This window comes from Musca vetustissima, unplaced genomic scaffold, assembly GCF_032173495.1.
Source record: "Musca vetustissima isolate MV318-11 ecotype Yass unplaced genomic scaffold, APGP_CSIRO_Mvet_v1 utg38391, whole genome shotgun sequence".
NCBI classification, from domain to species: domain Eukaryota; kingdom Metazoa; phylum Arthropoda; class Insecta; order Diptera; family Muscidae; genus Musca; species Musca vetustissima.
The window spans coordinates 1-120,112 of record NW_026888754.1 but is presented as its reverse complement, the minus strand read 5'-3'; the positions used below and the strand labels follow the sequence as shown (position 1 = coordinate 120,112).

General features: G+C 34.5%; 1 protein-coding gene across 1 annotated transcript; it reads left to right on the top strand.

Moving 5' to 3' along the window:
- Positions 1 to 24,439: 24,439 nt before the first annotated feature.
- LOC133336590 (uncharacterized) lies at positions 24,440 to 87,220 on the top strand (the record flags this gene model as incomplete). Its single annotated transcript, XM_061544870.1, has 8 exons — positions 24,440 to 24,533; positions 29,663 to 29,768; positions 29,835 to 29,925; positions 29,994 to 30,373; positions 30,556 to 31,466; positions 31,531 to 31,634; positions 85,516 to 85,625; positions 87,055 to 87,220. Coding segments are annotated over exons 1-8 (1,930 nt in total), but the record flags the coding sequence as incomplete, so codon positions are not given.
- Between the last annotated feature and the right edge of the window lie 32,892 nt (positions 87,221 to 120,112).

Sequence of the window (120,112 nt, the reverse complement as noted above, 5' to 3'; positions counted from 1 at the left end):
AATATACCAAATTTGAGCGAATTCAGTTGAAAAACGCGCTCAAGAACCTCAAAATACCGAAAATTGGGGGGTACCCTTATATGGGAGCTATGCCTAAACGTGGACCGATAAAGCCCATCTTCGAACTTGACCTGCCTGCAGACAAAAGACGACTCTATGCAAAATTTTGGCGATCTATCTCAATTCGTTTAGACGCTAGAGTGATTACAACAGACAGACGGACAGACAGACAGACAGACGGACAGACGGACAGACGGACAGACGGACATGCTTAGATCGTCATAGAATTTTACGCTGATCAAGAATATATATACTTTATAGGGTCGGAAATGATTATTTCGATGCGTTACAAACGGAAAAACAAAACTAATATACCCTCCATACTATGGTGGAGGGTATAAAAAAGGGAGCTATATCTATATCTAAATCTGGACCGATTTTCACGGAAAAAAGCAGACATCACCCTAGGCTCAATTCAGTACGTTATGCCAAATCTCGTGCAAATCGAAGATATATAGCGACTTTGGTGCACCATTTACATCAAATCGAACGAAACTATATATGGGAGCTATATCCAAATCTGGGCCGATTTTCTCGAAACTTGGCAGACATCACTCTAGGCTCAATTCAGTACGTTGTGCCAAATTTCGTGCAAATCGAAGGATATATAGGGACTTTGGTGCACCATTTACATGAAATCGGACGAAACTATATATGGGAGCTATATCTTAATCTGGACCGATTTACACGAAACTTGGCAAACATAATTCTATGCTCAATTCAGTATGTTATGCCAAATTTTGTGCAAATCGAAAGATATATAGGGACTTTGGGGCACCATTTACATGAAATCGGACGAAACTATATATGGGAGCTATATCTAAATCTGAACCGATTCTCTCGAAACTTGGCAGACATCACTCTAGGCTTAATTCAGTACGTTATGCCAAATTTCGTGCAAATCGAAGGATATATAGGGACTTTGGTGCACCATTTACATGAAATCGGACGAAACTATATATGGGAGCTATATCTTAATCTGGACCGATTTTCACGAAACTTGGCAGACATAATTCTATGCTCAATTCAGTACGTTATGCCAAATTTGGTGCAAATCGAAGGATATATAGGGATTTTGCTGCACCATTTACATGAAATCGGACGAAACTATATATGGGAGCTATATCTAAATCTGGACCGATTTTCACGAAACTTGGCAGACATCATTCTAGACCTAAATGATAAGGCTGTACCAAATTTCGTGCAAATCGAAGGATATATAGGAACCGTTTACATTAAATCGGTTAAATATATATATGGGAGCTATATCTAAATCGGAACTGATTTTTCCCAATTTCAATAGGGTTCGTCCTTGGGCCGAATAAGTGACCTATGCCAAATTTCATCCAATTCGGATAATAAATGCGACCTGTACTTTGTTTAGAATTTAACAAAAGGAACCATGTGTCTATCTCGATTATGTTTGCCTGTTACAAACATATGCACAAAGACATAATACCCTGTACCACAGTGTGGTGAAGGGTATAAAAATGGGAGCTATATCTATATCTAAATCTGGACCGATTTTCACGGAAAAAAGCAGACATAACTCTAGGCTTAATTCAGTACGTTATGCCAAAATTAGTGCAAATCGAAAGATATATAGCGACTTTGGTGTACCATTTACATGAAATCGGACGAAACTGTATATGGGAGCTATATCCAAATCTGGGCCGATTTTCTCGAAACTTGGCAGACATCACTCTAGGCTCAATTCAGTACGTTATGCCAAATTTTGTGCAAATCGAAAGATATATAGGGACTTTGGGGCACCATTTACATGAAATCGGACGAAACTATATATTAGAGCTATATCTAAATCTGAACCGATTCTCTCGAAACTTGGCAGACATCACTCTAGGCTTAATTCAGTACGTTATGCCAAATTTCGTGCAAATCGAAGGATATATAGGGACTTTGGTGCACCATTTACATGAAATCGGACGAAATTATATATGGGAGCTATATCTTAATCTGAACCGATTTTCACGAAACTTGGCAGACATAATTTTATGCTCAATTCAGTACGTTATGCCAAATTTGGTGCAAATCGAAGGATATATAGGGATTTTGGGGCACCATTTACATGAAATCGGACGAAACTATATATGGGAGCTATATCTAAATCTGGACCGATTTTCTCGAAACTTGGCAGACATCAGTCTACGCTCAATTCAGTACGTTATGGCAAATTTCGTGCAAATCGAAAGATATATAGGGACTTTGGGGCACCATTTACATGAAATCGGACGAAACTATATATGGGAGCTATATCTAAATCTGGACCGATTTTCTCGAAACTTGGCAGACATCACTCTACGCTCAATTCAGTACGTTATGGCAAATTTCGTGCAACTCGAAGGATATATAGGGATTTTGGGGCACCATTTACATGAAATCGGACGAAACTATATATGGGAGCTATATCTAAATCTGGACCGATTTTCTCGAAACTTGGCAAACATCACTCTACGCTCAATTCAGTACGTTATGGCAAATTTCGTGCAAATCGAAAGATATATAGGGACTTTGGGGCACCAGTTACATGAAATCGGACGAAACTATATATGGGAGCTATATCTAAATCTGGACCGATTTTCACGAAAATTGGCAGACATCATTCTAGACTTAAATGATTAGGCTGTACCAAATTTCGTGCAAATCGAAGGATATATAGGGACCGTTTACATTAAATCGGTTAAATATATATATGGGAGCTATATCTAAATCTGAACCGATTTTTCCCAATTTCAATAGGGTTCGTCCTTGGGCCGAATAAGTGACCTATGCCAAATTTCATCCAATTCGGATACTCGATTATTTTTGCCTGTTACAAACATATGCACAAAGACATAATACCCTGTACCACAGTGTGGTGAAGGGTATAATAAAGATTAAAGAAATGACAGCTGGAGAGAAAAATAATGCGTATGATTGATGAGGTTAAGCATACGCACAATGATACACCATATAAAAATATGAAGACATTGTAAGATAAGATTAAAAAATATATATATTTTTTAAATAATTTAAGGACTTTAGAGAATTATTTTTAAACAAGTAAGGAAAGTAGTAAAGTCGGACTGGGCCGACTATATGATACCCTTCACCACTTTGGGTATATTGCGCATATGTATCCTCATAATTGCATGTAAATGTTCCCTCGAAGGAACATACTCATGTCTTTCTTCAATCTATGATAAATTTAAGTTCATTCGGGCAGATTTAGAGTCGTACCAAATAGACAAATTTATGGAAAATAACTTAACCCTTTTAGTGTCAGAAAAAAATTGTGTCGGAATAAAAATCTAAAATTTTGTATTAAAAATCATATAAAGGGACATAGTTTAGAAAAAATAGCAATTGTCATTTTAAACCTCGGCCTGTTTCGTCCGTCTTTCAGCAAAAACAAAAACCTCAATCGGAGCGGTATATAGGATAACCGAAAAATAGCGAAGAAAGAGAGTGATTTTAAATGTAGAATATATTCGACAAAAACACTGAGAGGGTTAAAGCAAAATTGATACACGCTATTCGGTACGCCGCACTGTTAAAAATTTAATTTCAATCAGACACCCGTTCGAAGCTATGCCTGCATCTGCACCAATTTCAGAGCTATATAGAAATCGGAACCGATCCTACACTTACCACACATCATTCTACGCACAATCCAGTACGCTATGACAAATTTCGTGCAAATCGAAGGATATAAAGGGACTTTGGTACACTATTTACCGAAAATCGAACCGAACCGATTTTACGAAATATAGCACACATCGTTTTAGACTTAATTCAGTACGTTCTGCCAAATTTCGTGCAAATCGAAAAATATATAGGGACTTTGGTGCACCATTTACATTAAATCGGACGAAAATATATATGGCAGCTATATCTAACTCTAAACCGATTTGCACGAAACTTAACACACATCACTATCGACTTAATTCAGTTCGCTTTACCAAATTTCGTGCAAATCGAAAGATATATAGGGCCTTTGGTACACCATTTACATTAAATCGGACGAAACTATATATGGGAGCTATATCAAAATCTGAACCGATTTTCACGAAACTCAGCACATATCATTCTACACTCAATTCAGTAGCCTGTGCCAAATTTCTTGCAAATCGAAAGATATATAGATACTTTGGTGCACCATTTACCTTAAATCGGACGAAAATATATATGGGAGCTAAATCTGAGGGGATTTTCACGAAATTTAACACATATCGTTCTAGACTTAATTCAGTACGCTATGCCAAATTTCTTGCAAATCGAAAGATATATATAGGTACTTTGGGGTACCATTTACCTTTAATCGGACGAAACTATGTATGGAAGTTATATCGAAATCTTAACCGATTTGCACGAAACTTTGCACACATTATTCTAGACTTTATTCATTACGCTGTGCCAAATTTCGTGCAAATTGAAAAATATATAGGGACCATTTACCTTAAATCGGACGAAAGTATATATGGGAGCTATATCTAAATCTGAACCGATTTTTCCCAATTTCAATAGGGTTCGTCCTTGGGCCGAATAAGTGGCCTGTGGCAAATTTCATCCGATTCGGGTTATAAATGCGACCTGTACATGGTTTACAATTTAACATGAATAGACAGACGGACAGACGGACGGACATGCATAAATCGACTTAAAAAGTTATTCAAAGGGACCAACGTGTGTATCTCTTTTCCTTTTGCCTGTTACAAACATATGCACAAAGACACAGTGTGGTGTGGTGAAGGGTATAAATCAGTGCCTGGGGCAGGGCAGTATAGTCGGACGGGGCCGACCATATGATACCCTACACAACTACCACGGAACTCTCACTCGAAAAAACACACACAAAAAATAAGTTTTCGGTACACTTCATCCCAAAATTATTATATGATCATCACCGCAAATTATAGGCGTTGTCCTTGACCATAACTGGAACCTCATGGAAAATTTCAAAGCGATCAGAGCTATATTTCCGCCCTCTAGTGTGATAATGGGTTACTAAATAATATCTGAATACGTAAGAACCTGTAAGTATTTAAGTGTAACCCCCTCATCCGAACACATACGACAATATAGTTGATATCAATTTAAAGGCCAACAACTCCTCTATGTCCTTCAGGAGTCTTTGTCTTTCAGGAGTAAATATATATGCCATAGAATACAATTTTTTTTAATTTTTCACGCAAAACTCAGGGTCCATTTGACCCGCTAAATATTGACCGATCTTTATCAAAACAGGCATGCTTATTCTTTGGCCCAATCCCCTTCGCCATGTAAAAATTCGCGATGTTTGGGCCATAATTGCTGCCTCTGGAGCGACCAGAAAAACCGACAAAAATTAAGTATTAGGTCCATTTTATCCCCTAAATATTAACTGATCTTTACCAAAAATAATAGGGGTATTCATTGGCCAGAACCCATTCTACATGCAAAATTTTGTGAAGATTGGTCCATAACTGTGGCCTGTATCGTGAACAGATGGACGGACACACATGTCTAGATCGACTCAGCTAATCGAGATATAACTATTGGTATACTTAAAGGTGCGTCTGGGACCAATATTTCGCGGCATTACAAACTCTTGGGGCTGCACAAAGCTATAATTACCCTGACAACACTGTTGTGCGGGGTATAAAAATCCAATCCTGGTACCTTTGAAAATTAATTTAAAAAATCCGCGCTTGGCTAGGATCTCAAAAAATATTTTATATAAATCCTCACCTTGGCCAGAACCTTAATTTCTAAAAAAATGCACGCCTACATTTAGGACCTCAGAAAAATACTTTTGAAAAAAAATCATGCCCTTATTTGGGTTATTAAAAAATAATCTAACTTTTGTAAATGGGTGCGTATGACTAATGACACTACTCATACGCAACCAATGGTTGCATATTAAAATCTTTATTATTGGGCACTGGTAAACCAAATCCGCCTTTAAAAAAATAAATTATCAGCCTTATTTTGATAATTTCAAAACCAGTCATCACAAAATGCCTCACAGAATATTTTTTTAATTATTTCTTGCCTTCCATCAATTATATTTTAAAATTTCCCCAGTCGTCATATTAACCCTACCTCGATATTTACTTAATTATCTTTCATTGTCAGTCAAAATCTATTCATCTCAAGATTCCATGGAATTTCATTCTATCGAATAGATTTCCATTAATGTTGACTTTTGAAATGAGTCTTGTCTGCTCTGTTTTGCTGATTGATTCGAACAGTTCGCTCTAATGCCTGCTTTGTGGCTACTTAGGTAATGAGGTAGAAAGGATTATAGATAACACCCAACTAAATAGCACTCTGAATAGGGTATTGGAAGATAAGAGGAAGAGATATTTCTACAGCATTTTAAAGTTTGAAATTAATCGGAAATAATTGAAAATTAAATTTCAATACTTTAATTTCTAACATATTGAAATTTGCCCAAGGAAGGTATATGTGGCGTATGATTGGCAACGTCACTCATACGCACCATATACACTTTTTTGTATTTTTCTTAGGTGAATTTTTCGCAATGCGTGAATCCACGCCTTTTTCTGGGACCTTAGAAAAAATATTTTTAAAAAATCCATGCCATGTCTGGGACCTTAGGAAAAAAAATATCCACGCCTTGCCTAAGGCCTTAGAAAAATAGTTTTAAAGAATTCCAATGACGTGCCTCAATGCGTATGAATAATATTAAATAAATTATTTGTTCAGACTCTAGAGCGTATGACTAATGACATAAATTATACGCCACAATGTCTGCAAGTAAAACGTTGAATTTAGACGTGAATTAAAAAAAGACATTTTTAGGGTCCCAGCCAAGGCGTGGAATTTTTTAAAAACATTCTTCTAAGATCCCAGCCAAGGCTTGCATTTTTTAAAAATATTTCAAAATATTTTTTTAGGGTCCCAATCAAGGCATGAGATTATTTTTCAAAATATTTTCCTACGGCTTATCCTAATTAAACAAATTTTTTCTATAATTATTACTCACTTCCCGAAACGATGTTTTTTTATCCCCACAAAATCCTTACAACAACACTGCATGATGAAAAAAATTACCTCAAAATCCCCATGACTTGCCGCTGAACACGAAATGCGAATTTTTAATCTGTATTTGTTCGAAAGATTTTTGAAAACTTTAATAATGACAAGTGCGGATTGGTTGGGTTGATGATGAGGACGATGAGGCTGTCGGCAACGCCGAAGATGATGATAAGGATAATAGTGACACAATGTTAACTTTGATGTTTATTTGGGCACGTGGAAACGTTACCAAGGTTACAATGACCCCCCACCCAGCCCAATCGGCTCATGGCAATTCATCAAGACAGTGTGCCGTGATGAAAATAAAACTGAAATTAATGAAGTAATTTGGTGTTTGGGTAGGCTGTAAAACTGCAGGTTGGGGTAACAATTTTTGAAACCGAATTTGTAGAGAGGTTACCAGGCAGGAGGAGAAGAAGGAGGAGGAGGAGTGACGAATACACTCCTTGAGTAAACAACAGATTTTACAGCAGGCGGGATTACTGAGCCCACAATTTTAATTTTGTTTGTTGTATGTACCTCTCTCTCTTTCTCTCCCCCACCCCCTATGGAATCCAAAGTAAACATTTCATAGCACTTCACAATTTATTGCGAACTATTTGGATTTATTTGGAATTTTGTGTAGTGTCTTCAATTTAATTTTGCTACTTTCAATATGGAGATTAAATAAATATGAAATTTCCTAATTGTTTCATGGAAAATAAACTACCCCCACCCCTCCCCAATTAGGAAAACTCTTTAAGGTGAATTTTCTTGAAATTGAAATCAATCCATTTCCCAAGAAATGCCACAATGCGTATGAATAACATTTCGATAAATTTTGTGTGTGATGGGATTCGGGAGCGTATGAGTGATGACATCAATTATACGCTACCTGACTTTAAAGAACAATATTTTTAACATCTTATTTGGAAATAATCGACGCCTTGCCTAGGACATTAGATAAGTAAAATCAAACCAGTAAGGAAATTAGTAAAGTCGGACTTGGCCGACTATATGATGCCCTTCACCACTATGGGTATATTCAACAGATGAATCCTAACATGAAACCATTAACATGAAAATGGATCCATAAACATGTCATTCTGCAACCTATACTAAATTTTTCATATGGTCAGATGTAGAGTTCCTTCTTACGATGGGACAAAATTATGTACATCAATTTTAAGCAAATATCAATCGGACACCCGTTGATTATTTGGATAAAGATCTGATAAGCATAAGGAGGTTGGTGCTCCTATATATAAATCTGAACCGATTTCAATGAGACTTGCCAGTGATTAGTTCATTGTACCAAGATGTGCGACAATCGGACAAACTTTGGGTATTTAGTGCACAATTTACATAGAATCGGAAGAAAAATTATATAGGAGCTATATCTAAATCTGAACCGATTTTCACGAACCTTAGCACACATCATTCCAGGCATAATTCAGTACGCTGTGCCAAATTTCGTGCAAATCGAAAGATATATAGGAACTTTGGTACACCATTTACCTTAAATCGGACGAAAATATATACAGGAGCTATAGCTAAATCCGAAGCGATTCTCAAGAAACATAGCATACATCATTGTAGGTTTATTTCAGTACGCTGTGCCAAATTTCGAGCAAATCGAAACATATTTAGGGACTTGGGTACACCATTTACCTCAAATCGGACAAAAATATATATGGGAGCTATATCTAAATCTGAACCGATTTTCACGAAACTCAACACACTTCATTCTAGACCCAATTCATTACGCTGTGCCAAATTTCGTGCAAATCGAAAGATATATGGGGACCTAGGTACACCAATTTACCTGAAATCGGACGAAAATATATATGGGAGCTATATCTAAATCTGAAGCGATTTTCACGAAACTTAGCACACATCATTCTAGACTGAATTCAGTACACTATGCCAAATTTCGTACAAATCGAAAGATATGTAGGGACTTTGGTACACTATTTATATTAAATCTGAAGAAAATATATATGGGAGCTATAGCTAAATCAGGACCGATTTTCAGGAAACTTAACGCACATCATTCTAGACTTAATCATGTAGGTCATGCCAAATTTGGTGTAAATCGAAAGATGTTTAATGACTTTGGTACACCATTTACCATAAATCGGATGAAAATATATATGGGAGCTATATCTAAATCTGAACCGATTTTCACGAAACTTGGCACATATCATTCTAGGCTTAATGCAGTATGCTGTGCCAAATTTCTTGCAAATCCAAAGATATTTAGGAGCTTTGGTGCACCATTTACCTTAAATCGGACGAACATATATACGGGAACTATATCTAAATCTGAACCGATTTTCAGGAAACTTAGCACGCATCATTTTACACTTAATTCAGTACGCTATGCCAAATTTCGTGCACATCGAAGGATTTAAAGGGACTTTTATTCACCATTTACCTAAAATCGGACGAAAATATACATGGGAGCTGTATCTAAATCTGAACCGATTTTCACGAAACTTAGCACACATCATTGCAGGCTTAGTTCAGTACACTATGCCAATTTTCGTGCAAATCGAAAGATATTTAGGAGCTTTGGTTCACCATTTAGCTTAAATCGGATGAGCATATATATGGGAGCTATATCTAAATCTGAACCGATTTTTAAGAGACTTAACACACCTCATTCTACACTTAATTCAGTACGCTGTGCCAAATTTCGTGCAAATCGAAAGATATATAGGGACTTTGGTACACCATTTACCTTAAATCGGACGAAAATATATATGGGAGCTATATCTAGATCTGAACCGATTTCCACGAAACTTAGCACACATCATTCTAGGCTTAATGCAGTTTGCTGTGCCAAATTTCGTGCATATCGAAAGATATTTAGGAGCTTTGGTGCACCATTTACGTTAAATCGGACGAAATTATATATGGGAGCTTTATCTAAATCTGAACCGATCTTCAAGAAACTTACCACTAATTCATTACGATGTGCCAAATTTCGTGCAAATCGAAAGATAAATAGAGATTTTGGTTCACCATTTACCTTAAATCGGTCGAAAAACTTAGCACACATCATTCTAGACATAATTCAGTACGCTATGTCAAAGTTCGTGCAAATCGAATTATATATAGGGACATTTGTGCACCATTCACTGAAAATCGGATGAAACTATGTATGGGTGTTAGATCAAAATCTGAACCGATTTTCACCAATTTCAATAGGGTTTGTCCTTGGGCCAAATAAGTGACCTATGCAATTTTCGTCCAATTCGGATCATAAATGCGACCTGCACTTTGTTCACAAAAATACATGGACGGACAGACGGACGGACCGATAGACGGACATGCGTAAATCGACTTAGAAAGTGATTCTATGCATATTCTCAAAAGGAACTATGGGTCTATCTCGTTTCCTTTTGCCTGTTACAAACATATGCACAAAGACATAATACCCTGTACCACAGTGTGGTGAAGGGTATAAAAATCCATGCCTTTTTCTGGGACCTTAGAAAAAATATTTTTAAAAAATCCAAGACGTGGCTGGGACCTTAGAAAAAATATTTGTAAAAAATCCACGCCATGGCTGGGACCTTAGAAAAATATTTGTAAAAAATTCCAATGACGTGCCACAATGCGTATGAATAATATTAAATTAATTATTTGTTCAGACTCTAGAGCGTATGACTAATGACATAAATTATACGCCACCAAGTCTGCAAAGTAAAACATTTGAATTTAGGCTTAAACTGAGGTCAAATTTCTTTTTTCCTTCAAATCAAAGAAAAACAGATCGTTAGTGAAAAACAGCCACTGACATCGCAGATGAAAAAAAACACGAAACCTTACAATTATTTTTTGGTTTTGTCCGAGAAAAAAATTGAATTTCAATGGAACTTTGCTTTTTTCGATGCGAAATCATGGCAACAGCCCTATGGCTGTTTACCTTGGTTTTAGCAATGCTAAGCAGCCAAAGCATTGATGTGGCTAGACCCCTTTGTTTCACCTCAAAATGTGGCTACAAATTTGCTGAAGTCGGCATTAGTTCCAAAAGCAAATAAAACAAAATTCTATCATAGACCAATGCTGCTACAATTCCGCCATTACATCTCAAGGCTCTATTCTTTGCCAATATAGCAAACAACATAAACATAATTATCAGCAATATTATTAAGGCTTTATTTGTGTTTGATGTTTTTTTGTTTATTTTAAAATTTCAACATCCCCCATTCCGCCACCTCAGTCTTATACTACCCCCCTCCCCCCCTCAAAAAAAATTCTAATTTAAATATGTCTTCCTTTTTGTTGTTGTCATACTTTTTGAAAGACCAAAACAACCTTTTGATTGATTGCCACCAGAGCATAGCACAACGGAGCGGAGAACCTCAGCGTTGGAAACATCTGTTCTTCCTGTTCGGCATTCAAAGGAAAATAATATTACTTTATGATATCCTATTAACATATTTCCATGGTAAGAACTAAAATAAATAAGACAAAGGACCTGGGAAGAAGAGAAAAGGGAGGGGTTTCCTTTTATCCGCATATAGCTTTAAGAAATATATTTTGGGTAATTTTTTCAATACTTTTTAGGAAGCCAACATAGAAGTGGATTTTAAAAAAAATATTTTTTTGTGATCCTTTATGGGCTTGGATTTTTTTCAAATATTGTTCTAAGGCCTACATAAGTGGGATAATTTTTTTCCATATATTTTCCAACAACCTAACATCGATGTGGTTTTTTTCAAAACTATTTTTTTACTGCCGTAAAATGACAACATTCCCTTATACCGTTCTATTTTATATCTTTGCTGCGTATAATTGATGTCACTACTCATACGCACCCGAATCCCAGCAAGTAATTTATTTAATATTATTCATACGCATTGTGGTACTTCTTTGGAAATTAATTACGGTCCCAACCAATGTGTGAGTTTTTTCAAAAATAGTTTTAGAGATCTATCCAGAGATGGGGATTTTTAATAATATTTTTTCAAGGTCCTACCAATGGCAAGAATTTTCTGAAAAATTTTTAGAGGTCTTTACAGAGACGTATATGTATTAAAAATTTTTTCTAAGGTCCCAGCCATGGCAAAAATATTTTCAAAATATATTTCTAAGATCCCACCACAAGGCTTGGATTTTTTTGCATTATTATTATTTTAGGCCTTTCCAAAGGCGTCGATTTTTATACCCTTCACCACACTGTGGTACAGGGTATTATGTCTTTGTGCATATGTTTGTAACAGGTAAAAGGAAACCAGATAGACACAATAGTTTCATTGGAAAATATGCATAGAATCACTTTCTAAGTCGATTTATGCATGTTCGTCAGTCCGTCCGTCTGTCTGTTACATTGTAAACAAAGTACAGGGCATTTATGATCCGAATTGGATGAAATTTGGCATAGGTCACTTATTTGGCCCAAGGACGAACCCTCTTGAAATTGGGAAAAATCGGTTCAGATTTAGATATATCTCCCATATACATTTTCGTCCAATTTAAGGTAAATGCTGTACCAAAGTCCCTATATATCTTCCACAATGCACGAAATTTGGCAAAACGTACTGAATTAAACCTAGAATGGTGTGTGAAAAGTTTCGTGAAAATCGGTTCAGATTTAGATATAGCTCCCATATATATTTTCGTCCGATTTAAGGTAAATGGTGTACCAAAGTCTCTATATATCGTTCGATTTGCTCTAAATTTGACACAGCGTAATAAATTAGGTATAGAATGATGTGTGTTAAGTTTCGTGAAAATCGGTTCAGATTTAGATATAGCTCTCATATATAGTTTCGTCCGATTTTAAGTAAATGGTGCACCAAAGTACCTATATATCTTTCGATTTGCACGAAGTTTGGCATAGAGTTCTGAATTATGTCCAGAATGGTGTGTACCAAGTTTCGTGAAAATCGGTTCAGATTTAGATATAGCTCCCATATATATTATCGTCCGATTTTAGTTAAATAGTGCACCAAAGTCCCCATATATCCTTCGAATTTCACGAAATTTGGCACAGCGTACTGAAGTAGGTCTAGAACGATGTGTGTTAAATTTCGTGGAAATCGGTTCAGATTTCGATATAGCTCCCATATATATCTTCGTCCGATTTAAGGTAATTGGTGCACCAAAGACTCTATATATCTTTCGATTTGCACGAAATTTGGCATGGCGTACTAAATTAAGTCTAGAATGATGATGAACCTGAAAATCGGTTCCGAATTTGGTATAACTCACATATATTTTTTCATCCGATTTTATGTAAATGTTGCTCCAAAAATTCCTATATATCTTTCGATTTCAAAGGTCCTTCAAACGGTGTGAATTTTTTAAAATTATTTTTCTAAGGTCCCAGCCAAGTCGTGGATTTTTTTAAAAAATATTTTTCTATGGTCCCAGCCTCGTCGAGGGTTTTAGGATATTTTCCTAAGTTTTCCCGTTGCTTCGCTAATAAATCACTTCGAATTACGTTGTGCTGTTGTTTACATCTTCCTTGTGTTGTTTTTTTTTCCGGACTTCCTTTTGTCTTTGTCGACAAACATCGTTCATTGTTTGTGGCAACTAAGAAAGAAATCTTAAACACTACAAGAAAACAACAACAACAACAACTACAGAACATATCTATAAGCTTTATTTAATGCTGCTTAGTTCGCATTCTTCATACACAAACAACTCGAGGAGGACGAAGGAACAACTAACGGAAGCCAAGCTATTATAACGCTTATTTAAATTGAGTAAAACCCCGGCATTCCCTTTACGCTCCACACACATGCACACCCACAGAAATATCTTAGTCATGCGGACGGAAGTCGGATGATGTACAACCAAAACCAACAACAACAACGACTACAACAACTCATAGACAAACCAATAATGCTGAAACGGAAGTAACGTTTAAATAACTCTCTGACTGACAAGCTGATGGAATGATGGGTATGATGGAGAACAAAACGAAGATGAGGAGGAGGGAGGAGACGAAGAAAAAGCTATGGAAAACATAAGAAAAACATGACAGCGACAACATTCGCTATTTCCTTCTTCAGAGGGGTTTATCCGCATGGCATTGGAAACTAAGTCCGAAGTACAAGAAGTAGATGGATTTTTGTACTACAACAAATGAGCAAAATATGGCAGAGGTAAGGGAGGATGCAGAGGGTTAAAGGTCAATATTTAACAAGGCATCTGCTAGCTGGGAATGACTTGGTCAAACGATAAATTAAGAAATGTTTTGCGCTTGAGAAGCCCTGGAGGGGGTGAGTTGTTTAGTCGTTTGGTTGTAATTCCAGGAAATTAGGGCAAGTTATTTTTAACATAGAGCGTGGCATCAAAATCTGATTAACTCATCATGACCGACATGACCAGTAATGGCAATTTGGTGTTAAGGCTATTAATAAAGTGGTGAAAAAAATGGGGGAGGGGAAGTACAATGAAACATATTAAAAAATCCACGCCTTGGTTGAGACATTAGAAAAAGTATTTTTAAAAAAATTCAACATAAACCTTAAATATATATATATATATGTATCTAATATATATATATATATATATATATCTAAAAATATATATCTAAATCTGAACCGATTTTTAGGTTTTTTTTTAAACTTAGCACACTTCATTCTAGATCTAATTCATTACGATGTGCCAAATTTCGTGCAAATCGAAAGATATATAGCGATTTTAGTGCATTATTTACCATAAATCGGGCGAAAATATATATGGGAACTATATATAAATCTGAACCAATTTTCACGAAACTTAGCACACATCATTCTAGACTTAATTTAGTACGCCATGCCAAATTTCGTGCAAATCGAAATATATATAGGGACTTTGGTACACCATTTACCTTAAATCGGACGAAAATATATATGGGAGCTAAATCTAAATCTGAACCGATTTTCACGAAACTTTGCACACATCATTCTAGACATATTTCAATACCATATGCCAAATTTCGTGCAAATCGAAAGATATAAAGGGACTTCGGAACACCATTTACCTTAAATCGGACGAAAATATATATGGGAGCTATATCTAAATCTGAACCGATTTTCACTAAACTTTGCACACATCATCCTGGACCTAATTCAGTACCCTATTCCAAATTTCGTGCAAATCGAAAGATATATGGGGACCTTGGTACCCCAATTTACCTTAAATCGGATGAAAATATATATGGGTGCTATATCTAAATCTCAACCGATTTTCACGAAACTTAGCGCACATCATCCTGGACATATTTCAGTGCCCTATGCCAAATTTCGTGCAAATCGAAAGATATATGGGGACTTTGTTACCCCATTTACCTTAAATCGGTCGCAAATATATATGGGAGCTATATCTAAATCTGAACCGATTTTCAGGAAACTCAACACACTTCATTATAGACCAAATTCATTACCCTGTGCCAAATTTCGTGCAAATCGGAAGATATTTAGGGACCTTGTTGCACCATTTACCATAAATCGAACGAAAATATATATGAGAGCTATATCTAAATCTGAACCGATTTTCTCGTAACTTAACACACATCATTCTTGATCTAATTCATTACGCTGTGCCAAATTTCGTGCAAATCGAAAGATATATGGGGACTTTGGTACACCATTTACCTTAAATCGGTCGCAAATATATATGGGAGCTATATCTAAATCTGAACCGATTTTAACGAAACTTAGCGTACATCATCCTGGACATATTTCAGTGCCCTATGCCAAATTTCGTGCAAATCGAAAGATATATGGGACTTTGGTGCCTATATCGGACGAATATATATATATGGGAGCTATATCCAAATCTTAACCGATTTTCACCAATTTCAATAGGGTTCGTCCTTGGGACAAATAAGTGACTTGTGTCAAATTTCATCCAGATCGGATCATAAATGCGATCTGTACTTTGTTTACAATTAAACACCAACAGACGGACAGACAGACGAACATGCATAAATCGACGTAGAAAGTGATTCTGTGCATATCCTCAAAAGGAACCATGGGTCTATCTTCTTTTCCTTTTGCCTGTTACAAGCATATGCACAAAAGACATAATACCCTGTACCACAGTGTGATGAAGGGTATAAAAACCCACGCCTAAGGCTATGCCTCAAAAATGATAGTTTGGAAACCCTATCTTCTACTGGGACCTTAGAAAAATATTTGTAAAAAATTAATCCTTGAAGTGTTCGACCTTATTTCAGCACCCTTATCCCTTTCAATGGTTTCTAATTTGCATGCTCATTATTTATCTCCCCCCCAGCAACAAAGTTTTGCGACAACAAAAATTTTGTAGCAGAAAAAAGGATGTAACATTTTAACAAAACACAAAGATTTTCAACAAGGACATTTTGAGTATACCCCACAGGTAAATAGGCACGCACACACACACATACAATCACACCCTCATCATAAAAATGTCTTTGACTTCATTAAATCTGTTGTTCCCTCTCTTGTTGGTTTTTTTTTCTTTTTTTGATAATTATTATGATGTGGCTGATTGTGCAGCACCTCAACCAAAAAAGGACCTTCTTTTTTTGTTGTTGGTATCCTGGCAAAAATCTTGCTGGTATTATGCAAATTTAATTGTTTTAGAAAGTTGCTTAGCTTACTTTGACCTTTTTTTTAACAGCTTGTTAGCTTGACATTCTCGGGATTGTTTTCACCTACCTTAGCAGAAAATAGGGTCTGGCCCGCAACCTAATCTTGAAGGTGAGGGGTAAATTTGCTTAGATTGCTGTTTTTTTATTTTTTCTAAACAACCTGCGGCATAGCTAATTGTGTGGCAAGTTCTTTTTTTGTGCTGGAGCTCAGCATTACCAACACTTGGAAATATTTTAAAGGTGGTTTCTTTCTTCAGGATTAAAATTTTTCCAAGAAACTAGGAAGGAAATGCGCTGCATGGAGAGTCAAATGAATTTCCCCCCTTTTGGAAAGTAAAAATATATAAAATAGAGAAGAGAATGGGTGAGGGTAAAGGATATTCTACACTTCATCAAAGAAGGACCTTAGAAAAATATTTTTAAAAAATCCACGCCTTCTGTAGGACCTCAAAAATATTTTAAAAAAATTAACGAAGTACCTTGGAAAAATATTTTTTTAATCCACGCCTCCTGAAGGAACTCAAAAATATCATATATGCAATATAAATGTCTTATATTGCATATATGATTTATTTAAAATCTTATATTGCATATATGTTCTCTTCTCAGGTCTTATTATGCATATAAGACGTCTTTAAATGTCTTATATTAGGTATAAAACCTCGTCAGATGTCTTATATTAAGTATAAGACCACTTTTAAAGTTCTTCATTAAGTATAAGACCCCGATAAAGGTCTTATATTAAGTATAAGACCAATTTTAAGGTCTTATATTGCAAATACGGCTTCTTTTGAGGTCTCATAGTGCATATAATGCCTCTATAGAGGTTCTATATTGTGTATAAGACTTCTCTGAAAGTCTTATATTGCCTATTAGACATTCGTTAAAGTCTTATATTGCGTATAAGACCCCTGTATAGGTTTTATATAGCATAAAAGGCTTCTTCTAATGTCGTATATTGCATATAAACCCTTTTCTAAGAACTTATATTGAATATAAGACCTCTTATATTGCGTAGTAGACCGCCGTTAATTTTTTTATTGAGTATAAGACTGTTAAGGTTTCATTTTACATAAAGAATTTCTTGTAATCCACGCCTCTTGAAGGACCACAGAAAAAAATCTTAAAAAAGTTTTATATTGCATATTGCATTGAGTATAAGACCCCGATAAAGGTCCTATATTAAGTATAAGACAACTTTTAATTTCTCATATTGCAAATAAGCCTTCTTTTGAGGTCTCATAGTGCATATAAGGCCTCTATAGAGGTTCTATATTGTGTATAAGACTTCTCAGAAAGTCTTATATTGCCTATTAGACATTCGTTAATGTCTTATATTGCATATAAGTCACCTGTATAGGTCTTATATAGCATATAAGGCTTCTTCTAAAGTCGTACATTACATATAAGACCTTTTCTATGTCCTTATATTGAATATAAGACCTCTTATATTGTGTAGTAGACCACCGTTAAGATTTTTATTGAGTATAAGAGCACTATATTGCAAAAAAGCCTTCTTTTGGGGTCTCATAGAGCATATAAGACCTCTATAGAGGTCTTATATTCTGTATAAGACTTCTCAGAAAGTCTTATATTGCCTATTAGGCATTCGTTAATGTCTTATATTGTTTATAAGTCACCTGTATAGGTCTTATTTAGCATATAAGGCTTCTTCTAAAGTCGTACATTACATATAAGACCTTTTCAAAGATCTTATATTGAGTATAAGACCTCTTATATTGTGTTTAAGACCACCGTTAAGATTTTTATTGAGTATAAGACCACTGTTAAAGTCTGATATTATATAAAGGACTTCTTGTAAGGTATAATATTGCGTACAATACCTCGTTAGAGGTTTTATATTTTATATAAGACTTTTCTCAAAGTCTTATATTGCATATAAGACCCCTGTGTGAAGGTCTTATATTGCACATAAGAACTATGTGAAGGTCTTATATTGCATACAAGACTTCTTCCTAAGTCTTATATTGTATATAAGACTTCTTCTGAAGTCTTATATTGCATAAGACCTCTGTAAAGATATTATTTGTCAAATATATTTCGTATAAAGACCCTTATATTGCATATAAGACCTCTGTAAAGATATTATATTGCATATAAGACTTCTTCTTAAGTCTTATATTGAATATAAGACTTCTGTAAAGGTATTTTGTTGCATATAAGACTTCGTATATGACATAAAAGACCTCTTATGAGGTCTTATATTGCATATAAAACCTCGTTTAGCGATTCATATTGAATATACGACTACTGTTAAGGTCTTATATTGCATTTCAGACCTCAGCTAAGGTCTGAGAATGTATAGTATACCTCTGATAAAGTCTTATATAGCATATAAGACTTATTTCAAAGTATTAAATAACATACAATATACCTAATAAAGACCTTTATTGAGTATAAGACTTCTTCATAGGTCTTATATTGAATATAAGACTTCTTCAGATGTCTTATATTGTGTATAACACCTTTTCTGAAGCCGTATATTAAGTATAAGAGCACTTCTGATGCTATATATTGCGTATACGACCATTGTTAAAGACTTATATTGCGTATAAGACCTTTGCTAAGGTCTTATATTGATTATTAGACCACTTCCGACGCCATATATTGTGTATAATACCTTGTTGAAGGCTTTATGACGCGTAAAAGACTTTTGTTAAGGTCTTATATTCCATATAAAATCTCAATTAAATTTTAGACTTAGTATAAGACCACTTCTGAGGTCTTATATTGAGTATAAAACGTTTGTTAAGGTCTTATAATAAGTTTTAGGCATTTGTTATTATGTATAAGACCTTTGTTTGGGGTACTATATTGCGTATAAGACCCTTATGAAGGTCTTATATTGCGTAGAAGACCTTTTTTAAGTTCTTATATTGCGTATAAGACCTTTTTACTGAGTATAATGCCACTTCTGAGGTCTCATATTGAGTATAAGACCACTTCTGAGGTCTTATATTGAGTATAAGATCTTTGTTGAGTATAAGACCTTTGTTAAGGTCTTATAATAAGTTTTAGGAATTTGTTGTTATGTATAAGACCTTTGTTTGGGGTACTATATTTGCGTATAAGACCCTTATTAAGGTTTTATATTGCGTATAAGACATTTTTTAAGTTCTTATATTGCGTATAAGACCTTTTTACTGAGTATAATACCACTTCTGAGGTCTCATATTGAGTATAAGACCACTTCTGAGGTCTTATATTGAGTATAAGATCTTTGTTAAGGTCTTATAATAAGTGTAAGATTTTTTCTGAGGTCTTATATCTCGTATAAGAAATATGTTTTTGCGTATAAGGCTTTCGTTAAGGTCTTTTATTGCGTACAAGACTTTTGTTAAGGTCTTACATTGCGTATAAGACCTTTGTTAGGGTCTTATATTGAGTATAATCCCTTGGTTAAATTCTTATATTACGTATAAGACGTTTGTTGGGATCTTATTTTGCATACATGACCTCTTTTATGGTATTTTGCCGAGTATAAGACACATTTTTATATCTTATACTGAGTATAAGACCTCCATTAAAGCCATTTGATATCATAAAAATGTCACTTAAATCAAATTTTCCACTCTCTTTAATCCCGTTTTCATTTACAAGTTGATTTGGTTAATGGAACAACAACAAAAACAGGAAAATTGTTTTCTCAAAAACACATTTACCCCAATTGCATTGTTCGTTGGCCGCGACCTTCCCCTCCCGGGGGAAATGGAGCAAACAAAAGGTTTGCATTTAAAGTTAAAGGAACTGGATGTCGTTTTGTTTTTTAGAAAACAACGAAAATACAAAAAATCACTTGACAACAGCACCCAGTGAAGGAGGAATAAAAAACCCTGATATGAAATTGTATTGCACGTTTTCTTTTGACAATGCTGTCAACGGAAATTATTCCGCTGTCATGGGTTTTTCTTTCACTGTTTTGGCAAAGACTTCAGTGAGTTTCCTTTGACGGTGGATGAGGGGTGCCAACCGTTTAGCCTGTCTTGAAGATATTTTCTGCTTACCAAAAAAATAACAAAACATCGAAAACAAAAAGAATGGAGTGCTAAATTGTCGTTATGTCCTGGCAAGACATGCCAGGGCAATATTGTTTCATTTCCAAGCCATTATTTGTTTACTTTTGGTGTGTGTGTGTGTGAGTGGGTGTACCAAGCGTTTTGTGCCTTGTCATGTGCTCCACACGTTGTCCCCGGTTCTTTCTGGCTGGTTGCTGACATTTTCTACCCTGCAGTGCTATTGTATTTTCGATGTTGTGTGCAATGATGTTGTTGTTGTTGTTTTTGTTATGCTCTAGTGACACATTGTGTCAACTTTTGCTGTTAAAATAACATTTCTCTCACATTTCAGTTTCAATTTCATTTGTTGCTGCAGTTGTGGTATCTCTCCCCCCAACCTCACCCCCACTCCTTCATCAACCTGCCATTTTTGCTCCAGGCCTGGTGAACAAAAATTGAAACGTGCTTGGAATGCAAAAGATCATCTTAACATGGTTATGACTGGCACACACACACCCAAACACACGGTGATTTTTATTAGGTTACCACGACTCAAATTCGGTGAATTGCTTCATTCCCTGTCGCCGTGAAACATTTCCAATAAAAATTCAATTCGAATTGCATATTGGAAATAATGTTCGAATCATTGAAGAGGAAAAATATATTGCAATTATATTTATATGCAGTTGAAAGGATACACAAATCGTTGTGGATCAACAACAAATGGGAAGACAAATATTTAGAGGACACCCAGGAAACGGGTCATTTGCCAAATGTGGGATGGGAAAATGATAGAAAATTAATTGAAAAAATCCACGCCTTGGCTGGGACCTTAGAAAATTATTTTAAAAATCCGCGCCATATCAAGGACCTTAAAAAATTAATTTTGGTGCACCATTTACCTTACATCGGACGAAAATATATATGGGAGCTATATCTAAATCTTAACCGATTTTCACGAAACTTAACACACATCTTTCTAGACTTAATTCATTAAGCTATGCCGAATTTCGTGCACATCGAGAGATATATAGGGACTTCGGTGGCTCATTTTCCTTATATCGGATGAAAATATATATGGGAGCTATATCTAAATCTGAACCGATTTTCACGAAACATAGCACACAAATTTCTAGACCTAATTCTCTACGCTGTGCCAAATTTCGTGCAAATCGAATATAATATAGGGACTTTGGTGCATTATTTACCCTAAATCGGACGAAGATATTTATGGGAGCTATATCTAAATCTGAACCGATTTTAACGAAACTGAGCACACATCATTCTAGGCCTTATTCAGTACGCTGTGCCAAATTTCGTGCAAATCGAAAGATATTTAGGGACTTTGGTGCATTATTTACCCTAAATCGGACGAAGATATTTATAAGAGCTATATCTAAATCTGAACCGATTTTCACGAAACTTAGTACACATCATTCTAGACATAATTCAGTACGCTGTGCCAAATTTCGTGCAAATCGAAAGATATTTAGGGACTTTGGTGTACCATTTACCTTAAATCGGACGAAAATATATATGGGAGCTATATGTAAATCTGAACCGATTTTCAGGAAACTTAGAACACATCATTCTAGATTCAATTAAGTATACTACGCAAAATTTCGTGCAAATCGAAAAATATATAGGGTCCTTGGTGCACCATTTACCTTAAATCGGACGAAAATATATATGGGAGCTATACCTAAGTGTGAACCGATTTTCACGAAACTTGGCACACATCACTCTAGACTCAATTCAGTACGCTGTGCCGAATTTCGTGCATATCGAAAGATAATATATGGGAGCTATATCGGTTTGAACCGATTTTCTCATTTTCTTTTAAGACTAAATTCAGTACGCCGTGCCGAACTTCGTGCAAATCGAAAGATATTAAGGGCTTTTGGTACACCATTTACCTTAAATCGGACGAAAATATGTATGTGGGCTATATCTAAATCTGAACCGATTTTCGCGAAACTTAGCACACATCATTCTATACCTAATTCATTACGCTGTGCCAAATTTCATGCAAATCGAAAGATATTTAGGTATTTTGGTACATAATTTGCATTAAATCGGACGAAGATATATATGGGAGCTATATGGAAATTTGAACCGATTTTCTGGAAACTTAGCACACATTATTATAGACGCAATTCAGTACGCTATGCCAAATTTCATGCAAATCGGAGCATATAAAGGGACTTTGGTGCACCATTTGCCTTAAATCCGACGAAAATATATATGGGAGCTATATCTAAATTTGAACCGATTTTCGCGAAACTCAGCACACATCTCTTAAGACTAAATTCAGTACGCCGTGCCGAATTTCGTGCAAATCGAAAGATACTTAGGGACTTTGGTGCACCTTTTACATAAAATCGGACGAAGATATTTATGGGAGCTATATCTAAATCTGAACCGATTTTCACGAAACTGAGCACACATCACTCTAGACTCAATTCAGTACGCTATGCCAAATTTCGTGCAAATCGAAAGATATTAAGGGCTTTTGATACACCATTTACATAAAATCGGTCGAAAATATATATGGGAGCTATATCTAAATCTGAACCGATTTTCACGAAACTTAGCACGTATAATTCTGGACCTAATTTATTACGCTGTGCCAAATTTCGTGCAAATCGAAAGATATTTAAGGTCTTTAATGCACCATTTATCTGAAATCGGACGATAATATATAGGGGAGCTATATCGAAATCTGAACCGATTTTTCCCAATTTCAATAGGGTTCGTCCTTGGGCCAAATAAGTGGCCTAAGCAAAATTTCAGCCAAATCGCATCATAAATGCGACCTGTACTTTGTTTACATTTTAGCATCAACATACAGACGGATAGACGGACGGACGGACGGACATGCATAAACCGATTTAGAAGGTGATTCTATGCATATTCTCAAGAGGAACCATGTCTCTCTCTCGTTTCCCTTTGCCTGTTACAAACATATGCACATAATACCCTGTGCCACTGTTTGGTGAAGGGTACAAAAATCCACGCCTGTTGAAGGACCTTAAAAAATTCTATAAAAAATCCACACCTAAGGATAAAAAATCCCTACTTGAAAAAATTTTTAAAATTTTTGTTTCTTTTTACTTGAGAGAAAATACATTTTTTTACATTTTTTTATAATTTCTTTAGCATGCAGTAGTGGTCATAAGAATATATATTTCATATTTTTATAAATTTAAAATACCGTATTTTCAATATTCCCCCCGCTTTAAAGTGTCTTAGAAATTTGTTGAATAAGAAAAAAAATAATAATTAATTTTTATATAAATCCCCCTCACATGTTATAAGATTTTTTAAAGTTTTATAAAAAAAAAATCAATCCAAATATTTTTTCTTTTTTCAGTGTCTAAATGTGTAGAGTAACCCCCCTCTAAAAATCAAAAAATTAAAAAAAAAAAAAACAATTTCAAAAATCCCTCTTCCAAACTACCAACACCATAACTACTACCACCACCACCAACAACAACAACAAAAACCAATCAGCCAACCAACCAAACTTTAAATCAAATCACACCCTCCTATAATCCGAGTAGTTTTATTATGTTAAAACTCAATATGTTTTCTGTGTGTGTGTAAGTGTGTCCTAATTAAGTGTTTGGTTCGAAAACAAAATCTTAAAAGTTCAAAAGCTTGCTGGAGTTGCTTATTGAAAGCTTTTGCTGTGTTTATTTTGGAAGTGCCGTTTTTGTGTGTGAGTGTGTCCGTACGTGCGTGCGGATATTATTAACGACCGTTGGCTGTGACGAGGCACAATTATGCGCCATGCCAAAACTGAGGCATTACATGTCTATGGATCAACCATCCGCGACCACCATCAGGAAAAAGTTCGAAACAAAGCTCATTATTTTTTAATATATATAAACAAACTATATTATAGAGGGCTGCACAAGGAGCTTTGATTGAGAAGCTTTTGCTTATATATTTGCCAGACAAAGACTTGTGGGGTCCTCTATGTATGCAAATTTTTAAGGACAAAGATGAGTGTGTATGTGTACAAGAATACACTATTTTAAATATAGAGGGCGTCAATTAAGAATTGATGATATTGAAAACATTTAAAATTTTTGAAAAAAAGAATCCGACCAAAAAAAAATTTTTTTTGGATATTTTATACCAAAAAATTTTTGTAAGCTATTTTTTTATAAAACACGTAAATTTTAATAAATGACCAAATTTGCAAATATTTTTGTTTATTTTTTCAAAACAATATTTTTTTTTAAAAAAATCCGACCAAAATTTTTTTGGGAATTTTCTTCCAAAAAAAAAAAAATTTTTGTTTTAATTTGCATTTCTTGAAAAAAAAATTTTTTTTTGTTAAATAATTTTTTCTTAAAAAAATCCGACCAAAAATTTTTTTGGATATTTTCTCAAAAAAATATTATTTTTTTTAATTTTTTTTTTTTGAAAAAAAATAAAAATTTTTGAAAAAAAAAATTTTTTATTACAAAAAAAAATTTTTTATTTTCTTTTTTTACAAATTTTTACAATTTTTTACAAATTTTTTTAAAAAATTCTAAAAAAAAAATTTGGACATTTTTGTTTACCAAAACATTAGATCCAAAAATTTTTTTTTCATTTTTTTTTTTGCTTTTTTGAAAAATAAATATTTTTTTTTTAATTTTTTTTGAGCAAAAAAAATGTTTTTTTAAATAATTTTTTCTTAAAAAAATCCGACCAAAAATGTTTGGATATTTGCTCCCAAAACCAATTTGTAATTTTTTTATAAATAGTCAAAATGTGCAAAAGTTTTACAATTAATTACAATTTTTTTTTTCTCAACATTTTGACTTTTTTTTAAAAAAAATTAAAAAAAAAAAAAAAATTTTGGACATTTCATACCAAAAAATATTAGCTTTTTTATTAAACTTGTAATTTGTAATAAATGATCAAATTTGCATTTTTTTGAACAATATTTTTAAATTCGATCTATTTTTTTTAATTTTCTCCAAAAAAAATTTGGACATTTCATACCAAAAAAATAACAGCTTTTTTATGAAACTTGTAAATAAAAGACAAAATTTGCATTTCCTTTTTTTTGAAAAATATTTTTTTTTTGATCCGACCAATTTTTTTTTTTTTTTTTTTTTTTTTTGACTCAAAGAAAATATTATTTTATTTTTAATTTGAATTTTTTGAGCAAATTAAATTTTTTAAAAAAAATTTTTTGGGCATTTTCTTTTTTTTACAAATTTTTACAATTTCATACAAATTTTTTTTGGACATTTTCTCCCAAAAAAAAGTTTGTAAATTTTTTATAAATAGCCAAAATGTGCAATTATTTTACAATTAATTACAATTTTTTCACATTTTCTCAAAATTTTGACATTTTTGTTTAGTAACAGATCCGACCAAAATTTTTCTTGGACATTTTCTCCAAAAAATAAAAATGTTTATTTGTTTTTATTTGAAAAATATTTTTTTTAAGCAAGAATTATTTTTAAAACCTTTTTTTTTCAAAATATCCGACCAAAAATTTTTGGTCATTTTCTCCCAAAACAAAATTTGTAATTTTTTTATAAATAGCGAAAATGTTTTGCACATTTTTAAAAATTTCTTAGATTTTTTTCACATTTTCTAAAAATTTTGACATTTTTGTTTAGTAAAAGATCCGACCAAAATTTTTTTTTTTTGGACATTTTCTCCCAAAAAAATTTTTTTGTTTTTATTTTAATTTGAATTTTTTGAAACAAAAAAAAATTTTTTTTTGAAAAATATATTTTTTTTTAAATCCGAAAAAATTTTTGGACATTTTCTCCAAAAAAAAAAAAAAAATAGTAATTTTTTTATAAATAGCCAAAATGTGCAAATATTTTACAATTAACTACATTTTCTAAAAATTTTGTACATTTTTGTTTAGAAAAAGATCCGACCAAAATTTATTTTGGACATTTTCTCCCAAAAACATGTTCATTTTTATGTTTTTTGTTTAATTTGAATTTTTTGAACAAAAGAAATTTGTTTTTGAAAAATAATTTTTTCTCAAAAAAAAAAAAAAAATCGACCCAAAAATTTTGGACATTTTGTCCCAAAAAAAGTTTGTAATTTTTTTATAAATAGCCAAAATTTGAAAACATTTTAAAATTTCTTACAATATTTTTTTTTACATTTTCTAAAAATTTGGACGTTTTTGTTTCGAAAAAGATGCGATCAACATTTTTTTGGACATTTTCTCCCGAAAAAAATGGACATTTTCTCCAAAAAAAAAAATAATTTTTTCTCAAAAAGAATTCGACCAAAAATTTTTGGGCATTTTCTCCAATAAAAATAATTTTTTATAAATAGCCAAATTTTTTTTTGACAAAAAAAAAACAAAAAATTTTTTTTTTATTTTTTTTGGACATTTTCTTCCAAAAAAAGTTTGTATTGTTTTTATAAATACCCAAAATGTGCAAATATTTTACAATTTCTTAGAATTTTTTTTTTACATTTTCTCAAAATTTGGACCAAAAAAATCCGATGTTTTTTTGGACATTTTTAAAAAAAAAATGTTTTTTGTTTTAATTTGAATTTTTTGAACAAAAGAAATTTGTTTTTGAAAAATAATTTTTTCTTAAAAAAATCCGACCAAAAATTTTTGGACATTATTTTATTTTTTAAATTTAGCCAAAATGTACAAATATATTAAAATTTTTTACAAAAAAAAATTTTTTCACATTTTCCAAAAATTTTGGAAATTTTCTACCAAAAACAAAGATTGGTCGCTTTTGAAAAAAATCGTGCTATACAAAAATTTAACAAAATTTAATACTATTTGTAATATTTTGGGAATTTTCCTTACTGACAATTACCCCTAACCTTTAAAGAACATTTAAGAACCTTTAAGGAACATTTGTCCTAAAAGCTCCTCACAGAATGCAGACGCCATCTATACGCCACGAAGCCATACTAATAATTGGCCCCCATTATATATCCATTAAAGTAGCTCTACTCGTACCTAACCACATCTTTGTCCTTACAACTGTAAATAGCATGTTATATTCTCTACCTTTAAGCTTTCACACAACACCGCACAAACACCACTGTATGATACAAAAGTTTTATGTTGAAAGCTTCTTCACACACACATAAGCACACATTGCATGTTCGAAAATCTAACACCGAAAAATAACCATTAACCACCATTTCCCCCATAACATTTTCTTTTAACATTATTTTCCAAACTTTTTTCCACTAACCATAAAATTTTCCTTAAAAAAAAGCTTTTATATTTTGTAATTGGAACTTTTATCTAATAAAAAAATTTATCTAAACTTGAGGACATTAGGAAATACACTTTAAAACCAGTAAGGAATGTAGTGGTATTCTGGACCTAATTCAGTACCTTATGCCAAATGTCGTGCAAATCGATAGATATATAGGGACTTTGGAGCCCCATATACCTTAAATCGGACGAATATATATATATATATATAAATCTGACCCGATTTTCTCACACATCATTCTGGACCTAATTCTGTACGTTGTGCCAAATTTCGTGCAAATCTAATAATATATAGGGACTTTGGTGCACCATTTACATTAAATCGGACGAAAATATATATGGGAGCTATATCTAAATCTGAACCGATTTTTTTTCCATTCCGCCTGTTGGACATTCTGACGCACAGCAATTAATCAGAAGATAGTGACGATGTTTCATCATTTGTTGTTTTAATGACTTTTCTATACAAATTGTAAATGTGTAACACAAGTGCAATAATTTACGCTGTTTTTACAAAGCAAAAATATAATTCAGTAAAGTTTTTTTGAAGAAATATCTAATTCAGCTGAGATATTTTTAATGTAATCGAGTCAACAGAGCTTAAAGATTACAAAAAAACACAATTTGTTCCCAATTCAGCTATGGAAAATACAATTCAGCAAGGTTAAATTGTAATTCAGCTGAGATATTTTTCGTGCAATCGATGCGGCAGTCATCAAGGATTACAATAAACTCCAATTTCTGTCAATTCAGCTATGAAAAGTGTTATTCAGCAAAGATTTTTTTTCATATAAACGTTTTTAAATGTTAATTCAGCGGGGATACTTTTAATGTAAACGACAGAGCAGACCTCAAAGAATGCAATATACCACAATTTTTGCCAATTCAGCTAAGAAAAACCAAATTCAGCAAAGTTTAATTGTAATTCAGCTGCGATATTTTTATTCCAATCTGTGCGGCAGACCTCACTAATTACAGCAAATACCAATTTTTGCCAATTCAGCTACGTAAATTTTTAATTAGCAAAGCTTTTTTCACATAAAATTTTCAAATTTTAATTTAGCAGAGGTATTTTTAATGTAAACGATACAGCAGTCCTCAAAAATTGCTATTAACATAAATTTTTGCCAATTCAGCCAAGGAAAATGAAATTCAGCAAGGTTAAATTGTAATTCTGCTCAAATATTATGAGTGCAATCGTTGCGGCAGACCTAAAAGATTACAATAAACATAACTTTTTGCTAATTCAGCTACGAAAAATAATATTCAGCAACGATTTCTTCTTATAAAATTATAAAAATTTAATTCTGCAGAGATATTTTTTCAATAGGGTTCGTCCTTGGGCCAAATAAGTGACTTGTGCCAAATTTCATCCAAATCGGATTATAAATGCGACCTGTACTTTGTTTACAATTTAACATCAAGAGACGGACGCCTTAAGATAGGCTCTAGAAAATATTTTTGGAAATTCCATGACTTAGGAGAGGCTCCTTAAAAATCTGTAGACTAGAAAGGTTCCTTTCAAATATTTCCACTTTTGTCTTCTTCCTTTCCTTTTCCTTACCTTTTTTTCTCTCTCACTCTCATTAATCATTGTAAATTTTCCCATTCTCCCATCAAGGCATGCCCTGCACATCCTGTTTTCTATTTTCAAAACTTTTCAAAATATTCTAATTTTCCTTGATTTCAAAATTAATTTCCAATCATCAACGCCTACGGCATGTTCTCTTAGTAACGATTTTTCAATTATAGGACGATGACAGCAATATGCTTCGTCTGCAATTTACCTATAATGTCCCATCAAGTGGGCCTGGTGTGGTCCGGGGGCAATGGTTGGGATGATCTTGTAAGGGAACAGGTAAGGCACAACATTTTCAAGGGCACCTTAAGAAGAGATTCTAAAATTTTTATTTTTACCCTTAAGCTGGAGGAGTCCACGATACGACAACGATTGGGTGGTCGACGCGATTCGGCAGCACAAATCAATACGCCTCCTAGTACCTCACCGCCACCGGGTAAGGAAAATTCTGATTTTCCTTTTACAAAAATTTCTCACTCTCATTTTCTCTCTCTCCCTCCTCAGGCCTGCAACGTCGTCGCCGCAGTTCCTTGGCCCAGCTAACCGATTTACTGCGCGAATGGAGTGGTGGCGTCAAACACCAAAGTACCCAGCCTCAGCGCACCACCAAGGCGCCCCTAAATCGTCGTGAAACTTTGGCAGATCTGGCCCGCAGCCTGCCCTGGCGTACCACAACCACAGATGCCTCCACAAATGTGGGAGGCTCCAATTATGTGGCGCCACGCAAGCGACGTGAGTCCAGTGCCGAACCGGGTCTGAGAAGTGCCCGACCAAGGCGGGACTCCAACACTGCAGAGTTTGTGAAACATTGGAATCGTCGTGAGAGTACCGTGGATGATGCTGCCCCGGTATCTGTGTCCGTGGTGGTGGAAAGTTCCAAGGGGGTAAGTAAGGCGAGGGGCTCAAAAAATGCTAAAAATTTTGTTGTTTATTTCCTATTTTTTGTTGTTGTAAATAATTCTCATTGATGTTTTTGTAAATACGAATATTTTCTCTCTCTCCCTCACCCCAATATCTTCCCTTTGTAAATTTTCTCTCCACCCCACCCTTGGCCTTCAAAACCCAGAGTTCACGCCGCGATTCCGCTGAGAGTAACAACTCTAGCCGCCGTGACAGTTCCATCGGTCGCATTTATACACCATCAACAACACCACCTCCTCCTCCGCGCATCGGTGTCAGTCCGGTGAAGCGCGACTCACTGGCCGCTCCAGAATTCCCCAACTTCCGTTATGAACAGAGACCCTCAACAAGTTCGGCTGGTTCCGATTCAATACAATATTTTTCTACTTCTTCCCATAATCAGGTTGATTCCAGCTGCCAGGCTCTGCCACCGCCCACGATCATTACAAGCTCGGTGACACCACCGGCCACCAGCCCTACGGCCCCCAAGGGAAGACGTGATTCCACCACCCAATGTGGTCGTGTTAATCGGCGAGATTCCAAGGCTGGCATTAGCCCTGAGAGGGCACCACGTTTGCAACGCTTGCAACGGCAGGCCACCGCCTTCGATGAAAGCTGTCTGCCGGGAGGTAGCCGTCGCGGTTCTCAACCCGCCCTCAGTCCCGATCCGCCAGAGGAAGGTCAAAGGCGCAGCTCTCGTCGTGACTCCCTGAGCCCAGACAGTGCATCTCGAGGACGTCGTGATTCGAGGACCCATCTCTCGCCCGATCGCAGCCATGAGCGAGAGGGCAGCCCACATCGTCGTCATGCCCTGCGGCGCCAAAGTTCCTCGGCAGCGCGTAGCTCTCGCTCGCCTGACTCTACAAGCATTTGTTCATCACGAGATGCCAGTCCCTGTGGCCGGCCACCACCACTACCGGTCACGGAGAATTCCTCAGGTCGTCCTGCCATTAGACGTCAATCGACGACAGAGGAAATTTTAATATCTCGGGGTTTTCGACGTCAGTCGACGACGGAGGAAATGATAAGATGTCGGAATTTTCGACGTCAAAGTTCGCAGAGTGATGATGTGTGTCGGTAAGTGGAACGAAGATGACGACTCTGTTGTGGAATTCGAGAAATAAAAATGTCTGTCTTTCAGTTATCGTGGCCGCCGTGACTCCAGCGCGCAAATTATTGATGGCACCATTGGAACCATGACAGTGGAGACGACCAGTACATTTTTTGATTCCAGTACCCAGACAGGTGAGTCCGTAGGAAATAAGACACATAAAAAAAGTAGCCGGAGTTTTCAGGATACTTAGAGATTTGGGAAAAAACATCCACGCCTAAATGTAGGCCTTAGAAAATTATCTTTAAAAAATCCACGCCTAAATGTAGGCCTTAGAAAATTATCTTTAAAAAATCCACGCCTAAATGTAGGCCTTAGAAAATTATCTTTAAAAAATTCGACGCCTAAATGTAGGCCTTAGAAAATTATCTTTAAAAAATCCACGCCTAAATGTAGGCCTTAGAAAATTATCTTTAAAAAATCCACGCCTGTCTGTAGGCCTTAGAAAATTATCTTTAAAAAATCCACGCCTGTCTGTAGGCCTTAGAAAATTATCTTTAAAAAATCCACGCCTTAGGATAGGCTATAAAAATGAAGTTTAAAAAATCCACGCCTTAGGATAGGCTATAAAAATGAAGTTTAAAAAATCCACGCCTTAGGATAGGCTATAAAAATTAAGTTTACAAAATCCACGCCTTAGGATAGGCTTTAAAAATGAAGTTTAAAAAATCCACGCCTTAGGATAGGCTTTAAAAATGAAGTTTAAAAAATCCACGCCTTAGGATAGGCTAAAAAAATGAAGTTTAAAAAATCCACGCCTTAGGATAGGCTTTAAAAATGAAGTTTAAAAAATCCACGCCTAAATGTAGGCCTTAGAAAATTATCTTTAAAAAATCCACGCCTAAATGTAGGCCTTAGAAAATTATCTTTAAAAAATCCACGCCTAAATGTAGGCCTTAGAAAATTACCTTTAAAAAATTCACGCCTTAGGATAGGCTATAAAAATTATCTTTAAAAAATTCACGCTTTAGGATAGGCTATAAAAATTATCTTTAAAAAAATCCACGCCTAGGATAGGCTATAAAAATGAAGTTTGAAATAATCCACGCCTTAGAATAGGCTATAAAAATTAAGTTTAAAAAATCCACGCCTTAGGATAGGCTATAAATTTTATCTTTAAAAAATCCACGCCTAGGATAGGCTATAAAAATGAAGTTTGAAATAATCCACGCCTTAGTATAGGCTATAAAAATGAAGTTTAAAAAATCCACGCCTTAGGATAGGCTTTAAAAATGAAGTTTAAAAAATCCACGCCTTAGGATAGGCTATAAAAATGAAGTTTAAAAAATCCACGCCTTAGGATAGGCTATAAAAATGAAGTTTAAAAAATCCACGCCTTAGGATAGGCTTTAAAAATGAAGTTTAAAAAATCCACGCCTTAGGATAGGCTATAAAAATGAAGTTTAAAAAATCCACGCCTTAGGATAGGCTATAAAAATGATCTTTAAAAAATCCACGCCTTAGGATAGGCTATAAAAATTAAGTTTAAAAAATCCACGCCTTAGGATAGGCTATAAAAATGATCTTTAAAAAATCCACGCCTTAGGATAGGCTATAAAAATGATCTTTAAAAAATCCACGCCTAAATAGGCTTTAAAAATGAAGTTTAAAAAATCCACGCCTTAGGATAGGCTATAAAAATGATCTTTAAAAAAATGATCTATAAAACTGATCTTTAAAAAATCCACGCCTTAGGATAGGCTATAAAAATGATCTTTAAAAAATCCACGCCTTAGGATAGGCTATAAAAATGATCTTTAAAAAATCCACGCCTTAGGATAGGCTATAAAAATTATCTTTAAAAAATCCACGCCTTAGGATAGGCTATAAAAATGAAGTTTAAAAAATCCACGCCTTAGGATAGGCTACAGAAATGAAGTTTCAAAAATCCACGCCTTAGGATAGGCTATAAACATTATCTTTAAAAAATCCACGCCATAGGATAGGCTATAAAAATGAATTTTAAAAAATCCACGCCTTAGGATAGGCTATAAAATTGAAGTTTAAAAGGTCCACGCCTTTGCTAAGACCTCCAAAAAATATCTTAAAAAATTCATTATCGCCTGCGGATCTCCTCCATTTTAATTTTCTAATACAAATTTGCCAACGTTTAATGCTTTTGACACCTGTTAACATCATCACTGCTAGTGTTTGTTCAAGGTGCCCTAACGTATTATCCTACAACCCTCCCTCACCTTCTCCGAATTTTCCGCATCGACCAAGAACTAAATAGTTGCCAGTGTGAAACTATTCTGTTTCTTTTTAAATGACTTTTAATAACTTAACAAACAATAATAACAACAACAATACTAATTATTAAAAACAGTAACAGAAGGATAACACCAACAACAATAACCCAATTCGTTACAACAACAACTGCAACGAGAAAAACACAAACTTGGTCAAGTGCCCTTAAAAGTGTTTTGTTAGTCAAGTGAATGTCAAGTGTCCTGGACGGGAAAGTTAGTTCGGTTTGTTTGTTAGTTGGCAAAGCAATTGTAAAAGTTCAACAACAACAACACCACCAACAAAAACTAACTCTGAACCTATGTTGTTGTTGCAATTTGAAAATGGAAAATCCAGTTGAAAATAAATTAAAATTTTTTGGTATGGATAGCCTTTGAAAAAATATTTTTAAAAAATCCACGCCTAGGGGTAGGCTTTGGAAAAATATCTTTAAAAAAATCCACGCCTAAGGGTAGGCTTTGAAAAAGTATCTTTAAAAAATCCAAGCCTAAGGGTAAGCTTTGAGAAAATATCTTTAAAAAATCCACGCCTAAGGGTAGGCTTTAAAAAAATATCTTTATCCAAAGATAACCTTTGCAAAAATATCTTTAAAAAGGCCACGCCTAAGGGTAGGCTTTGAAAAAAGTGTATTTAAAAAATTCACGCCTAAGGATAGGCTTTGAAAAAGTATCTTTAAAAAATCCACGCCTAAGGGTAAGCTTTGAGAAAATATCTTTAAAAAATCCACGCCTAAGGGTAGGCTTTGAAAAAAATATTTTTAAAAAATTCCACGCCTAGGAATTTGGAAAAAGATATTTAAAAAATCTACGCCTAAGGGTAGGCTTTGACAAAATATCTTTAAAAAATCCACGCCTAAGGATAGGTTTTGAAAAAGTATCTTTAAAAAATTCACGCCTAAGGGTAGGCTTTGAAAAAATATCTTTAAAAAATCCACGCCTAAAGGTAGGCTTTGGTAAAATATCTTTCAAAAATCCACGCCTAAGGGTAGGCTTTAAAAAAATATCTTTAAAAAATCCACGCCCAAGGGTAGGCTTTGAAAAATATCTTTAAAAAATCCACGCCCAAGGGTAGGCTTTGAAAAATATCTTTAAAAAATCCACGCCCAAGGGTAGGCTTTGAAAAATATATTTAAAAACTCCACGCCTAAGGGTAGGCTTTGAAAAAATATCTTTAAAAAATCCACGCCTAAGTGTAGGCTTTGAAAAAATATCTTTAAAAATCCACGCCTAAGGGTAGGCTTTGGAAAAAGATCTTTAAAAAATCAACGCCTAAGGGTAGGCTTTGGAAAAAGATCTTTAAAAAATTCCACGCCTAAGGATAGGCTTTGAAAAAATTTCTTTAAAAAATTCCACGCCCAAGGGTAGGCATTGGAAAAATATCTTTAATAAAATCCACGCCCAAGGGTAGGCTTTGGGGAAATATTATTTTAAAAATCCACGCCTAAATGTAGGCTTGGGAAAAATATTTTTAAAAAATCCACGCCTAAGTATAGACATTGGTATTTAATTTTTTTTTCTGGAATACCACCCTGTTGCCCCCATACATATGAGACACCCTGTCGTCTTCCTCAAATATTTCTTTTTCAATGAAATCACCCCCCTTTTTATCCCCAATAAATTGTCTTCAGTACAAAAAGTAACGATATTATTGTCAAAGTTCGGAGTTTTCTTCCTTTTCGAATTTGTCAATAACTTCCTGCAAGACATTCATTTTTATTATCTCCCCCCAAAAGAAAATGGACCCATTTGACAATTTCAATAAAACCAAAATTTTCTGACATTTGAACTCGACTAAATAACTGACTTTCTCTTGTTCCAAATTTGTTGTTGTTATCCTAAATTTATAAGGACTTCTTTCTAACCATCATCGGGCCACCACCAAGCAACACATCAACATGACACCACTGACACATATATTGCGATAACCCTTCAAAAACAAAGAGAAAGAGTAAGAGAGAGAGGGGTTAAGAGAGTGAACGAAGAGAGAGAGAAAGATTTTGTTTATTCCTATTGGAAAATAGATAAGAAAGGGAATATGCAAAAATAGGTTAGGAATGAAGGACAGCACATGAAAAGGGAATGGCTGAAAGAGATTTCAGTGGACATGGTAGCATCGCAAACACCCCTTTCAAAAATATATTTTTACTTAGAATTTTTTTCTTAAAAAATTTACAATCTTTGGCTTATTCTTTATGAATAAATTAAAATTATGGGTTGCCATATTGTTAATGAAAAAAAAAAAAATACTGCGAAAGGCAAACAACTTCCACCCATAAATACGACAATAAAAATGAAGCAAAAAATTTCCAAAGAAGAAAAATTCGATGTTATGTAAAAACTTGGCCATAACTTCATTAGTGCAGGAGCTATGGAAAAATCTTTAAAGGATGTTTTGAAGGCCACACAATATCCTTTCAGACACAATTTATTTCATGTTTATAACTTCATAAATATCAAAGTTATGGCTCATAGAAAATACTCCGCGAAAATTGCCCAAATTTTGAGATTTTTGCGTAGCCTACTCATTTTCGACATATATCTGGTATTTGTGCAAATATTTCAAATTACAATATCGCAAATGAAAGCCTAAAATCTCTACTTTGTTAGTATTCTCAATCACATTGAGAAATCTTCAACCAGATAAAAGATACGCCAAATTTAAATGATCGCTACTGATAAAACGTCATACGATTTTTTTAGAGTAATAAGACACATTTGAAATGTTCTTAAAAATTTCTTAAGAAAAGTACATAAGCTTATTACACTATTTTAAAGTATACAGATCAAGCTTTCAAAATCTGCTTCCCTTATTACAATCCCGCAACCAAAGCCGAAATTATGGCCCAGAGAAATACATTACGCAAAATTTTCCAAAAATTTACAAAATTTAAATTTTTTAAAATTTTGCAATTTTTTTGAGATTACAAAATTTTTTATTAAATCAGAGTTACATTTTCGTTAAAATCGGGAATTTACTCTTTCAAAATCAAGTTATTTCATGCAAATCGGTTAACCGATATCGATGTAATGGCTCTTAGAAAAGCCTTGCGAAGGAAAAATGTAAAATTTTGAGATTTTTGGCGTAATTTGGTTATTTTATCCATAACTCTGGTAGTTGTCAAGATATTTGCAATTAGCCAACGGCAAATTGAATGTTGTTGAATGTCATTAATGTTGAATACGAATTATCCGAATTTATTTATGTTAGGGGCCTTTAAAAATACCACTTCTGCTGAATTGTCATGGAGATTTTGAAAGGCGCTACAATATTTTTTCACATTTTCTTTAATATTTCTGTAAAATTTTCGAAATATTTGCATCACGCAAAAGAATACAAGTCAATCTATTGATACTGGGGATACACGCCTCTTCAAGGACCTCTGAAAAAGATGTTTAAAAAATCCACTTACAGCCAGAAACGACCAAAAATTCCATCAAAAAATACCAAAATTAATTGGTAGCAAAAATTCCTAAAAAAAAGGAAAAAATCTATGTTACTTCAAAAAAGATAGCAAAAAACTTACAAATTTTAGGAGCTATCAAAAAACTATTAAAGCTCACTTATTCCTCCTTACGAAATAATTTATTTTATATTTATATCTGCATTGTTATCAAAGTTATGGCCCATAGAAAATGTGCCTTGAAAATTACCGAAATTTAGAGATTTTTGCGTAACTGACTTCTTTCTGTCATATCTCCTATATTTGTAGCGATATTGTAAACTGTGATACCGCAAATAAAAGCTTAAAATGTCTGCTTTACAAGTATTTTTAACACCATTGAAAAATCTCCAAGCAGTTAAAAGATACGCCACATTTAAGTTACCCCCACTGCTAAATCATTATTGAAATTTTTTTGAGTAATGTTAACATTTTGAAAATTTCTCTAAAATTTCCGAAAAAACTATACAAACTTGTGGCATCATTTTAAAGTGTAGAAATCAAGCTTTCAAAATCTGCATCACGCATTAGTCTCCCATAATCGGGACGAAAGTTATGGACCACAGAAATGCGATACGCAAAATATTCCGAAAATTGATAAAACTCACATTTCACAAAATTTTGCCATTTTTGTTAAAGAAAATGTGTGCCATTAAGCAGAAATGAGTTCATAATGGAATTCCTGAACTTCCTCTTTCAAAATCCAGTTATTTTATGCAAATTGCTTAACCAGTTTCAAAGTTATGGCTCTTCGAAAATCATTACTGAAAAAAATAAAAAATTATGTAATTTTTGCCTATTTAGAAAAATTCGATGTTACGACTAAAATCGGGCAATAATTTCCAAAGTACAGGAGTTATGGAAAAACAAATAAAATGCAATTTAAATGTCCTCTATTCCCCCGTTCGAAACAATTTATATCATGATTATATCTGCATTATTAACAAAGTTATGGCCCATAGAAAATGTGCCTTGAAAATTATCGAAATTTTGAGATTTTTGCGTAACTGATTTCTTTCTGCCATATCTTCTATATTTGTACCGATATTGTAAACTTTAATACCGCAAATAAAAGTCCAAAATGTTTACTTCGAAACACTTTTAAACATCATTGAGAAATTTCCAAGCAGATAAAAGATACACCACATTTCATTTACCCCCAGTGATAAATCATCATTGAATTTTTTTTTTTTTGGGTAATGCAAAGTTTTTGAAAATTTTTCTAAAATTTTTAAAGAAACTATACAAACTTGTCACATCATATTAAAGTGTAAAAATGAAGCTTTCAAAATCGGTATCATATATTAGTATCCCATAACCGAAACGAAAGTTATGGCCCACAGAAATACATTACACAAAATTTTGCGAAAATTGGTAAAATTCACTTTTCACAAAATCTAGCAATTTTTGTTATTCGAAATGTTTGCCATTAAGTAGAAATGATTTTTGTATAAAATTCTAGAAATTCCTCCTTAAGAATCAAGTTATTTCATGGAAATCGGTGAACTGGTTTCAAAGTTATGGCTCTTCGCAAATCGTTACGTTAAAAAATAGACAATTTTTGTGTAAATATCTCATTTTGCCTTTGAAGGACCTCCAAAAAAAATATTTTTTTAAAAAATCCAGGCCTAAGGGTAGACCTTTGAAAAATATTTTTTCAAAAAATCCAGACCTTTGAAAAATACTTTTTTTTAAAAATCCAGACTTTTGAAAAATATTTTTTCAAAAAATTCAGACCTTTGAAAAATATTTTTTTCAAAATCCATGCCTGTTAAAGGACCTTTAAAAAATATTTAAAAAAAATCCAAGCCTAAGGACAGAACTTTGAAAAATGTTTTTTCAAAAAATCCAGGCTGTTGAAAAATATTTTTTCAAAAAATCCAGACCTTTGAAAAATATTTTTTCAAAATCCATGCTTGTTAAAGGACCTTTAAAAATATTTTTAAAAAAATCCAAGCCTAAGGGTAGATCTTTGAAAAATGTTTTTTCAAAAAATCCAGGCCTTTGAAAAATATTTTTTTTTCAAAAAATCAAGGCCTTTGAAAAATATTTTTTTAAAAAATCCAGACCTTTGAAAAATATTTTTTTTTTTAAATCCAGACCTTTGAAAAATATTTTTTCAAAATCCATGCCTGTTAAAGGACCTTTAAAAATATTTTTAAAAAAATCCAAGCATAAGGGTAAATCTTTGAAAAATATTTTTTCAAAAAATCCAGGCCTTTAAAAAAAAATTTTAAAAAAATCCAGGCCTTTGAAAGATATTTTTTTAAAAAATCCAGACCTTTGAAAATTATTTTTTTAAAAAAATCAAGACCTTCGAAAAATATTTTTTTTTTAAAATCCAGACCTTCGAAAAATATTTTTCCAAATCCACCCCTGTTAAAGGACCTTTAAAAATATTTTGAAAAAAATCCAAGCCTAAGGTTAGATCTTTGAAAAATATTATTTCAAAAAATTCAGGCCTTTGAAAAATATTTTTTCAAAAAATCCAGGCCTTTGAAAAATATTTTTTTTTTAAATCCAGGCCTTTGAAAAAAATCCACCCCTGTTAAAGGACCTTTAAAAATATTTTTAAAAAAATCCAAGCCTAAGGGTAGACCTTTAAAAAATATTTTTTCAAAAAATCCAGGCTTTTGAAAAATATTTTTTCAAAAAATCTAGAACTTTGAAAAATATTTTTTTCAAAATCCACGCCTGTTAAAGGACATCCACGCCTTTGGATAGATTTTTGAAAAAAATATTTTTAAAAATCCCTGTCACAAGTCTTTTGATGACCTGACTATGCCACCTCCACTTAATTCTATTACCCTGCAAATGACTTGTGGCTCTTGTTCCATTTGTTCTACATTTAAGGATAAGGATATATATGGGCCATCGGTTTGCAAAAGGAAATGCGCGCGCATAACTAGGACACAAAAAGAGAATAACACAATTTTGACAGTTCATAGGAAAAAACACACACAATAACAACAACATCTCCCACACACACACACACTCACCTAGACTAAGAGTCCGAAAATTTTGTAATTTTTTCGAAGAGTAGAACTCCAACATTTAAGTATCTAGAAAACAAAAGGAAAAGAAAAAAACATTTTTGACAGAACACTGCTGCGAACGATGTGTCAATGACAGTTGTGGGAGTAACAGACAATGCCAGCAGGAAGAAGCAGCAGCTGCTGCTCGCTGCTGCTCAGGACGGGACTCTGGACTCAAAATGACTTTTGACTAAGGATTTTATGAATCAGTTGTTAAACGAAACGCGTAGCATTAACATTACAAATACGGAAAAAGCAAGAAACCTTAAAATAAAAAAAATATTCTCAAAGAAAAATAAAATTGTAGGAAAAGAAAAAAAAAAACAAGTTAAAGGGCTTTATAAAAATTCTGAAACCAAAAACGAGCCTCCAGAAAAAAATATAAAAAAAATTATTTCACAGAAAAATACAATTTTTTTAAACAAATAAAAATTAAGAAAATAAATAAAAAATCCTTTGTGCAAAGAAATTTTTGTTTTGCCTAAAAGTATGCTTTAAATTTTTGTGCTTTTACTACTCTCACTGTGTGTAACCTGTGGCCAGCTAGCTGTTGGTTAACAAGTGATTGTGTGTTTTTTGTGTGTGTATTTTGCAAAGAGCGCAAGCAAGAGTTACAACAACAACAGTTATCTCAACAAAAACAACAACAACGGCTAAGGAAAATAGCTCCCCAAAGTATTGCATAGCATACAGGCGTGTCATACAGCAAAGCAAAAAAATTAAACAAAAAAGTCCTATTGTCTATATTCAGGCGCCAAATTGCAATAAAACTTCCAGGCTTGCACTATCCTCCAGCTCCTGCTCCTCCTCCTCATCAACATTTGTTGCTGCATCGGTGTAGTGTAATTGTTGTTGTGGTGCTTTTATTCGGATTTAATATCCAAAAAAAATTAACAAAATTTCTCAAAATTACGAAACCATCAAAATTGCGGATTTTACAAAGCATGCGCCGTTTAAAATTCGTACGTATTGAAAACAATTTTTTTAATAAATTATTTATTTGAAAAAAAAATATATTTATAATTACAAAAAATAACAACCATATACATGCTCTCTTTATATGTATATATGTGACCAGGACCTTGTGCCTTGAAGGCTGTTCTATTCATTCCTTTTCTTTTGGAGGCCTTGTTGCACCCAACCCTCATAAGGTTTTATGAATGAATTCTTGTTTATTTTTTTCTTCTCTAGCCCGCACACACATTAGTACGGGCCAATACTTAATATTTATGAATAAACTAAGATTATGGGTTGCCAGTTTGTTAAAAAAAATCCCGCATCAACAAACGACCAAAAATTCCATCAAAAAATACCCCAATAAAATGGTAGCAAAAAATTTCCAAAAAAAGGAAAAATTTGGTATTATGACTAAAATCGGGCAATAGCTCCCAAACTTTAGGAGCCATGGAAAAGCTACTAAAACACAATTTGAAGCTTTCATATCCCTCCTTACGAAACAATTCATTTCATGTTTATATCTGCATTACTAACAAAGTTATGGCTCATAGAAAATGTGCCTTGAAAATTACCACAATTCTGAGATTTTTGCGTAACTTACTCATTTTAACCATATCTCCGAGATTTGTGCCTATATTTTAAACTATAATACCGCAAATAATATTCCAAAATGTCTGCTTCACAAATGTTTTGAACATCATTGAGAAATCTCTAACCCGATAAAAGATACGTCACATTTAAGTTACCCCCAATGATAAATCATTACTGAAATTTTTTTGAGTGATGTCATTATTTTGAAAATTTCTCAAAATTTTCTAAAGGAACTATACAAACTTGTTGCATCATATTAAAGCATAGAAATCAAGCTTTCCAAATCTGCTTCATTCATTAGCCCACCACAACCGAGACGAAAGTTATACCCCACAGAAATGCATTACGCAAAAAATTCCAAAAATTGCTAAAATTCACATTTTACAAAATTTAGTAATTTTTGTTAAAGAAAATGCATGCCATTAAGCAGAAATGACTTCTATATTGAAATTTCAGAACTTCCTTTTTCATAATCATGTTATTTCATGCAAATCGATTTACCAGTTTCGAAGTTATGGCTCTTCGAAAATCATTACAGAAAAAAATTAAAAATTTTTTAATTTTTGCCTATTTGGAAAAAATTGAGGTTACGACTATAATCGGGCAATAATTTCCAAACTTTGGGAGCTATGAACAAACAATTAAAACACATTTTAAATCTAACCTATTCCCCCTTACAAAATAATTTATTTCATGTTTATATCTGCATTATTAACAAAGTTATGGCTCATAGAAAATGTGCCTTAAAAATTATCGAAATTTTGAAATTTTTGTGCAACTAAATCATTTTAACTATAACTCTGATTTTAGTATCGATATTGTAAACTATAATACCGAAAATAAAAGTTCGAATTGTTTTCTTCACAAATGTTTTTAACATCGTTAAGAAATATCCAAGCAGATAAAAGATACGCCACATTTCAATTACCCCTAATGATAAATCATCATTAGGATTTTTTTAAGTAATGCCAACTTTTTGTAAATTTCTCTAAAATTTTTAAAGAAACTATACAAACTGGTAGAATCATTTTAAAGTGTAGAAACCAAGCTTTCAAAATCTGCTCTATTCATTAGTCTCGCGTAACCAAAACAAAAGTTATGACCCACAGAAAAGCAATACGCAAAATTGTTCGAAAATTGGCATAATACACATTTCACAAAATTTAGCAAGTGTTGTTATTGAAAATGTCTGTCATTAAGTAGAAATGATATTTAAATTAAATTCTAGAACTTCTTCTTTCAAAATCAAGTTATTTCACACAGATCGCTTAACAGGTTTCGAAGTTATGGCTCCTCGAAAATCATTACGGAAAAAATGCTAATCAAATCATTAAAAATCATTTTGCCCGTATCTCTGGCAATTCTGCAGATATTTTAAAATATCTTACAGCACATGAAAGATACAAGGCTCTACTATAATAAAAAATCTCTGGCTTTTTTTGAGTTTCTTATATCCGATATCTACTGTACTAGTTTCGAAGTTATGGCTGTTTAGGAAATCTTTACTTAAAAAATATGAAATTTCAACATTTTTGTGCAATGGTTACATTTTAGAACATTGCAACGAAACTTCTGTAGGGAAAAATATCAATGTTGCACACTTCTGTAAAGCTTAAATTTAAAGCTTTTTAAATCCATTTAAATCTTTCCGATATCTTTTGTAGTTATGGAGCAATGGTCCGTAGAACAGGGTGACTCAAAAATGACTAAAAAGAGACAATTGAACAACATTTTAGTTTTTCTAAATTTTGAGGCATATTTTCTGAGGCAACAATTGCCATGTTGTACATCACTGAAGAGCTTAAGATTAAAGCTTTCCAAAATGCTTTTTTTTAATTTAGATATTATCAAAAAGTTAGAAGTTATGGCCTCTAGGACATGATGACACACAAATGTCTAATAATAGGCAAATGTGCAACATGTTAATTTTTGGGAAATTTGAAGGATATTTTCAAAGGGAACTACTAAAATTTTGTACATTATAGTAAAGCCTGAGATCAAAGCTTTGCAAAATACATTTGCTATTATCCGATATATTCATAAATTCAGATGTTATGGCCTCTAGAACATGGTGACTCAAAAACTACTAAAAAACATATTTATAAACATCATGTTAATTATTGTAAATTTTGAACGATATTTTATGAGACATCTATACGATTATTGTATATCACTGTATACGTTAAGGCTTAAAATTTTCTAGGCCATTTAAATTATTCCAATATATTTAGTAGTTACGAAGTTATGGCCTCTATAACAAGGTGACACAAAAATGTTTAAAAACAGGCAAATTGGAAACAATTTAATTTTTGTAAAATATGAAGCATATTTTCCGAGGCAACAATTCAGAAATTGAACATCAGTGTAAGTTCTACCAATAGAGCTTTCCAAAACGCATACGTTTAATTCCGATTTATTCAAAAATTCCGATGTTATGCCTCCTAAAACATGATAACGCGAAAAAACTCTCAAAATGACTCTATAAGCATCAAGTTAAGTTTTGTGGATTTTGAACAATATTTTTTGAAGCAGCAATACAGATATTGCATACCATTTTGAAGGCTAGGGTTCAAGCTTTCAATGGCCACTTAATTTATGTCGATAAATTTAGTAGTTCGGAAGTTATGACCCTTTCAACATGATAATGCAAAAATGTCTGATAAGGGCCAAATATGTAACATTTTATTTTTTATTAATTTTGAAGTATATTTTGGGACGCAATAATTCCGATATTGTACATCACTGTAAAGCTTAAGATGTGAGCTTTCCGAAATGTATTTTCTTAATTCCCATATATTCACAAATTTAGAAGTTATAGCCTCCAGAGCATGATGACGCAAAAAATTTCCAAAATGGGCAAATAAGCAACAAGTTGATTTTTGTGAATTTTGAACGATATTTTCGGAGGCAACAAAACAGACATTGCATATCATATTAAAGGCTAGGGTTCAAGCTTTCCGAATTCATTTAATTCATTTTAATATATTCATTAGTTCGGAAGTTATGGCCCGTAGAACATGATGAATCAAGATTTTTAGAAAAGAGGTAAATAAGTACCATTTGAATATTGGCTAATTTTGAAAGATATTTTCCGAAGCAACAATTCCTATATTATACATCACTGTAAAGCTTAAGGGTTGTTTTTTCCAAAATGCTTAGCTTTTGGTCTGACATATTCAAAAAATCGGTAGTTAGGACCTCTGGAACTTGATGATGCAAAAAATTCCCAAAATGGGGCAATAAGCAACAAGTTGATTTTTGTGAATTTTGGACGATATTTTCTGAGGCAACAATACATATATTGCACATCATTTTAAAGGTTAGGCTTCGAACTTTCCGAATCCATTTAATTTATTTCGATAATCCAGTAGTTCAAAAGTTATGGCCCCTGGTACATGATGACAAAAAAATCACGAAAACAAATTCTTCCACTTTTGGTCGGAAAAAAAATTCCCCTCTAACGGGCAACTACTCTTAAAACCCTTGAACCAAAATAGAAAAAAAGAGGAAGAAACAAATAGTGAATGAATGTTCATTTATATTTTTTCCACATCTTGCCTTGTTCTGCTGTTCGTAAATAGTTTTGCTTTTATTTTTTTGTTTGTTTGCACATTATGTCCTTATGGCATGGATTGTCTTTAGTTAAGCAACGAGTTTTCTACGAGTTTGGTTTTTTTTCTGTCGTGGTAGAAGAATGTGGGTGACGTAGAAAAACAAACAGAGCGACCGAAAGACAGACAGACAAAAATACTAAAACATACACACACAGATACCCATACATTCTCATATAACCAACAAGTATTAGAATATTTTTTCGCTCAAGGTTTACTTAGGCAATGACAGCTACGCAGCTCTGTCATACCTTATCGTTGCGGATGAAAGAGTGTGTGTGTGTGTATATGTGTGTGCGTGTGTGTGTGAGAGAGTATTGAGGGTGTGGATTTTTTTCTATTTGTATGACTTTCTATGCTTTAGCAGAAGATAAAGAAGAACACAAACAACAAAGCATTATGTGTTTTTTTTCTTGGTCTCTCCCCCACCTCATGTGGAAATCCTTGTCCGTATGGCTGATGGCCTTACTATTTTTCAGGCATTTAATAGCGCAGATATGCAACAGTTTGTTTACACTGTGGTACAAAATAAAATATGAACTAAGTTGGGGGATAGCAAATAGTTAGGGGATGGTTTTTTTTATTTTTTTTTTTTTTTTGGTCCCTGACAATGGGTGGATTTTTTTAAAATATCCTAAGGCGTGGATTTTTATACCCTACACAACTATGTTGTCAGGGTATTATAGCTTTGTGCAGTCTGAAGAGTTTGTAACGTCGCGAAATATTGTTCCTAGACCAGTGATGCGCTCGGTGAGAGGATGGCAATTTGTAAATGTATTTGTGAGTCTAGTACACAAAGCTAAAGCGGTCCACACACGTCAAACATGTGCCTTCCATCGGTGTGAATGAAATTAAAAGAATTTAATTAAATAACAAAGTTCGGTCTTTTTTACGTCGTCACTATCGCTGTCCATCTTCAATCCTTAAAAACCAAATTCGAAATGAAGTTTTGTTGATTTTTTTGTGGTCTAGGAGCTTCATACCGATCAAACGTACATGTTTGAGGTGTTTGGGCCGCTTAAGCGTAGCCGCAAAATGATGCACACCACCATAGACATGTTTAAGAATCCATGTGAGTTGAGCTGACCGCTAGAGTGCAAGGGCGTGCATCCCTGTCCTAGACCCACCTTTAAGTATACCGATCATATCATATCGACTAGCTGAGTCGATCTAGACATGTGTGTCCGTCCGTCCGTCTGTCCATTATAACTTCTAAACACGATACAGGCCACAGTTATGGACCAAACTTCACGAAATTTTCCATGTAGGATGGGTTCTGGCCAATGAAGACCCCCTATTGTTTTTGGTAAACATCGGTTAATATTTATGGGATGAAATGGAGCAAATATCTTATTATACCCTTCACCACACCGTGGTACAGGGCATTATGTGCATATGTTTGTAACAGGCAAAAGGAATCGAGATAGACCCATGGTTCCTTTTCAGAATATGCATAGAATCACTTTCTGAGTCGATATATGCATGTCTGTCCGTCTGTCCATGTCAAATTGTAAATAAAGTACAGGTCGCATTTATGATCCGAATAGGGTGACATTTGGCATAGGTCACTTATTTGGCCCAAGGACGAACTCGAATTGAAACTGAGGAAAATCGGTTCAGATTTATATATAGCTCCCATATATTTTTTCGTCCGATTTAAAGTAAATGGTGTGCCAATGTCCCAATAAATCGTTCGATTTGCACGAAATTTGGCATAGCGTAATGAATTATGTCTAGAATGATGTGTGTTAAGTATCCTGGAAATCGGTCCAGATTTAGATATAGCTCCTATATATATTTTCATCCGATTTAAGGTAATTGGTGCACCAAAGTAAATATAAATGTTTCGATTTGCACGAAATTTGGCATAGCGTACTGAATTAAGTCTAGAACGATGTGTGTCAAGTTTCGTGAAAATCGGTTCAGATTTGGATATAGCTCCCATATACAGTTTCGCCCGATTTAAGGTAAATGGCGTACCAAAGTCCCTATATATCTTTCGATTTGCACGAAATTTGGTATAGCCTACTGAATTAAGTCTAGAACGATGTGTGTTAAGTTTCGTGAAAATCGGTTCAGATTTAGATATAGCTCCCATATATATTTACGTCCGATTTAAGACAAATGGTGCATCAAAGCCCTTATATATTCTTCGATTTGCACGAAATTTGGTATAGCCTACTGAATTAGGTCTAGAATGATGTGTGTTAAGTTTCGTGAAAATCGGTTCAGATTTAGATATAGCTCCCATATATATTTTCGTCCGATTTAAGGTAAATGGTGCACCAAAGTCCCTAAATAGCTTCCGATTTACACGAAATTTGACACAGCGTACTGAATTAAGAGTAGAATGATGTGTGTAAAATTTCGTGAAAATCGGTTCAGATTTAGATATAGCTATCATATATAGTTTCGTCCGATTTTATCAAAATTGTGCACCAAAGTTTCTATATACCCTATATATATAAATTTGGCACAGCGTTCTGAATTTAGCCTAGAATGATGTGTGCCGAGTTTGGTTCAGATTTAGATATAGCTCCCATATATTTTTTCGTCCGATTTTATGTAATTGATGCACCAAAGTCCCTATATATCTTTCGATTTGCACGAATTTTCGTATAGGGTACTGCATTAAGTCTAGAATGATGTATGCTAAGTTTCGTGAAGCTCCGTTCAGATTTAGATATAGCTCCCATATATATTTTCGTCTGATTTTACATACAAATGTAAGCATACATATGAAGGGTATCATATAGTCGGCCCAGTCCGACTTTACTACTTTCATGACTGGTTTAATAATATTTTTTGGAGGTCTAGATTATCACAGCCAAGGCGTCGATTTTTTAAAATTAATTTTTCAAATACACCACTCCCTGCCTTCGTTTTTTTAATACCTCTGATGCCAGCTGAGACCTTTGATCGCCCGCCACTTGATATCTTATAACTTATATTGAATTTTGAGTAATGAATAACAAATTTCAGCCAACAAATATTTTACGATGTCTCAGGCTGCAAAATTCGAAAATGAGATAAAAAAAACTATAATTTCAAATTTCCACCCACGGCATGAGAACATTCTCAATGTCTGTCTGTCTGAGGGTGGTCGAACCCTTGTTTAATATTTCATCTTATTTAATATTCAACACAAAATTTTCTTGCAAATATATATGATTGGCAAATTTGTTGTTGTTCTTCTTGCTGTTGTTGTATTTTGTTATGAATACCTTGTTAGCTATCTTGCATGTCTAAATAGCAGGAGGCCGAATACAACCTGGTCGGATGTTCCAAATAAATTTTTATGGATTTGTTCGTCGTTGGCATTTTGGTTGAAAATGAAATCATGTGGCCCCATGTGATGTTTTATTGGACAGGTTGGTTGATTAAAGAAATAATCCAGCGAGAAGGCAGACAGGGCCATGTAAGGCAGCCAAGCAGCCATTCTGGCAAGTTAGCATATGTGTAGACACACCGAGTTATTTGTTTAATGATGCATACTTTTGGGGGATATCAAAAATTGTTTCTTCTTCCATTTTGTTTGCTCAGGTTGTAAAAACCGCAGTCATTTTGCCAAGGCAATATCCTGTTTTTTTGTTGCTGTTTTGGGTTGTTAAACCTAATTGTTTGTTAGCCATTTCATACATAATTAAATTGTAGGTACACATACATACGTACAGAATTTTTGTTAGTGATTCGGGTTTCTTTTCTTTTGGAAATCTGTAACTTATTTGCCGGAACATTTTATCGTTGATATTCTTCCATTCAGTAAATTCAATTCAATTTTATTCGTTCGGTTTTAATTTGAGTGGCATTTGCATTGATTTTTTTTTCGCCTGAAAGTATGCATCGCCAGTCAACAAGGAAAGCCAGGAATTACCATAAAGCCAACCAAGCTATCCGGCTGTCAGGCAGTCAATGCAAGGCCAGTGATTTTTTTTTAAAGCTGAGTGGTTATCGGTAACTTTGTTTAATGCCAAGTTAATACCAGATGGAAAGTTCCGGGGATGAAGAATTTTAAAAAAAAAAAATCAAAATAAAATATTTAAAAATAGATCCAGGCCTTAGGATAGGCTCTCAAAAAAATATTTTTAAATAAATCCACGCCTTAGGATAGGCTGTCAAAAAAATATTTTTTAAATAAATCCACGCCTTAGGATAGGCTCTAAAAAATAATTTTTTAAAAATCCACGCCTTAGGATAGGCTCTCAAAAAAATATTTTAAAATAAATCCACGCCTTAGGATAGGCTCTCAAAAAAATATTTTTAAATAGATAGGCTCTAAAAAATAATTTTAAAAAAAAATCCACGCCTTAGGATAGGCTCTCAAAAATAATTTTTTAAAAATCCACGCCTAAGGATGGGCTCTCAAAAATAATTTTTTAAAAATCCACGCCTTAGGATAGGCTCTCAAAAAAATATTTTTAAATAGATCCACGCCTTAGGATAGGCTCTCAAAAATTATTTTTTAAAAATCCACGCCTTAGAATAGACTCTCAAAAATAATTTTTTAAAACTCCTCGCCTTAGGATAGGCTCTCAAAAATAATTTTTTAAAAAATCCACGCCTTAGGATAGGCTCTCAAAAAAATATTTTTTAAATAAATCCACGCCTTAGGATAGGCTCTCAAAAATAAGTTTTAAAAAAATCCATGCTTTTAAAGGACTTTAAAAGATCTTCAAAAAATAATTTTTTAAAAACTCCACGCCTTAGGATAGGCTCTCAAAAATATTTTTTTTAAAAATCCACGCCTTTTAAAGGAATTTAAAAGATCTTTCAAAAATAATTTTTTTTTTTTAAATCCACGCCTTAGGATAGGCTCTCAAAAATAATTTTTTTAAAAATCCACGCCTTAGGATAGGCTCTCAAAAATAATTTTTTAAAAATCCACGCCTTAGGATAGGCTCTCAAAAATAATTTTTTAAAAATCCACGCCTTAGGATAGGCTCTCAAAAATAATTTTTAAAAAAATCCACGCCTTAGGATAGGCTCTCAAAAATAATTTAAAAAAAAAATCCACGCCTTAGGATAGGCTCTCAAAAATAATTTTTAAAAAAGGATGGGCTCTCAAAAATAATTTTTAAAAAAATCCACGCCTTAGGATAGGCTCTCAAAAATAATATATTAATAATAATATTTTTAAATAGATCCACGCCTTAGGATAGGCTCTCAAAAAATATTTTTAAATAGATCCACGCCTTAGGATAGGCTCTCAAAAATAATTTTTTAAAAATCCACGCCTTAGGATAGGCTCTCAAAAATAATTTTTTAAAAATCCACGCCTTAGGATAGGCTCTCAAAAATAAATTTTTAAAACTCCACGCCTTAGGATAGGCTCTCAAAAATAATTTTTAAAACTCCTCGCCTTAGGATAGGCTCTCAAAAATAATTTTTTTATACTCCCCGCCTTAGGATAGGCTTTCAAAAATATTTTTTTAAAAATCCACGCCTTAGGATAGGCTCTTAAAAATAATTTTTAAAAAAATCCACGCCTTAGGATAGGCTGTAAAAAATATTTTTTTAAAAATCCACGCCTTAGGATAGGCTCTCAAAAATAATTTTTTAAAAGTCCACGCCTTAGGATAGGCTCTCAAAAATAATTTTATAAAAATCCACGCCTTAGGATAGGCTCTCAAAAATAATTTTATAAAAATCCACGCCCTAGGATAGGCTCTTAAAAATTATTTTACAAAAATCCACGCCTCTGGATATTTCGAAAAATCCACGTCTGTTAAAGGACCTTAAAAAATTATTTTTCAAAAAATCCACGCCAGTTGAAAAATATTTTTAACAAATCCCCGCCTTTATCAGGATCTACAAATATTTATTTACCCCCAAAAGTATGCACTAGATTTTTATTAATTTGCTATAATGCATTGCTTTTCATAATATATCGTTTTGTATTGAAGATAAATCACCAATGTTTTTTCGGTATCATTATTTTTTTATTTAATTTTTTTTTTGCCCCCTCCTCCCCTTCTCCCCACCCCCTCTTTGGACTACCTTGAATAATGACTATTAATTTCAAAACATATGTAAGTTTATTACCACCTTACGAGAAGAAAAAACTGTCAACGCAATTTCTTAATTAGAACATATGAGCCATCGAATGACCGACCAGGTGACCAGGCTCACCCACTGACTCACTCGAATGCTTCATTTCATTCGGTCAATAAACTAGTTCTTATGTCTCGTTTAGGTAATGCCATATTTTGATTTACTCTATAATCTAATGGCCATAAAATTCCAAACACACATACACATGGTGTATAAATTTCCAGGGGCCAGGGGTGAGGAGAGGGAGAGGGGAACAGGGACGTGGAAAAGAGGGGTCCTCAATTTTTTTCTGTATATTTTTTTTTCTCTGATATCGCCCATTTAAAACATCTCAGGTCTGTGTCATGAGAAATTGGGGTAGGGATTTGGTGGAAGGAGAAGGGAGAATGTCCTGTCTATAATAAACTACAGGTAAACACATGCTCACACACATAAAACTCAATGTAGACATTTATTAAAGTAATGCGTTTTCTGTTAGCGTGGCCTCCTCCCCTGCCAGGCAGGTCTTCACTTAATCATGTTGACCATTGGCAATAAGTTGACAACTACCCCCACACACACACAGCTTAACAATGACTTGTCTGTGTATTTTTTTCCATATTGTATGGATTTTCACCTATGACACACCTATTAGTTTTTTTCTTCTTTTCTTTCCATGGTCTCCTTTGTTCGTCCTTTTTGTTTCGTTAAGGCTGGGAAGCAACTGACTGGCCAGTGTTTAGTTTTTTTTTTTGGGGGTCGGGAATTTTTTTTCGTGTGTGTCCTTCCCCCTTCCCTCAGCGAGTTTGTTATTTGTTGTTTAGCCTCACTTAAGTGCTCACCGAACTATTAGAACATCGTGTTTTTTTGTTGTTATATCTACAAAATCTCTGATCCAGGCATATCCTTAACGATAAGGTGTTTATTTTCCAAAGGACAATAAGGTAAGGACAGGAAAAGAAAAGAACGAAACAAAAATCCAAAGAACTACATGAAATAAATTGCAAATCCCAAAGATTTACAAACACAATGACTATTTACTAGGGTGTATATGTGTGTATGTGTGTGTCACACACACACACACAATAGTTCTGAAGGCATCTTCTCCCACCCTTCCTTTAGGAAAACCAATACCAGGTCTATGTGGACTTAACAAATCAAAGCAGAAATTTAATTAAGCTTTACAAATTAACGAAAACTAATGCTCAGCCTAAAAGTATGCCCCAAAACATTTTCGGTAGATTATATTGGATGAAAATTAAAGAAATTAATTAACACGCAGAGATTTACAGATATTAAGTTAATTGGACAGCAAGCAAAGAAATGCAAGCCATTAATACAATAAATTTCCCCAAAACGGAAAAAGGTAAAAATATCAAAAAAGTAAAGCATACTTTTGGGGGTTTTTTTGTGGAAATTTCACTTCTTTTTTATTTCATACTTTAGCGACTTTTTCTTTGCAAAATTTTGGAAGTTTTTCTGTTACCTATCCTAAAAAAACCAAATTTTCAAAAAGTGTTGCCTACTTTTGGGGTGTTAAAAAATTCTGAAATGATTGCAATATGCATACCTCATACCTCTTTGCATACCTCATACGTTTTCTTTGCAAGATTTTGGAATTTTTTCTGTTGCCTAACCTAAAAACGCCAAATTTTCAAAAAGTGTTGCCTACTTTTGGGATGTTAAAAAAATTCTAAATTGATTCCAATATACATACGTTATACCTCACTAAATATTTATTTGCCAGATATTGGATTTTTTTCTGTTATCTAACCTAAAAAAAACCAAATTTGCAAAAAGTGTTGCCTACTTTTGGGGGTGCTAAAAAATTCTAAAATGATTGCAATATGCATACCTCATACCTCTTTGCATACCTCATACTTTTTCTTTTTTACAAGATTTTGGAATTTTTTGTTACCTAATCTAAAAAAATAAATTTTCAGAAAGTGTTGCCTACTTTTGGGCTGCTAAAAAATTCTAAAATGATTGCAATATGCATACCTCATACCTCACTAAATATTTCTTTGCAAGATTTTGGAATTTTTCTGTTATCTACCCTAAAAACCAAATTTTCAAAAAGTGTTGCCTACTTTTGGGGGTGCTAAAAAATTCGCAATTGATTCCAATATACATACCTCATACCTCTTTGCATACCTCATACTTTTTCTTTGCAAGATTTTGGAATTTTTTCTGTTACCTAGCCTAAAAAACCAAATTTTCAAAAAGTGTTGCCTACTTTTGGGATGTTAAACAAATTCTAAATTGATTCCAATATACATACCTCATACCTCACTAAATATTTCTTTGCCAGATATTGACATTTTTTGTTGCCTACCCTAAAAAACTTAAATTTCAAAAAGTGTTGCCTACTTTTTGGGGTGCTAAAAAATTCTAAATTTATTCCAATGTACATACCTCACTAAATATTTCTTTGCCAGATATTGCCATTTTTTGTTACCTACCCAATAAACTAAATTTTCAAAAAGTGTTGCCTGCTTTTGGGGTGCTAAAATTCTAAGTTTAAACTCTTAAATTAATGCATACCTCATACCTGTTTGTATACCACATACTTTTTCTTTGCCAGATTTTGGAATTTTTCCGTTACCTAACCTAAAATAAACAAATTTTCAAACAGTGTTGCCTACTTTTGGGGTGCTAAAAATTCTAAGTTAAAACTCTTAAATTAATGCATACCTCATATCTCTTTGCATACCTCATACTTTTTCTTTGCAAGATTTTGGAATTTTTCCGTTACCTAACCTAAAACAAACAAATTTTCAAACAGTGTTGCCTACTTTTGGGGTGCTAAAAAATCTAAATTAATTCCAATATACATACCTCATACCTCTTTGCATACCTCATACTTTTTCTTTGCAAGATTTTGGAATTTTTTTCTCTCACCTAACCTAAAAAACCAAATTTTCAAAAAGTGTTGCCTACTTTGGGGATGCTAAAAAATTCTAAATTGCTAGCAATATGCATTATTTTGCTTATATTTGCCTCAACTAGATAATTGCATTATCACATTACTCACAGTGACAAACAAAATACCCAAAGAAAATATTATTTCAATTTATTAAAAAAAAATGTTGCATACTTTTAGGTAAACAAATTTCGAAATAATTAATTCTGAGCCTAAATTTTAATATGCAATATACCAACATGCTAAGTGTTAACCACAGATTTGAATATCATTAAAATTATTAACATTATGATAATCTTTCAAAAAAATTACTGCATACTTTTAGGTGTAGAAAAAATTCTATATTTTTTGATTTTTGCATGAAACAGAGAAAAATCACAATAATTAACCCTGAGGATAGATTTTAATATGCAAAATACCAACATACTTAGTGTTACCCACAGATTTGAATATCATTAAAATTATTAGCATTTTTGTAAACTTTAAAAAATTTACTGCATACTTTTAGATGCAGAAAAAAAATTCTATTTTATAGATTTTTGCAAAAACATCGCTGCCGCTAAATTTCCTAGTCGCTAAAGTATGCGCTGAAATTTTAAAAATCTATATTTTAAAGGAATTTCTCGAAACTGGTGTATACTTTTAGGTGTTAGCAGGGTATATTTTTCAGAATAAAATTATTGAAAAAATAAACTTCTTTCACTCGAAAATATTACCCTAGGGGCTTTAAAAAAATCTCAATTTAAAAATTCTCAGATCCATACACATATCTCTTTCACCTTCAGATGATTTTTATACCCTTCACCACTCTGTGGTACAGGGTATTATTTTAAACTGAATTTCATTTGCCATAACACCTAAATGTATGCTTCACATGTTTCAATGGCATTTCCACAGAAATGTATTAGAATTTCAATATCATCAGTATCGTGTTTGTATTGAGCTAGACCATTAACAATTTTTTTTTTGTTTTTTTTTTTTTTGTTCTCCTTTGTTAATTTTTTTCTCAAGCATACCTTAAGGCTGGTAGTCAAGAAAACGTGAGAACTGAGACATATTTCTTGTCTCATTGAAAAACAAAGTAAATCTCAAAATTCCCCGGCATGTGTTCCATTGACAAATTTTACAGATCATAGCTCTAGGAGAGCTTTTCCTTTTTTGTGTTGAAAAGTAATAAAAATAACATTGCATATTTTTGGGGGGGAAATGTTAAAACAGAAATGAAATAATATTTTTAGGGTCTATCCATGACGTGGATTTTTTAAAATAAAGTTTCTGAATTAAGTAAATTTTTACAAATATTTTTTGAGATCCTTTAAAAAATTGTGGTTTTGTAAAAAATATTTTTGAAATTCTTAGCCAAAGCTTGTACCTTTAAAAAAATATTTATCTAAAGTCCTAGGAAAGGTGTGGATATGTATACCCTACACAACACAATGTTGTCAGGGTATTATAGCTTTGTGCAGCCCCATGAGTTTGTAACGTCGCGAAATATTGGTCCTAGACCTACCTTTAAGTATACCGATCGTCATATCTCGTCTGGCTGAGTTGAACTAGACATGTGTGTCCGTTCGTCCGTCTGTCCATTATAATTTGTAAACACGATTTTTGCACATAGGATGGGCTCTGGCCAATGAAGACCCCTATTGTTTTTTTGGTAAACATCGGTTAATAGTTAGAGGATGAAATGGACAATTTAGCGGACAAAAATGGAACCTGACTTTTGTGTGAAAAACGACAAAATTTGTATTCTATGGCGGATATATTTACTCCTGAAGGACATAGACCCGAGAAGTTGATAGTATATCCAAGAGGATATACCAATTACATTGTCGTATGTACTCGGATGCCATTATAATTTGTAAACACGATGCAGGCAACAATTATGGATCAATCGTCACGAAATTTTGCATGTAGGATGGGCTCTGACCAATGAAGACCCCCAATTGTTTTTGGTAAAGATCGGCTAATATGATAGGATGAAATGGACCAAATACTTCAATTTTGTCGGTTTTTCTGGTCGATCTAGAGGCCGTAATTATGGTCCAAACATCGCAAATTTTTACATGGTGAAGGGAATCGGGCCAAAGAATAAGCATTTTGATAAATATCGGTCAATATTTAGCGGGTCAAATGAACCCCGACTTTTATGTGATAAATTACCAAATTTGTATTCTATAGCGTATATATTTAGCCCTGAAGGATATAGACCCGAGAAGTTGATAGTATATCCAAGAGGAGTGGTTGACCTTTAAATTGATACCAATTACATTGTCGTAGGTACTCGGATGCGGGAGTTACACTTAAATATTTACAGGTGCTTACGTATTCATATATTATTTAGTAACCTATTACCACACTGGAGGGCGGAATCGCTTTGAAATGTTGCATGAGGTTCCAGTTATGATCAAGGACAACGCCTAAAATTTTAGGTGATGATCAGATAAAAATTTTTCGGATGAAGTGGACCGTAAACTTAATTATTTGTTCTTTTCGAGTCGAAAGCCGAACATCACAACACAACCCACGGTGACGGGAATCTGGACAAGTAATTAGAGAAGGGAAAATAGAGAAGGGAATCTAGACAATTAGAGGGGCTGTACTGATAATAACATTTGCTGACCTCTAACCAGTCAAAAGTGTGCAAATATTGCCCAATCTCAGAATATAGAACCGCAGAAAGATAGATTTTCATGGAAGTTGTGTAGGGTATCGTATGGTCGGCCCCGTCCGACTATACTGCTCCGCTCACTGGTTTAAAAATAGGTTTAAGAGTTTATCCTAAGGAGTGGATTTTTTAAAAATAGGTTTAAGAGCCTATCCTAAGGTATGGTTGTTTTTAAAATAGGTTTAAGATCCTATCCTTTTATTGGCGGGGTTTTTTAACTATTTTTGAGAGGTACCTTAAAAGGAGTGGATTTTTTAAAAGTATTTTTCGAGCAACGGCGTGGATTTTTAAATTTGTTTTCTATTTTTAATTACTTTTTATACCCTTCACCACACTGTGGTACAGGGTATTATGTCTTTGTGCATATGTTTGTAACAGGCAAAAGGAAACGAGATAGACCCATGGTTCCCTTTGAGAACAAGTCGATTTAGGCATGTCCGTCTGTCCGTCCGTCCGTCTGTCCATGTTAAATTGTAAACAAAGTACAGGTCGCAGTTTTGATTCGAATTGGATGAAATTTGGCACAACCCATTTGTTTGGCCCAAGGATGAACCCTATTGAAATTGGGAAAAATCGGTTCAGATTTAGATATAGCTCCCATATATAGTATCGTCCGATTTAAGGTAAATGTTGCAACAAAGTCCCTATATATCCCTCGATTTGCACGAAATTTGGCATAGCGTACTGAATTAAGTCTAGAACGATGTGTGTAAAATTTCGTGAAAATCGGTTCAGATTTATATACAGCTCCCAAATATATTTTCGCCCGATTTAAGGTAAATGGTGCACTAAAGTGGCTATATATCCTTCGATTTGCACGAAATTTGGCACAGCGTACTGAATTAATTCTAGAATGATGTGTGTTAAATTTTGTGCAAATCGGTTCAGATTTAGATATAGCTCCCATATATATTTTCGTCTGATTTTAGCTAAATAGTGCACCAAAGTCCCCATATATCCTTCGATTTACAAGAAATTATGCACAGCGTAATGAATTAGGTCTACAATATTGTATGTGTGGAGTTTTCTGAAAATCGGTTCAAATTTAGATATAGCTCCTATATATATTTTCGTCCGATTTAAGTTAAATGGTGTACCAATGTCCGTATTGATCTTTCGATTTGCACGAAATTTGACACAGCGTACTGAATTGAGCCTAGAGTGATGTTTGTCAAGTTTCGTGAAAATCGGTTCAGATTTAGATATTGCACACATATATATTTTCATCCGATTATAGGTAAATAGTGCACCAAAGTCCTTTTATATCGTTCGATTTGTACGAAATTTGGCACAACGTAATGAATTGAGTCAAGAATGATGGGTAGTATGTTTCGGGAAAATTGGTCCAGATTTAGATATAGCTCCCTTATATATGTTATCATATAGTCGGCCCCGTCCGACTTTACTACTTTCCTTACTGGTTTTTTTTGTGTTTTTTTGTGTTTTTTTTGCGAGTTGATCTATAGGCCACAATTATAAGCCGAACATCACAACACAACCCACAGTGAAGGGAATATGAACAATTAATTAGAGGGACCAGGCTGAATATTACTAATATTTGTTGACCTCGGTCAAGAGAGTGCAAATATCGCGAAATATTGTCCATGCTCTAAATAAAGAACCACAGAAAGTTAGATTTTCGTAGAAGATGTGTAGGGTATCATATGGTCGGCCCCGTCCGACTATACTACTCCGCTAACTGGTTTAAAATTAATCTTCTAAGTCCTAGCCAAGGCGTTGACTTTTTTTCTAAATTAATTTTCTAAGGTCCTAGCCAATGAGTGGAATTTTAAATAATATGTTTCCAAGGACCAAGGCAAGTCGTGTTTTTTATACCCTCCACCATAGTATGGGGGGTATATTAATTTTGTCATTCCGTTTGTAACTCATCGAAATATTTATTTCCGACCCTATAAAGTATATATATTCTTGATCAGGGTAAAATTCTAAGACGATCTAGCCATGTCCGTCCGTCTGTCTGTTCGTCCGTCCGTCTGTCCGTCTGTTGTAATCATGCTATCTTCTGAAGGAAGTGAGATAGGATGCTGAAATTTTGCATAGGGTTGTCTTTTGTGTGCAGGCAGGTCAAGTTCGAAGATGGGATATATCGGTCCACGTTTAGACATAGCTCCCATATAACAGTACCCCCCAATTTTCGGTATTTTGGGGTTCTTGAGCGTGGTTTTCAACCGAATACGCTGAAATTTGGTACATTGTGTTCTTATTGGGTACTAAGTGTCTCCACAAAAAATTATAAATATAGCTCCACTTTTTCTGGTAGCCCCCATAAAACGGTACCTCCTAATTTTCAGTATTTTGGGGGTTTTGATCGTATTTTTCCACCGAATGGGCTGTAATTTAGTATTTCGAGTTCTTAACAGGTACCAAATCTCTCCACAAAAAATTATAAATATAGGTGAATTTTTTCGGATATCCCCCATATAAGGGTACCCCCCAATTTTCAGTATTTTGGGGTTCTTGAGCGCGTTTTTCAACCGAATACGCTGAAATTTGGTACATTGGGTTCTTAATAGGTTCCAAATCTCTCCACAAAATATTATGAATATAGATCCATTTTTTTTTCGGATAGCCCCCATATAAGGGTACCCCCAATTTTCAGTATTTGGGTGTTCTTGAGCGCATTTGTCAACCGAATACGCTGCAATTTGGTAATTTGTAGTAGTATATGGTAACAAATCTCTCTACCAAAAATTATTAATATTCGCCCCCCTTTTTTGGGGTAGTCCCCATATAACCCCCTTTTTATACCCTCCACCATAGTATGGAGGGTATATTAGTTTTGTTTTTCCGTTTGTAACGCATCGAAATAATCATTTCCGACCCTATAAAGTATATATATTCTTGATCAGCGTAAAATTCTATGACGATCTAAGCATGTCCGTCTGTCCGTCTGTCCGTCTGTCCGTCTGTCTGTCTGTCTGTCCGTCTGTCTGTTGTAATCACTCTAGCGTCTAAACGAATTGAGATAGATCGCCAAAATTTTGCATAGAGTCGTCTTTTGTCTGCAGGCAGGTCAAGTTCGAAGATGGGCTTTATCGGTCCACGTTTAGGCATAGCTCCCATATAAGGGTACCCCCCAATTTTCGGTATTTTGAGGTTCTTGAGCGCGTTTTTCAACTGAATTCGCTCAAATTTGGTATATTGAGTTCGTATTGGGTAGCAAATCTTTCCACTGAAAATTATAAATATGGGTCCATATTTTCGGATAGCCCCCATATAAGGGTACCCCCCAATTTTCGGTATTTTGAGGTTCTTGAGCGCGTTTTTCAACTGAATTCGCTCAAAATTGGTATATTGAGTTCGTATTGGGTAGCAAATCTTTCCACTGAAAATTATAAATATGGGTCCATATCTTCGGATAGCCCCCATATAAGGGTACCCCCAATTTTGAGGTATTTTGGGGGGTTTGATCGCATTTTTCTACCGAATTCGCTGAAATTCGGTACTTTGAGTTCTTATTGGGTAGCAAATCTCTATACTAAAAATTATTAATATAGGTCAATTTTTTCGGGTAGCCCCCATATAAGGGTACCCCCCAATTTTCGGTATTTTAGGGTTCTTGAGCGCGGTTTTCAACCAAATTCGCTGAAATTTGGTACATTGGGTTCTTATGGGGTACCAAATCTCCCCACTAAAAATTATAAATATAGGTCCACTTTTTCCGGTAGCCCCCATATAAGAGTTCCCCCAATTTTCGATATTTTGAGGTTCTTGAGCGCATTTTTCAACCGAATTTGCTGCAATTTGGTAATTTGTAGTCGTATATGGTAACAAATCTCTCTACCAAAAATTTTTAATATTCACCCCCTTTTTGGGGTAGTCCCCATATAACCCCCTTTTTTATATTAAAATAGTTATCTGATTTGTTCCGCGTTTTGAGTTTGGTTCTAAGTCTCTTTTGTAATCATTTCACCTGCGGAGGATAGAGAGATAAACAATTAGAACGTAAGGTTCGATAATTAACTATAGCCGCATTTAGACCTAGCCCCTGATTGGAAGTTCGAGAATTTGAACTAAGCTTGGAAGAAATAATAAGATGGGCAAAGTTTGGATGAAATCTAAATTTTCTGAAACGGATTTGGTCCAAAGAAACATGGGGTCTAGAACCAATATTTCGATGAGGCACATTTTCACCGTGTTAAAGTGTATACACCCGCATTAGCCATAAGGCTGAGGGTATAATTATCCTTTAAAATTTTCTGAAATTTGTCTTAGGGTTTACATAGGTCCACTTTTTGGTATGTTCCCTATATTTTCATTTCTAGTACTTGTCAATATATCTATGGTGGAGGGTATCCAAAGTTCGGCCCGGCCGAACTTACCGCTTTTTCACTTGTTTAAAATTAATTTTCTACAAAATTTTTCTTCGTTTTGTTTTTATATCCTCTACCATTTTTACAGAAACAAATTTATGACGAAGTTAATTTCCCTTTTTTGTGTTCTAATTTTTTTTTCCTCAATGTCTGGTAATTAATTTTATTTTCATAACTACAACCCTTAACTTAGAGAAGGGGACAGACAATTGCGTATTCTAGTCTATTTTGTCGATTTTGTTTTTGTTATTTTTCTTGTCCATTTTCCCAAGGACCTGCTATGTTACCTTGAGACATTTCTCAATGTCTCAATACAAAATACAAGACACCAAAAAATGCCAAACATAACCAACAAATGGCCACACGCAAACAACAACACCAAGTACAACAACAAGAAAATTAAAATAAATAAAATCGAAAAAAAACGAAAAATAAAATAAAAAGTAACAACCCTAGACATCAAACAAAAACCCTTTAGACGACGTCCATAAACAGGACACTAATAAACAGCAAATAATTTTTCATTGGAAGAAAAGAAAACCCCAATACTCACACACACACACACACACCTACACCCACACGTCGATATCCAATAAATTCTTCTTTGACATTCATTCCATGGCCGGTATTCATTCACGAGTCAATTCGTATTAACTCATTCATATCTGTCATGTCGTTAGGAAACCAATGGCAAACTAAAGGTGTGGGTGTGTGAAGGACAAAGGTTTTCTTATTTTATATCGAGGAAAAAAGTTAATGCCTTAGGAAGAATACCTTTGAAAAATCTACACACTGGATAGGACCTTAGAAAAATATTTTTAAAAAAATCCACGCCTTAGTCTTAAAAAATTAAAAAAAAAAATCTTAGCCTTGGATAGGGCCTAAGAAAATTAATTTTAAAAAATGCAGCCTTGACTGGGAATAATATTTTTAAACCAGTAAGGGAAGTTCAAAAGTTGGGCGCGGGCCGACTATATGATACCCTTCACCACTTTGGGTACATACAAGAAATACTCATATATACAATATCCTTTAAATAGAAAAGACATATCATCTTTGGAGGACCAATCCAATACGCTATGCAATATTTCATGTAACGCGAACAGACATAGGCTCCTCCATTTGCATAAGATCGGACTAAAGTATAAATGTGAGCTATATACATCATCATAGGCATACATCAATATAGGCCTACTCCAATACTCTGTGCAAAATTTTGTCTCAATCGGACCAATAGTTGAGAGTCTGGTGCAACATTTACCTAAAATCGGACTAAACTATATATGGGAGCTATATCTAAAACTGAACCGATTTTCACGAAATTTAACACACAGATTATCTTGACGTAATTCAGTATTCTGTACCAATTTTCATGCAAATCGAAGGATATATAGGGTCGTTGGTGCCCCATTTACCTTAAATCGGAGGAAGATATATACGGGAGCTATATCTAAATCTGAACCGATTTTCACGAAACTTTGCACACATCATTCTAGACTTAATTCAGTGCGCTATGCCAAATTTCGTGCAAATCGAAAGATATATAGGGACTTTGGTACGCCATTTACCAAAAATCGGCCGAAATATATATGGGAGCTATATCTAAATCTGAACCGATTTTCACGAAACTTGGCACACATCTTTCGTGGCTCAATTCAGTACGCTATGCCAAATTTCGTGCAAATCGAAAGATTTTCAGGGTCTAAAGTCCGTAAATCGGGCAAAAATATATATGGGAGCTATATCTAAATCTGAACCGATTTTCACGAAACTTGGCACACATCTTTCGTGGCTCAATTCAGTACGCTATGCCGAATTTCGTGCAAATCGAAAGATTTTCAGAGTCTAAAGTCCGTAAATCGGGCAAAAATATATATGGGAGCTATATCTAAATCTGAACCGATTTTTCCCAATTTCAATAGGGTTCGTCCTTGGGCCAAACAAATGAGCTGTGCCAAATTTTATCCAAATCGGATCATAAATGCGACCTGTACTTTGTTTACAATTTAACATGGACAGACGGACAGACGGACGGACGGACGGACATGCATAAATCGATTCAGAAAGTGATTCTATGCATATTCTCAAAAGGAACCATGGGTCTATCTCGATTATTTTTGCCTGTTACAAACATATGCACAAAGACATAATACCCTGTACCACAGTGTGGTGAAGGGTATAATTAAAATCCACTCCTTTCGAAGGGCCTTAGAAATTTATTTTTAAAAATTCCACGCCTGTTGGAAGGCTGGCTAGGACCTTAGAGAATTAGTTTAAAAAAATCTACGCTTTGGCTAGGACCTTAGAAAATTAGTTTAAAAAAACCACACCATGGCTAGGACCTCCATTTTTTTAAATCATCGACTATTGATTGGCCCCCAAAAATATTTTTTTTATATCTGAATTCTATATAAATATATTTTCCGTAATTGATATATTTATTGTTTTTTGTTTATTTAATTGCCTTTTACCAAAAAAAAAAAAATATGAAAAACATAACCTTGGCAACAAATTAAATATGCTTGACATGAACAGCAGTCGTTCACTACTGCCACTGCCTAAAAGTAGGCAACACATTTGTAAAACAATTTTGTAAATTGGAATATTCACACACAACCCCGTATGAGAGGACGCACATGAACGCTATTGGGGTGCATGTGTGCGTAACAACATGTCATGTAAATTAATAAACGTTTTATGAAAATAGTTCTCTTCTTCATTGAGGTATTGTTGTTGCTGCTGTTCCAGTTGCTTTTGATTGTATTGTTGGTGTTGTTGTTGTTGGCGGCATGATGATGCATATCGCATGCATTTAATTAAATAAATGATAGATGGTAATGTCAACAAACACACATACAAACACACAGATACACATGAGTACACAACTATTGTGTACGTGTGTCTGTGTGTGAGTGTGTGTTTGTGTGGGTAAATGATAACTCCTCTGCGGAGAAGAAATATGAGTATCAGTGCAAAATTAAGGGGGTGTTAGTCACCATCATCAGCAGCTGCAAACTTTCTGAGTGTAGTGTAAACTTTACAACAATGCCATAGAAAACAAAATACTTTGTTTTGTTGTTGTATTTTTTTCATTAAAAATACAAAACATGACAACACACACAGCCAACAGACAGTCGTTGGCAACACATCAACAAACATGACAAAATTCAAAAGTTGTGTATTTTTTTCTGACAAAAAGAAAACCCAACAACAACAACAACATCGGCAACAAAATTTCCATATGGCAAAACGTAGCATACTCGATGATTATGATAAATTACTAAATATATAGCTATGAGTTTGTAGGTGTGTGTGTTTGTGTGATTTTAGATTCGCCAAGAGCCTTTAAATAAGCCGTGTTCATTTTTTTTGCCGTTGGTGTTGTTGTTGTTGCTGCTGCTGCTATTTATTGTATATTATTTAAATTGCTAATGTCATAAACAGCTTATTAAGTAATTAGCGGAATTAGTTTTGCGGGGTGGACCCCCTACAGAGGGAAAAATAAACAAAATTTTAATACATGATTGTCTGAGTTTAATAGGAAAATAAGAAAAAAATTATGGACCTTTAAAAATATTAAAAACGAAAATCCAACCTATTCGTGATAATAAAAAAAAATTAATTACCCCACTCCTATTCTGGGATCTTAGAAAAATATTCAAAACCAGTGAGCGGAGCAGTATAGTCGGACCCTACACAACATCCACTAAAATCTAACTTTTTGTGGTTCTATACTCTGAGCTTGGTCAAAATTTCGCGATATTGACCGACTAGAGGTCAGAAAATATTACTAATGTTTTCAGTACAGCCCTTCTAATTACTTGCCCAGATTCCCTTCACCGTGGGTTGTGTTGTGATGTTTGACTTTCAATTGTGGCCTATAGATCCAGTCCAGAAAAAACACAAAAAATAAGTTTTTGGTCCACTTTATCCCAAAAATTATTATCTGATCTTCAACTAAAATTATATATCTCTACCAAAAACAAAAAAATAGGGATCTTCATTGGCCAGAATCCATCCTACATGCAAAATTTCGCGAAGACTGGTCCATAACATATTTGTATGCAAATTTACCCCTAAAAACCAGTAAGGAAAGTAGTAAAGTCGTACTGGGCCGACCATATGATACCCTCTACTACTTTGGGTATATTGTACATATGTATCCCTACAATTGTATGTCAATGTTCCCTCGAAGGAACCTACTCATGTCTTTCTGCAATCTATGACCAATTTAATTTCATTCGGGCAGATTTAGAGTCATCTGAGTACCATGGGACAAATTTACACATCATTCTATTCTCAATTCAGTACGCTATGCCAAATTTCGTGCAAATCGAAGGATATATAGGGTCTTTGGTGAACCATTTACATAAAATCGGACGAAAATATATACGGGAGCTATATCCAAATCTGTACCGAATTTCACGAAACTTCACGTACGTCATTCTAGGCCTAATTCAGTATGCTATGCCAAATTTCGTGCAAATCGAAAAATATTTAGGGACTTTGGTGAACCATTTACATAAAATCGGACGAAAATATATATGGGAGCTATATCTAAATTTGAACCGATTTTCACGAAACTTAGCAAACATCATTCTAGACTCAAGTTAGTACGCTATGCCAAATTTCGTTCAAATCGAAAGATATATAGGGTCTTTGGTACACCATTTACATTAAATCGATCGAACATATATATAGGAGCTATATCGAAATCTGAACCGATTTTCATAAAACTAAAACACATCGTTCTAAACATATTTCAGTACGCTATGCCAAATTTCATGCAAATCGAAGGATATATAGGGACTTTGTTGCACCATTTACATGACATCGGACAAAAATATATATGGGAGCTATATCTAAATTGGAACCAATTTTCACGAAACTTCACGTACGCCATTCTAGGCCTAATTCAGTACGCTATGCCAAATTTCGTTCAAATCGAAAGATATATAGGGTCTTTGATACACCATTTACATTAAATCGATCGAACATATATATGGGAGCTATATCTAAATTGGAACCAATTTTCACGAAACTTCACATACGTCATTCTCGGCCTAATTTAGTACGTTATGTCAAATTTCGTGCAAATCGAAAAATATTTAGGGACTTTGGTGAACCATTTACATAAAATCGAACGAAAATATATATGGGAGCTATATCTAAAGTTGAACCGATTTTCACGAAACTTAGCACACATCATTCTAGGCCTAATTTAGTACGTTATGTCAAATTTCGTGCAAATCGATAAATATTTAAGGACTTTGGCGCACCATTCACCTTAAGTCGGACGAAATTATATATGGGAGCTATATCTAAATCTGAACCGATTTTTACGAAACTTAGCACATATCATTCTAGACTTAATTCAGTACGCTGTGCAAAATTTCGTGCAGATCGGAAGATATATAGAGGCTTTAGTACACCATTTACATAAAATCGGACGAAAATATATATGGGAGCTATATCTAAAGTTGAACCGATTTTAACGAAACTTAGCACACATCATTATAGACCCAATTCTGTACGCTATGCCAAATTTCGTGCATATCGAAAAATATTGAGGGTCTTTGGTACACCATTTACATTATATCGGTCGAACATATATATGGGAGCTATATCTAAATCTGAACCGATTTTCATGAAACTTAAAACACATCATTCTAGTCTCAATTCAGTACGTTGTGCCAAATATCGTGCAAATCGAAGGACATATAGGTATTTTGGTGCACCATTTACCTTAAATCGGTCGAACATATACATGGGAGCTATATCTAAATCTGAACCGATTTTTCCCAATTTCAATAGGGTTCGTCCTTAGGCCAAACAGACGAGCTGTGTCAAATTTCATTCAATTCGGATAATAAATGCGACCTGCGACCAGATTTTTTTAGCGAGAATAATATGTTTTCATTTCGTTTTATTTCCTGCGAAACCTTTTGTGTGTGTGTGTTTTTTTTTTTATTATTCCATCAATATGTTGATATTATTGTCTATCTATTTCATTGCATACTTATAGGGAGATTCCAAGTATTTGCCATTACAATGCCTCAAATATGTTTTCTGTTGCTTTTTTTTTTTTTTTTTTTTTTTTTTGATCTGCTAGAATTTTCTTTCTTCGATGGCTTTGAAGTTATGTTTTTTTTATAATTTTTGCATGTAAATTATGTGGAAAATGGAGGACGAAGAAGAACAAGAAGAAAAGTCGAGGCGACACTGACAAAAGTAATAGAAATTCATAGATATGTTTCCAAAGGAGAAGCTGCATATTTTTCGCAGCACACACACACTCACACATTTATATCCTTATATTGACGTTCAGTTCCTATATTATGAATTCCTTAGAGTATTAAGGAAATTATTTTCTCCCTTAGCTGTGTGTTGACCTCCACCTCCACCCACCGCCACTTCACCCTGCATTAGTTATTCCATGGAGCATTTGCTTAGACTTAAGTGTCAGGATTTCAGAGGATAATAATATTGTTGTTGTCTCCTCAATGGATATTTGAATGTGTTGTGTGGCTGTTGTGGTATGCCAGGATAGTTGTAAATATCCAAGTCCTGGATCATCATGCATTCTCAAGTGTGTGTTTAGGAATGTCATGGTGGTGTTGCTGCTGCTGGCTTAGTTTCAAACCCAAAAGGCAATACTTGGGTGTCCCGCATGCAAGGCGACACTGGTCTGATCTCTGAGACAACTCAATTGTCTTCTCGAAAGGAATTTAGTTGTATTGGAGGGGATGTTGAGATGTAATATTTGAATTCCATGGAACAAGGAAGAAAGGACATGTTTTAGTTTGAAAAAAATCCTTTGAGCCACAATATTTTTTTCTACTATTTAAAATATTTCTGGTATTGCATTTGAAAAAACTATTAAAAATTTAATTTTTATTTGTATCTCAGAAAAATAAAATTTGAAAGGACATATTTCCCCAGGATTATTGAAATTGTGTGTTAATGCCTTTCCATTTTATTTTCTATGCTTCAATAATTTCTCAGTCAACTAACCCTACCCCACCCATTGGGCTTTGTCACATACGCAAAATTCAATAATATTTGACTTGGCATTAAGGCCGATTTTGAAAAACAGAAACTAAAATCAATTCTATCCTGCTGGGTTCTTGTGAATATTTGCCTGATTTTATGAATTTTTTTTATCTTCTTCGGCTACTCAACCGTAACCACAAAAATGCCAAAGCCAAATAGTTATGTAATGGCTAGTATTGAGGGATTTTCTTCTTTTTTTGTCAGGATACACTTGATTGGCATCGAGATTTTGTGGTGAGACAGAAACAAAAAAAATTGTAAATGCCAAATCAATAAACAAAAAAAAACCAGTAAGAAAAGAAGTAAAGTCGGACGGGGCCGACTATATTATACCCTTCACCACTTTGGATATATTCAACAGATGCATTCTAACAGATAACAACCGATTTCAATGAAACTTGCCATATATAGATATAGCTCCTATCTAAATCTGAATGGATTTTCATTCAGTACACTATGCCAAAATTCGTGCAAATCGAAAGATATATAGGGACCATTTACATAAAATCGAACGAAAATGTATATGGGAGCTATATATAAATCTAGACCGATTTTCACGATATTTAGCACACATCATTGTAGATTTAATTCAGAACGCTTTTTCAAATCGATATTATAGCACTTTGGTGGACATTTACATTAAATCGTATATATAGATATAGCTAAATCAGAACCGATAATTTAACACACATCACATAAAATCGGGCGAACGCTATGAAACTTGCCAACATAAAATCGGACGAATATATATATATAGGAGCTATATCTAAATATGAACTGATTTTCACGAAATTTAACACACATCATTCTAGACCTAATGCATTACGCTGTGCCAAATTTCGTGCAAATCGAAAGATATATAAGGACTTTGGTGCATCATATACCTTAAATCGGACGAAAATATATATGGGAGCTATATATAAATCTGAACCAATTTTCACGAAACTTAGCACACATCATTCTAGACTTAATTCAGTACGCTGTGCCAAATTTCGTGCACATCTAAGGATATATAGGAACTTTGGTGTAAAATCGGACGAAAATATATGTGGGAGCTATAGCTAAATCAGAACCGATTTTCACTAAATTCAACACACACCTTTCTAGACTTAATTCAGTACGCTATGCCAAATTTCGTGCAAATCGAAAGATATATAGGGACTTTGATGCACCATTTACCTAAAATCGGTCGAAACTATATATGGAAGCTATATCAAAATCTGAACCGATTTTCGCGAAATTTAATACACATCATTATGGACCTAATTCAGTACGCCATGCCAAACTTCGTGCAAATCGAAGGCTATATAGGGACTTTATTGGACTATTTACCTAAAATCGGGCGAAACTATATATGGGAGCTATATCTAAATATGATCCGATTTTTTCCAAATTTCAATAGGGTTCGTCCAAATAAACGAGCTTTGCCAAATTTCATCCAATTCCGATCAAAAATGTGACCTGCACTTTGTTTACAATTTAACATGGAGAGATAGCCGGACAGACGGACATGCATAAATCGTCTTAAAAAGTGATTCTATGCATATTCTCAAAAGGAACCATGTGTCTATGCTCGTTTCCTTCTGCCTGTTACAAGCATATGCACAAAGACATAATACCCTGTAGCACAGTGTGGTGAAGGGTATAATTAGCGATGTTTGGGGCATAATTGCGGCCTCTGTAGCGGTCAGAAAATCACTTTACCATTGGACCCCCATCCAATGATAGACCTTTGAAAATTAATTTAAAAAATCCACGCTTCTGATACGGCCTTAGAAAAAATGTTTTTGAAAAATCCATAAAAACATATTTCTAAAAAATCAAAGCCTAAAGATAGGCTTAAAAAATGTTTTCAACAAAATCTACGCCTAAGGATAAACCACATCAAAAAATATTTTTAAAAAAATCCACGCCTTCGCTACGGGCTTTAAGAAAATCCACGCCTTTTCTGGGGCATCCAAAAAATAATTTTATTAAATCCACGCCTTTATTCGACTTCGAACTTTTTTTTTAAATTCAGGCCTTGTCCAGGAGCTTCATAAAATAATTTTAATAAATCCTCGCCTTAAAAAATCCAGTCCTTATTTAGGACTTCCAAAAAAATATTTCTAATAAATCCACGCCTGCTGAAAACCCTCAAGAAGTATTTGTAACAATCCCTTTAAACTATTTTTTTAATAATTCTCTATGGTCCTAGCAAGGTTTGGGATTTTTAAAATTAATTTTCTAAGGCTTTACCTGCGTATACGTATTGTCATCAATCATACGCATTGTCCGAAAATATTTTTATTTTACCTGCAATTTAAGATTGATGCCAGTGGTGTATGTGGTGTTCTATTCACTTCCAAGCTTAACAATTATTGTCTGTAATTTTCCATTGTTGTTTCCAAATAATTTAAATTCCACCTCCATGTAGAAAAAAATTTGTGTGTCATTACAGGACAACAACAAAAAAAATTATCCTCGATTTTTTTTCCTTGCGCATACACATTAACTTAATACCTTTCTGAAATACCTTAGAGGCGTTGCCAAATAAATACCCGGGGCCATAAACGATTTGTTCAAGGCGTCTAGAATGCAAAAAAAAAACAAAAAACAACCACCAGTGGCTGTGTTTGCTATGCCTCCAAGGCAGGACTTTGTTCCCTGGCACTTCCTCACACCTCAACGCCGAGTAATTTGTCACAGACAAGAAAAGAAAGACATTCCTTAAGGCTGGTCGCACAACAAACAAAAAATTTACATAAAAAATAATTTTGTTGTCTTCTAGATATCGGCTGCTGCCACTACAACTGTTGAAGAACAGAAAAAAACACAAATCTTAGAATCTGATATCTCCCGATGCTTGGCTTACCTGCCAAGAGGACGCAGAGTGAAATTCTTCTCTTGCCTTTCGCGGCAATGGAATTTGAAATTGTACTTTTGGCAAATAGATTAATGAATATTTATGACATACTTTAAAGGAAAAAAAGTCGCAAAACACACACACACACTTACATACAGATACACCTACTCACACACACACACACACACACAAATAAATGCCTTCAAAGACAAATGATTATATTTCAAAGCTTTTAGTTGAAGACATGAACGATGATGAAATGCCATATTCAAAAACAAAATATATAACCTCACTTCTGTCCACCCCCACTCCCAACCTCTCTCTCTCTCTCTTCCTCTCTCTCTCTCTCCCGGCACATAAAATGATGACATAAATAATTCAAATAAAATTCATAACTTTAAATATGTTGACGAGGAGCAGGATGATGTGGATGATGACAACATAAAAAATATGGCAAATTATTATCAATGTAATGGTGTGTGTGAGAGTGTGTGTATTTGTGTGTGAGTGAGTGTAAAAATGTCTATTCCATTTTATGTTTGACTCGCTGACATTGTCCTTTTGTGCCAGGAGTTGGCTTAATACGTTGTGCATATATTTGCCAAAGAGACGTTTGAAGAAAAATAAATTCCTAAACGTATGAGTAATTTCATCATTGCATTAATATTACTCATACGTGAGATGGAGGTGGGAGAAATGGGCTACCTTTTTTTCTAGAGACAGACATAAAGATGTCAAGAAGTAAAAAAATATATTTCTTACGTCGTGAATTTTTTAAAATTGTTTGCCAAGCTCCTAGGCAAGGTGCGGATTTTTTAAAAATTTAAAAATATTTTTGGTGGTCTTCGACAAGGCCTGGATTTGTATACCCTTCCATATGTTTGTAACAGGCAAAAGGAAACGAGATAGACACATGGTTCCTTTTGAGAATATGCACAGAATCAATTTCTGTGTCGATTTATGCATGTCCGTCTGTCCGTCCGTCAATCTGTTGATGTTAAATTGTAAACAAAGTACAGGTCGATTTATAATCCGATTTGTATGAAATTTGGCACAAGTCACTTATTTGGCCCAAGGACGAACCCTATTGAAATTGGGGAAAATCGGTTCAAATTTAGATATAGCTCCCATATATATCTTCGTCCGATTTAATGTAAATGGGGCACCAAAGTCCCTATATGTCTTTCGATTTGCACGAAATTTTACATATCGTACTGAATTGATACTAGAATGATGTGTGTTAAGTTTCGCGAAAATGGGATCAGATTTAAATATAGCTCCCATATATATTTTCGCCCAATTTTATGTAAATTCTGCACCATAGTCCCTATATATCTTTCGATTTGCACGAAATTTGGTACAGCGTCCTGAATTAAACCTAGAAAAATGTGTGTTAAATTTCGTGAAAATCGGTTCAGATTTAGATATAGCTCCCATATATATTTTCGTCCGATTTAAGGTAAATAATGTATCAAGGTACCTAAAAATCTTTCGATTTGCACGAAATTTTGCATAGCGTACTAAATAGAGTCTATAATAATGTGTGCTAAGTTTCGTGAAAATCGGTTCCGATTTATATATAGCTCCCATATATATTTTCTTCCGATTTAATATAATTGGTGCACCAAAGTCCCTAAATATCTTTGCGATTTGCACGAAATTTTGCAGAGTGTGTTACTGAATTGATATAGTCTAGAGTGATGTGTGCCAAGTTTATATACATGGAAATTTGGCATAGCGTTCTGAATTAAGTCTAGATATGTGTGCTCCCACATATATCTTCGTCGGATTTAAGGAAAATGGTGTAGCAAGTATACCTATATATCTTTCGATTTGCACGAAATTTGGTACAGCATACTGAATTAAGTTAAGAATGTTGTGCGCTAAGTTTCATGAAAATCGGTTCAGAGTTAGATATAGCTCCCATATATATTTTCGATATATATTAAGGCAAATGGTGCGTCAAAGTCCCTAAATATCTTTCGATTTGCACGAAATTTTGCAGAGCGTACTAAATTAAGTCCAGAATGATGTGTGCTAAGTTTCGTGATAATCGGTTCAGATTTAGATATAGCTCACATATATAGTTTCGCCCGATTTTAGGTAAATGGTGTACCAAAGTCCCTATATACCCTTCGATTTGCACGAAATTTGGCATAGCGTGCTGAATTAAGTCTAGAACGATGTGTATAAAATTTCGTGAAAATCGGTTCAGATTTAGATATAGCTCCCATATATATTTTCGTCCGATTTTAGGTAAATTGTGCACCAAAGTGTCTGAAAATCATTCGATTTGCACGAAATTTGGCACAGCGTACTGAATTAGGTGTTAAATTATGTGTGCTAAGTTTCGTGAAAATCGGTGCAGATTTCGATATAGCTCCCATACATATTTTCGTCCGATTTTATGTAATTGGTGCACCAAGGTCCCTATATATCTTTCGATTTGCACCAAATTTGGCACAGCGTACTGAATTAAGCCTCGTCTGATGTTGCTAAGCTAAGCTTATTTTTTTAATAAATTAAAAAATCATTTTACACCTATTTCGAAATTTTCAATTAATCGGATTTTGGCATAAAATTCAGCTTTAATGGCATAAAGATTTTTCATTTTCATTATTACATGTCTCAAAAAAAAATCAAATAGGAAATAGGCTGGTCACGTTTAACACCAAATTGATGCTTAAATTCACACGAAAATTCCAATTTTCTTTGATAGTCATCAGATCAGAGCAAACAAACCGAACATCCAGTCAGCCAGGCAAACAACCAACCAACCCAAACCAGGCAACCAACCACCAACAGCACTTCCACCAGCCTTTCCATGGACATCATGGACACACCGACCGACAGACAGTAGCAATTGTGTGTTCGATGGTTCGGAATGTTGAACAACTGTAGGATTCATTTACAATCGCCATGACGTTTGTAAATGTCAATTTAAATTGTCCGAAAAGTAGAATGCAGAAATGTTGGTCCAATTTTTTCTCCTCTCTTCTTCTTCCTCCTCTTATTCTGTTTTTTTTTTTTTTTTTTTTTGTTTACTTGTTTGTCTGACACTTGTGTTGTAGCTGTTTTTTTGAGGTTGGCAGATTTCGATGGACAGAGCTTAAGCTGGACACTATTAAAAGTGTACAATGGCTGCTGTAGCTGTTGTTGTTGTTATAATTGCAATTAAGGCAAAAACAAAACACACCAACAATTGGCCATAATATTAAAGCAAAAGTTAACAAGTGTAAATAGTTGTTGTTGTAGTTTTTTTTCTGGCTTGTTAACATGCTCATATAAAAACTAATAGGCTACTTCGGGCATAATAACCAACTGTTTGCAGATATTCCGCCCTAAGCAACGTGTGGACTTAACGTCATGGTAATTTAAGTTTTAGCTTCAATTTAATAATCTCAAAATTAAATATTAAGAAAATGGGGGCTAATTTTTATTCAGGTGAAGAGGAGGGCGTATGATTTATGATCGTACTTATACGCTAGGGAACCCCCACCTTTAATAATAGGTGGTAGCAATAAATGGGACCGGACGGGGCCGACTCGGACGAAACTATATATGGAAGCTATATCTAAATCTGAACCGATTTTCACGAAACTTAGCACACATCATTCTACACTTAATTCAGTACGCTGTGCCAAATTTCGTTCATATATAGGGACTTTGGTGCACCATTTTCCTAAAATCGGTCGAAAATATATATGGGAGCTATAAGTAAATCTGAACCGATGTTTACGAAATTCAACATACATCTTTCTAGACTTAATTCATTACGCTATGCCAAATTTCGTGCAAATCGAGGGATATAGAGGGACCCTGGTGCACCATTTACATAATATCCGACGAAAATATATATTGGAGCTATAACTAAATATGACCCGATTTTCACAAAACTTAGCACACATCATTCTGGACATAATTCAGTACTTTATGCCAAATTTCGTGCAAATCGAAGGATACATAGGGACTTTGGTGCACCATTTACCTTAAATTAGACGTAACTATATATGGGAGCTATATCTAAATCTGAACCGATTTTCAGGAAACTCAGCACACATCATTCTAAACTTAATTCAGTACGCTATGCCAAATTTCGAGCAAATCGAAAGATATTTATGGACTTTGGTGCACCATTTACCTTAAATCGGACGAAAATATATATTGGAGCTATAACTAAATATGACCCGATTTTTACGTAACTTGGCATACATCATTCTAGGCTTAAGTCAGTACGCTATATAAAATTTCGTGCAAATCGAAAGATATATAGGACCTTTAGCGCACCATATGCCTTAAATCGGAGGAAACTATATATGAGCTATATATAAATCTGAACCGATTTTCACGAAACTTAGCAGACATTTTTCCAGGCTTAATTCAGTAATCTATGCCCAATTTCGTGCAAATCGGAAGATATTTAGGGACTTTGGTTCACAAATTATCCAAAATCGGATGCAAATATATATGGGAGCTATATCTACATCTGAACCGATTTTCAGGAAACTTAGCACACATCATTCTAGGCTTAATTCAGTAAGCTATATAAAATTTCGTGCAAATCGGAGGATATATAGGGACTTTGGTGCCTATATCGGATGAAAATATGTCTGGGACTATATCTAAATCTGAACCGATTTTCAAGAAACTTAGCACACATCATTCAACACTTAATTCAGTACGCTATGCCAAATTTCGTGCAAATCGAACGATATATGGGGACTTTGGTGCACCATTTTCCTAAAATCGGACGAAAATATATATGGGAGCTATATCTAAATCTGAACCGATTTTCACGAAACTAAGCACACATCATTCTGTGCTTAATTCAGTACACTATGCCCAATTTCGTGCAAATCGACGGATATATAGGGACTTTGGTGCACCATTTACCTTAAATCGGACGAAAATATATATGGGAGCTATATCTGAATCTGAACCGATTTTCACGAAATTTAACACACATCATTCCAGACCTAATTCAATACGCTGTGCCAAATTTCGGGCAAATCGCAAGATATATAGGGACTTTGGTGCACCATTTACATAATATCGGACGAAACTATATATGGGAGCTATATCTAAAACTGAACCGATTTTTACGAAATTTAACACAAATCTTTCTAAACTCAATTCCGTATGCTGTGCCAAATTTCGGACAAATTGAAAGATATATATGGACTTTGGTGCCTAGATCGGATGAAATATATATGTGAGCTATATCTAAATCTGAACCGATTTTCACGAAACTTAGCAGACATTATTCCAGGCTTAATTTAGTACGCTATGTCAAATTTCGTGCAAATCGAAGGATATATAGGTACTTTGGTGCAGCATTTACCTTGGGCCAAATAAATGAACTGTGCCAAATTTCATCCAATTTGGTTTATAAATGCGATCTGTACTTTGTTTACAATTTAACATGAACACACAGAGGAATAGATGGACAGACGGATGGACGGACATGCATAAATCGGTTTAGCAAGTGATTCCGTGCCTATTCTCAAAGGGAACCATGTGTCTATTTCGTTTCCTTTTGCCTGTTACAAACATATGCACAAAGACATAATACCCTGTACCACAGTGTGGTGAAGGGTATGAAAAATCCATGCCTTTGATAAGACCTGGGCTGTGGTACGTCCTTATGAAATATTTTTAAAAAGTCTACGCCCATTTGAGGACCTTAAAATATACCCCTTTTCAAGTACCTCGTATACGTGTTGTCGTCAATCATACGCCCCAAATACCCCACTGCCTTTTTAGACAATATCTTCACCCTTCCGCAATGCTTTTCCACGACAGATACTCTGCGACACTTCTATATAATCATTAAGTCCACAATATTTATGTTTTTGCACAGGCAAGAACAAAAGATGAAGAAAATTGGAAAACCGCAAACTCCAAAAGAACACGCAACAAATAACCATAAATAACACTTCAATTTGCCTCTATATAAATTTCAAAAAAGAACGAGCGAAGATGATGATGGGAAACTAAGTGGCAGGGAAATCGAAAGCAAACTCCCCTTGAAATGAAACTTCGTGTACCAAAGACCACAAGTCGCAATTTCTTCCACTTTCGTGAGTCCCACCAAAAAAAATTTCCTTTAGAAAGGAAAAACATTTCCGCTGAGCTCACGCATTTTAATGTACGACGCGCTTTCTGTTTTGGTGTTCGGCTCGTTTGTCGAGGGAAATTGAATTTTTTTTGTTGTTCTCCTTATGCTATCACACACGCACAATAGAATTGCGGCGCAGGGGCTTGCCAATGTTCGCCTGGCTTCATTTAACTCCATAAATAGTAATTTCGATTGCTTCGAACATTCGTTTTTGACATCTTCTGGCCATTATTCTCACCAAAAAAATATGGAAATTCATTGTCCGGAGTACTTTCGGAGCACCGATGATGGGCCTTTTGTGTGAAATTGATTATTGCTGATTAGTTGGGGGAATTGAATATTAATTTGGTCCACAAAATGGTTATTAGTCTAATGAGAGTTTGTGGTTGTTGCTGGCGGGATGCCATGTGCCTTGTCGTGACTTCGACCCTTGTGTGTTAAGTAAATTGAGAGGAAGTTGAGAAGGACTTTCGATTTCTTAGTATCGTACTAAGAGGATTAACACTGGATACATAATACTGCATTAAATTTTGATGAGGGATTTAATACTCTTTAGGTAATACAAGGGAGCGTATGATTGACGACAACACTTATACGCATGGGGGGAAGGAAAAGTTTAAATAGACGATTTTTTTCTAATGGAAAAAGAAAAAGATTTTTCGCATTTATATTTAAAGGTATTTTTATAAGGTCCACCAACAGATTTGGATTTTTTTACAAATCATTTTCTAAGACCTAAAGATAAATTTTTGAAGCCTATATTTAAGCGTGGATTTTTATACCCTTCACCACACTGTGGTACATAGTATTATGTCTTTGTGTATATTTTTGTAACAGGCAAAAGGAAACGAGATAGACCCATGGTTCCTTTTGAGAATATGCATAGAATCACTTTTGAAGTCGATTTATGCATGTCCAACCGTCCGTCTGTCTGTCCATGTTAAATTGTAAACAAAGTACAGGTCGCATTTTTGATTCGAATTGGATGAAACTTGGCACAGCTTATTTAGTTGGCCCAAGGACGAACCCTTTTGAAATTGGTGAAAAATCGGGTCAGATTTAGATATAGCTCCCATGTATATTTTCGTCTGAATTAATGTAAATGGTGCACGAACGAATCTATATGATTTTTGATTTGTACGAAATTTGGCACAACGTACTGAATTGAGCCTGGAGTGATGTCTGCCAAGTTTCGTGTAAATCGGTTCAGATTTAGATATAGCTCCTATATATATTTTCGTCCGATTTACGGTAAATGGTGCGCTAAAGGCCCTATATATCTTTCGATTTGCACGAAATTTGGCATAGTGTACTGAATTGAGGCTAGAATTATGTGTGCAAAGTTTCGTGAAAATTGCCCCAGATTTAGATATAGCTCCCATATATAGTTTTTCCGATGTTATGTAAATGGTGTACCAAAGTCCCTATATATCTTTCGATTTGCACGAAATTTGACACAGCGTACTGAATTGAGGCTAGAATGATGTGTGTTAAGTTTCGTGAAAATCGGTTCAGATTTAGATATAGCTCTCATATATATTTTCGTCCGATTTTGTCTTCAATGATGTACCAAAGCCCCTGAACTTCTTTCGATTGGCACGAAATTTGGCATAACGTACTGAATTGAGCCTAGAGTGATGTGTGCTAAGTTTCGTGAAAATCGGTTCAGATTTCGATATAGCTCCCATATATATTTTCGTCCGATTTAAGGTAAATGGTGCACCAAAGTCCCTATATATTTTTTGATTTCCACGAAATTCGGCATAGCGTACTGAATTGAGGGTAGAATGATGTGTGTCAAGTTTCGAGAAAATCGTTTCAGATTTAGATATAGTTCCCATATATATATTTTCGTCCGATTTTAAGTAAATGGGACTCCAAAATCCCTATGTACCTTTCGAATTGCACGAAATTTGGTGTAGCGTCCTGAATTGAGCCTAGAATGATGTGTGTTAAATTTTGTGAAAATCGGTTCAGATTTAGATATAGCTCCCATATATATTTTCGTCCGATTTAAGGTAAATGATGCGCTAAAGGCCCTATATATCTTTCGATTTGCACGAAATTTGGCATAGCATCCTGAATTGAGTATAGAATAATGAGTGGAGAGTTTCGGGAAAATCGGTTCAGATTTGGATATAGCTCTCATGTATATTTTCGTCCGATTTAAGGTAAATGAATGATTGGCTTGGATTTATTAAAAAATATTTTGGATAAGATTTTTTATTTTTAAATTTGCTTCAAATTCCAAATTTTCATAGAGATTATGTTCCGTCTGCTCCTCTGCTGTTTACAAAAAAAAAAAAACTAACATCTAACTGAAAATCGGACATTCAACATATCTGCAGAACTAACTCATGTTTCTCTAATGAAATTTATAATTAACTGTTTTGAAACCCAAAAAAACACACACAAATTCCTATTCATTAGCATTGCCATAACCAAGCTGTTGTTGTTGTTTACTCCAGACAATAACAACAACACCACAAAATTCCTTGAAGTGCTGCCAAAATGATGTTAGGATACTATTTTGCCAAAAGATAATTAAATCTCAATTTTTGTGTGTTGAGAAATTTTCAAACAACAGCAGCAGAAGAGAAAATATTTCTTTTTTTCCAGCTGCTAATTTAGTTATAACTCTGTTACGGACCGGACCCGGCGGGGCGGGGACGTGGAGATAGAAGAGAAGACACAAACAAGGAAATATTTTTGATGTGTAGATTTCCATCATTTTCTCCAATTCCCAGTCCGACATGGTACATCATGATCAACAACACTACAATCATATTTCATTTGGGCGCCCCCCCAAAAGTATGCTTTACATTACTGGGTGTTGAAAACATGACTGAGTGTGAGTGTGTGTTATAAATTTCTAAGCTTTAAATAAGTGTGGCAAAAAACATTACTAAAGCCAAAGCGAATATAGAAATGATGTTTGTTGGTGTTCGGAGGAGGGGTGGGGAGGTGATGTAGTTGCAAAATTTAGCCGGGGTATGGGGGTACATGTGTATGGTGTGTGTGTCTCCTTGAAATATTTCTGCTGATATGTTCAACAATAAAAACCAGAAGTCATATTAGCATCATTAGTTCATAATTTATCAAAGTCAATTTAATGGTGGAAACAACAACAACATCGAGGAGGAGAAGAAGAAGTACAACAACAATAGCAACCAGGAAAACTCTAATGCAAATAAATTCACCGGAAATATGCAAAGTCTTCCATCGTTCTTAGAAATTCATTTGCATGGAACAATGCCAATCTATTAAACGATTTATTTTTCTTGTAGAATACCCCAAGGGGATCGCTTGAGAAAAAAATGAAAATAAAAAAGTTCGTTTTGCAGAGATTTTTATGAGTTATTGCAACAAGTTTAATGTGTTGTCGTTTTTATACCCTTCGCCATACTGTGGTACAGGGATAAACTCACAGTTCCTTTTGAGAATATGCATACAATCACTTACTGAGTCGATTTGTCCGTCTGTCTGCCCATGTTAAATTGTAAAGAAAGTACAGGTCGCATTTATGATCCGATTTGGATGAAATTTGGCACAGCTCACTTATTTGGCCCAAGGTCAAACCCTATTGAAATTGGTGAAAATCGGTTCAGATTTTGATATAGCTCCCGTATATATTTTAGTCCGATATAGGCACCAAAGTCCCTATATATATCTCGATTTGCACAAAATTTGGCATAATTTACTGAATTAGGTCCAGGACGATGTGTGCTAAGTTTCGTGAAAATCAGTTTAGATTTACACATAGCTCCCATATATATTTTCGTCCGATTTAAGGTAAATTGGGCACCAAAGTCTCTATGTATCTTTCGATTTGCACGAAATTTGGCATAGCGTACTCAATTAAGCCTAGAACGATGTGTGTTAAATTTCGTGAAAATCGGTTTAGATTTAGATATAGCTTCCATATATAGATTCGTCCGATTTTAGGTAAATGGTGCACCAAAGTCCCTATATAGATCTCGATTTGCCCGAAATTTGGCATAGAGTACTGAATTAGTATCAGGATGATGTGTGCTAAGTTTCGTGAAAATTGGTTTAGATTTAGATATAGCTCCCATATATAGAATCGTCCGATTTTAGGTAAATGGTGCACCAAAGTCCCTATATAACTTTCCATTTGTACGAAATTTGGCATAGAGTACTGAATTAGGTCCAGGATGGTGTGTGCTAAGTTTCGTGAAAATCGGTTTAGATTTAGATATAGCTCCTAAATATAGTTTTGCCCGATTTTATGTAAATGGTGCACCAAAGTCTCTATATATCTTTCGATTTGCACGAAATTCGGCTTAACGTACTCAATTAAGTCCAGAACGATGTATGTTAAATTTCGTGAAAATCGGTTCAAATTTAGATATAGCTCCCATATATAGATTCGTCCGATTTAAGGTAAACGGTGCACCCAAGTCCCTATATATCTCTCGATTTGCACGAAATTTGGCATAGAGTACTGTATTAGGTCCAGAATGATGTGTGCTAAGTTTCGTGAAAATCGGTTTAGATTTACACATAGCTCCCATATATATTTTCGTCCGATTTAAGGTAAATTGGGCACCAAAGTCTCTATATATCTTTCGATTTGCACGAAATTCGGCTTAACGTACTCAATTAAGTCTAGAACGATGTGTGTTAAATTTCGTGAAAATCGGTTCAGATTTAGATATAGCTCCCATATATAGATTCGTCCGATTTTAGGTAAATGGTGTACCAGAGTCCCTAAATATCTCTCGATTTGTACGAAATTTGACACAGAGTACTGAATTAGGTCTAGAATGACGTATGTTAAGTTTCCTGAAAATCGGTCCAGATTTAGATATAGCTCCCATATATACTTTCGTCCGATTTTATGTAAATAGTGCACCAAAGTCTCTGTATATCTTTCGATTTGCACGAAATTCGGCTTAACGTACTCAATTAAGTCTAGAACGATGTGTGTTAAATTTCGTGAAAATCGGTTCAGATTTAGATATAGCTCCCATATATATAATCGTCCGATTTTAGGTAAATGGTACACCAAAGTCCCTATATAGATCTCGATTTGACCGAAATTTGGCATAGAGTACTGAATGATGTGTGCTAAGTTTCGTGAAAATCGGTTTAGATTTAGATATAGCTCCCATATACCCTTTCGTCCGATTAGAGGTAAATGGTGCATCGAAGTCCCTATATATCTTACGATTTGCACGAAATTTGGTATAGCGCACTGAATTGAGCCTAGAATTACATATGTTAAGTTTCGTGAAAATCGGTTCAGATTTAGATATAGCTACCATATATATTTTCGTCCGATTTAATGTAAATGGAGGACCAAAGCCCCTATATATCTTTCGATTTGCACCATATTTGGCATAGCGTACTAAATTGAGTCTAAAATGTGGTGTGTTAAATTTCGAGAATATCGGTTTAGATTTAGATATAGGTCCCACATACATATTTTAGTCCGATTTTAGGTAAATGGTGCACCAAAGTCCTAATGTTTGTCCGATTGACACGAAATTTTGCACAACGTACCATATATATTTCGAACGGGTGTCGGATTGAGATTATTTTGATTTCATCCAAGCTTTGTCCATCTTATTAGTTTTTCCAAACTTAGTATTCTTCCTCCTATAGCAGAGCTGCATGTATTTTCTTGCTATAGGAATGCTGGAGGCATTTTTTCTTCCTATAGGCGAGATGCAGGTATTCCTCTTCCTAAAAGAAAACTCTAGGTCTTTTTCTTCCTAGAGAAGAACTGAAGGTATTCGTCTTCCTGTGGAAGACCTGCAGGTATAATTCTGCCTTTGAAAGACGTGCAGGAGTCTTCTTCCTGTGGAAGAGCTGCAAGTATTTTTCTTCCTATCGGAGAGCTGGAGGTCTTCTTCCTAGATTAGAACTGCAGGCCTTTTTCTTCTTAGAGTAGAACTGTAGGTATTCTTCTTCCTATGGAAGAGCTGCAGGTTTTCTTATTCCTGCGGAAGAGCTGCAGGTATTCTTCTTCCTATGGAAGAGCTGCTGGCATTCTTCATATAGGAGACCTGGAGGTAATCTTCTTCCTATAGGAGAGCTGCATGTAATTTCCTTCCTACTGGTAAGCTGTGGAAGAGCTGCTGGTATTCTTCCTATAGGAGACTTAATCTTCTTCCTATATGAGAGATGCATGTAATTTTTTTCCTACAGGAAAGCTGTGGAAGAGATACAGGACTTCTTCTTCTTCTTGTGGAAGAGCTGCTGGTATTGTTCTTCCTGTGGAATACCTGGAGGGCTGCATGTAATTTTCTTGCTATACGAATGCCGAAGGTATTATTTTTCCTGTGGAAGACCTGCAGGTATTCTTCTTCCTAGATGAGTACAGTAGGTACAGAAAGAGCTGCAGATATTCTACTTTCTTTGATCTACGTCTAAATATAGTTTCCAACATTTATTTCTAAACAATTGGAATATATGCCTAAGAATAGCCTTCAGAGAACATTTTTAAGGCTTCAAAAATATGTTTAAGAAATTTGAGCCTAGGCTAGGAACCTAAACACATTTTTTTAAATCCACACCTTTTTAAGGACTTTCGAATTTTAAATTTAAATTAAAATTTTCTTCTTCTACTTCGATTTTTTTCCAACCCACAATGTTACACATTTTAAAAGGGCGTATTAATTTTTACGATTATTGTCCGACATTAACCTCAATAAGCGGACTTTTTTATTATTGTTTAAATGCATGCTCTAATAACTAGCCCTTTAGATTTTATAAAAATTCCGCATTAAACACACATACACATGTATACATACATGTGTGACGATTATGAGGAAGAAGAGTAGGGAAGAAAAAAATTTTAAATGGCTCTTCAAATTAAAAATAACCCAAATGGAAATATGGGGAGAAATTCTTGCATTTTTAATAACAACATTAAAATTAACGAAGGATGGGGGTGGCGTATGAGTATTATTATTTCAGAGAGGGGTGGCGTATGATCAATGGCACAGGAAAAATATAACGCATACGCACCTTAATCCTCCAAAAATTCCAAAAGGAACCCATTCATCTCAAAAGAAAAAAAAATTCTGAGACACTCAGGACGAAATTTTTCTATAGAAAAAAATTCGGAGACCCTCAGGTCGCTATTTTTTTCAATAGAAAAAAATTCGGAGACCCTCAGGTCGCTGTTTTTTTTTTATAGAAAAAAATTCGGAGACCCTCAGGTCGCTGTTTTTTTTCTATAGAAAAAAATTCGGAGACCCTCAGGTCGCTGTTTTTTTCTATAGAAAAAAATTCGGAGACCCTCAGGTCGCTGTTTTTTTTCTATAGAAAAAAATTCGGAGACCCTCAGGTCGCTGTTTTTTTTTCTATAGAAAAAAATTTGGAGACCCTCAGGTCGCTGTTTTTTTCTATAGAAAAAAATTCGGAGACCCTCAGGTCGCTGTTTTTTTCTATAGAAAAAAATTCGGAGACCCTCAGGTCGCTGTTTTTTTCTATAGAAAAAAATTCGGAGACCCTCAGGTCGCTGTTTTTTTTCTATAGAAAAAAATTCGGAGACCCTCAGGTCGAAGTTTTTTTCTATAGAAAAAAATTCGGAGACCCTCAGGTCGCAGTTTTTTTTTCATTTTTGGTTTGCCATCTCCCTCTCAAATGTCCTTGCCATTTGTCCACCTTGTCACCTAATCAAAAAATCCATTAAAAGCCCTAAGCCAATACCTGCCAGTCCCCACAATTTGTATGCTTATACAGATTTTTTTCAAAATCCCCAAAAATTCATTAAAGTCCATTTGCCAGAGGATTACAATGATGTAGAGTTTTCATCATCGTTCCAGCTACTAAGCTCATGTATGATATTATTAGCCTTGACCACCCTCCCTCTCTTTGTACCTCTCATAAATATTTTTTGCAAAAGGGTGGTGGTAGGCAATTATTGTGATGTTATCCTGTGACATGAAACATCTGCTCATGAGTGGGCTAATAATCATAAACTCGATGTCATATTTGGCCATAAAAGGCAAATATGAGAGGTACTTCAGAGCAAAACCAGGGGAAAAAATAAAACAGATGTTCACTTGATTAATTAATTATTAGGAAACTAATTTGCGGGTCCTCCTTGGGAGAGGATTATTATTAGTTGTAATATTTCTTCTTCTTCTTTTTCGAATATTAATTTATCTATGTTTTTTCCTTTTTGCAGAACCTTCACCACTCTATGATAACAATCATTATCATGAGGAATGTTTACGCTGCAATTCCTGTGGTCTGAATTTGACTGGGCGCAATCAGAAAAGGGCCAGACGATTCAAGGTAAGTTGAAATATACCTAAAATATTAATTATCGGTCCATGGGGCGTATAACTAATATTAATTGTGGTAACCAAGGGGACGTATAAGTGATATTATGGGGAAATATGCAACATACGCAGCCCTATACCCCTTTCAAAGGAAGAAAAAATTAAGAATGAAAACGAAGTTCGAAGTTTTTTTTTTCTATGAAAAAAAAATTCGAACACCCTCAGGTCGATGTTTTTTCAATAGCCAAAAATTCGGAGACCCTCAGGTCAAAGTTTTTTCTATAGAAAAAAATTCGGAGAATCTCAGTTCGAAGTTCTTTTTTCTATAGAAAAAAATTCGGAGAACCTCAGTTCGCTGTTTTTTTTCTATAGAAAAAAATTCGGAGAACCTCAGTTCGAAGTTCTTTTTTTCTATAGAAAAAAATTCGGAGAACCTCAGTTCGAAGTTCTTTTTTTCTATAGAAAAAAATTCGGAGAACCTCAGTTCGAAGTTCTTTTTTTTCTATAGAAAAAAATTCGGAGAACCTCAGTTCGAAGTTCTTTTTTTCTATAGAAAAAAATTCGGAGAACCTCAGTTCGAAGTTCTTTTTTTCTATAGAAAAAAAATTCGGAGAACCTCAGTTCGAAGTTCTTTTTTTCTATAGAAAAAAATTCGGAGAACCTCAGTTCGAAGTTCTTTTTTTTCTATAGAAAAAAATTCGGAGAACCTCAGTTCGTTGTTTTTTTTTTTCTATAGAAAAAAATTCGGAGAACCTCAGTTCGCTGTTTTTTTTTCTATAGAAAAAAATTCGGAGAACCTCAGTTCGCTGTTTTTTTTTTTATAGAAAAAAATTCGGAGAACCTCAGTTCTATAGAAAAAGAACCTCAGTTCGCTGTTTTTTTCTATAGAAAAAAATTCGCAGAACCTCAGTTCGCTGTTTTTTCTATAGAAAAAAATTCGGAGAACCTCAGTTCGTTGTTTTTTTTTTTCTATAGAAAAAAATTCGGAGAACCTCAGTTCGCTGTTTTTTTTTTCTATAGAAAAAAATTCGGAGACCCTTAGGTTAAAGTTTTTTCTATAGAAAAAAATTCGGAGAACCTCAGTTCGTTGTTTTTTTTTTCTATAAAAAAAATTCGTTCTATAGAAAAAAATTTTTCGCTGTTTTTTTTTTCTATAGAAAAAAAAATTCGGAGAACCTCAGTTCGCTGTTCTTTTCTATAGAAAAAATTCGGAAACCCTGTTTTTTACCTTCAATTGCGTTAACTTTATGTCCATAACTCATACGCCACCCCGTCTGTGTTGCTTTTCTATTAATATTACTTATACGTTCCCCTCTAGGTTTCTATTATTATTACTTATACGCCACCCTGGGGCCTTTGAAAGTAATATTGAAATTATTTGTAAATAAAAGTTGACCTGATGTTGTTGATATTATTTTTTGTTTTTCTCTTCCACCCTGCAGAACCATATCCTTTGCGACCTGCATTTTGCAGACGTTGCCCTCATGGAGTGCTCCGATTTTATGCAACAGCTGAGAAGCTTTAAACCGCAGTCGCTGGGTTGTGCTGTTGCTCGTCGCAAAAGTTCGACAACATTAATATTTCCACTGCCACCGCAGGCATGTTCAGGTAAGTCCAAAAACCACCAAAAGGATATTCATGCGAAGGACATGGGAATATAAATTTGAATATTTGAATTTTGAAAATTGTGGGTAGAAATTTCCAAAATGGGGGAGATTTCTCTCACCAGCAATAGTAGTCAACTGAATATTTAATTTCTTTGCCTGTATTATCCTGCCAGTCATTGTGAATTTGAATTAAGGACAATAACTATTCACATCCTTGCTCATAGTTCCGACAAAAAGACCACTAGTTATCTATGAGTAAATCTACAAGCACATAGAACTATAAAATTGTACCTCTCCTTCTACCATCCCTGGGCACAATGATATGCTCCCTTTTGTGTCATTTTCATCCTTCAAGGATAATTTACTCAACAAACAATTTGCTCTTGACTCAGACTCCCATTACCCAACATCCGGCAGATGAATGACAATATTTGCCGAAGAAGAGCTCTTGATGATTACCGAACCAGATGTGAATAGTTATCCTTTTTGTCCCCCTTTTTGCTATCCTCACCAATGAACACTCAATATCCTTGCAGGATAATTAAAGCCATATGGAATTATGAATATTAAAATAGACATCTAGAGATTATTTACTTAATAAGGATCGGAATTTTATTCGAAAAATTATTTGTTACTCAAATTGCTTGGAAATTCTGAAAGAAGAAGAAGAACAGCAACATATTTGCTTTCTAAAACAACAATTAAAATTAATAACAATCATACGCATGATGGGTCAGAGATAAATAATAACAGTCATACGCTAGAAAAAAACTCCGACCTGAGGGTCTCCGAATTTTTTTCTATAGAAAAAAACTCCGACCTGAGGGTCTCCGAATTTTTTTCTATAGAAAAAAACTCCGACCTGAGGGTCTCCGAATTTTTTTCTATAGAAAAAAACTCCGACCTGAGGATCTCCGAATTTTTTTCTATAGAAAAAACTCCGACCTGAGGATCTCCGAATATTTTTCTTTAGAAAAAAACAGCGAACTGAGGTTCTCCGAATTTTTTTCTATAGAAAAAAACAGCGAACTGAGGTTCTCCGAATTTTTTTCTATAGAAAAAAACAGCGAACTGAGGTTCTCCGAATTTTTTTCTATAGAAAAAAACAGCGAACTGAGGTTCTCCGATTTTTTTTCTATAGAAAAAAACAGCGAACTGAGGTTCTCCGAATTTTTTTCTATAGAAAAAAACAGCGAACTGAGGTTCTCCGAATTTTTTTCTATAGAAAAAAACAGCGAACTGAGGTTCTCCGAATTTTTTTCTATAGAAAAAAACAGCGAACTGAGGTTCTCCGAATTTTTTTCTATAGAAAAAAACAGCGAACTGAGGTTCTCCGAATTTTTTTCTATAGAAAAAAACAGCGAACTGAGGTTCTCCGAATTTTTTTCTATAGAAAAAAAACAGCGAACTGAGGTTCTCCGAATTTTTTTCTATAGAAAAAAAAACAGCGAACTGAGGTTCTCCGAATTTTTTTCTATAGAAAAAAACAGCGAACTGAGGTTCTCCGAATTTTTTTCTATAGAAAAAAACAGCGAACTGAGGTTCTCCGAATTTTTTTCTATAGAAAAAACGTCCGACCTGAGGGTCTCCGAATTTTTTTCTATAGAAAAAAAACTGCGAACTGAGGTTCTCCGAATTTTTTTCTATAGAAAAAAACTACGAACTGAGGTTCTCCGAATTTTTTTCTATAGAAAAAAACTGCGAACTGAGGCTCTCCGAATTTTTTTCTATAGAAAAAAACTGCGAACTGAGGTTCTCCGAATTTTTTTCTATAGAAAAAAACTCCAAAAAAATTTGGAGACCAAGAGGTCGGATTTTTTTCTATAGAAAAAAATTCGGAGACCCAGAGGTCGGAATTTTTTTCTATTTCTTTATTAAAGTCCATCCTTTGGACATTAATATTAATTTTTAATTAACAGCCCTTGTTGGCGTATGAGTGGCGACAGCACTCATACGCCCCATACATCATTGTCGTTATTTTCTCTCCCTTTCTCTCCCTTTCTCTCTCTCTGTCTCCCCCTCCCTTTCACCCTCAACTGGTCACATAAAACCAGACACTGATCCATTCATCTTTTATTTAACTTCTTAATTAAATGAATGTCTTGAACCATCCATAAATATATTTTTGAGGGGGTGGGGGGATAGTCGAACCCAACCCATCGGAATTATGTTACGTGCCACTTACGTGACGTGATGATAAGTTATTTGAAAATAGATTATAATAAAAACAAATTCGTTACACTATTTCCATAAAACAACAACACCAACAAATATGTTATGATTAACGTTATGCTACTGCAATATTTTATTTCGAACTCCCACGTAGCTCGCTCTACCCCTCTCCATGGCTCTCTCACACACCAACACCCACACACTTAAAGGTCATAAATAATAAAAAGCAACCTTTTCCAGGTTCGGTCGTTCGTTCGCAAAGAAATCACATTGTTTTCTCTTCAAAAAAAAAATCGTTTTTAGATTCCGTCACGTTTCTTAGCTGCTGCTTGGTGGTCCTGGTGTGTAGGTGATGGCTTCTTTGGGAGTGTGTGTGTGAGTGCTTGTCCCCAAATATATATTTGCCATTTATTGGTATTGTCAGTTAGTTTGTTCCTTGGAGTTCCGTAAGCAAATCGATGAACAAAGTTATCAATGCCATAAGCAACATATTTTTTGTTTTTTATTTTCCTTTTCTATGTCTTCTTTTCCATTGTTGTTTTTGTTGTCGATTTCTTTTATTTCTTTTCTGGTTGCTGTTGACTGATATTTGTTTCGGGTGAAACTAATAAAAACAGCCATTGTTTTATATCGATTTGCTACGTGTCCTCTGACAACAGGTAACGAACATTGCGAATCGAAATACAAATAGGGACTTTGGTGCATCATTTACCTTAAATCGGACGAAAATATATAAGGGAGCTATATCTAAATCTGAACCGATTTTCACAAAACTTAGCACACATGATTCTGGACCTAATTTAGTACCCTATGCCAAATTTCGTGTAAATCGAAAGATAATTAGGGACTGTGGTGCACCATTTACCTTAAATCGGAAGAAAATAAATATGGGAGCTATATCTAAATCTGAACCGATTTTCAAACTTAGCACACATCATTCTAGGCTCAATTCAGTACGCTGTGCCAAATTTCGTGCAAATCAAAAGATATATAGGGAGTTTGGTGCACCATTTATTTAAAATCGGACGAAAATAGATATGGGAGCTATATCTAAATCTGAACCGATTTTCACGAAACTTCGCACACATCATTTTGGACCTAATTCAGTAACCTATGCCAAATTTCGTGCAAATCGAAAGATATATATTGACTTTAGTGCACCATTTACCTTAAATCGGATGAAAATATATATGGGGTCTATATCTAAATCTGAACCAATTTTCAAGAAATTTTACACACATCATTCTAGGCTTAATTCAGTACGCTATGCCAAATTTCGTGCAAAGCGAAGGATATATAGGGTCTTTGGTGTACTGTTTACCTAAAATCGGACGAAAATATATATGGGAGCTATATCTAAATCTGAATCGATTTTCACGAAACTTGGCGCACATCATTCTAGACTTAACATAGTACGCTGTGCCAAATTTCGTGCAAATCGAAGGATATATAGGGTCTTTGGTGCACCAATTACATAAAATCGGAAAAAGCTATATATGGAAGCTATATCTAATTCTGAACCGATTTTCTCGAAACTTACCACTCATCATTCTAGGCTAAATTCAGTACCCTATGCCAAATTTCATACAAATCAAAGGATAAATAGGAACTTTGGTGCACAATTTACCTAAAATCGGACGAAAATATATATGGGAGCTATATCTAAATCTGATTTTTCACAATTTCTATAGCGTTCGTCCTTGGGCCAAATAAGTGACCTATGCCAAATTTCATCCAAATCGGAAAATAAATGCGACCTGTAATTTGTTTACAATTTAACGTGGACAGACAGACGGACGGACATGCATAAACCGACTTAGAATGTGATTCTATGCATATTCTCATAAGGAACCAGGGGTCTATCTCGTTTCCTTTTGCCTGTTACAAACATATGCACAAAGACATAATGCCCTGTACCACAGTGTGGTGAAGGGTATAAAAACTCCAGGCCTTGACTAGGAACTTAGAAAATTAATTTTAAGAAAATCAAATTAGGCCTCAGAAAAACCAGTGAGCGAAGCAGTATAGTTGGACAGGGCCGACCATATGATACCCTACTCAACTACAATGGAGTTCTAACTTTCTTAGGAAGTTTATTCCAAGTCTGGGAAATATTTCGTGCCCGATTAGAGGTCAACAGCACATCTTCCATACACTGACATATTTTTCCGAATATTACTAATATTCAGTACAACCCTTCTAATTACTTGTCCTGATTGACTTCAGCGTGGGTTGTATGGTGATGATCGGCTTATAACTATGGCCTATAGATCGATTCGAAAAATTGCAAAAAATTAAGTTTTCGGTCCACTTCATCCCAAAATTATTATCTGATCATCACCGAAAATTATAAGCGCTGTCGTTGACCATAACTGGAACCTCATGGAAAATTTCAAAAAGATCAGGGCTATACTTCCGCCCTCTAGTGCTGTAATGGGTTACTAAATAATATCTCAGTACGTAAACACCTGTAAATATTTGCGTGTAACTCCCACTTGCGTACATACTACAATGTAATTAGTATCAATTTAAAGGTCAGCCTCTCCTCTTGGATTTACTATCAACTTATTGGGTCCATATCCTTTAGGAGTAAAAATATACGCCATAGAATCCAAATTTTTGTCATTTTTCATACAAAAGTCTGGGTCCATTTGACCCGCTAAATATTGACCGATCTTTATCAAAACAGGCATGTTTATTCTTTGGCCCGATCCCCTTCTCCATGCAAAATTTCACGATGTTCGGGCCATAATTGCGGCATCTGGAGTGATCAGAAAAACCGAAAAGAATTTAGTATTTGGTCCATTTCATCCCCTAAATATTATCAGATCTTTGCCAAAAACAATAGGGGTCTTCATTGGCCAGAACCCATCCTACATGCAAAATTTCGTGAAAATTGGTTTATAACTGTGGCCTGTATCGTGTTTACAAATTATAATGGACAGATGGACGGACGGACGAACGGAGGGACGGACACACATGTCTAGATCGACTCAGCTAGTCGAGATGTGACGATCGGTATACATAAAGGTGGGTCTAGGACCAATATTTCGCGGCGTTACAAACTCTTGGAGCTGCACAAAGCTATAATACCCTGACAACATAGTTGTGTAGGGTATAAAAAAAAATTCAGGCCTTAGAAAATTAATTTAAAAAAATCCAGGCCTTAGCTGGAACCCTACAAAAATATTTTTACGCCTTTTTGTAGGTTTTATTTTAAAAATCTCCTGAAAGAATATTTCCGATTTCCTTTTATTTTTAATTTTCTCTTGACTTTCCCATTTGTTGGTGTTTTATTTTAATTCCTCCTCGTACCCATTTATCATACGCCACCAAGTGCCAAACGAATTAATAACACTCATTCGTTATGGTGGGCCCAAGCTCATAATTTTTTATTCTTTCAGTCATTTTGGAGATATAATTTAACATAGATTTAAAGTTCAAATGGCCATCATGGTCACCGACTATTTCCACACAAATTACTCGGCAGCTCACCAAACCCCTCCTCTCCAATCCCTCCTCTTTGCGTCCTTTCAGACTTGACTTCATATTTTATTCTAACGCGTGTCCGTGCTTCTTCCCATGTTCGCTTCTGTAGTCATAACGTACCTATAATAAGGTATTGAATAAATTGTTTTCTTCCGAACGGAATATTTTCCACCCTCCAACTCCCTGCCTCTCGCTTTTGAAGCACTTCAAAAACATTTAATATTTTTACTAAACGGAATTTTTTGTTTGTTTACTTTTTTGGGTAGAGAGAGGGGGGAGAATGGTGAGAGTGAACAATAACCAACAAAAAAAGAACATCATCATTTTTGTTAGATCCGTTCCAAAAAAAAAAAAAAATATTTGTAGGTATGGTGGGGGTGGTGGTGTTGGTAATGGTGTTCGTTATACCCCAGCCGGAAGTTATCTATGATTGTAGACTGTCGGAATAAAAGGTAGTTCCATATCCATATTCTCACAACTATCTTCATATCCTGTTTGTGACAACTACATAGCCTCCAGCTAGGATTGGGGGGATGGGGTAGAATTTCTAAACAAATAGCTAAGTTGTTATCCCCGGTTGGCTGGCTGACTGGCTCCCTGTTGCCCCTCTCTCTTTTCTTCTCTCTCTCTTCATCTCCCTCTCGTATTGTTTCTCTGTTATATTTTATTTACACATTATTCATCTTTTGTTGCTTCTTCTTCTCCAATATTTTATTGTTTGTCCGAGGCAATATTTTACACATTTATTGTGAGCTCCTCTATGTGTTTTTGGGGACACAACAAAAAATAGCCACAGGAATGTATCAACCTATTCCCATTCCCTGCTAGATATTTTATCGGATGATTTATGAACCAATTTTTATTTGACAAACAGATAAACAAGGAAAACTAAATCGAAGGTGGAAATTCCAACAAGAGACTCTGAGAAAAGAAAATTTGAAAATTTACAAAACAAAATATTCGGAGTGTGGACCTTATTTTCTATGGGAAACAAATTACAGATCTGAGAATTTGTTTTTTCGAGGAAAAATATATTTTTCTCATAGAAAAATCCACTCAAAAATTTTCTCATATTTTTTTTCTAAATTACAAATGACCTCCTCGTGGCTAGAATATTTTTTCCCCATACGAAAATCGGCTCCGAACGCCCTGAAAATAGGTTTTTTATTCAGTGTACTCTAGTGCGTATAACTACGAATAATTATAATAGCCTTTGGGGCGTATACTTGCTCATTGGCAAATAAGAAGCATACGCCCCCCCCCAATGCCTTCATTGGGAATCTTTAAAAATCTAAATTCTAGACGCAAGTCAGTACCCCATGGCAAATTTCGTGCGAACCAAAAGATATATAGGAACTTTGGTGCACCATTTACCTGATACCGGATGAAAATATATATGGAAGCTATATCGAAATCTGAACCTATTTTCTCTGAATTTAGCACACATCATTCTAGACTCAAGTCAGTAGGCCATGCCAAATTTCGTGAAAATCGAAAGATATATCGGTGCTTTGGTACACCATTTACATTAACTCGGATGAAAATATATATGGAAGCTATATCGAAATCTGATCCGATTTTCTCGGAATTTAGCACACACCATTCTAGACTCAAGTCAGTACGTCATGCCAAATTTCGTGAAAATCGAAAGACATATAGGGACTTTGAGCAACATTTACAAAAAATCGGACGAAAATATATATGAGAGCTATATCGAAATCTTAACCGATTTTCTCGGAACTTAGCACACATCATTCTAGACTCAAGTCAGTACGCCATGCCAAATTTCGTAAAATCGAAAGATATATCGGTGCTTTGGTACACCATTTACATTAACTCGGATGAAAATATATATGAGAGCTATATCGAAATCTGAACCGATTTTCTCCGAACTTAGCACACACCATTCTAGACTCAAGTCAGTACGGTATGCCAAATTTCGTGCAAATCGAATGATATATAGGGACTTCGGAGCACCATTTATATAAAATCGAACGAAAATATATATGGGAGCTATATCGAAATCTGAACCGATTTTCTCGGAACTTAGCACACACCATTCTAGACTCAAGTCAGTACGTCATGCCAAATTTCGTGAAAATCGAAAGATATATCGGGGCTTTGGTACACCATTTACATTGAATCGGACGAAAATATATATGGGAGCAATATCGAAATCTGAACCGATTTTCTCGGAACTTAGCACACATCTTTCTTGACTCAAGTCAGTAGGCCATGCCAAATTTCATGAAAATCGATGAATTTATAGGGACTTTGGTGCAGCATTTACATAAAATCGGACGAAAATATATGTGGGAGCTATATCTAAATCTGTACCGATTTTTATGAAATTTTACACATATTATTCTAGGCCTAATTCATTACGCTGTGCCAAATTTCGTGCAAATCGAATGATATATAGGGACTTCGGAGCACCATTTATATAAAATCGGACGAAAATATATATGGAAGCTATATCAAAATCTGAACCGATTTTCTCGGAACTTAACACACATCATTCGAGACTCAAGTCAGTATGCCATGCCAAATTTCGTGCAAATCAAAAGATATATAGGGACTTTGGAGCACTATTAATATAAAATCGGACGAAAATATATATGGGACCTATAGAAAACTCCACTCCAAAATTGTCTCATATTTTTTTTCGAAATTGGAAATGACCTCCTCGTGGCTAGAATAATTTTTTCCCCATTAGAATATCGGCTCCGAACGCCTTAAAAATTGTTATTTTTAGTCAGCGTACTCTAGTGCGTATAACTATTATTAATTAAGAGTATGTGGGGGCGCATACTTACTCATTAGCAAATGACAAGCATACGCCCCCATGCCTTCATGGAAATCATTGAAAATCTAAATTTCTTTGAAATAAATTCCCCTACCATCCTAACAAAATTTTTTTTCACAACTCATCCAATTAAAATTATGAAAAAATAGAAACTCTACCTCGAATGTAATTGGCATTGACACACGTTATAACCTATCTTTTTACGGAAATGCGTTACGAAAAAAAACCGAAAATTGAAAAAAAAACTTTCCATAATTTTCTGGTAAGGCTGTCAATATTTTGTTTGTAAGGATATTTAAAATAATATTCTGACAAGAACGATTTTTTTGGATAGCTGACAAAAACAGTTTTTTTTTCAATTCTTGTGGGCTACCACGACAACGATGACGATTGATATCGACTGTCAATTAAAGGTAAGGAAATGCCAAAGTTTTTTTTTTATTTTTTCTCCTCTTCGCCATCAATTTGGGGAAATGAAACTGGATATTTGATATATTTTGAAATTAAATGGAAACTTGAGTCTGTTCGTGACGGGAACGGGAAGACATTTTAGTTGGGAAATGTTTTTCTTCACAACGACAATAAAGGATGGAAGGAAGTAGCATTCTAAGGCCTACTCTTAGGCGTGGATTTTTTTAAAAATATTTTTCATAGGCCTACTTTTAGGCTCGATTTTTGTAAATCGCATACTTTAAGGCTTGGTAAAAAAAAATAATTTCTAATGCATACTTTTAGGTGTGAATTTAAAAAAACATATTTTTTTCGATTTATTTTAAATAGCATTGAAAATTATTTCCCAATTAGTTTCATTAACCCAATTTCCTTATTAACCATATGGCGTATGATTAATATTAATTATACGCTGACGTATAATTATTATTATTCCATTTAATAAAAGGCGTATGATTTCCGGAAAATCATCTATTATTTTTTCTTAATTGAAATTATTTAATAATAATATTTGTTCTTTCTGATGTGTGTGTGTCTGCATGTGTATGTTCAGGAGTGGGTGTAATGTCAATAACTTCTGATTAGATTTTTTGGAGGTAGATTTCTTGCTTAGTCATACCCACACACTCTCACACCCGCGCAAACGGTAAGCTAGTACAGCTCCGAAAAATTACATTGAAATCGGAAAATTATCTACAATTCCCTTGGGCTATTTTGAAAAGGAGGGAAACAAAAACTTGCAAACTCACATATGTTACATGGGGAGTGGACAAGAGAGGTTGGGGCAAACCAAATCAATTATAATTTTCCCCCCAAAAATAAGGTAGCTGAACACCAAAAACAAGCAAGTAAGCAATCAATCAATCCATTCATCCATCTAATGTTACCAATCAATCTTGTTCATTCGTTTGCATTTATTCGGCAATCGGAAGATCTTGGGGAATAAGTGTTGAGATTTTCATTCTTGAATTGGAGTTGATTTTCTTTTCTTGTGGAGCCATAAAGTACAAAAAAAAAAATAAACATGACTTTAAGGTTATGCCATAAAAAAATAATTTTAAAAAATCCACGCCTCAGGTTATGCCATAAAAAAATAATTTTAAAAAATCCACGCCTCAGGGTATGCCATAAAAAAAAATAATTTTAAAACGTCCACGCCTCAGGTTATGCCATAAAAAAATCATTTTAATTAATCCACGCCTCCGGTTATGCCATAAAAAATAATTTTAAAAAATCCACGCCTCAGGTTATGCCATAAAAAAATCATTTTAAAACATCCACGCCTCAGGTTATGCCATAAAAAAATCATTTTAAAAAATCCACGCCTCAGGTTATGCCATAAAAAAATAATTTTAAAAAATCCACGCCTCAGGTTATGCCATAAAAAATCATTTTAAAAAATCCACGCCTCAGGTTATGCCATAAAAAAATTATTTTAAAAAATCCACCGCTCAGGTTATGCAATAAAAAAATAATTTTAAAAAATCCACGCCTCAGGTTATGCCATAAAAAATTATTTTAAAAAATCCAAGCCTAAGGATAGACAACAAAAAAATTTTTAAAAAATCCAGGCCGAAAAAATCATTTTAAAAGTCCATGCCTCAAGGTATGCCATAAAAAAATAATTTTAAAAAATCCACGCCTCAGGTTATGCCATAAAAAAATAATTTTAAAAAATCCACGCCTCAGGTTGTGCCATAAAAAAATAATTTTAAAAAATCCACGCCTCAGGTTATGCCATAAAAAAATAATTTTAAAAAATCCACGCCTCAGGTTATGCCATAAAAAAATAATTTTAAAAAATCCACGCCTCAGGTTATGCCATAAAAAAATTATTTTAAAAAATCCACGCCTCAGGTTATGCCATAAAAAATAATTTTAAAAGATCCACGCCTCAGGTTATGCCATAAAAAATAATTTTAAAAGATCCACGCCTCAGGTTATGCCATAAAAAAAATTATTTTAAAACATCCACGCTTCAGGTTATGCCATAAAAAAATAATTTTAAAAATCCACGCCTTAGGGTATGCCATAAAAAATAATTTTAAAAAATCCACGCCTAAGGATAGACACCAGAAAATAATTTTAAAAAATCCACGCCTTGGTAGGATGTTCCAAAAATATTTTTAAAAAATCCACGCCTTGGTAGGATGTTCCAAAAATATTTTTAAAAAATCCACGCCTTGGTAGGATGTTCCAAAAATATTTTTAAAAAATCCACGCCTTGGTAGGATGTTCCAAAAATATTTTTAAAAAATCCACGCCTTGGTAGGATGTTCCAAAAATATTTTTAAAAAATCCACGCCTTGGTAGGATGTTCCAAAAATATTTTTAAAAAATCCACGCCTTGGTAGGATGTTCCAAAAATATTTTTAAAAAATCCACGCCTTGGTAGGATGTTCCAAAAATATTTTTAAAAAATCCACGCCTTGGTAGGATGTTCCAAAAATATATTTTTTTTAAATCCACGCCTTTTATAATGTCCATTCCTAAGAAAAGAAATTTTTTTCTGAACCTTGAGGCGTATGATTATTAAAAATTAATTGTTACAGTTGTCCTAGGTGGCGTATGATTGTTATTATTTTATTTTTTAAATAATTTATCTATCCCAAAACTATGTGATAAATTTTATTATGACATTGTGTACATGCCACATCTATTTCCCCACCTCACTTAGGAATGATTGACAAAAAGGAGGGTTGAGGAGAACGTCGAAGAAAAGGAACTGTAATGCCATTTAACTGTCAGTTTATTTGAGCATTTGTCCTAGGTTAAGTGTGGGCGTCAGCATAAATAAACAGAAAAACACAAGAAAGAAACGACATCGACTACGACGACAAATAATAATTCCAAGTGTCTTTTATGTGGCAGCAACAACAACAATGGCCTCCACTAAAATTACCATTAAAATGGGGCCCTCTATCTATTGTTATGGACTCATCAACGACGACAGTCAAATGGTCAACAAAGATGGCCAAGGAATCCATAAAAAAATGGCGTCATTATAGAAGACAGCCAACAAAAATGAAGTATTAACAAGAAATGTTTTTCGATGTTAAGGATCCAGGGAAAAAACAAAGCAAGTCCGGCTAAAGGAAGTTGTTCCGAAAAAATAAAAAAGACTTTGTTCTCTTGGTCGGGACTATTAAAATAAGCCAAATTCTACTTTAAAAGCCATTAAACATAGATTGTAAAATATATAGGACTCAGCTGTTGTTCGGCAGCAAGACTTCACTCCGCCTACCCTGCACCACCTCAAAAGAAATGTAATAATAAATGGACATATGACAAGTCAAATGAGATTTTTATCGTTTAGCCTCAGTGCTAACAAAAGTGCCTCTGGCCGGATGGAGGTCTGCCTGACTGGGGCTCACATAAAACAAATGATTGATTTGTTGACATAAAATATTTTTGTTCGGCAGTAGGAGGATGCTTCCCTTGGAATGACAAAAAAAAACAAATATTTTTTTTGATTACCGAAACAGGGTAACGAACATATCTATCAAATTTTGGAAAGTACTTCCCCTCCCACCCACAAAAAAAACCCTCCAAAAAAGCATTGCCATCTTTCTAATTGCCTGGGCCAGCTTTGTTATTTTCGGACCACATCAAATGCCATCAATCACTTTTTGATCATCATTAGTTTCAATTAGGTTTTTTGTTGTTGGCGATTGGCAAAAAAAAAAAAAAAATGCCACCATATAAGATTATTGATAATATCCATAAAAATGCGACATCGAATAAAACGTGATCGAATAGCAAAGTGTGACCAAAACTAAGCGATAAAGTTTCCGAATCGATTTCAAATTCGGGTTTTGTTTAATAAATATCAATAAAATATAATGCATGGACCATTGGGCGTATGAGTATTATAAATAGAAATGCCTATGGGTGGCGTATGATTTATTTATTATTTCGTTTTTAGGTGCGGCAATAAAATGAAGTATACGTCACCAACAAATAATAGCCTTAAATGGAAATATAAAAATTACAAATAATTTTTTGGAGATCTGGGGCCGACTATATGACACCCTTCACCACTTTGGGTGTATTCAAAAGCTATATCTATATATATACAAAATCTGAACCGATTTCAATGAGACTTGCCGGAGATTAACTTATATTAACTATAGTTCATGGTACAAAATTGTATGGCAATCGGAAAAACCTTTGGGTCTTTAGTGCACCATTTACATTAAATCGGAGGAAAATATATATGGGAGCTATATCTAAATCTGAACCGATTTTCAGGAAACTTAATACACATCATTCTAGACCTAATTTAGTACACTATACCAAATTTCGTGCAAATCGAATGATATATAGGGACATTGGTGAACCATTTACTGAAAATCGGACGAAAATATATATGGGAGCTATATGTAAATCTGAACTAATTTTCACGAAACTTCATACACATAACTCTAGACTTAATTTAGTACGCTATGCCAAATTTCGTGCAAATTGAAGCTTATATAGGGACTTTGGTCCACCATTTAGTTTAAATCGGAGGAAAATATATATGGGAGCTATATCTAAATCTGAACCGATTTTCAGGAAACTTAACACACATCATTCTAGACCTAATTCAGTACACTATACCAGATTTCGTGCAAATCGAAGGATATTTAGGGACTTTGGTCCACCATTTACCTAAAATCGGACGAAAATATATATGGGAGCTATATCTAAATCTGAACCGATTTTTCCGAAACTTACCACACATCATTGCAAACTCAATTCAGTACGCTACGCCGAATTTCGTGCAAACCGAAATATATATAGGGACTTTGATGCACCATTTACGTAAAATCGGACGAAAAAATACATGGGAGCTATATCTAAATCTGAACAGATTTTCACGAAACTTCATACACATAACTCTAGACTTAATTTAGTACGCTATGCCAAATTTCGTGCAAATTGAAGCATATATAGGGACTTTGGTCCACCATTTACCTAAAATCGGACGAAAATATATATGGGAGCTATATCTAAATCTGGATCAATTTTCACAAAATTTAACGCACATCTTTCTAGACTTAATTCAGTACGCTACGCCGAATTTCGTGTAAATCGAAGGATTAATTGGAACGTTGGTCCACCATTTACTTAAAATCGGACGAATATATATATGGGAGCTATATTTAAATCTGAACCGATTTTCCCGAAACTCACTCCTCATCATTTTAGAATCAACTCAGTACGCTACGCCGAATTTCGTGCAAATCGAAGGATATATATAGGACTTTGGTCCATCATTTACTTAAAATCGGACGAAAATATATATGGGAGCTATATCTAAATCTGAACCGATTTTCAGGAAACTTAACACACATCACTCTACACCTAATTCAGTATAGTATACCAAATTTCGTACAAATCGAAGGATATATAAGGACTTTCGTGCACCATTTTCTTAAAATCGGACGAAACTATATATGAGAGCTATATCTGAACCGATTTTCTTGAATTTCAATAGGGTTTTTCCTTTGGCCAAATAAGTGAGCTGTGCCAAATTTCATTCAAATCGGATCATAAATGCGACCTGTACTTTGTTTACAATTTAACAGCTACAGACAGACGGCAGACGGTCGGACATGCATAAATCGACTTAAAAAGTGATTCTATGCATATCCTCAAAAGGAACCATGTAGCTATCTCGTTTCCCTTTGCCTGTTACAAATATATGTACAAAGACATAGTACCCTGTACCACAGTCTGGTGAAGGGTATAAATACACACAAAATATGAAAGGTCTTAGGATAGGCCTTTTAAAATATTAAAAAAAAACTCTAAACATTTTATATGACCCTGAAAATTATTTTTAAAAAAATCCACACACCAAGAAATGTCTCCAAAAAAGTCCACACCTGACGTTAGGCCTTAGAAAAATATTTATTTAATTAGTCATGGTTGCGTATTAGTATTATAAATGCAAATGTCCATGGAGCGTATAACTAACGACACTACGTATACGCCTGTAATTTTCAAAGGAATTAATTATCTCCTATTTAGCAAAATTTGGAGAACTTGCAGCATTTAATAATCAAATTTTTTTTATTCAAAATATCTAATAATAATTCTCATAGCCAACATATTTCCACAAATCACCTTAGTGGCATTTGAGATAAATTTTTATATATTTTTTTTCTAAAGAAAATTTCAAACATTTTTTTTGTCATTTTGATGGAAATTTGTCTGTGTATTTCTAGTTGATGGTCCTGCCACGAATGTTGCGTGTTGTCTTGTCTATGGTAATTTTTGTTGTGTGTGTGTTTTTTTTTTCTTCAGAAAAAAAAAACGGAAAACAAACTACCACATTTTTCTTGACAACAATAACCATAATGATAATTGCTAATGATGATGGATATAAACTTGATTTTTTTTATGGGCTGGAATTTTATTTGTGGTAATTTTTTATTCACTTTTTTTTTATCTAGGCACAAGTTAATGCTAAATACCTTAAATTATATAAAAAACAAATGATTTATACATAGTTGCCTAAAAGTAGGCAATGTTTTTTTTTTTTTTTTTGACAGTTTGTGTTATCAGGAGTAACCTGAAAATAGGCATATTTGGTATATTATTTTCTATTGAGTGACCTCAGAAAATTAATTTAAAAAAATTCCACGCCTGGGGTTTTAAGTGAGTTGCCTAAAAGTATGCTTTAATTTATTAAATCATGTTCTTCTTTACCATTTGCCTAAATGTATGTATATTTATAGCCTTCACCCCACACTGTGATACAGGGTATTTCTGTCTTTGTACAAAAATAATCGAGAACCATGGGCAATAAATCTAGGTTCCTTTTGAGAATATGCATAGAATCACTTTCTGAGTCGATTTATGCATGTCCGTCTGTCCGTCCGTCTGTCCATGTTAAATTGTAACCAAAGTACAGGTCGCATTTATGATCCGAATTGAATGAAATTTGGCACAGGTCACTTATTTGGCCCAATGACGAACCCTATTGAAATTGGTGAAAATCGGTTCAGATTTAGATATAGCTCTCATATATATTTTCATCCGATTTAAGGTAAATGGTGCACCAAAGTCCCTAAATATCATTCGATTTGCCCGAAATTTGGCACAAGGTACTGCCTTAAGCCTAGAATGATGTGTGCAAAGTTTCATGAAAATCGGTTCAGATTTAGATATAGCTCCTATATATATTTTCGTCCGATTTTCAGTGAATGGTGCATCAAAGACCCTATATATTATTCGATTTGCACGAAAATTGGCATAGCGTACTGAATTAAGTCTAGAATGATGTGTACTTAGTTTCGGGAAAATCGGTTCTGATGTAGATTTAGGTCCCATATATATTTTCGTTCGATTTTAAGTAATTAGTTCTCCAAACTCCCTATATATGTTTCGATTTGCACGAAATTTGGCACAGCGTAATAAATTAGGTCTAGAATGATGTGTTTTTGAAATTTCCTGAAAATCGGTTCAGATTTAGACATAGCTCCCATATATATTTTCGTCCGATTTTATGTAAGTGGTGTATCAAAGTCCCTATATATTTTCCGATTAGGTCTAGAATTATGTGTTTTAGGTTTCCTGAAAATCGGTTCAGATTTAGATATAGCTTACATATATATATATATATATATATATTCGTCCGATTTTATATAAATAGTGTACCAAAGCCCCTATATATTTTTCGATTTGCAAGAAATTTAGCCTTGGGTTTTAAGGGAGTTGCCTAAAAGTATGCTTTATTTCTTTGAATCATATTCTTTTTTGCCATTTTGCCTAAATATATGCCATATTTTTTGTTAAATATTTAATATTTTAAATATTTTATTTCCAAATCTATCACAAGCCTAATTGATTGCTCTTTCAATTGTGAGGATTTTGAAAAATTAAATTAGTCTCCGGCATAGCTCTTTTCCAGCCTTCGATATACTCCTTTATGGATTTCCTTAGGCTGTCAAGTGTTTTCTTTGATGAATTCTTAATCGAAAGACATTTTTTGTTTCTTGGAATATACCCAGCCACTTAATCAATAAGGCCCACTCAAGTGGTCCTCGCCTTCTACCAATCCTCTCCCCCACCCCCTCTCCCAAAAAAAAAAAAAAAAAATTAAAACAATATTGCCTTTTAAAAACTTTTCACACATTTTAATATTCAAAATTGTATTTCATTTTTTTTATTGTTGGCATATTGACTTTCACTTGAAAAACTCAATATCGATATGTGTGGGTGTGTGTGTGTGTCTACTTCACCTCTCCCTCGGGGCTGGGGGCAGAGTATGAGTAGCCAAATAACTTTTTTTTGTTTCTCCGACTATTTGCCCTTGACTTTGCCAAAACTAAAGGCAACAACTTTACAGTTCATTTTTATAGCATATTTTAAGGGTGCTTAGAAGAATCAACTTTTTGCCCACTTGAAGGAAACAAAAAAACAACAACAAGAAAAACAACAACAACCACTCTGAGTGCGGACTACTACTCAAGAGTATCTAGAACTACTTTATCATATCCTTAACACACCATAAATATTTGTGAGTCCTAACATAAACAGCACTTGTGGCCGAAGGAAGGCAGGACTGAACGTCCGAACGACAGACAGACTGACAGACCTAAGGACTTCCATTTCTACTTAAATTTAATAACTTATGCAAAGGAGCCAAAGGAGGTTATTCGGCTAGATGCCAGAGACAGCAGAGACGGCACTCAACACAGCAATGATGGCAAATTCCGCCATTAAAGGGAGCCAAAGGACAACCGAAAATGAAACGAAACGAAGTAGTTAGACAAAATATGAACTACTTCTTCTTCTTCGTCTTGTTCTCGGAATATTTGAGATCCTGTTGAAGATGCCAGGATATCTTGAAATAATATCATAATAAAATAAACTTCGATGATTGTTATGTTATGGAGAATGAAGGACGAAGGCAATAAGAAGAAAATAACAAATAATAATAAGGGGCATTATTTGAAGCATACTTTGAGGCTGAATAAAATAGAAATAAAATAAATTTTTCTGAGGTCTCTGCATAGGCGTGAATTTTCTAAAATTATTTTCCCAAGACTACCATAAGGCCTAAACTTTTAAAGCGTGGATTTTTTAGAAATACGAATAGAGTCTAACAAATTAATTTAAAACCAGTAAGGAAAGTAGTAAAGTCGGACGTTGACGACTATATGATACCCTTCACATCTTTGGGTATATTCAACAGATGAATCCTAACAGACGTCTCATTTTTAAAGGACTAGTAAAATGAAATTGGATCCATACACATGTCATTCTGCAATCGATACTAAATTTTTCATTTGGTCAGATATCGAAGCTATATCTAAATCTGAACCGATTTTCACGAAACATAACACACATCACTCTAGACTTAATTCATTTCAAATTTCGTGCAAATCAAAAGATATAAAGGGACAGTGGTGCACCATTTACATAAAATCGGACGAAAATATATATGGGAGCTATATCTAAAACTGAGCCGATTTTCACGAAACTTTGGGCACAACATTCTGGACCTAATTCAGTACCCTATGCCAAATTTCGTACAAATCGATAGATATATAGGGACTTTGGTACACCATTTACCTTAAATTGGACGAAACTATATACGGGAGCTATATCTAAATCTGCAACGATTTTCATTAAACTTTGCGCACATCATCATCTAGACTCAATTAAGTACACCATGCAAAATTTCGTGCAAATCGAAAGATATATGGGGGCTTTCGTGCACCATTTACATAAAATCGGACGAAAATATATATGGGAGCTATATCAAAATCTGAACCGATTTTCTCGAAACGTAACACACGTCATGCTAGGCTCAATCCAGTACGCTATGCCAAATTTCGTGCAAATCGAATAATATATAGGGACATTGGTGCCCCATTCACCTTAAATCGGACGAAAATATATACTGGAGCTATATCAAAATCTGAATCGATTTCCACGAAACTTGACACACGCCATTGTAGGGTCAATTGAGTTCACTACGCCAAATTTGGTGCAATTCGAATGATATATACGGACTTTGATGCACCATTTACATAAAATCGGAGAAAACTATATATGGGAGCTATATCTAAATCTGGACCGATTTTCTTGGCAGACATCATTCTAGGCTCAGTTCAGTACGCTATGCCAAATTTCGTGCAAATCGAATAATATATAGGGACATTGGTGCACCATTTACATAAAATCGGACGAACCTATATATGGGAGCTATATCAAAATCTGAATCGATTTCCACAAAACTTGACACACGCCATTGTAGGGTCAATTGAGTTCACTACGCCAAATTTGGTGCAATTCGAATGATATATACGGACTTTGATGCACCATTTACATAAAATCGGAGAAAACTATATATGGCAGCTATATCTAAATCTGGACCGATTTTCTTGGCAGACATCATTCTAGGCTCAATTCAGTACGTTATGCCAAATTTCGTGCAATTCGAAAGATATATAGGGACTTTGGGCCTCCATTTACATGAAATCGGACGAAGCTATATATATGAGTTATATCTAAATCTGGATGGATTTTCTCGAATCTTGGCAGACATCATTCTAGGCCTAAATGATTAGGCTGTACCAAATTTCGTGCAAATCGAAAGATATTTAGGGTCTTCGGTGCACCATTAACCTTAAATCGGACGAAAATATATATGGGAGCTATATCTAAATATAAACCGATTTTTCCCAATTTCAATAGGGTTCGTCCTTGGGCCGAATAAGTGACCTATGCCAAATTTCATCCCATTCGGATCATAAATGCGACCTGTATTTTGTTTACAATTTAACATCTACAGACGGACAGACGGACGGACATGCATTAATCGACTCAGAAAGTGATTCTATGCATATTCCCAAAAGGAACCATGTGTCTATTTCGTTTCCTTTTGCCTGTTACAAATACATGCACAAGGACATAATACCCTGTACCACAGAGTGGTGAAGGGTATAAAAAAATCCACGCCTAAATATAGACTCCAAAAATTGATTTCAAAAAATCCAGGCCTAAATATAGACTCTACGCCTTGGCTAGGACCTCAGAAAATTATTTTAAAAAAATCCACGCCTTAATATAGACTCTACGCCTTGGCTAGGACCTCAGAAAATTAATTTAAAAAAAAAATCCACGCCTAAATATAGACCCTACGCCTTGGCTAGGACCTCAGAAAATTGATTTAAAAAAATCCACGCCTAAATATAGACCCTACGCCTTGGCTAGGACCTCAGAAAATTACTTAAAAAAATCCACGCCTAAATATAGACTCTACGCCTTGGCTAGAACCTCAGAAAATAAATTTTAAAAAATCCACGCCTAAATATAGACCCTACGCCTTGGCTAGGACCTCAGAAAATTAATTAAAAAAAAATCCACGCCTAAAAAAATACGCCTTGGCTAGGACCTCAGAAAATTAATTTAAAAAAATCCACGCCTAAATATAGACTCTGCGCCTTGCCTAGGACCTCAGAAAATTAATTTAAAAAAAATCCACGCATAAATAAAGACTCTACGCCTTGGCTAGGACTTCACAAAATAAATTTTAAAAACTCCACGCCTTGGCTAGGACCTGAGAAAATTAATTTAAAAAATCCACGCCTAAATATAGACTCTACGCCTTGGCTAGGACCTCAGGAAATTAATTTTAAAAAAATCCTCGCCTTATTTTTAAAAACTTCACAACATATGAAAGGCTTTCAAAAATATTGTCAGAGGGTCTGAGTTCCTGTAACATGTTTTTGTTGTTGTTATTTTCTTATTTCTTCTCCCTGTAATTTATTTCCGTTTAATTAATTACACATGTTACGGTTGTGTGTGAGTGTGTTACTTTCCATTATATGCTTACCTGGCGTAAAATGTGCGTTAAATTAGAAGCATACTTTTAGGAGTTCAGTTAACATACAGGAAACTATTAAACGGCTTGTTTACCTTGTTTCCTCCTCCTCCGCGCTGATAAGCAAACTATTAAAAAAATCGGGGAGGGGGAAAGGGTGTTTTTTATATAACACCTCCACGTGAGCTGGCATAAAATGAGGCTTAGACCGACCTCAGCAAGGCCAAACAAACGACCGTTATTAGCTAAGAAGAAAGTAGACCATAAATGGTGGCCGTGATGGTGGTGGTGACGGGTAAACCTAATTATCAGTGGGGAGAGGGGGAAGGGGGAGGTACTAAATTGTTGATGTTGTTGCTCGATGTTGCTCGTATTGGGTGCACAAAGTCAAAAAGGTAACCCAAAATGAAGCCAAAGTATTTTAATATACTTTGGCGCAGAAACTCACAAACACACACACTCACACAAGGAAAAAAGGGAAATAACGTGTTGCATACTTTTAGGAGGGTGTTTGGATGGGGAGAATTTTTTTTTTTTTGCTTTGTAAAGCTGATTTAAAATATGTTTTTAAAAGTTTTTCTTTATATTAAAAAAATAAGAAAATGTTTTTCCTTGGGAAAAATACTTGCCAAGGATCCTGGCGAGTTTTCCTCGATTTTTGTTTTTTTGCGTAACACAAAATACCTTTGCCATAACGTTTAATAATAAATATAATTTTTCCATCGATATTTTTTTCTTCTTGCTTCTGTTACAAAAGAAGAACTTATTACTTGATTCGATGCGGGGGAATTCCATTCCAGGCTGCACTAAAATCGAAACTCAATTCCAAAGTTTGCACTTAAGAAATGTGAAAAACGTATCGAAAGCCCTCATCAATTTCTGCCCCCATCCCCTTTTTGCTTCTGCAGAAACCTTGAAATATGAATCGGGGAGAATGAAATGCAAACAAAATGAAGTCACCAGCCAACATCCCCCTTCCCACGACAATTCACTTCACTTCGAGGGTATGCTGTGTGTGGCATAATGCCCTATTAAAAATACAATGCACGTAGCATGTTAAAGACTTGTTAGCATAACTTAAGGGTGACTATGGTGGAATTCCAGTGTTTGTCAAATATCAAAGAAAAAAAAATCTGCAAGTGGTTGTTAAGGGGTGGGGGGAAATCAAATGTGGTGACAAGCTATGGGTCCTTAGTGCACCATTTACTTAAAATCGGAGGAACATATATATAAATCTGAATCGATTTCAAGAAACCTTGACACACGTAAGGTTATACTAACTTAAGTACATTGTGCACAATTTAAAATATATATATGGAAGCTATATCTAAACCTGAACCGATTTTCACGAAACTTAACAAACATCATTTTAGGCTTAATTAAGTACGCTGTGCCAAATTTCGGACAAATCGAAAGATATATAGGGTCGAAAATATATATGGGAGCTATATCTAAATCTGAACCGATTTTTACGAAACTTAACACACATCATTCTAGACCTAATTCAATACACTGCGCCAAATTTCGGACAAATCGAAAGATATATAGGGTCGAAAATATATATGGGAGCTATATCTAAACCTGAATCGATTTTCACGAAACTTAGCACACATCATTTTGGACCTAATTCAATACGTTATGCCAAATTTCGTGCAAATCGAAAGATATATAGGGACTTGGTGCCCCGTTTACCTTAAATCGGACGAAAATATATATGGGAGCTATATCTAAATCTGAACCGATTTTTATTAAACTTAGCACACATTATTCTGGACCTAATTCAATACGCTGTGCGAAATTTCGGGCAATTCGCAAGATATATAGGGTCGAAAATATATATGGGAGCTATATCTAAATCTGAACCGATTTTCGGGAAACTTAATACACATTATTTCAGACCTAGTTCAATACGCTGTGCGAAATTTCGGGCAAATCGCAAGATTTATAGGGACTTTGGTGCACCATTTACCTTAAATCGGACGAAAATATATATGGGAGCTATATTTAAATCTGAACCGATTTTTACAAAACTTAACACACATCATTTTAAACCTAATTCAGTACGCTGTGCCTAATTTCGTGCAGATCGAAAGATATATAGGTACTTTGGTGCCTATATCGGAAGAAAATATATATGGGAGCTATATCTAAATTTGAACCGATTTTCTTGAATTTCGATAAGGTTCGTCCTTGGGCCAAATAAATGAGCTGTACCAAATTTCAGCCAAATCGGATCATAAATGCGACGTGTACTTTGCTCACAAATCTACATGGACGGACAGACGGACGGACATGCGTAAATCGACTCTGAAAGTGATTCTATGCATATTCTCAAAAGGAACTATGGGTCTATCTCGTTTCCTTTTGCCTGTTACAAACATATGCACAAAGACATAATGCCCTGTACCACAGAATGGTGAAGGGTATAAAAATAGGAAGTGAAGTAATTTTGTTTTTAATTTTTTTTTTTTTTTTTTTTTTTTTGTAAACGAATTTTTTTTTAAATCACAAAAAAATCCTTTAAAAGTTTTCTTTTATAAAAAAAACCCCCCGAAGTGAAATTTAAGAAAATCGTGAAAGTGAAAAAATGTGATGGTCTCCTTTCATTATCCTTTGCTGTAAGAGGGTAGCAACAAAGCTGTTTAATTTTGCTATCGCTTGGTGTTACTTCTTACAGTGAGGGCTGGTGGATCAAACAGCAAATGGACCGACCACAAGGGGTCAGCAAGGAACATCAGTAAACAACAAAATGCAAACAAAATTAATTTTGCGATTAACAGATAACCCAACAATTCAAAACAATTAAAAATAACAAAAAAATATCTTAGAAACTCCTAAAAGTATGCAATGATTTTTTCGTATATAAAAAGGGGTTACAAACACCACCCAGCAAACAGAGAAAATAATAAACAAACGACAATGAGAATTTATTTTATTAAAAAAAGAAAAATGCCCCTAAAAGTATGCAATACCCATGTAACAGAGTTTTGAATTAACTGTCTAAGGCCTACTTTCAGGAGTATATATTTATACTATGTTGTCAGGGTATTATAGCTTTGTCCAGAACCAAGAGTTTGTAACGCCGCGAAAGATTGGTCGTAGACCCACCTTTAAGTATATCGATAGTCATATCTCGACTAGCTGAGTCGATCTAGACATCTGTGTCCATCCGTCCGTCCGTCCGTCCGTCTATCCATTGTAATTTGTAAACACGATACATGCCACAATTATGGGCCGATCTTCACGAAATTTTGCATATAGGATGGGTTCTGGTCAATGAAGATCAATTAATTTTTAAGGGGGTGAAATGGACCAAAATCTTTATTTTTGTCTGATTTTATGGTCGCTCCAGAGACTGCAATTATGGCCCGAACATCGAAAATTTTTACATGGAGAAGGTGATCGGGCCAAAATATAAGCATGCCTGTTTTGATAAAGATCGGTCAATACTTCGAGGGTCAAATGGACCCATAATTTAGTGTGAAAAAATGACAATATTTGTATTCTATGACGTATATATTTACTCCTGAAGGACATAGATCCGAGAAGTTGATAGTATACCCAAGAAGAGTGGTTGGCCTTTATATTGTCGTATGTACTCGGATGTGGGAGTTACATGTAAATATTCACAGGTGCTTACGTATTCAAATATTATTTAATAAACCATTGCCACACTAGAGGGTGGAAATATAGCGCTGATCGCTTTGAAATGTTCCATGAGGTTCCAGTTATGGTCGAGTACAACGCCTATATTTTTCGGTGATGACAAGGTAATAATTTTGGGATGAAGTGGACAGAAAACATATTTTTTTGTGTTTTTTTCGAATCAATCTATAGACTACAATTATAAGCCGAACATCACAACACAACCCACGGTGAATGGAATATGAACAAGTAATTAGAAGGATTGTACTGAATACTCCTAACCTCTAATCGGAAAGGAGGGTGCAACTTACACGAAATATTGCCCAGGCTCGGAATAAAAATCCGCAGAAAGTTAGAGTTCCATGGTAGTTGTGTAGGGTATCGTATGGTCGGCCCCGTACGGCTATACCGCTCTGCTCACTGGTTTTTAATTAATTTTCTAAAGACAATAGACGTGGATTTTTTAAAATTAAGGTCCTTGCCAAGACGTGGATTTTTTATACGCTTCACCACACTGTGGTACAGGGTATTATGTCTTTGTGCATATGTTTGTAACAGGCAAAAGGAAACGAGATAGACACATGGTTCCTTTTGAGAATATGCATAGAATCACATTCTGAGTCGATTTATGCATGTCCGTCAGTCTGTCCGTCCATGTATTTTTGTGAACAAAGTACAGGTCGCATTCATGATCCGATTTGGTTGAAATTTGGCACAAGTCACTTATTTGGCCCAAGGACGAACCCTAATGAAATTCAAGAAAATCGGTTCAGATTTAGATATACCTCCCATATATATTTTTGTCCGATTTAAGGTAAATGTGGCACCAAAGTCCCTATATATCTTTCGATTTGCACGAAATTTGCCATAGAGTTCTAAATTAGGTCCAGAATGATGTGTGCCAAGTTTCACGAAAATCGGTTCAGATTTCGATATAGCTCCCGTATATATTTTCGTACCATTTAAGGTAAATGGTGCACTAAAGTCCCTATATATCCTTCGATTTGCACGAAATTTGGCACAGCCTAATGAATTAGGCCTAGAATGATGTGTATTAAGTTTCCTGAAAATCGGTTCAGATTAATATATAGCTCCCATATATATTTTCGTCCGATTTAAGGTAAATAGAGAACCAAAGTCCCTATATATCTGTCGATTTGCACGAAATTTGACATAGGGTACTGAATTAGGTCTAGAATGATGTGTGTTAACTTTCCTGAAAATCGGTTCAAATTTAGATATAGCTCCCCTATATATTTTCGTCCGATTTAATGTAAATGGTGCACCAAAGACCCTATATATTTTACGATTTGCACGAAATTTGACATAGAGTACTGAATTAGGTCCAGAATGATTTGTGCTAAGTTTCGAGAAAATCGGTTCAGATTTACATATACCTCCCATATATATTTTCGTCCGATTTAAGGTAATTGGTGTACCAAAGTCCCTATATATCATTCGGTTTGCACGAATTTGGCACGAAATTTTGCCTTCAAAATTATTTTTCTCTCATTACCATACAAATTCTTTCCCCCTTTTCCTCACCCTTCCACAAAAAAATCTCGAATTTAATTTAGTTGTCATAATATCACAATAAGTGACATGATTGCTTTTGCTTTGTATTATGTACATATGTATATACATATTTATTTTATTTGTTTACATTTCCACCCCACTTTCTGTGTATGGGTGTGTGAGTGTGTGTGCTGTTTTTCTGGCAATTGTTATTCCATTAGTGTGAATCTCATTTTGGCCTCCGGTCCAGCCCCATTCCACTAGTTTGTGTTGTTTTTTACCACCTACGGGGCATATTAATATTTGTTTCAGTTTTTTCGGCATTGTTGCTTTTCTTGCGCATATATTTACCTACAAATATTTGTATTTTTTATGGTTTGTTTATTTCGCAGTTTGCTGCTCTCCTACTTCTTCTTCTCCGCGGCTGTCTTGGAGACCTGGTCGTATTACGATTTTTTTTTTTTTTTTTTTTTTTGGTTAACATTTGGTTATGATTGTTTTCATTTTTTATTCCGCCATAATTGAATATCAAATATGCGCAGATTTAATTTTGCTTAAAGGATTGAAGGCAAGAAATCTTAAAAACTGACTTTAATTTTTGTTAAAAAGCCCAAAAATATTAACCTTCTGACCCCATGGGGTCGTATAACTACTATTAATTATCTGGCCATTAGTGCGTATACTTTATAGTAATTTTGAATTATTTTCACGTTAAGTATGATGGAGATTTCTTTTCTCTGGAATTTGAAAAAAAAAATTCCCAGAAATTTACGGAAAATAAAACCGATGCACTTCTTAGAATTGATTTCTTTATAGTTTTTTTTTATTTTTTCACAAAAGTAGAACTTTTGGACTCAGGTCTTTAAATTCTTTAATATTCTTTTAATTAATAAATGACTGTTTGTCTGCCTGTCTTTTATGTTCTATACCACCGAGGATTTTAGTTTTTTTTCTTAATTGAAATGAAAGAAAAACTTTTTTCCACTATCTACCTTATTTTTCTAATGCTTAATTACCCAGATTGTTTGGGGGGAGGATGGTTCTTAATTGCCCAGCACTTTGATTTCATGACTTTTTCATGAGCGAACGCAGTGCAAATTCAAGGAGAACAGAAAATAAAGAACAGACGCAATGAAACCCACTAATCATAAACAGAGGATAGAATTTAATACACGATGCAGAAATCGGGATAAAATTAATGGACTTGGAAGTTTGTAAAAAATCCACGCCTCAGAAAATAAATTTTAAACCCGAAAGGAAAGTAGTAAATTCGGACGGGGCCGAAATTACTAAAAATCGGACGAAAATATATATGGGAGCTATATCTAAATCTGAACCGATTTTCACGAAACTTAACACACATCATTTTGAACCTAATTTAGTATCCTATGCCAAATTTCGTGCAAATCGCAAGATATATTAGGACTTTGGTGGACCATTTACCTTAAATCGGACGAAAATATATGTGGGAGCTATATCTAAATCTAAACCGATCTTCTCGAAACTTGACACACATTATTCTAGACACAATTCAATATACTATGCAACATTTCGTGCAAATCGAATGATATATAGAGACTTTGATGCACCAATTACCTTAAATCGGACGAAAATATATATGGGAGCTATACCTAAATCTGAACCGATTTTCATGAAACTTAACACACATCATTCGAGACCTAATTCAGTACTCTATGTCAAATTTCGTGCAAATCGAATGATTTTCAGAGACTTTGGTGCACCATTTACCTAAAATCGGGCGAAACTATATAAAGGAGCTATATCTAAATCTGAATCGATTTTCATGAAACTTAACACACATCATTCGAGACCTAATTCAATACGCTGTGCCAAATTTCGTCCAAATCGAAAGATATATAGGGACTTTGGTGCACCATTAATTTTAAATCGGACCAAACTATATATGGGAGCTATGTATAAATCTGAACCGATTTTCAGGAAACTTAGCACACATTATTCTAGACATAATTCTGTGCGCTATACAAAATTTCGTGCAAATCGAAATATATATAGGGACTTTGATCCACCAATTACCTTAAATCGGACGAAAATATATATGGGAGCTATATCTAACTCTGAACCGATTTTCACGAAACTTAACACACACCATTCTAGACCTAATTAATTACGCTGTACCACATTTCGTGCAAATCGCAAGATATTTAGGGACTTTGGCGCACCATTTACCCTAAATCAAACGAAAAAATATATGGGAGCTATATCTAAATCTGAACCGATTTTCATGAAACTTAGCACACATCATTATGGACTCAACTCAGTACACTATGCAAAATTTCGTAAAAATCGAAAGATATATAGAGACTTTGAGCCCCATTTACCTTAGATCGGACGAAACTATATATGGGAGCTATATCTTAATCTGAACCGATTTTCCCGAAATTTAGCACACATCATTCTGGACCTAATTCAGTACGCTGTGCCATCGTGCACATCGAAAGATATATAGGGACTTTAGAGCACCATTTACATTAAATCGCACGAAAATATATATGGGAGCTATATCTAAATCTGGACCGATTTTCACGAAATTTAACACACATCGTTCTAGACTTAATTTAGTACGCTATGCCAAATTTCGTGCAAATCGAACGATATAAAAGGACTTTGGTGCACTATATACCTAAAATCGGAGAAATGTATATATGGGAGCTATATCTAAATCTAAACCGATTTTCACGAAACTCAGCACACATCATCCTAGGCATAATTCAGAGTGCTATGGCAAATTTCATGCAAATCGAAAGATATATAGGGACTTTGGTGCACCATTTACCAAAAATTGGAAGAAAATATATGTAGAAGCTATATCTAAATCTGAACCAATTTTTTTCAAAACTTGGCAAACATCATTCTGTACCTATTTCAGCACCCTATGTCAAATTTCGTGCAAATCGAAAGATATATAGGGACTTTGGTGCCCTATTTACCTTAAATCGGACGTAAATATATGTGGGAGCTATATCTAAATTTGAACCGATTTTTTTCAAAACTTGCCAAACATCATTCTGGACCTAACTCTGTACGCTATGCCAAATTTTGTGCTAATCAAATTATATATAGGGACTTTGGTGCGTATATCGGGCGAAAATATATCTGGGAGCTATATCTAAATTTGAACCGATTTTCACCAATTTCAATAGGGTTCGTCCTTGGGCCAAATAAGTGACGTATGCCAAATTTCATCCAAATCGGATCATAGATGCAACCTGTACTTTGTTCACAAATATACATGGACGAACGGACAGACAGACGAACGGACGGACAGACGGACATTCGTAAATCGACTCAGAAAGTAATTCTATGCATATTCTCAAAACGAACCATGTGTCTCGTTTCCTTTTTCCTGTTACAAACATATGCACAAAGATATAATACCCTGTACCACAATGTGGTGAAGGGTAGAAAAGCCACGCCTTGGCTTCGACCTTAGAAAATATTTTTTTAAAAAATCCACTCCTTAGGATAGGCCTGAGAAAAAAATCCAAGCCTTAGCATAGGCCTCAGAAAAAAAATCCACCCCTAAGGCCATACCTTGATTTGTTTTTAATACATTTTAAAAAATTCCCTCCTTAGGGTAGGCTGGAGAAAATAAGTTTTAAAAAATCCACACCATCCCTCTTCCATTCTCTCCATGGGCAGGCTGTCAAACACATAAGGCGCATCGATTGCACAGTTGCTGTCTTGTAACCTGTTTTGTTGTTGTTCTTCTTCTTCATATCCTTACAACATACCAAGACACGTCCTAGATGTGTGTGTGTTTTTTTCTGTTGTTCGGAAACATGCCATGTCTTCGACTCAAAAAAAAACCTCAAAACTTGATTTGAGGTTTTCTTTACTCCACCTTCTCCTCCTCCTTCGTTTCCTTCATCCTTGGCCTGAGTGGAGAAAACTTTTTTACCGAACGAAAGAGTTCGTTCTGTTTGCCGCCAGAGCATCAGCCGCTTGAACATAGAACAATGTTCTCGACAACAATGCCGAGGTTTGCCAACATATCAGGGTTTTGCGGAATATTTAATCATATTAGAAATAAATGGCAGAAGCAAAAAAAATAAAGTCGGGAGGAAAAAAATTGCACGAAATAGTTGTCGAAACTTTTTGGTACAACAATTCAAATGATCTCTTGGCGGGATAAAGGAGAAGAAGCTGTATGGGTATTAGGACAAGGTTATGGGGTAAACAAGCTTTCAGTTTTTAAATCCCTACACCCATGCACTTGAAATCCCCTTCCATGTATAAAAAATTCCCTAACCACTTTAAAAATAAGCACCTCTAACAACAAGGGCAGCAGCACCATCTAGGGTTATGTGGTATTTTCGGTTGGCTGGAATTTTTCTAGCTGTTATCCCAACAGCTTGTAAATTTCCATTTCCATTCAAGGATTTATTTTTGGGCAAAATCTGAAGGGAGATTGCCGTATAGCTATTGTGGCAGGACTGTGGTAGAAGCTTAAACTAATGAAGCCTTCATGTTAGCCACATAATGGCAAGAGGGAGGGAGAGAGAGAGAGAGAGTGGGAGAAAAGCCATGATAAGAAGCTCCATAAGCTGGTTTGGATCTCACTAACCAAGAGGTGGCAAAACTTAGAGTGGATTATTTACAATTCATTTTCTGAAGCCTACATTTAGGTGTGTATTATTTTAAATTATTTTTCTGTAGCATACTTTTAGGCGTGCATTTTTAAAATTTATTTTCTAAGGCCTACTTTTAGGTGGGGTTGGATTTTTTAAACTTAATTTTCTAATGCCTAACCTTGGGCGTGGATTTTTTAACGAAAAATAATTTCCTATTGCCTACTATAAGGCGTGGATTTCTTAAAACTGATTTTCTAAGACCTTCTTTTTAGTTCTCCATGCAATATGGGATTTCGAAAGTGTTCTTTCTATCCTTTAAAAATATGTATAACATGAAAATATACTCATTTAAATAACCGAGATATCGCCCAAAATATATCGGTACCGAACTTTTTCGTTTTTGGAAAAATTTAGCGTTATGGTATTTCAAGGCCCTACAGTTTTGGCACAACAAAACATAATTTACCCCAAAACGTATTTTCAGAATTTCTGAATACTCCCTTACAATTACGTCCAACATTAGGGATCTAGTGATCGAAATACCCAAGATATCGAACAAATCAGCTGACACCTTGTTTTTAAAATTATATAAAAAATTTTGAGTAACCTCTATCTAGAGGCCATAACTTCTTCCTCGAGCTATATATTTCACTCGCCCTAAAAGAAATTAAAATCTAGGGTTCCTCACCTACAAAATGATATATAATAAGGGTATATAGTCTCCCGAAATTTCGAAGATATCACACAAATAATAGGGCAGATGAAATTTGTGCCTGACTTAAAATTTTAATGTCAGCATTTTCTAGAGGCTCTAACTTCTGACATAGCCATGCGAATGGGGTAAAGTAAAGTGTTTTGGAAAACGTACTCCGAGCTGAAGTTTGTGGATGCCAAATATAGGGATATAAAAATCGAATTAATCAAGATATGACCCAAAGGATTTAGGTTGCCACATTTTCACTCATATGGGAATTTTTTGGGTAATCACTTTCAAATGGCCATAACTTCCGATAAAATGGATGGATTTGCAAAAAATCGAATGAGTATGGTAAACTTAAAGCGAACAAACGATAAAAGATAAATTAATAAGAAAATATTTGGAATATTTCAGAATATATGGCCCTCAGAATGCCATTACCCGCATAAATCCAAAACTACAGCAGTTTTGTGTTTCTAGGTAATTTGTAATATTTCTCGGGTATTTAAGGAGATATATCCACAAATGATAACTTGTAGAACAGAGAAGGTCCTGTAGTTATAATTATCCTTTGGAATCCGAATGATATTTGGAATATTTCAGAAGTTATACCCCAGAGAAAGTCATTACCCAAAAAATGTAAAAAGTGGTATTTTTTGTCTCCAATTGTTGTTTCAATATTTTGAACAGAGGAGATTCTGTAGTTTTTATTAGTCTTTAGTGTTTGGATGATATTTAAAACATTTCAGAAGTTATGGCCCATATAAGGCCTTTACCCAAAATGACCCAAAAAATGGCCAATTTTTGCGTATCCTTATTTTGTTGAAATTTGCAAATTTTTTGAATGAACATACTATTATATGGTATTATTTATGTAAACTAGAGGATCTAAGCTTTCCAAAAATCTCCGGAACCCTATATCGGAATTCAATATTTTGGGCCTGTAGGTCAAAAAGAGCGAGTAGTGAGAAGTTATGCCCCTCAGAAAACCATTACCAAAAATGTAAAAAGTGATAATTTTTTGTCTCTAATTGTAGATCCAATATTTCAGATATTTTAGAAGCTATATCCATAAGTGGCACCTTGTTCAACAGAGGAGATTCTGTAGTTTTTATTAGTTTTTAGTGTCCGGATGATATTTTAAAAATTTCAGAAGTTATAGCCCATAGAAAGCCTTTACCCAAAATGACCCAAAAAATTGCCAATTTTTGCGCATCCTTATTTTGTTGAAATATACAACTTTTTTCAATGGAAATGATATTATGTGAAATTATTTCATTAAACTAGAGGATTTTAGCTTTCAAAAAATCCCCGGAACCCTATATCAATATATTTAAAAAATTGTAGAAGTTATGGCCCATAGAAAGCCTTTACCGAAAATGACCCAAAAATTTTCCAATTTTTGCGCATCCTTATTTTGTTGAAATATGCAAATTTTTTGTAGGGAAATGTTATTATATGGAATTATTTCTTTAAACTAGAGGGTTTTAGCTTTCCAAAAATCCCCGGAACCCTATATCAGTATTCAATATTTTGGGCTTGTAGGGTAAAAAGAAGAGAGTAACACTCATGTCTTGACTATTTTTTTGCATCCTTATTTTGTTGAAATATGCAAATTTTTTGTAGGGAAATGATATTATATGAAATTATTTCATTAAACTAGAGGATTTTAGCTTTCT